Source organism: Hyperolius riggenbachi, chromosome 12, assembly GCF_040937935.1.
Source record: "Hyperolius riggenbachi isolate aHypRig1 chromosome 12, aHypRig1.pri, whole genome shotgun sequence".
Taxonomy (NCBI): Eukaryota; Metazoa; Chordata; class Amphibia; order Anura; family Hyperoliidae; genus Hyperolius; species Hyperolius riggenbachi.
In genome coordinates this window covers 137,077,254-137,217,155 of record NC_090657.1, presented here as the reverse complement: position 1 = coordinate 137,217,155, position 139,902 = coordinate 137,077,254, and the positions used below count along the sequence as shown (strand labels likewise).

At 44.5% G+C, this 139,902-nt stretch overlaps 2 protein-coding genes and 2 long non-coding RNA genes across 4 annotated transcripts in view; 1 reads left to right on the top strand and 3 right to left on the bottom strand.

The window, feature by feature from the left end:
* ZNF335 (zinc finger protein 335) overlaps nt 1-4,021 on the bottom strand; it is a 157,822-nt gene extending 153,801 nt beyond the window's left edge. The window contains exon 1 of the mRNA XM_068264296.1: nt 3,761-4,021. The gene's annotated coding sequence lies outside the window, so the exon portion shown is untranslated. The remainder of the gene's footprint in view (nt 1-3,760) is intronic.
* Nucleotides 4,022-29,163: 25,142 nt separating this feature from the next.
* On the bottom strand, nt 29,164-30,400 carry LOC137541720 (uncharacterized). The gene is made up of 3 exons (XR_011025258.1): nt 30,313-30,400; nt 30,086-30,217; nt 29,164-29,251 (listed from the first exon to the last, which is right to left on the bottom strand). It is a non-coding gene; the product is annotated as an uncharacterized lncRNA (long non-coding RNA).
* A 26,699-nt stretch (nt 30,401-57,099) lies between these two features.
* On the bottom strand, nt 57,100-75,801 carry LOC137540779 (uncharacterized). Its single transcript, XR_011025049.1, has 3 exons — nt 75,630-75,801; nt 63,386-63,502; nt 57,100-57,214 (listed from the first exon to the last, which is right to left on the bottom strand). It is a non-coding gene; the product is annotated as an uncharacterized lncRNA (long non-coding RNA).
* On the top strand, nt 70,020-100,698 carry MMP9 (matrix metallopeptidase 9). Its single transcript, XM_068261930.1, has 13 exons — nt 70,020-70,247; nt 74,340-74,572; nt 75,701-75,849; nt 77,249-77,377; nt 78,239-78,412; nt 80,813-80,986; nt 83,149-83,322; nt 86,175-86,330; nt 88,297-88,525; nt 88,617-88,750; nt 90,347-90,497; nt 98,695-98,798; nt 100,222-100,698. The coding sequence occupies exons 1-13, from the start codon at nt 70,107-70,109 to the stop codon at nt 100,332-100,334; spliced, it is 2,061 nt and encodes a 686-aa protein (XP_068118031.1). The 5' UTR covers nt 70,020-70,106; the 3' UTR covers nt 100,335-100,698.
* Nucleotides 100,699-139,902: the final 39,204 nt, after the last annotated feature.

Below are 139,902 nucleotides of genomic sequence, written 5' to 3'. Positions count from 1 at the left end.
GAGCTATATGCCAAAATCATCAATATTAAAACAATAAAAGGTTTGAACTACTTCAGTTGTGTGTAATGAATCTACAATATATGAAAGTCTAATGTTTATCAGTACATTACAGAAAATAATGAACTTTATCACAATATGCTATTTTTTTTAGAAGGACCTGTACATATAGAATAGCAGTGCTGGCACCACCCATCCACGTGGAAGCCAGAAAGCAGTAATTCGCTGGTTTCCAATCAAATTCCACATTAGGTAATACTGCTGTCCAATTAGACTGCAGGTTGTCACCTGGGTATGCTTCACTGTCTGGCCCGCAAAGACTTCTACATCATTTTATGTATACTCCGTTCCCCCAGCACACTGAACTATGTTGACTAGGCCCTCGACTCAAAACGTTTGTGGACCCCTGCCATAGAGGGTAGCTGTACTGCAGCTTGAGAAGCACATCAGACTGATTATATAAACCTATCAACTTAAAGCAGACCTGAAAATACCTAAGAAAGAAAAAAAGTTTCACTGACCTGGGGCTTCTGCCAGCCCCCTAAAGCCGACCTGTGCCCCCACCGTCCTAGAACAAACCTCCGGTCTCCCGCCACGGCTCACTTTCTCTTTCGGCACTAACAAGTCAAGGTTCACTGCGCCAGCGCGTACTCGTTCGTGCTCCCATCACCGGGAGTGTCCTGCGCAAGCACAGTAAAAGAATGAGAAAGTGAGCTGTGAGGATTGTTCCAGTTATGTGCGGGCAAAGGATGGCTGCAGGGGACTGGCAGAAGCCCCAGGTAAGTTAAACTTTTTTTTTTTAGGCATCTTCAGGTCCGCACTCTCACAGCGATAGGCAGTTTTACAGAACTACTTATGCAGACCATATACTGCAAAAAGGTAACAGAGTAAGAGCAATCCATCGCACTGGATCACTAAAAAGAAGACCAGCCGCATTGGTGAAAAAAAAAAAAAAAACTTTACACACAATTTGGAACGCTGGCCTACGTGATCTGAAAGGATTACAGGACTCTGTAAGCGGCAGCGCAGCACTGTTCGATCAGGAAATGCAGGCATGATGGTAACAATCAGTAAGCGGGCATCTTCATCAGTAAGTTAGGCAGTAAGATAAGGAAGGGTAGCGTTAGGTGAGGGGGTAGGAAGATTAGTGCACAAAATCGCCCATGGAAAACAGCTGCCCTTTTACGTGAAGCAAGTGAACCTAAGAATAAGCACGGCCCCTGGCTGTACACCATGATCATTCACAAAAAATGGACAGAGATTGGGTTAGGGAACACATGTTTCCTTGCACCAATCAGAGTACTTTTAGAGCCACTGGAAGCATGCATGCATGCACACTGATGTGATACTCATACCGTGGCATTTTTTTCAGAAGAGAGATCATGCGACCAATTTGGTCAAATACTGTTCTAATCCCCCGCCGAAGGGAGGCTTCGGTAGCCTGAGTGCTCCCAAAGACAGGCCGCTCCATACTGCGCACTCACGCGTGCGCAATATGGAGCGGCCTGTCTTCGGGATGACTTGGCTAGGTAGGCCTTTTTATTAAGAAAAAAAAAAAAAAACACAATTCCCATTAACTTTAAAGGAAACCTGAGACAACCACACCATTTATACTTATCTGGTGCTTCCTCCAACCCCATACATCTCAACATTTTGAGATAAGAAAGAGGACCACTTAAGCTACGCCCCTGACACACCCCTAGTCACACATACCATAAAGTTTTTATAAGAAAAATGTGGTTTTATAATTCAGACCACACTGGTTCTTTCTATTCTGGTTTATTTTCCTTCATATTAACACACGTAAATATTATTAACAAAAGGATGAGAACGTTTAGAGTCAATTTAACACATTTTTCAGTAGAAAAATACATATATTTACATAGGTCTGTACATCAGTCCTGAAAGAGGGACAAATAAGGAAGAAAGACGGAGAGTGGTACATGGGTCCAAAAGAGGGACAGTTGGGGGCTATGCAACCCCATGGCCGTGGACTCTCTCCCTATTCTCCAGGGCTTCTCCGTTGTACTGCAGTAAGCTCCGGTAAATTGACCAGTCGCACTCTGTCACACATGCCTTGAGCAGTCTGCATTAGTGCAATAGGTGCATGTGGGACCAATTTACCACAGCTTACTGCAGGCGAAACAAAACAGCCCAGGATGACAGCAAGGGAGACCACGGCGTGTATGGGGCTAGAGGAAGATTCAGGTACGTTTAAATGCTGCGGTTCCAAACGTCTAAGGTTGACTCTACACACATCGCCGTCCAGATTTCGGCAACGTGTGCAGGAGGCAGATATGCACAACATTAAGTGCATAGACTGCACTTTCTGATGTTCACACTAGAGGCCTGAAGCGGGTCGGGTACCCGCGGGTAACCCGAAATGCGGGTCTGGTTCAGGTACCCGAATTGATTTAAGTTGCGGGTGCAGGTCGGGTGCAGGTAGCGAGTTGCGGGTAGGGTTGCGGGTAGCGGTCTGCGGGTAGTGAAAGCAAGCATGTAAACCTTCTTTAGCTTTGGTTTGTATATAAAAATAGGTTTTATTAACTTTACAGCTCAATGTTACTTTAGTGCACTTTAGAAGAAAATGAAAAAAAGCGGGTCAGGTAGCGGGCCTGCGGGTTGGGTGCGGGTAGCGGTTCTGCGGGTATGCAAAAGTGGACCCGCGCAGGCCTCTAGTTCACACTGCATGCATTGCGGACCAGTGTGGTCTGCGAACGCATGCTGCATGCATTTTTTGCCCAAATGCATGGCTGTCCAATCAGCCACACCACGCATGCAAACACAGTGCGTTCTTACACTTTGCGTTCCGATCGCATTGCCATCTGCGCTTGGTAAAGTGAACCCATTTCCACTACACGCAGATTATGATTGCAGAAAAACCGATTGCAATAAATGTCTGTGGGCCTTTTTTCACTAAACGCGATTTTTCTGATGCAGATATCCCATAGGCATTAATTGGAGTCAGTTTTCTGCATCCAGAATCTGCGTGTGGAAATAGGCCTAAGCTTTGTACACATGTATGAGAATAATAGCTCAGTAGTGTTCAGGACTTGATCCCTCAGGTGACATTTTGGTGCTGCATTCTGTTGCTGCGCACGAGGCCAGCCATGCGGCACACATGCCAACACACTTGCAACTTCCCAACTGAATTGCAGAAGCATTTAACCGGCTTAAAACTAAACATTGATAGCTGCCAATGTGAAAGCATCCCATAATAGCTAGAAAGGACTAGCTTTTCTACCTTCCATGTGAATGAGCCCAAAGTGCTTATAGGAATAATCAGCACAGAAGTAATGGGAAGGGTCTAATAACATTTATCAAAACACTCCACAGTGCAGTCACAACTGACTTTGCTGAATGGGAATCACGTCGGAACACCTGCATCAATAAAACATAGGACTATATGCAATGGATCTCTGCTAAGGTTACCCATTTCACAAACAAAACCGTAAACATGATTCAAAATGTAAAACTACACAAATGGTAACTACAAGCCAAGCTATATCAATCGAGTCAAAGAGACGCCTATAATCTGATTTCAAATCTTTGTATGCCGCAAACACTGCTTATAAAGCCTTCTTCTATCCCGCTTGCTCACTATCCCCTCACTCCCCCCCGGGGTCCTCTCCTTCGGGCTGCCCTTGTACTGCCTGCCCTCACCGCCATTTTGTTCACGACAGCCAGAAAATAATAGAACCGAAGTGAAACCGCTTCCCAGAAACTTACAACTGCCTCAGTTCACCCACTTGGTTTCTCTCACCTTTTCCTCGCTGATAACCCCAGCGCCAGTAAGCCTGGCTTTCAGCTCAGCTCTCGCTGCGTTGTTCAGGCGGGCACCATCGTAGACAGCAACAGATCACTGCGCGCTCAAGGCCTGATATATTGTAATTCGTCTGCAGCTTTTACCTTGCCCCCATTATGCACATAAGTGTGAATGGCAATGTATTTCCAAAATATTTCACGCTCACAATGAAATATGTGGTCTTCTTGGAAAGGTGTGCGGTGCTTTTTTTTAGGCTCATGGCGGAAGGACACGCTAGGGCCTACAGAATGTGAACGGTATCTTGTTCCTGACGTCATGCATACGTTGAAAAACGGAGCGGCCATGTTTGTTATGGGCAGAGTGATTTGTGTTTGCTGGTTTATTTTGCCTATAATTTTTTTTTTTGTTCCAACGCATGTGAAATACAACTTTAGTTTTCCATCAACTAAAAAGTATGTGGTTCAACATGTATATGTGTATATGTATGTATGTATGTATGTATGTATATATATATATATATATATATATATATATATATATATATATATATATATATATATATATATATATATATATATATATATATTTTTTTTTTTTAACAGCTTAGCAGCCCTTTTGGCTGAGGCAGGTAATTTGGGCGCTGCTCGGCTATAGCGGTGTCCAGTGTATACTTACCCACATTTACCCTCTTGTTTTAAACTCATTTTTTCTTTCAGTGGTTTTTATTGAAAATCTCAAGAGTAACATAATAAAACATATACATAAGTGACAAGAGTACAGATTGTCGCTGATTACTCTTGAGGAGAGCAACATTTTGAGCAGAGTGGTCTGGTCAGTCTCTTGAGCTTAAGAAAAACATTCGGTAGCTTCCAGGGGTGTAGCAATAGCCATAGCAGCTGCAATGGGCCCCTGGAGCAGAGGGGGCCCATGTGGTACTTAATGTATTAACCATTAACTTTCTTGTGTTCCTCCACTCTCTGACTTTGTCTCAGTGTCCATGAACTATGTGCAGTGTTGATTGCATGAGAATCTAAATTGCCCAACTAACTCATATCCATAGGGTAGGGGCAGGTGACGTTGCTTAGGAGTGCCTACATCTGAGGGTAGAGTGACCATATTTTTGTGGGTCCAACCTGGGACGGGGGGGGGGGGGGGCGGCGCGCGTAGCGCGCCGCGGCGAAAAGTGGGAAGGAGTGAGGAGCACGCAGCGGCGAGACTGGGGGAGGGGGGCTGCGGCGTGGCCATGACATTGTATGGGCGGAGCTAACGTAATGATGTAACAGCGAGGCATAAGAAAGCAGTGTTTACGCCATGATGTGGACAAACGAGACTTTGTATCATGGGTGTGCAGAAACTGTGTGATGCTAATAGTATACCGTAACCACAAAGCAGCAAACATAGCCATCTATGACCATTAAATAATAAATGCAGTAACAGTTACCCCGGACACCAGAAAATAAACGCAATAGGCAACATGTCAGTATAAAATAAATGCAATGCGGGCAAACATGTCAGTACAAAATAAACGCAATGCGGGCAACATGTCAGTACAAAATAAACGCACTGCGGGCAAACATTTCACCAGAAAAGAAACGCACTGCGGCCAAACATTTCACCAGAAAAGAAACGCACTGCGGCCAAACATTTCACCAGAAAAGAAACGCACTGCGGGCAAACATTTCACCAGAAAAGAAACGCACTGCGGCCAAACATTTCACTAGAAAAGAAACGCAATGCGGGCAAACATTTCGCCAGAAAAGAAACGCACTGCGGGCAAACATTTCGCCAGAAAAGAAACAATGCGGGCAAACATTTCACCTGGAAAAGAAACAATGCGGGCAAACATTTCACCTGGAAAAGAAACAATGCGGGCAAACATTTCACCAGAAAAGAAACAATGCGGGCAAACATTTCACCTGGAAAAGAAACAATGCGGGCAAACATTTCACCTGGAAAAGAAACAATGCGGGCAAACATTTCACCTGGAAAAGAAACAATGCGGGCAAACATTTCACCTGGAAAAGAAACAATGCGGGCAAACATTTCACCTGGAAAAGAAAGCATTTACTCACCTGGCAGAAGTGTCCGGCCTCTGGCGCGCTGCTCCGTCTCGGGACCGTCTTCCTCCTCCTGCTCTTCTCTCCCGCGCTGACAGGGCTACGGCAAGATGGCGCCCGAAGCCCTGTACTAGTGACACAAATAGGTCTCCAGTACAGGGCTTCGGCAGCCATCTTGCCGTAGCCCTGCTCGCCTGCCGGGGTCGGAAACAGACACCGGAAGAGGAGGCTGGAGCGGGGCTGCGGGCAATGAACTGGCACGGCGTCTATAGACGCCGCTGCCAGTTCATTGAGGAGAGAGTGGCCAGAGTCCCGAGGCCGGGACGTCCCGCTGCTGAAAGCGGGACGTTTCCCGGGACCTCATTAAGCCTGGGACAGCGGACCCCGAATCCGGGACGTGTCCCGGGCAATCCGGGACGTCTGGTCACTCTACTGAGGGCCCCATGAAAGTTTTGCTATGTGGCCCCATGACCTCTGCGCTTCTTGTACCAAAGATGTTCCATGGCTCTTAAAGCAACTCAGAAGAAAGAAGACTAGGAAACAACATGCTAAATATCTAAATTGTCCTAAAGGAATAAGACAGTACTGTCTCAATCCAGTGTAATGTAGGTAATAACTGGGGGACGTCGGTAATACCTCAGAAACCTAAGTATACTACTTTTTTAGGTGTTTCAGCCCAGCCACGGGATGGCTCATAATGAAGGGGGGGGGGGAGTAAGGGTGCGGTGCCTGCATGCATCCCACAGGTCTGTGGATTTGGGACCCCTAGCCAACGGATCTTATGTATTGGCTACTTATATGCTCGTGAGGGAGGGGGAGGAAGACAATGATAATATTGGGTATATAGAGGTTGTCCACATCTTTTCAAAACCGTCCATTTTATCTTCCATGATGGCTTTTAACTTATCGTAGAACATAGCATAGCCGAGATTAATCCTCACTAAGTTGAAGCTGATTTGAGAGGATTTCCATGCCTCTGCTATTGCTGTTTTAAGGCTACTTGCACACCAAGACGTTGCGTTAGGTGCTACGTTAAGGTCGCATAACGTGCACCTATCGCAAGGCCTGGTGCTCTTCGATGTGGACGTCAGAGTGAGCCGCGTTGTGCAGCTCACTCTGGCGTCCGTGATGCCGTGATGCGTACTCTTGGACGCATGCGGCATCACGTGGTCCCACCGGCCACTCGCCACACAGAGCGGCCGCACCAGGAAGTAAACACTGCACGTCACAACGTGCAGTGAATATTAATTAGCCATGTGCCTGGCCGCTCTCCGCTCCTCCCCAACATGACTGAGCATGTGCAAACAGTCTAACGCGGCTTAAGCCGCTGTAGCGCCGTAGCATGCTGCACTTTCGGGAGAACGTGCAGCGTTACATGTAACGCAACGTGGGCAGTGTGAACAGCCCACTTGTGTTACATTGCTGTGCGTTGGGGGAGCGTTACAGGCTGCACTAATGTGCGCCTGTAACGTCTTAGTGTGTAAGCAGCCTAAAACAGGAGGAATAGCCATACTATGCCAGGGAAAAAAACACATAAGTAGATAAATACTTGATCTACTTACATAACACATATATTGTACTGTCCATGTTTTGATTTCAGTGAATTTTATATAGTAAATGAAGAGAATTCTGTTCCTGGTGGGAACCTTATCTTTTGCCCACAGTTTGAGGCTAAATACTGATGTAATTTCTTCCCTTAACTTTTTTTCTTTTCTCCTCCAATCGCTGAGTCACCTCAGCCTTGCTGAGCAGAGGATCATGTTTCAGCTAGGCAGGGAAATAAAGGGAAGAGGAGGAATATGTTATAGATAAAAAGAACACCCAGCATGCAGCTGAATGGCAATGACTATTAAAGGGCCAGTGCTCCTAAGGTATGTGATAACTCCAAACCATAACAGCAGTACATTTTTTTTGAATGCAGGATTAGCATCTTTATCACTTAATACACTCAGACCAGTTGCTGTTGAAATGTGATTTTTATGGTGACAATCCCGCTTTAACTGCAGGGAAGACGTGAATTTTTAGCCTATATTGGACATTCGAGAGCTGACCAGGTTTAAAGCCGAGAAGGGCTATTTCAGTTTTAAACTGTTATTATTTTAACACATTAAGAGCTCCTCTACATTTTTCCTGCTGGTGTTCCCCTATAAAATTATAAAAAGTTATAAGAATAGATTATAAATAATAACAATAAACAATTGTTGTACCTCAGTGGTCCTGGATTGGCCAAGCAAGTTTATTGATGGGAAGATTTACAAAACCATTTGCCCCTCCTGCATAGAATCCAGGGCCCATATGCAATTACAATTTCCTCCTATCTCCTAGGAGATAATTTTTGTGTTCTCTTTCAAATAACTTTTCAGCATTTTACAATTAAACAAAGTACCGTATTTTTCGGAATATAAGACACACTTTTTCTTCCCCAAAACTGGGGGGGGAAAAGTGGGTGCGTCTTATATTCCAAAGGTACGGTATTTTCGCCCCATAAAATACTTACCGGATCCTGCCGCCGCGATCCTAGCCTCCTTCGTCTGTCCGCCGTCATCCAATGTCGCAGCAGCCGTCATCAGAGGGTCCAGCAATCCCATCCAGTATCCCCGCTCTTTAAGTGTCCAAGTCGCCGGCTCCTCTTCACCGCAGTCATGCTTGTATGCAGGCTTGCGGTGATCACGCGCTGCCGGGGCCGCCTTCCTCCATAGTTACGGCGTCCTCTTCTTAGATACAGTGCCCTCTTCTGTGTGACGAGCGGCACGGTCACGCATGACCTCAGGCGCACGTACGCCGCTCGTCACACAGAAGGGGGCACTGTAACTAAGAAGAGGACGCCGTAACTATGGAGGAAGTCCCCCGGCAGCGCGTAATCACCGCATGATCACCACAAGGCTGCATACAAGCATTACTGCAGCGAAGAGGAGCCGGCAACCTGGACACTTAAAGAGCGGGGATACTGGATGGGATTGCTGGACCTTCTGATGACACCTAATGGGACCCTCAGATGATGGCTGCTGCGACTCTCGGGTGATAGCAGGCAGATGGAGGAGGGGAGGATCGCAGCGACAGGATCAGGTGAGATGCAGCAGGGGTGTAGTGTAGTGTAGTTTGGGTTGGCTGGAGGGGTTACTTAGTGAAGTGTAGTGTAGTTTGGGTTGGCTGGAGGTGTTAGTGAGGGAAGTGTAGTATACTGTAGTGTAGTGTAGTGTAGTGTAGTGTAGTTGTAGTAGGGGTTAGTGAAGTAATGTGTAGTTGGTGGGGGCAGCAGGGGTGTAGTGTAGTGTAGTTTGGGTTGGCTGGAGGGGTTACTTAGTGAAGTGTAGTGTAGTTTGGGTTGGCTGCAGGTGTTAGTGAGGGAAGTGTAGTATACTGTAGTGTAGTGTAGTTGTAGTAGGGGTTAGTGAAGTAATGTGTAGTTGGTGGGGGCAGCAGGGGTAAGGGAAGTGTAGTGTAGCAGGTGTTAGTATAGATGGGCAGTGTAGCTTAGATAAAGACAGTTTTAGGGGAGTTAGAGGTCCATAAGAAGCCCCTGCACCATAGACGCACCTAGGTTTAGTTTATTTTTTTTTCCTGATTTTTGCCCTCTAAATCTAGGTGCGTCTTATATGCCGGAGCGTTTTATATTCCGAAAAATATGGTACCCAAAGGTTGGTGAAAAGGTGCCATCAAAATTAATTTGAGTATTTTCTTGCTTGCTGGTGGTTTAAGAGGCATTTTTTAACAAGTTGGCCCCCCCTGACCACTTTACAGATTCTGGAGGGAAGAGCCAGGAAGGGGGGCCCCAAGGTGAGGGAAGGGGGGGGAACTTCCCCCCTTCTCCGCTGCTATGCAAATCGCCCTCCTTCACTGGCTGTCTCCCCTCCTGGAGACACCTACAAGCCTGGCTCCATATACTGGGGGCACTTATAGACCTAGCTACATATACTGAGGGCACCTATAGACCTGGCTATACTGGGGAGACCTGTGCACCTGGCTGCATATACTGGGGAGACCTATACACCTGGCTGCATATACTGGGGGCACTTATACACCTGACTAAAAATACTGGGGGCACTTATAGACCTAGCTACATATACTGGGGGCACCTATAGACCTGGCTATACTGGGGACACCTATACACCTGGCTGCATATACTGGGGAGACCTATACAACTGGCTGCATATACTGGGGGCGCTTATACACCTGACTACATATACTGGGGGCACTTATAGACCTAGCTACATATACTGGGGGCACCTATAGACCTGGCTGTATATACTGGGGGCACCTATAGACCTGGCTATACTGGGGACACCTATACACCTGGCTGCATATACTGGGGAGACCTATACACCTGGCTGAATATACTGGGGGCACTTATACACCTGACTACATATACTGGGGGCACTTATAGACCTAGCTACATATATTGGGGGCACCTATAGACCTGGCTGTATATATTGGGGGCACCTATAGACCTGGCTATACTGGGGACACCTATACACCTGGCTACATATACTGGGGACACCTAAAGACCTGGCTATCTATACAGGAGACACCTATAGACCTGGCTATCTATACAGGAGACACCTATAGACCTGGCTATCTATACAGGAGACACCTATAGACCTGGCTATCTGTACTGGGGACACCTATAGGCCTGGCTACCTATTCTGGAGACACCTGGAGACCTGGCTACCTATACTGGAGACACCTATAGACCTGGCTATCTTAACTGGGGACATCTATAGACCTGGCTATCTTAAATGGGGACATCTATAGACCTGGTTATCTATTCTGGGGACACCTGTAGACTAGGCTACTTATACTGGGGACACCTATAGACCTGGATACCTGCACTGGGAAAATCTATAGACCTGGTTACTTCCACTGGGGATACCTTTTGACCTGGTTACCTATACTGGGGGCGCCTATTTTTGGGGAACTGCTGCTGCCAGATTAGGTGTATTTTTAGAAACAGCTGCCAGATTATGTGTATTTTTGGGGAACCGCTGCCAGATTGTGTATAATGGGGGAACTGCTGCTTCCAGATTCTGTGTATTTTGGGGGAACCACTGCTGCTACATGTATTTTCGGTGATCCGCTGCCAGATTATGCATATTGTGGGGAGCCGCTGCCAAATTATGTGTATTTGGGGGAACCGCTGCTGCCAGATAACGTCTATTTTGGGGGAACGACTGCCATATTATATGTATTTTGGAGGAACCTCTGCCAAATTGCATGGATTTTTGGTGAAATACTGTCAGATTACATGTATTTTGGGGGGAAACACTATGGCTGAGTTCAAACTTCCCCGGCAAACCTTTTACACCACTGCTAAGGTCATGTATATTTTGCCCCACCCATATTCTGTTGCGTGACCACACCCATTTTTTGGCACGCCGCGCTATGCTTGGCGCAGGGGTTTTTATCAGTATAAAATATCACAATATAACATATTTACTGTTGTCAGTAAATTATTATATCTTTAGTCTGTAAAAATATAATGTGAAAGGTGGGAAACACTGGTATGGAGGCCCCATAATCTCCTATTGCCTGGGGGCCCCATGAGTTGTCAGTCTGCCCCTGCCTACACCTGACTTCCTATACTGGGGGCACCTATGCCTGGCTACCTGTATTGGGGGCATCTACACATGAGATCCTATACTGAGGGAACCTACATATATCTGGCTATCTTCAAAAAGGTTGGGAACCACTGTCCTAGGAGATATCTCGGGAGAAAAGGTGAATTGCATATGGGCGTGTGTCTGTGTATGCGCATGCGCACGCAAAGAGGATGGGGGGGGGCACCAAAATCAGGTTTCGCTCAGGGCGTGTGAAACCTGATCTGAAGCATAATAAAAATAAAAAAACAGATACTTTCCTAAGGAGAGAGAAGGCTCTTGGTCCTTTAGAACCTTCCCGTTCCTCTCCTCATTCCTCCGCAGGCTCCTCTGTTTAAATCTCCCGCTGTGGGAAGTTTCGGAAGTCTTCGGGAGCCCAAGTGCTCCCAAAAACTGGTGGCTCTGTACTGCGTGAGTGCGCGAGAGAGGGCGATCGCGCATGTGGAGTGGCCCGTCTTCAGGAGCCCAAGTGCTCCCGAAGACTTCCAAAGCCCACCTGCAGCGGAAGAGAGTTTTTCCACGCATTCTCCATACTTTTTTCTTGCCATCATTCTGGTAGAGGTTGACCTTGGTTTCATCTGTCCAAAGAATGTTTTCCCAGAACTGTGCTGGCTTCTGTACTTTAGCAAAGTCCAATCTAGCCTTTCTATTCTTGAGACTAATGCTAGGCATACATGGTTAGATTTTCTCTTATCAATCGAGCCGCTGATGGCTCGATTGATAATTTCCGACAGGTTCGATCACAGCGCAGATCGATTCCCCGCTCGATACCCGCGGGCAGACAATAGCGGAAATCGAGCGGAAGATAAGGAAGCGCCCGCGGGGACGAGCGAGAATCGATCTGGCGGCTAATCGAGCCGCCAGATCTAACCGTCTATGCCCAGCATTATGAGTGGCTTGCACCTTGCAGTGAACCCTCTGTATTTACTTTTATGCAGTCTTCTCTTTATGATAGACTTGTATACAGGGGTCTAGTCCTGGGAAAAGAAGTGAGTAGACTCACCTCGAAAAATTCTGCGCCGCGCGTAGCGCCAAAAAAATGGGCGTGGTCAAGCATAATGTGGGCGTGGTCACGGGTGGGGCCAAATATACATGACCTTAGCAGTGATGTAAAAGGTCTGCCGGGGAAGTTTGAGCTCTGCCGTAGTGTATCCCCCCAAAATAGATGCAATCTGACAGCATTTTACCAAAAAGACACATAATCTGGTAGAAGTTCCTCCAAAATACAGATAATATGGCAGTGGTTCCCCCAAAATAGACAATGTGGCAGCAGCAGTTCCCCCAACATACACATCATTTGGAAGCAGTTCCCCAAAATATGCGAAACCTGGCAGCGGATAACCCAAAATACACGTAACACCCAACATACATATAATCTGGCAGCAGTGGTCCCCCAAACATACACAATCTGGCAGCAGTTCCCCAACATACGTGTAATCTGGCAGCAGACGTTCCCCTAACATACACATAATCTGGCAGCTGTTCCCCAAAATACATAACAGCGGTTCTACAAAAATGCAGATAATCTGACAGCAGTTCCCCCAAAATAGGTACCCCCAGCATAGGCAGCCAGGTCTATAGGTGCCCCCAGTATAAGTAGCCATGAGTATAGTAGTCCCAGTATATGTAGCCAGAGGTATATATGCCTAGTATATGTAGCCAGAGGTATATGTCCCCAGTATATGTAGCCAGGGGTATACGTGCCCAGTATATGTAGCCAGGGGTATATGTGCCAGTATATGTAGCCAGGGGTATATGTGCCCAGTATATGTAGCCAGGGGTATATGTGCCCAGTATATGTAGCCAGGGGTATGTGTCCCCAGTATATGTAGCCAGGGGTATATGTGCCCCAGTATATGTAGCCAGGGGTATATGTGCCCCAGTATATGTAGGCAGGTGTATATGTGCCCAGTATATGTAGTCAGGGGGTATATGTGCCCAGTATATGTAGTCAGGGGTATATGTGCCCAGTATATGTAGTCAGGGGTATATGTGCCCAGTATATGTAGGCAGGGCAGGTGTATATGTCCCCAGTATATGTAGGCAGGGGTATATGTGCCCAGTATATGTAGTCAGGGGTATATGTGCCCAGTATATGTAGCCAGGGGTATATGTGCCCAGTATATGTAGCCAGGGGGTATATGTGCCTAGTATATGTAGCCAGGGGGTATATGTGCCCAGTATATGTAGTCAGAGGGTATATGTGCCCAGTATATGTAGTCAGGGGGTATATGTGCCCAGTATATGTAGCCATAGGTATATGTGCCCAGTATATGTAGCCAGGGGGTATATGTGCCCAGTATATGTAGTCAGGGGTATATGTAGCCCGAGGTATATGTGCCCAGTATATGTAGCCAGGGGGTATATGTGCCCAGTATATGTAGGCAGGGGTATATGTGCCCAGTATATGTAGTCAGGGGGTATATGTGCCCAGTATATCTATCTAGCCAGGGGGTATATGTGCCCAGTATATGTGCCCAGTATATGTAGTCAGGAGGTTTATGTGCCCAGTATATGTATTCAGGGGTATATGTCCCCAGAATATGTAGTCATGTGTCCCCCCAGCATGAGGGGAGCAGCGGAGTGGAAGGAGAGCTGTGAGCAGCGGTGGGGAAGGGCGGACATCTCCCCCTCCCCCCTCACCTTGGGGCTCTCCTTCCCTCGCTTTCCCCTCCAGAAGTAATGTGCGGGCAGCCGGCAGCGGGCGGGACTTACCTCTCCTCGTCGTCGGAACACCGGATATGCGTACCGCAAGTCTGGTCTGGTCCAGACCAGAGCAGCGGCACGCAGATCCGGCGCCGGAACGAGGAGAGGTAAGTCCCGCCCGCTGCCGGCTGCCCGCACATTACTTCCCCACCGCTGCTCACAGCTCTCCTTCCACTCCGCTGCTCCCCTCCACAAATGTCAGGGGGGACGGCGTCCACCCTCGGGAAATAGTAAGTGGACGCCGTCCCCCCGCGTCCACGCCCCACTCGACCCCTGCTTGTATATCAATATGCCTACCCCCTGGAGAGTGTTGTTCACTTGGTTGGCTTTTGTGAAGGGGATTATTTATCTTTACCATGGAAATTATTCTGCAATCACCCACCACCATTGTTGCCTTCCGTAAACATCCAGGCCTTTTTGCATTGCTGAGTTCACTAGTGCTTGTTTTCTTTCTCAAGATGTACCAAACTGTAGATTTTGCCACTTTTAAAATTGTAGCAATTTCCTCTATAAAGAAATGGGCTAGTCCAAAACCTGTCACTTCTGTCAGATTTCTACTACCTACTGTAAGTGACAGCAACATAGAAGAAAAGTAGTTTATGGCTCATTTTACTCTAGAAAAAACATACTTCTTATTTGTCTATGCTTGCACATATTTAAAATGTTATATAGTGCCCCTTTAAAACTAAAGCAAGGGAGAGAAAGAGAGCTGCAGACATAACAGGAGAGTCTAGAGACCACTCACAACTGAGCCAATAAAGAGCAGTGATACTGGAGAGCTAAGCCAGAAGAGAAATATTTGGCCTCAATTCTGGTAGGGTTATCAAACAAATTACCTCATGTGAGGTAATTTACCTCATGAGGTAATGACATTTAGCAATTCTGGTAGGTTATAGTCATGTTTTACCTCATGAGGTAAATTATGAGGTAATTCATCAGGTAATTTACCAAAAATAGCTATTCTCATGGAAATTAAGGAGCATTTTAGCACATAATTTACCAATCATTTTAAGACCTGCCTGTACCTGGAGGTAAAGTCAATTTGTATGCATTTTGCAGTTTTTAGTGGAGTTCCTATTCCTGTTTTACTGTCGCACCTATTCAGACTGTGTAATGGAAAAGAATTGTAGAAATAAAACTCCAAAAATGTACTGGATTTTTTTTTACAAGGGATGCCTATAAATATACTTTTCATAGGTTGCTACATAATCAAATATACCTTTCTCCCTCAACAAAAAAATCTTCCAAAGACTATCCTAACTTATGGAAGACAATTAAAGACTACTATTTATTTACTGCATGCTTACCGCTGAAATCTTTTACCTCACTTTATGCATTTACCTCAAGTTTTACCTCATGTTTTACCTCATGTTCGGAAATGGAGAAAAAACTTTCAGAACTGCTAAAAAAAAAAGAGGAAAATACTTTATGAGGTATTTTACCTACAAAAAATATTTACCTCACACAGCTACCAGAATTGAGGCCTAGTGTGGAATACACAGAAAAAGACCAGGAAAGTAAAAATTACCTGTAACTAAGAGAGGTAACAGAAAACAGCAGAGACATGACAGTGACACAGAGACAGCGGAACAGCAATGCATACATGAGTGAGACAGAGAAACAAGTGACAGGATTAAAGAAAAGGAGTGAAGTCTACATTGCAGTGTCTGGAGAGATTGTGTGACAACAGCTGGCAGACAAAATACAGAGGAGACTGTAAAGAAGAAACCTTAAAGAGACCCTGTAACAAAAAAAAACATCCCCTGGGGGATACTCACCTCGGTAGGGGGGAAGCCTCAGGGTCCGGATGAGGCTTCCTTCTCCGCTGTAGCTGCAGGCAGTCCAGTGCTGGCTCCCCCGAAGTGTCCCGGAATCCTCCCTCGACAAGGCTGACAAAAGCTGATAAGCTCTGTTTCTTTTACCTTTCCTGGCTGCAGCTGTTGCGGCTCTCCGCATGGAGATAGGCAAAAATAGCCTGCGCAGTAGAGCGGCCGACAGCGATCGGCTATTTCCCCCTATCTCCGAGGCGGAGAGCCGATACTGCGCCTGCACTGGAGCCCGGGAGGTAAATATTTACATCCCTTGTATAAATGTTATTGGTGCGCTTGTTAAATCAGATTTTAAGAAAATGGCGGCACTGAGTATGTGGGGTTAAACCACCCCCCCACCGTATACAACAAAAAATCTAGTTATTAACTTATGCGCCTTTGCAATAAAAATAAATTGCTCACATTTATTTATAAAATACAAGAATAAAATACACAATAAGTATCAATAGCTTGCGTACACAACAATAGATATTACTCTCAAATCCACTTCTCAAAAAATGCCTTGCATAGAATCTAGACAGATCCCATCAATACCTCTTATGATCAGTCTGTTGAGCAGGCCTTTGCATCTATAGTATGAGCACACAGATACTTTAAAATACGTTCAAAAGTCCTAGATCGTCTGCCCTAAAAGCATTGCATCAATATGCATTTGTAGAAGTCAAATAAATCAGGCATGCACCAATAAAATGAGCCTATATATGCGCTACCATTCACTGCCTTTCTACAGCAAATTTGTTTTAAAATACTGCATCAATCTGCAATTGTTCAAATCCAACAGGCACCAATGCACTGGACAATCTCTTAGGCATTTAGCATTCCCCGCCGTGAAGCAGTAAGATCCACTTCTGCCGCTTCTGCGGCTGTTTAGGAAGTCACTGTACACTCACGTTTCCAGGAGGGGAGGTAGGAGACATTGGCCTCAGAGTACAGAGTCCTCAAAACTTGCGACGTGAGTCCCGGCCGGTGACTCGTTTGATGGAAATACTGCCGCTCTCCTTAGAGTATTGGACCGGTGTTCACGAACTTCCCTTGGATCACAGCCGGAAGTTCAAGGTTACGTCCCCGCCGTTCCGGGAGGATTTTTGCCGCCGCCGTGGGACCGAGGAGGATGGGGAAGCCTCAGTAGGATCCGGAGGCTTCCCCCACCTGAGGTGAGTACCTCCCAGGGGAGGTTTTTAGCATTACAGGTTTTCTTTAAAAAGACAGCAGTGAAGAGGTGGCAGAAAGCAGAGTGCTGTGTGAGGAAAATTCTTGCAAGTTAATGCTAATAAACTGTATCCCATATATGTTTCTTTAACTAGGCCTGATCCTAGCAGGCTAAAGATATAAATGAGGCCTACCTATACTCATTCTGCTGAAAGAGAAGTTTATGAATGTGTTTTGTCACTGAACTTTTTATCCTTATGATTTAATACAAATATTCTTAACCACTTGCCGACCGCACGCTTATACCGTGCGTCGGCAAAGTGGCAGCTGCAGGACCAGCGACGCAGTACTGCGTCGCCAGCTGCAGGCTGATTAATTAGAAAGCAGCCGCTCGCGCGAGCGGCTGCTTCCTGTCAAATCACGGCGGGGGGCTCCGTGAATAGCCTGCGGGCCGCCGATGTAAACGGCTAAATGTAAACACAAGCGGAAATAATCCGCTTTGTTTACATTGTACGGCGCTGCTGCGCAGCAGCGCCGTAAGGCAGATCGGCGATCCCCGGCCAATCAGCGGCCGGGGATCGCCGCCATGTGACAGAGGACGTCCTGTCACTGGCTGCACAGGACGGATAGCGTCCTGTGCAGCCCGGATCACTGGGGGGGACAGGTAGGAGAGGGAGGGGGAGGGAATGTCGCCGCGGAGGGGGGCTTTGAGGTGCCCCCCCCCCGCAACATGCCACCAGCAGGAGCGATCAGACCCCCCCTGCACATCATCCCCATAGGGGGGAAAAAAGGGGGGCGATCTGATCGCTCTGCGTGCCCTCTGATCTGTGCTGGGGGCTGCAGAGCCCACCCAGCACAGATCCCATCAAACAGCGCTGGTCCTTAAGGGGGGTAAAGGGTGGGTCCTCAAGTGGTTAAAGAGAATCTGTACTCTAAAATTCTGGACTGATGTCTGGAGTATTTCTTTACAGTTTAAGTGTTCTGGGCAGGCCTGGATTTAGCTCATGGGAGCCTATAGGCACAGATGTCCTGGTACCTTACATTTCGTCCTCCATGAACTTACAAACACCCACCAAACCACACTCCAAGTGTGCTGGCTGGCCCCACTGTCACTTCTCCCTTATTTCCCTTGCCCGTCGTGGGTAGCTACAGGAGTCCCTTAGCATTCGGTAGCCAGAAGTACCCTCAATATTAAGTAGCTAGAGGTGCCCTTAAGTATTAAGTAGCTAGAGCTGCCCTGACTAAAGGGAGATCTCATCAGTCGAATGCTGAAAGCAGGGTGAGTAACTTCTCTTTTACACTCTCATCAGTACTCTGCATAGGGAAGGGAGGGAGGCACTCGGGGAGGGGAGTGAGCTGCCTCTACATCATCAGGCACCTGTAGGCACGTGCCTACAGTGCCTCATGGTAAATCCGGCCCTGGTTCTGGAGATGTAACAACAACAATCTCTGCATCAAAATTCTACATATAATGAAATTCATTTCTACAGTTAATGGGCTACTGCATTTCAGTATGGCCACACAGACAGCAATGTTCTAATCTTGTGACCAGAGATATTCTTTAACCACTTGAGGACCGCAGTGTTAAACCCCCCTAAAGACCAGGCCATTTTTCTGTAAATAGGCCACTGCAGCTTTAAGGCTTCTCTGCAGGGCCGCACAACTCAGCACCCCCCCCCCCTTTTCTCAGCAGAGCAGGGCCCTGTTGGTGGGGTCTGATCCCCCCTGCGTTGTTTATTTATTTATTTATTTTGTAAATATTTATTTTATTAATACATTTGACTAGTTCTTTAACTATTTATTAGATCGTAGCGCTGTACAGCCTAATTAGACAGTGGTTTCGCCATCTAACAGTCTCCAAGCGGCGATCGCCTTCCAAGCGGAGATCCTGCTAGCCCCATTGAAAGTCGTTCACGCCAATCGGCATGGAGCGGTCCTGGGGCCGCCGCCGCATTCACGCCAATCGGCGTGGAGCGGTTGCAAGTATTTAAAATAAATATGTGAGGAGAAAAAAAGCAAGGATTAGATACTTACCTCAGTAGAAGGAAGCTTCTGGATGATCCAGAGGCTTCTCTGACCCTCCTGCATCCTACGGATACTCTCCCGTACCTTCTTTTCCTTCACAGCCACGCTCCCATCCGTTTACAGGTGTGACCGCACTGCGCAGACACACAAGCCTATTCAACAAGCTTTTGTTGAATAGGCTCAGAGGGTTCCTTTGCTGGATCGGTGGGGGCGAGGAGGAGGGGGATGTATCTGGATCATCCAGAAGCATCCTTCTACTGAGGTAAATATCTAAGTTTGGCCATCTTTCTCCTGCAGGTATACTTTAAATTAGCAAACAGCTCAGAAATTATGGTGTGTTGAGACAGCTACTGTACATAATCCTGATAGAGGCCGTAATTATATTTAATGATAGTTGATAGCAATGGGTATAAAACTATTGAATGTAAACTAACTAGCAGCAATAGAGAACGCTCATACTGTACATTTTTGTTTCTTTCAAAAATAATTCCATTTAATTTTTACAGGGTGCCTAAATTAACTAAAAGCTGTCCCTTAGCACACAGCTGTCACCATAAGATGTTGGCTGTGACAGATCCTTACCCTCCTCACTCCTGCTGGCTCCTCGGGAGTCTCTGTCATTTCATATGCCAATCCTGGAACCTCTTGGCCTAAAAATGTCTAGGGCCTGTGCCAAACAAAGCCGCGTCTGCTGTAATAATACAGGAAAAGGCAGAAATTCAATCACACAAATGCAACAGACCCATCTTGCAAGAAAAAAACGGTTTCTTAAAATGTATCTCCATTCCCAGAATTAGTACAGTATTGCTTCCATGTGGCCAGGCTGAAATCCAATAGTCTGCAGTTAATAATATTAGAAACATTTTGATCACATCCTATTCAGGGGTTTGCTAAGATTCCACACATACTTGAATATTAACTTAGTTGAGTTGAGTATAAATTGCAGCTAAGGAGCTTTTTATTCACCTTCTGCTGCCAGTGGTACAGGGTTGCCACCTCATCCATTTAAAGTGTACCAGAGCTAATCAAAGATAAAAGTTTTATACATACCTGGGGCTTCCTCCAGCCCCATAAGCACGGATCGCTCCCACGCCGCCGTCCTCAGCCTTCTGCAGCTCTGGTACCGGGTCCCGTAACTTCAGCCAGTAGCGGCAAGTCTGAAAGAAGAGAAGTACGATCTTTATGTATCTCTCCAGCAGCCGCCAGAGAGATATGTAGAGGGCGTCGCGCACTTCTCTTGCGCAGACTGGCCACAACTGGCTGAAGTTATGGGACCCGGTACCAGAGCTGCAGGAGGCTGAGGACGGCAGCGTGGAATCGATCCGTGCTTATGGGGCTGGAGGAAGCCCCAGGATTGTATAAAACTTCTATCTTTGATCAGCTCTGGTTTCCTTTAAATACCGGCACATCTCAGTTATACAGGTTCTGGGGCTACTCACACATCATCAGTGGCTTAACTGCATTAAACTAGCCACAAGGCATGTATAATTCATATGTGTCTCTATTTAAACGGATAAGGTGGCAACCCTGCAGTGGTGTGCCCTGTAATATCACACAGTGCAGAGTTCACAAAAGGGACCTTCCCTGGGGGTCTTGCAGCCAGTGGTGTAACTTAATGTCAAACAGAGCTGAGTGCACAGTGTAGGACCTACCCGGCAGCCAGTGGTGTACAGTGTAATGTAACACAGAGCAGAGTGCATATTAGAGGACCTTTCCTGCAGGTCCAGCAGCCAGTGGTTACATAGTTACATAGTTTGGTTGAAAAAAAGACATCCCTCCATCCAGAAACAAAAAATAAATAAATAAAATAATAATAATAAATACATTTAAAAAAAAAAAACACCAGCCTGAACCTGCACATATCCCAGTTGATCCAGGGGAAGGTGAAAAACCTTACAAGGCCTGGGTCAATTAGCCTTAGGTCGGTATTGTCACAGGAGCCCTAGTGGTCAGACCGCTAATTGCCTTCCAATCGGTTTCAGCACACAGACCATGCAAGCTGCGGTCGCGATCTTTGCGCAGAAACTGACAGAAATTTGGGCAGCAGCCCGACCAGAAGGGAGCCTGTGAGGTACGGTAATTACAACTTACACACTATTTCAGGGTATCTGCCACCACCACTGGTATGGGCCAGTGGACCCGACTGACTGACTGACTGGTCCTGCAAATAAAAGCGGTTAAACACACTCTATTCTGTCTAGCTAGCAACAATACAATAGTAGCGTCTCTTCAGAAGTCTGGACTCAGTTTGTGCGGCTGAATAGCAGGGTAGCTGAATAAACAAAGGACGTTTGAACGTCGTTTATTGAAAAGCGATATAAATAATTAATATATACAGACAATCATTAAAATCAACAATTATTGAGACATTAATAGCGCAGTATGAAAAGAAAAGGAAAAAAAATACTTAGTTCATGGAAGATGTCCTTTTGTGGGAAAATCATCAAGTCCTTGGTTTCAAGTTCCGCAAAGTTCTTTGTTTTAGAGCAAAATTTAAAGTTCAGCAAGATGGCCGCCAACCATGTGTCCTCTGGCTGGCAGCAGACCGCTCTAATACAGATGGAATTTGGAGGACTGAGGGAAGAGCCCCTCGCAGATGCTTTTGATGAAGCTGGTTTGGGGGTGTGGCAATGCCGCCCCCCTCTGAATTACCCACCAATGACGGTTCATTCCTTCTGAGAGATTTTAGGTTTAAACTTATAAAATGCCATAATTTACAAACGATACAAGTCATATTTAGGTGGATAACAGATTACAGATTAATATGACATCAGACATGGCTAGTGCAGCAGACCCAGTTCTTGAGAAGGGTCATACCTCAATAACCGGACGGGCTATCGCGATGAATTCCATATCAGCACGATGGCCAGATGTTACCGAATAAGACTATATGCATTTTATAGCTGTGCGATGTACAGTCGCCATATAATCGACAAGAAACCATACATCACATGCCTTCAGGTCTGCCCTGGTCGGTGCCGGAGATTCTGGCTTCCTCAGAGCCCCCATGGGGAGCCAGCTTCCTAGCCCTTTTCATGGAGACATCTGGCTGTAGGGGGAATGAGCTGGTCCCTGCAGGAAATGTGGCCAGTGTGACATTCCTGAGGGGGGAGGCATTCCTGAGGGGTGAGGGGAATGCTTTGCTCACAGGGGAACAGATCTCTGGTTTTAAAAACACAAAGAAGTAGTTTTCTGATCGCTTGCACGACTGCACAGATCCGACAGGGAGCGATCAGGAAATTCGACTGTGAATTCTCCAAATTCACCTGCGTTTTTCACGGCTGTTCCGTGACAGGTATCACACTGTGAATTGGGGGCATCGTTGCGGTGTGGTGCGCCCGCTGCATAAAACAGGCCTTCAGGGAATACCACGTTACTATGCGGTATTCCCTGTTGGTATCAGGCCAAGCAGGAAGTGACACACGATGACGTGCGTGGTAGCGGATTGCAAAAAATACGCTTCCGTGCATGCGTGAAGCATAAAACCTGCGGTGGGTATTCACACTGACACGCGTCACTATAGACTTACATAACTTCCGGTCGAAGCAGATCAACACAGGTACTCGCGGTAACATAGTTTTGGAAGCGAGTCAGATTGAGGCATGAAAATAATGTGCCCATTTTAAAGTGCAGAGTGTACATTGCATTATGTTCATGTAGTAGCACAGGCATTATGCAACGCGCATAGTGTGAAATTAGACTCAGCCATACACTGTTGCCATGGTTTCCAGCAAGTTTCCCAGAAAGTTATAGCAGACAAAATGTAAATTTAAAAGTGTTCTGTAATGACAAAAAGTAGATTTGTAGGTTTGTTCATGCCATGCATACGGTGATATAGTGCCTAGCACTCTCACTGTGTTGCACTGGGCTCCCTATTTCAAATCTGGGCCAGGACACAATCTGCACAGAGTTTGTATGTTCTCTGCATGTTTGTGTGGGTTTCCTCCCATACAAAACATACTGGCCATACACTGGTTGATGAAGGCAAAAGATAGATCTCTCTCAGATTACTATCTCATTAGAGAGGGATCTATCTGATTGAATCCCTCCACACACTTCCCACAGATTTTCAATGGATTTCAGCATGAAATAAGGGCCACGCACCTCCTCTTCCGTCAGCATGGCCGCACAGCAGCCGCTTGAGCCCGTCCGTGCATGTGCAGTAAGCCGGAGCCGTGGACTTTGTGCTACTGTGCTTGTGCGGCTGTGATTGTGTGGCTACTGCACGGCGGCACTCGTAACAGAGGAGGTACATCGGACCACCGATGGAAGTCTCAATAGGATCCTGAGGCTTCGCTCTCTTCAGGTTAATATCGTATTTTGAACCCAAGCTTCGGCTTGGGATCACTTAGAGGTCGGCTTTAGACTGTGCCTAGGGGCCGACTGCCACAAACAGGCCTTCAGGAATTACTGCGTTAGTAGACAGTAATCCCCATCTGGCATCTGGCCAAGCAGGAAGTGATGCTCACTTTCTGTTAGCCAATCAGTGACATGTGCGGAAGCGTATTGCTAAAATACGCTTCTGCACATGCGCAACGTGAAAAATACATGCACGTTGCCATAGACTTACATGACTTCTGGTCTGATTGCTGCAGGAGCTGCACGGCAAGGTAGGTATGGGCGCGCATTAGATATGGCATTTCCGGCGCAGTGTACTGCAATGTGGGTAGTATGAACCACCCCTTAGACTTACATTAGGCTGTGGTGGTGTGCGGTAAGTTTACTGCACCGTACCGCCCCAGTGTGAAAGGGCCCTAAAGGATACACACACACACACGGCATCAATTACAGAATTCAGTCATGCGCAGTTCAGTCCTGATGACGTCAGCGCTACTACATGACCCGCGCAATGGAGCGCACAAGAAGCCGACCCAGAAGCCGACCTGGCGAGGTCAGCACCTGCAGAGGAGGAGACCGGGAGCCACCGGAGCTACGGCGAGGGCACAGGACGGCTGCCAAGGGCTGGAGGAAGTCCCAAGTGAGAGGATTTTTTTTTTAATGTCTGGACGTATCTTTTAAGACCCGAAAAAAAAATCAGAGACAGACTGAGACTACTAATCAGCAACAATGCAGCCTGCATCACCTCAGACAGCATGATTGCTTATTGTCATCATCAGTGACAGTGCTGCAGTTGCACCTCTCAGACTAACAGTGTGTATCACATGATGTCACTCACGTCCTCACCTGTTATGCTTGACATGCTGGATTGAGTGCTGCTGTGCTGTGTCTGCCTCACTGTCGCACACTGACTACTGGTGGTCCTTATGTTGCGGGTGGCTGCCTGGCTGGACTAGTCTGTCTGGGGATTGGGGGAGACGTAGCCACATGTTTGGGTGGGGAAAGTCAGGGGGTGTAGCCACATAGGGCTACTAGCGGCAGGTGCCTGAATGCCTGTCGTGTCAAGTGTGCATGACTAGGGAGGCAGAGTTAGAGGCGGCACTGAACGAGGTAAACAATGTACCCATGCGGCTGCTGCTATAGAGAGGGGGCCAGGCTGTTAGCTAGAGACTAGAGGAGAAGGTGGAGCGAAGGAGTGGGAACTTGGAAGAGCAGTGTGTTGAGCACTGCTATTGGGCGGGCAACCGAGGGCGTGTATACAGGCGGTGACGGAGGCGTTGGAGACAACGTGGTGCACCATCTGTGCAGAATGAAAATAATAAACAAACGTTTTGTCTGTAGTAGCGGCGGGTGGCCACAGTCCCCTGTGGATGCACTTTTCCCACCACATGGCACTCCAGGCGATCGCCTGTAGTGCCTGGTGCAAGAAATGCCTGTGTATACAGTATTTAACACTTACGTTACACTTGTGTAAAAGTTACACAAATTACGTATGCACAAGCAAAATTTTCCAGGGTTGAGTGAATATACCCCAGTGTGGTCTGCAAGGACATCAAACATTGCGCAGTACTGTGTTAAGCTGTTGTTTGATATTTTATAGCACTTCAGTATACAGTTCTGTACAGGGCACTGCCCTCAATGCAGTTTCTAGGTTAAATTGCACCCAGGACGAGGGTGCAAAATATGTGCCCCCTTCCCCCACCCCCTTGGACTCGCAAATCCTTACTCTTTAGGGACAGTCCAGGAGCAACAGGTCACAAGTACAGGGTGGGCCATTTATATGGATACACCCTAATAAAATGTGAATGGTTGGTTATATTAACTTCCTGTTTGTTGCACATTAGTATATGTGAGGGGAGAAACTTTTCAAGATGGGTGGTGACCATTTTGAAGTTGGCCATTTTGAATCTAACTTTTGTTTTTTCAATAGGAAGAGGGTCATGTGACACATCAAACTTATTGGGAAGTTCACAAGTAAGACAATGGTTTGCTTGGTTTTAACGTAACTTTATTCTTTTATGAGTTATTTGCATGTTTCTGACCACTTATAAAATGTGTTCAATGTGCTGCCCATTGTGTTGGATTGTCAATGCAACCCTCTTCTTCCACTCTTCACACACTGAACCGCAGGAGAAATGGTAGCACAGGCTTCCAGTATCCGTAGTTTCAGGTGCTGCACATCTTGTATCTTCACAACATAGACAATTGCCTTCAGATGACCCCAAAGATAAAAGTCTAAGGGGGTCAGATCAGGAGACCTTGGGGAACATTCAACTGGCCCACGATGACCAATCCACTTTCCAGGAAACTGTTCATCTAGGAATGCTCAGACCTGACACCCATAATGTGGTGGTGCACTATCTTGCTGGAAAAACTCAGGGAACGTGCCAGCTTCAGTGCATAACAAGGAAAACACATCATCATGTAGCAATTTCGCATATCCAGTAGCCTTGAGGTTTCCATTGATGAAGAATGGCCCCACTATATTTGTACCCCATATACCACACCGTCATCTGAAGGCAATTGTCTATGCTGTGAAGATATGAAATGTCCGAGCATTCCAAGATGAACAGTTTCCTGGAAAGTGAATTGGTCATCGTGGGCCAGTTGAATGGCTCCCAAGGTCTCCCGATCTGACCCCCTTAGAATTTTATCTGTGGGGTCATCTGAAGGCAATTGTCTATGCTGTGAAGATGCGAGATGTGCAGCACCTGAAACTACGGATACTGGAAGTTTCCAGCCTCACATACCACATGCCACAAACAGGAAATTAATATCCCTTTGCAACGACCCGCTAAGATATTGCATCATCTGTAGGTAGGAGGACCTCATAGTATGCCACTGAGCCACCCTGTCTCACAGAGGTGAGGTGCAGACAGGGCAGTTCTCTCATGAAGCAAGGTGAAATATTTCCATCAGGCGCAGAGATTACAGGGGCAGCGTGTTTGTACTGTGTGTTTACACACTTCTGTGTGAGAAGACTGACAGTGAGTGAGGAGGGGGGAGGAAGGAGAGCAGCAGTGTTTCATTTGACTTGCACAGCAGAAGGGAGGAGGTAGCACTGCTGTCCTGACTGAGGAGGAATTGAGTGGTTGAGGGTGAGCAGTTTGTTTGCTACAGACTCCCAGCCAGTGTGCTATTATGTTGAACTGCAGCATGTCATGTGAGAACATTAAATAAAGCAGAGTAAATAGTCGAGTGCTGTGTGATCATTCCACAGCCGGGAGGAGGGGGCGGGGAACAACATCCTCACAAGTTTGGCTCAGGCAGCAAAAAGTCTAGAACCGGCCCTGGGTGCAGAGAGAATTACTGCATTGTCAGCCACAGTATGCTGCATTCCAGAGCTTCCACAACGCTTCTTAGGAAGTCAGCAGTTGCTGCACCGGGCGAAAAAAAAAGTGCAACAGTCAAGTATGGGCCCTTTTACACTTAAAGAGAATCTGTACTCTAAAATTCTTACAATAAAAAGCATACCATTCTCTTCATTGTGTTCTCCTGGGGCCCTCTGTGCTGTTTCTGCCACTCCCTGCTGCAATCCTGGCTTGTAATTAACAGTTTTAGGCAGTGTTTACAAACAAAAGACTTGGCTTCTAACCAGAGTATCATAGGCTGAGAACTAGCTTACTGTGTGACTCATGCAGAGCTTGGAGAGGGTGTGTAAAGCTTTTGCCAATGACAAGCAGTGCTGCACATTCCACACATTCCAGCCTCAGCCGACAGAGCCGACAGAGGAAAGAAGATAAGATTTATTTACAGAGACAGTGCAACTAGAAAAGGTTGCAGTAAGACAGACCACATTAGAACAGGTATAGGAACTTATAGGATAGAAGAAATAAGGCTCAAAATTTTGTTACAGAGTCTCTTTAAACAGTTGCTCTCAGTTATAACTGAAAGAAAACTGATTTTCAAAGTAATTCCCATGTTTTCCTATGGTAAAGTTTACACTTAATAAAGCATCATTTTTAGCTGCATTTTTAGCTAAGTTTCACCCATCAAAGAAAACTGCCGGACGGTTTTTCCCTGATGCTGTGCAAAGCATGATGGGATTTCCTATGTTGTTATTTACATTGCCTAGCAACTGCGAAGGTTGATCAGCACACAGGATAGTTGGGAACTGTGTCTCATGCGCCCTGTCACCTCCTTTCAACCAAAAAGATGGCTGCCATCATGAAATCAAACCTTTGCCTGTTCTTTTAAAACCGGGTGGGTAAGAGATTATATTACCTATCTATTTTAATTAACATAACTAATGTAACTTAAAGCGGAATATAACCCTGCATTTCAACTTTGCTCTAAAATATTATTTACAGCATATTATATGCAAAAAGCATTTTTTTTTTACTAGACCAGCATTGGAAGGGTTAAACACAGAGGTTTAAAGGTCCTGGAGAGATATGCAGAAGTTCAGATAGATACATTCTATTTAGTTACATGTATCTATTGATAAACAGTTAACAATCAGGAGTAAATGTCCGCAGACACTAGCAAAATATGTGAGTGTGCTTGGGCCCAAACAAGAGGAACTAGGCATGTAGAAAAAGAAAGCCCATATATACAGCACCACTCAATTTATATATAAATACAAGTTTTATTAGCAAAAATAACATCTGATAATTGACACATAGGAAGTTTCAATATATAAAAACAATTAAAAAAGACCTAGAATTCCAGCTGCAATAATCGAAAATCCACAATGCAAATAAATACATGCAAATATAAAGGAATAAATGCCCATATAATGTGTGCCAACTTAGTGGGCTACAATGTAGAGCCCACCAGTGGTAGAACCCGGGTTCAGTATCCTAAAGTGCATATAACATAGTATCAACAATTATACATATCTCAAAGTGCTTGTGTGCAAAAATGAACAGTATTGTGCAAAAACTGAACTGCAAAACACAGTAATTACTAATAATAATAGGAGCAGCCCAAGGATAAAGTGCATAGAGAGTGAGAAGTGACATAAAGTCAAGATACTTAGCCCAGGTATTTAGAGTATAGGCAGCTGGAGCAAGACTGGGGACCCCTCAGAACATTCCACCAGGTTCGCGAGCGTCACCTCGCTTTGAGAGGAGGAGAGGACACCGTGCTTTGGGAACGCCAGTCCGGCGTTTAAATAAGAGGAAAAGGGTGTGTGCCAATGAAGCGTGCGCCACCCGGAAGTGACGTCACCACCAGAGCGCGCGTAACCCGGAGGCGACGCCGCTCTAATACACAGTAAACGGGATGGAGGGGAGAGAGGAAGTCGGAAAAAACCACGCTGGAGCGCTGTAGGAGGAGCCAGGACGTGAGTAAATAGGTAGTTACCAGGGAAACCAATGCGCCAATGGGGACATGCATTGTCTTTCAATAATAACAACATCATCATAATCCACCCCTTACCTATATTACAACCCAGCCAGCAACACAACATTATTAATGAAAAAAACATAGCTTCTTGAATAAATCATGTATATCCACACATCTATATATGCCACTAAGGGCGGATTCAGCACAAAAGGGATCCAAACAAGGAATCCGGAATAAATGTCCGCAAAGTTCCAAAAATCCGGAATAAACGTCAATAGTCACCATGGAGTCCGGAATAAATGTCCGCAAAGTTCCGAAGATCCGGAATAAACGTCCATAGTCACCATAGGAGGCATGTGTTTGACCAAATAACTGGGGTCCCATATGCACATGGAGTCCCAACAGTTCATTAATATTGGGGAAGGCAAAAAGGTCCATACCCAGGTCCATGATCAAGGATCAACAAGGCATGAGTGTTTACATATAAGAATGCCTGAATATCTGCAACATGTAAAAAAGAGAACACATACATATATATGAGTACATGAGGAATTAGGCAAAACCATAAGGCAGACAACAGTATATACATGTACACATTATTATCAAACATGGTATAAACATGAAACAGGTGGACAGACCACGTCACTGAGGATGACCTCAACCCAGATAGCCAGACCAATCAATCTCTTCATTAATACCTGATGGTGACATACTACCCAACTGGTAGATCCACCTAGCCTCCCGTTTGAGTAGGGCCCTAACAATATCACCACCTCTTCTCCCCAATTTAATCTGATCTATCCCACATACTCTAAGGCCCATGGTTGAGCCTCCATGAGTGAATAGAAAATGAGATGCGACTGACGTTAAAGTCTCACCCTTATTCAGATCTCGTTGGGCCAATCTTATTTTAGATAGGTGATGTTGAATCCTGGTTTTTAACATATTCTTAGTTTGCCCCACATATAATTTCCCACAAGGACAAGTCATTGCATAAACGACCCCCTTGCTTCTGCAGTTGATGTAATGGTTAATTTTATACTGTTTCGTACTTTTAGTATCATTAATCATATTCTGAGGTCGCATATACATACAGATGTTGCAGTCACCACATGGGTAACTGCCTCTCAGGGGACCTTTACATCTCTTTCTTCCTTCAATGAAGTAACTCGGGCATAGTTTATCCTTTAGGCTGGGACACCTTTTGGCTGAAATAGATGCATTTGATGTAACAAATTGTGCAATGGTCGCATCAGATAGTAAAGTGGGCCAAGACCTATTCAGTATTCGATATAGATCTCTCCATTGATTGTTATACACAGTACTGAATCTTACCAGTTGACTAGTAGTTCTAGATGTTTGATGTAATAACTGAGATCTGTCCGTGGCCTTAGCCCTTTGATATGCTTGTGAGACCACTCGCTTAGGGTACCCCCTGTCTTTGAATCGATCTGTTAATTCTCGTGCCTGTAAAGAGAAATCATTGATATTAGAACAAATCCGACGTGCTCGAAGGAACTGTCCAGTAGGAATATTGTTACGTAATGATTTGGTATGCGCACTTTGATAGTGCAGTAAGGAATTAACCGATGTGGGTTTACGAAACAAATCCGTGCTGAGATGTCCTTCTGAATCGATTTTGATTTTGATATCCAAAAAGTCAATATCTGTAAGAGAAGCATGTCTGGTTAAATGAATATTCATGTTGTTGCTATTCAAGGCATTCAAAAACCTATCACAGTCCTCCATGGAGCCCCCCCAGAGCATGAACACGTCGTCAATAAATCTATGCCAACCTATAATGTAAGGTTGGAATTCCTCTAATGTTGGCCCAAACACGACCTCCCGTTCCCAATAGCCCAAGAATAGATTAGCTATTGAGGGGGCACATTTCGCGCCCATTGCTACTCCGCACACCTGTTTGAAAAATCCACCATTAAATAAAAAGTAATTATGGCTCAATACAAAATCCGCCAATTTCAAAAGTAGTTGTCTAAGGTCCCCTTGATGATTGCTCTCCATGTTAAGAAAATATGAGATTGTTTTTAGGGCCCATTCATGTGAAATATTAGTATATAAGGATTCGACATCAAATGACACCAAAATAGTACCTGGTACAACTGTAAGACCTTCCAGGGTTTTCAACAGATCAGAGCTATCCCTCAGATAGGATTCCAGACTGGTCACATGTTTCTGCAGAAAAAAATCTATAAATTCACAAGAGGGGGCGGTAAGGCTTCCAATTCCAGCTACAATAGGTCTACCAGGTGGACGAATTGCATTTTTATGTACCTTAGGCAACAGATAGAAAGTGGGTATTACTGGATGTTTCACTGAAAGGAATTCAAACTCTTTCTTGGAGATAGTACCTGCATTCCTAGCCATCACCAGGATATCATCTAATAATGCTTTATAATATTCGGTTGGATCTCCAGGTATTGGTACATAGTTGTTAATGTTCCTGAGCTGCTTATATGCTTCTTGTAGATACATCTCTTTGGGCCACAATACAATGTTTCCTCCTTTGTCTGATTCCTTAATTAAAAAAGAATCGTTATCAGATAAACTTTTTATGGCTTTCTGTTCCTCTCTGTTTAAATTCTGTCCCTGATTGTATATAATTGGTAAACGTTCAATCTCTTTCCACACCGTCTCAAAAAAGATCTTCACCACTGGACAAGAGCCAAAGGGTATAGTATATTTGGACCGTGGTCTAAACAGGCGTGACCGATTACTCACCATGTCGTTTTGTTGATTTTCTTGTAGTAATGCCATCAGATCTTCAAAAACCTGTCTATCCAGGGTCTCCATGTGGGGGAATACCTCCGTACCTCCCTCAAAGTATTTCTTGAATACAAGTTTCCTACAAAAAAGATATAAGTCCTTTAAAACTTCAAATTTGTCCAGGCTTTTGGTGGGTGAGAATGTAAGTCCCCTTGTTAACACATTTTGTTCAGCCATTGTCAGTTCGTAATCTGTAAGGTTTATTACTTTTAATCCATGTGCTGTTGTTCCCTCAGGCGTTTCACTCTTGGGGTTTGGGGGTCCCTGAATGGCCCTGTTTTTATGCCTCCTGCCGCCCCTCCGTGTTCGTTTTCTGCATCGCTGTCCGATAAAAAATCATTAGTTGATGCTGTATCACTGGGTACTGAGACCCTAGGATTATGTCCATTAGTAGGTGACTGCTGGGGGTCCCCCTGGGGTTTGGGCTTATTGGGTTTAGGGTATATCTTACGTCTTCTCCCATTGCCCCTATGTCTCCACCTATAGGCTGCTCCATTATCATAATCCTGACAATCTCTCATCAGTTTCTTACGTTTACCCTCCATAATGAATTTTTCAAAACTGTCCATATCAGTTTTTAATTGACTAAGAAAAGGCTGGACAATGGTGTTTCTGTTTAAAGCCATTAATTTGGTTTCAAGTGTTTCAAGCTCCCCCTTCCTTATGGCCATTAATTTCTCATCATGCTCTATTAACATGTCAATGACAATGATCGAGCATTTAGCTAAACCCTCCTCCCAGGTGGCCCTGTAGGAATCAGTAACCTCCCAGGCAGGGAAAATTTGAACTCTGATGCCCCTAGGATAAATCCCTTCCTCTTTGTACTGTTTTAAACTGTGTACATTCCACCATAGTTTGAGATAGGCTTTGTTTAAATCCTTAAACGATCTACATAGTTGTTTGGCTTCATCAGGAACACCATTGCCATTTTGAGGACCAGCTCCAGAAAAGGCTGCCTCAAATCTCCTATTCCAACCCGTTTCCAAAGTATCTATAAACCCTTCCATATTGAAAAAACCAAGTGTCAAATGGGGGTTAAATACACCTGTGAGACAAAGGTATATATATATTCAAATAAATATTGCAAGGTGCTGGACTGAAAGGGCGGCATATATAGAGCCAACCCTAGTACTATAACAATCAGGAGTAAATGTCCGCAGACACTAGCAAAATTTATATTGATAAACAGTTACACACTCTTTGGCTGTCCTCCAAGCTCCTTCTCAGTGAGAGAGATGAGTCACAATAAACACTTAGATACATTATGTAAACAAAATGTATCTATTGCAGCTTCGGATGCGTCTGCAGAAATCTAAAGGAACTTTAAAGCCCTGTGTAACCCTTCCAATGCTGGTCTAGTAAAAAAAAAATGCTGGTTGCATATAATATACTGTAAATAATGTTTTAGAGCAAAGTTGAAATGCAGGGTTATATTCCGCTTTAATGACAGTATGTTTGTTTAGGCTGGAGTTCCTCTTTAACGCATTTAACTGAAATCTTCTTCCCAGTGCACTGCTATGGAAAAAAATGCATACCAACACGCACTAACATGTACTAATGCATACTAACGCACACCAACTGATTAAGTGTAAATGGGCCCTAACAGTCATTCTGGCTCTTTTCACTATGCAATTTACAGTGGCGGTCCACTTTAAGTTTTGAGCTGCCTATTTTTTTCTGCATTACAAATACTCTTTTTTCCCCATCTCCATATTTTCAAATTATAAGTCCTTTATATTTCTGTCATTTCCCTTTATACATGTATTTTAAGCTATCAACAGTATTAAAAGGGAAGAGAAAAAAAAATAAACCTAAAATACTACAAAAATATCACAACATTCTTGCATTGCCTGGTTACAGCGAAAGATCTGCTCTTTGAGGTTTTCTCAAACCCAATGCCCTAGATAAAGGTTTTCTTGTCATTTCCTGTGAGTATGGTCACTTCATCTAGGAAAAATCCCCATGAATCACAAGAAGTTAGGAAGTACCCAGAGACCTGAGGCTGTGCTGGAATCCAGGCAACTGACACTGCAGGTCTCAGCATGCTGCTTTCCTGCGTTTAGCATACACACCTGCTCATATGTATTAATGTTACCCTTTCGCCAGCCCTTAGCACACAATCTGTCCTCAGCATTGCACTTTCCTGCCTCTTTCGGGAAGGTATTTCTCAAGAACATTAGCTTGTTTACTTGCAGGTTCCAAGAATATTAGGAAACCTTCTCAAACCACACACATGGGGAGGGCTGTGCAGAGGAGTGAAGAAGGTATTGGAGGGGGAAAAGATGTACAGTATACTCTTGTACATATAAATACCATTATATTATCTTTTTTAATTTAACGGTTGTACCCAGTTAACAAACGAGATAGGGACTGTAGGTTCATTCTTAACCTGAATCAATTCTTAAGTCAAAACATGGTACCTTCTCTGTCCCCAGTACCTCCTCTTCGCCTCCAGTGTCCCCCTCTGTCACCTCTGTCCCCCTGTTCCCTCAGTGTCCCTCTCTGTGCCACCTTTGCCTTCACTGTGTCCCTCTGTACCACCTTTGCTGGTAATCAACATGTGTCGTAAAGCATTGTTCATTAATTTTGCACACGTACCCACGATCATGGGAGCGATTGTTTGTCGTGCAAAAAGTCGCAGTGTGGGTACAAGCCTTAAGAACTAATGATCGTTGTCCCATATTGTCTGTGATATGCAACCCAAGGCTGCCACATCTTGGTGAACACCTCAAAGGTGTCACTGACTTTTGATAGTAGTCGTTCAAAGATGAGAATATCATTCACTATACCTTTAGTTGCTTCAGTCTATAAGGTAGGCTGCTACTACTGCCTTGCGATGTGCAACCTGGCTGCCTTTGCTATATGCTGTGCTAACCTGTGTAGGGGAAACTTCCATCCTCAGGGCTTGTCACCTACTAATAACAGCAGGGGTTGTGGGGAAATTGTTCTCTTAAGAGCTAAGCTAATTGAGGTCACTGCAGCCCAGAAGTCCTTCATGACTGGGCAGAACTACCAAATATGTGCCATTGAGCCTTCTATGTTAAAATGTCTAAAACACATATTTGATTTAGCAGGGTAGACTTTATGCAAATAGACCGGTGTAGAATATGTGCAGTCAGGGCCATGCTGAGGCAGAAGCAAGAGAGGCTCCAGCCTCAGGGCACAGTGTAGGAGGGGACGCACAACATTACTCAGCTATCATTTCCCTATTGTGTTTTGAAAGAATCATTTTTATTAAAGTTTGCATAATACAAGAACAACAGCAGTGCCAATCAGAACCCTTGGCACTACAACAATGAATCTCTATTGTGTTTGACGCAGAGAGAAATAAGAAAAGAGGATACATGGCAGTGACTGCAAGCCAGATAACTAGAGATTAAGGTGTTGGCAGGTTTGGGGGCCCTAGGGCACCTCTTAGTCTTATAGCAATCAGTGTGTGACGGCTGGGGTGGGAGGGATGTCCCTGCTCACCGCCTTTTTTAAACAGAAGATGAAAAATGATTTCCTAGGAGAAAAAGTGAATTTAATAAATTATCCAATCTTACTACTTCTATAAAATATGAGGGGCTACCTAAAGTATATTCACTCAGTTTACCCTTCATAGATTTGGTAAGATTGGACAATCAACATTGTATCGTATGGTGGCTCCCTTAAGCTGGGAATACACAATACTTTTTTTGGCAGATTTACTGGCAGATTGTTTTTCCGATCGATTTTCTGATAGTTTTTCTCCTATCAATTTCCATTCAATTCTATGAGAAAATCGTTCAGAAAAGCGATCGACATCAAATCGGACCTATTGGAAATTATCTATCGAGCCATCTATCTGCCACAAAATCTCATGGTGTATTCCCAGCATTACTGTCAAGGCCAATTACCATTTCAATTCATAAAGTACCATCACTCGATCACCAGCAGATTTGTTTAAAGCATTTAGCCCTTGATTTGCCACCTATAGGGCTAATCACATATGAGCACTAACCAACCCAACACTTTATACAATGACTGAATCTAAATGTCCATGCAAGTGTAAATACCCAAAAGCTGCTCTTATCTTAGGGTAGCCATACATGGTACAATTGTTCTTTTTTTTTCGATTATTATAATTTAGTTCGATTATTCTGTTAGATCGAATAAAAAGATTTTTCCAGCATGTCCGATCTGATTTTTCTCGAAAAAAACGGGATAATCGTTCAAATTTCTTGATCGAAAAAAACAATATTTTCAACTTTCATTCGATTTGATCATTTAGATCGAATAAACTGAATAATCGAACGTTTTTATTGTACAGTGCATGGCCACCATTACATTAATTTTTCTTACAGGAATCAATAGGCCTTGTGTAAGGTGTGCGTAATGTTGCAGCTATGCTGCTGAGTTCTCAATTGACTAACATTCATTTGAAATACAGAGGGGATTGAGAGGGAATTGCTAGTCATTTGTTGCTTATGACACAACAGACTGTCCTGACATCACCGCAGTATAATTTAAATCTAATGCTAATTACAACAGAGAGAAAATGTGTGCATCAACCAAGTGAACCTGACAAATCTGGCTTTGCAAATTTGGCCTATTGGCTAATCACGAGACATTGCTCATGCAAATATGCATTTGCTTTCGCATGCCTAAATATGCAGGGTCAAAAACTAAAAACTGCAAAACAATCGCCCTGCGGGAATTAGTTCATGCTACATAGCACTATCCAGGGGCGCCACGAGAAGGCTTCCCATTGCCCCCATACAACCGGGGGGCCGCGGGGGTCCCAGGCTCTCTCACCGCCTGGAACCCACACAGCGGCACCCCGGAGGTGGAGGCTGAAGGGTGCAGGCGATCTCCCCAGCGTGGCCAGCGCCGGGAAGAGCCGCCCGCACACACCTCCCAAGATTAAAAACAGGCACTTACCTTAACGTCCATTGCGTTCTGCTATATGCGCATGACCTGGGCGCGACACATAAGGGGAGGACAGGCGCAAATAGCCTGCTCCAGGGCTCTCACCTCCTAAAACAAGCCACTCACCACTTGCCTCCATAGAAAAGAAAATGCAATGCTAATTACAACAGAGAGAAAATGTGTGCATCAACCAAGTGAACCTGACAAATCTGGCTTTGCAAATTTGGCCTATTGGCTAATCACGAGACATTGCTCATGCAAATATGCATTTGCTTTCGCATGCCTAAATATGCAGGGTCAAAAACCAAAAACCGCAAAACAATCGCCCTGCGGGAATTAGTTCATGCTATATAGCACTATCCAGGGGCGCCACGAGGAGGCTTCCCATTGCCCCCATACAACCGGGGGGCCGCGGGGGTCCCAGGCTCTCTCACCGCCTGGAACCCACACAGCGGCACCCCGGAGAACGCAATGGACGTTAAGGTAAGTGCCTGTTTTTAATCTTGGGAGGTGTGTGCGGGCGGTTCTTCCCGGCGCTGGCCACGCTGGGGAGATCGCCTGCACCCCCTAGCCTCCACCTCCGGGGTGCCGCTGTGTGGGTTCCGGGCGGTGAGAGTGCCTGGGACCCCCGCGGCCCCCCGGTTGTATGGGGGCAATGGGAAGCCTCCTCGTGGCGCCCCTGGATAGTGCTATATAGCATGAACTAATTCCCGCAGGGCGATTGTTTTGCGGTTTTTGGTTTTTGACCCTGCATATTTAGGCATGCGAAAGCAAATGCTTATTTGCATGAGCAATGTCTCGTGATTAGCTAATAGGCCAAATTAGCAAAGCCAGATTTGTCAGGTTCACTTGGTTGATGCACACATTTTCTTTCTCTGTTGTAATTATAATTTAAATCTATACTGAGTTCTAAAGTATTTGGAGAAATAAGAAAGAACCTTTTGACTTTAAGCTAGAGGAAGAGAGTTGAAGATGTGCTACATGCATTGCAATCAATCTAGGAGAATATCAGCAGCCTCCGCTGTGATAGAATCACTTGATTTTTTTGAGTCAGCTGCAGGCTTTGTGTGTTGAGAGACAGTTGTGAAAATGACTATGAATTAAAAATGATAGAACTGCACAAAAAAGGCAGCGCAGTCGTTTATCTATGTCAGGGCTGTCTAACCTGCTCATATAGAGAGATTCTTTGAGGAGATTGATTAGTTTGATTTCCGTGAACCTATTTCAAAAATTGTTCGCTGGCTGCAAATTGAAATGGAAAGATTTTTTTTTCTACAAACATTTTATTGATTTCTTTTTTTATTGATTTTTTTAATTATTATTATTAACAGTTCTGGATCCCCCACTTTATTTTTCTTTCTCCCTTGGTGCACCTCGATCCCCTACCAATATAAGGCGGATAACATTCACTGTTTCACCAACAGCCAGTGGTCCAGCAATAGAGGATGCAAAGGCTATGGCTGCATCTAGGCCCCCAGTTAGGCCTCCCTTCCATAGAGATGGCTCGAACCTCAACAGACTTCAATGGGGAGGCGAACTTTGAAAACTAGAAACATTTATGCTGGCCACAAATGTGACGGAAAAGATGTTTCAAGGGTTCTAACATCTGAGTTTTTGCATGGCGGAGTGGGATAAAAGTCCCGGGGAAAAATCTGGATTTTACGCACAGCAGCGTTTTAAGGGCAGAACTCACATTGCATGCTAAACTGGAGGCCTAAAGTGCTTTAAAACATCTTGCATGTGTATACATCAATCAGGTAGTGTAATTAGTGTACTGCTTTACACTGACAGACCAAACTCACTGTGTAACGCACGGCACACAGCTGTTTGTGTAGTGACGGCCGTGCTGGACTGGTGCGCACCATGACGAGAGTGCAGGTGGTGGCGGCTTTCCAGCCCATATGGTCGCCGGGCTGAGGTAGCTCAATGACAGAACAGTGACTGTCCAGCTGATTGAATTTGGTCTGTCCACAATGAAGCAACAACCTTATTATTTTGGGTGTGCCCCCCCTCCCCCCCCCCCCCCGAGACACTCATATACCCGTCGGTCATTGCTTCATTGTGATATGCAAGCCCCTTCACCGCGGCAAGGTAACGATCACAAAGGGGAATTGACACGTACATGCCTTTTGTTTTGTTGTTGCAGCTGCAGTGCAGCCAGAAAAATTAGGCAGGCATGTACACGCACCAGAAAAATTAAATTCAGGAATCCGCCTGGAGTCCTGGACTCTGTTGGTGGTGGCGGAGAAGGCAGTCAAGCGGCCTTCAGGCAGAGATGCTGTGTGGGGAGCGACTTGCGACTTAGCCATGAGGCAGGCCGTCACACGGCGTGCAGGCAGAGATGCTGTGTGTGGGGACTGACTTAGTCTTCAGGCGGGCAGTAGCCCTCCAGGATCCATGCCTCATTAATTTTGATAAAGGTGAGGTACTGAACACTTTTGTGACCTAGGCAACTTCTCTTCTCAGTGACAATACCTTCAGCTGTGCTGAAGGTCCTTTCTGACAGGACGCTTGAGGCAGGGCAAGACAGAAGTTGGATGGCAAATTGTGACAGCTCTGGCCACAGGTCATAAAGACCATGCCTCCTGCAAAATAAAGCAGGGGTTACTCGAGATTGAAAAATTGTTTGCAGGGGAATATTTAGATCCAAAAGGTATTTGCAGGGTTCTTCCAGGGTAAAAAGGATGAGAAAGGCTGTATTAAAAGGTAAGCCAACACTTCCCTTCCCTTTTAACTTTACATATTATGGTATCCTGTGGCAGGGGAGCCCAGGGCAGGATGTCCTGGGGCAGATAGCGCAGACAGTGTAATATGCATAGCCCCCCCCCCCCCCCAAGTGTTTTCCCCCCGATCGGTGCATGCAAGCCGCACTGCTGTGCCATAGACTCCCACCATGCAAATGTCCCCTGCACGGTACTACTCATATCGTGCGGCAATACACTGCAGAGTCTACGTCGCCTCCGCATTGTCTTTTTTATTCCTCATGTTCACTCCATAACCAGCTCCTGCGATCTCCAACTCAAAAACATATCTCGCATCTGTCCTTTTCTCACTCAAGACACAACTAAAATGTTAATACATGCTCTCATAATTTCTCGTCTGGACTACTGCAACATACTACTCTGTGGACTAGCTTCTAACAGACAGGCCGCGCTCCAGTCGGTACTGAACTCAGCTGCTCGTCTCATTCATCTTTCTACTCGATCTTCCTCTGCCGACCCTCTTTGTCAAGCTCTTCACTGGCTGCAAATTAACCAGCGGATTCAGTTCAAACTCCTAACCCTAACCTACAAAGCTCTCCACAATCTCTCTCCCCGGTACATATCCTCACTAATCTCCAGATACAAACCCAATCGCAATCTCAGATCGGCACATGATCTTCTGTTGTCCTCCTCTAGAATCACCTCCTCACATTCACGCTTACAAGATTTTGCACGCGCTTCACCCCTCCTCTGGAATGCCCTCCCACAACACATCCGTCACTCGCCAACCTTTGTTGCCTTTAAACGCTCTCTAAAAACACACTTGTTCCGACAAGCATATGCGCTACCTTAGGCCACTTCCCTTTGTCCTAAGACCAAATTGCACTCCTACTAGGTATCCTAAAACACACAGCCTCTATATATTTGCTGCATACTACCCCTCCTCTTGTTTCCTCCCATTCCCTTTAGATTGTAAGCCCGCAAGGGCAGGGTTCTCTCCCCCTTTTGTGTCTTGGTAACCATCATACATGTTATTCATCATGTTCATTTTATCACTGTCATTACCAATTCTATAATTTGCTTTTGTATCATTCTTTGTATTTTGTCACTAATTATGCATCTTGTATTTTGGTGTATAGCATTGTCTGTATTATTATGTACCCCATGTTTGTTTCTTACTTTGTACAGCGCCACGGAATATGTTGGCGCTTTGTAAATCAATAATAATAATAATAATTGTCATGACCACTTCCATCACATTGCGTTGCACCACGAGTAGTGTGGCATGTCTCATTGAGAGTAATGGCAACTGCAAAAGGGGATCATCATACCGTGACACAATGCGACGTGTGATGTGTGAAAGTAGCCTAAACAGATTTTAATTATTTTTTTTCCGACATCTACGTTTGTTTTTCTACTGACAAACATGCATAAGATTGCAGGGAAGTTGTAATGAACATTGCAGTATTTCTCCTGAACATTTTCAGTAGTATGGAGGTTCCGCCTTGCAGGTAGTGATATAACTAGACAGAAAATCCCAGTATTTCAAGAGACACGGATTTCTGCCATGCTTAGAATGTGTAATTCTGTATGTTCACATGCTAAATGCACCATATCTATGGCAATTCCCAATTGTATCTAGGGTTAGATTTGTTGTGGGTCCCCATGACTTGTAATAACACCACTAGTTCTAACTCTTTCCCTTTCTCTCTGAAGCCTTGGCTGGACCTTTTTCTTTCTTTTACTGGCTTGTGTCCATAACTGTACAGTACGTGCTGCAAATAAAGCATGAGAGGAGATAAATAGGTCAATATTTAATGTAACACGTAAGACAGAACAAAAAACAAGTGGTTGTTGCTATATACAACGCAAAGGTAACAAAATGCAGTTTGATCATTGGCTCAGCATTCATAGAATAGTTCCAGTCAGTGGATAAAGACTGTGTGTATTCAGCAGACTCTTGGCACTGATCTGCACTGACTATGGCAAGTTAATGGGGACTTTGTAAATTGAGCTATACACAGGTCTGTAACAGCCTGATTTGGCAATCGCTGTCCGTTTGAAAATTGAATGGATTGTCGTGATCAGTATTATCACAGGATATGTTGGGTCAATAGGTTAGTGGGGGATTTGATCAAGGTGAAATGTGCAGCATACACTCATACAAATACTGTATGTTCTGCCCCTGACTGTCTGTACAGGTCTTTAAAAAGATATGACCATGGAGTTGGCCTTCGATTTACATCAACACATTTTCCCTTTTTTTTAGACTTCTTTAGAAAAAGAATTACAAAAAATATTCTATAATATGCTATATTTTACCCCTGCATTTCAGCTACAGAATCTTTATTTCAAATCTCATACCTCTGCTTTGTACTTTGTATAGGCAGTGTTACATTGTCAGTGGAGCCAGTGCCGCTTCTAGACTTTCTTGTGCCTGAAGCAAACTTTGGACAGACCATCGAAAGCAGTTAGCAAAAAAAACACCGGGCGGCTGTGATTGGATAATCTGATGCCAGCACCCTTGCCTGATTGGTTGCATGTCAAAGCTTTCCTTCTGACTGGCCATGGTGATCTCTTGCCAGTGATGGGGTCTTACCAACAACTCACTTGCTTATGTCATAGGGAAGGGCAGCAGGCAGGCCCAGATTTACCTCACAGGAGCCTATAGGCACAAATGTCCTGGCATCCTAGACTAAAGGTGGCCACTAATGATCCAATCTCTTCCATCCAATTTTACCAAATCTTTGTAGTACAAGGGTAAATTGAGTGAATGTATTGAATGAATAATATAGGGAGTTCCCTTATATTACATAGAAATGGTAAGACTGGGTGAAAAAGGTTGGGTCATTAGTGGCCACCATAAGCCCTCCACGAACCTACAAACCCCCATTGAACTGCACCACAAGTGTGCTGGCTAGCCCAGCTGTCACTTCTCCCTTACTTCCCTTGCCCATCATACCTACAGGTGTCCCTTTGCATTAGGTAGTCAGCGGTACCCCCAGAATTTAATAGTTAGTGATGCCCCCAACTGAATGGAGATCGGGTCAGTGGAATGCCAAGAGCTGGGTGAGTAACCTCTCATTTACACTCTACTTGGGACTCTGCATAAAGAATGAGGCACTAGGGGAGGGGAGGAGGGTAATGAGCCGCCTTTCCATCATCAGGTGCTTGTAGGCACCTGCATACAATGCCTTATGGTAAATCCAGCCCAGGCGGCAGGTGCCAACAATCGAATGAGGACAGGGATGCGTGGATGAGGAGGGTAGTGTGTGTGCCAGGAAGGCGGGCAGGAGAGCAGAGAGGAGGCAGGTGCCAGGTGCCCAAACTGATTGTCCAAACCCTGCTCCTTATATTTTTTTAATGCCATTTAGGTGGCTTAATGGTAGGTCCACCCCTGAGTGGAGCCTAAATTGTGCATTTCCGGGCTGGTAGAGGATGAGAGTGACGGCCAACATTACTACAACACTTTTATTCGAGAAACCTTATTTTTAGCCAGGAAATCTGTAGTGATGAAATGGTTCTCGCCTGGCCCGCCGTTACACTGCATGTGGCTCATTTTGGTTAATGAAGTTGTTCGAGAAGCTTTCGTACATCCACCGTAAGTGCCCCCCAAGTTTATAAAGATAAAGCAAGACTGGTTTGAGTCTATGGATACCACTGTGCCCATGTACAGTACAGACCAAAAGTTTGGAGACATCTTCTCATTCAAAGGGTTTTCTTTATTTTCATGACTATGAACATTGTCGATTCACACTGAAGGCATCCAAACTATGAATTAACACATGTAAAAGTATAGTATATAACCAAAAAGTGTGAAACAACTGAAAATATGTCATATTCTAGGTTGTTTAAAGTAGCCACCTTTTGCTTTGATTACAGCTTTGCACACTCTTGGCATTCTCTTGATGAGCTTCAAGAGGTAGTCACCTGAAATGGTCTTCCAACAGAAGGAGTTCCCAGAGATGCTTAGCACCTGTTGGCCCTTTTGTCTTCACTCTGCGTTCCAGCTCACCCAAAACCATCTCGATTGGGTTCAGATCTGGTGACTGGGGAGGCCAGGTCATCTGGCGCAGCACCCCATCACTCTCCTTCCTGGTCAAATAGCCCTTACACAGCCTTGAGGTGTGTTTGGGGTCAGTGTTCTGTTAAAAAATAAATGATGGTCCAACTAAACGCAAACCGGATGGAATAGCATGCCGCTGCAAGATGCTGTGGTAGCCATGCTGGTTCAGTATGCCTTCAATTTTGAATAAATCCCCAAACAGTGTCACCAGCAAAGCACCCCCACACCATCACACCTCCTCCTCCATGCTTCACGGTGGGCACCAGGCATGTAGAGACCATCCGTTCACCTTTTCTGCGTCGCACAAAGTCACGGTGGTTGAAACCAAAAATCTCAAATTTGGACTCATCAGACCAAATCACAGATTTCCACTGGTCTAATGTCCATTCCTTGTGTTCTTTAGCCCAGACACGTCTCTTCTGCTTGTTGCCTGTCCTTAGCAGTGGTTTCCTAGCAGATATTCTACCGTGAAGGCCTGATTTACACAGTCTCCTCTTAACAGTTGTTCTAGAGATGTGTCTGCTGCTAGAACTCCGTGTGGCATTGACCTGGTCTCTATTCTGAGCTGCTGTTAACCTGCGATTTCTGAGGCTGGTGACTCGGGTGAACTTATCCTCCACAGCAGAGGTGACTCTTGGTCTTCCTTTCCTGGGGCGGTCCGCATGTGAGCCAGTTTCTTTGTAGCATTTGATGGTTTTTGAGACTGCACTTGGGGACACTTTCAAAGTTTTCCCAATTTTTCGGACTGACTGACCATCATTTCTTAAAGTAATGATGGCCACTTGTTTTTCTTTACTTAGCTGCTTTTTTTCTTGCCATAATACAAATTCTAACAATCTATTCAGTAGGACTATCAGCTGTGTATCCACCTGACTTCTCCACAACGCAACTGATGGTCCCAACCCCATTTATAAGGCAAGAAATCCCACTTATTAAACCTGACAGGGCACACCTGAGAAGTGAAAACCATTTCAGGTGACTACCTCTTGAAGCTCATCAAGAGAATGCCAAGAGTGTGCAAAGCAGTAATCAAAGCAAAAGGTGGCTACTTTGAACAACCTAGAATATGACATATTTTCAGTTCGTTCACACTTTTTGGTTATGTACTATACTTCCACATGTGTTAATTCATAGTTTGGATGCCTTCAGTGTGAATCTACATAGTCATGAAAATAAAGAAAACTCTTTGAATGAGAAGGTGTGTCCAAACTTTTGGTCGGTACTGTATATGCATAATAAATAATTTTCCATGTGGGTGGTAGGATCGCCGACTCGTCCAGTACGGTTCATTGGTTTAGTAGTATGATTATATTGATAGTTTATTTTTCTTTCTCTTTGATTCATTTTAACAGGCGCTGTAGCACTAAAGACTATTTTTGGGGGGTTTCTGTTGTAAATCCTTTTCATTAGTGTTTGCCTGTATATGATAGTGCTTGTACTGCTTGTAATTGACTGTCTTTTGATGTGCTCTAAAATTTATTTTGTGCAATACAAGTCCAGTATGTAGCCTCTTCGGCCTGGGCTGAATTTTCATGTATAATTATGTAATACATCTGATATGGCCAACTTGCATTGTGGGATTTTTGTTTCAAGGAAGTTGTGCCTACAGTGCCAGGCTGAGGCAGAGGTGAAAAAGACAGCAGCTTTAGGTGCAACCGTAAGGAAAAATTAGAGGGGTACATTAGAACCAATGCAGTCCTAATTGGGAAAAATTGCACAACAGAGACATGCTTCGTCCCACACAGTACAACTGCATGCTCATTCTGACCAGAATGAGTCACTGTGGCTTACAAATGGTATCAGTGCTGGTGATACAAGGAGTAGGTAGCACTCAGGAGTAGGTAGCAAGGAGTAGAAAAAGAATCTAAGGGACCGTCTACTTACAGTATCAAAAGTTTATTAAAAAAAGACCAAAAATAGATAGCACATTGCATTCCCTTATCCCCCCCTAAAATGTGCTATCTATTTTTGGTCTTTTTTCAATAAACTTTTGATACTGTAAGTAGACGGTCCCTTAGATTCTTTTTCTACAGTACGCATTGTAAGGGAAACGGCTCCCCAATTTTTGGGTTACAGTCCGGTTATTACTTCTAGCGCTCCCCAATTCTTTTTTTCGTAGGTAGCAAGGAGTCAGGATATACAGGCAGGGGCGTAGTAATAGCCATAGCCAGGGGAGCCTTGAGGCATAGGCAGTACAGGCCATTGCCTGGAGTGCCATTGGTCCTGGGGGCGCCATGTTGCTGGATTAAGCCCCTCCCCCTGAATGAAGCCCCACCCTCTGACTAATCCCCACCTCCATGGGTGTTCTGTTACTTACTTCTGCTGCATCTACTTAGCATAAGTTGCAGGCAGCTGCCTCTGTGTCTCTCTGTACCTTGTGCATCCTCCCCCCCCCTCCTGTCCCTTTTGTGCCTCCTTCAGTCCCTTGTGCCATGTCTGACCCCCTGTTTGTCCTTCTGTCTCCCTTTAGCTTCCTTACTCCTTTTGTGACTCCTTCAGTCCCCCTGTGCCACCTCTGCCTCTTTCTGTGCCCCTTTGTGCCTCCTTCTGTCCCGCTGTGCTTCCTTATATCCCCTTGTGCTTTTTTTTGTCCCGTTGTGCTACCTCTGCCCCCTTGATCCTCCTTCCATCCCACTCTGTCTCCTTCTGTCCTCATGTGCCTCCCTCTGTCTCCCTTTGTACCTCATTCTGTCTCCATTTGCCTCTTCAGTCCCCATGTGCCATCTCTGTCCCCTGCACCTTCCTCTGTCCCCCTGTGCCTCCTTCCAGCGGCGGCTCCAGCTTCAGATTTTTGGGGGGGCTCAAAAGGGGCACAGTGGCTGGCAGGCGGGGCTCATGGGAGAAATTACGCGCCGTGGTGAAAATGGGCATGGTCATGATGTCATGTGGGCGGGGCTAACTAATGTAGTTATACCAGCTAATGTAGTTACATGAAAAAATGAAGTAAATGCACATAATGACAGACAGCGTTTCCCCATTAAATGCACATGATGAGAGACCGCGTTTCACCAGTAAATGCACGTAATGAGAGTCAGCGTTTCACCAGTAAATGCACATAAGAGACAGTGTTCCACCAGTAAATGCAAGTAATGACAGACCGCCTTTCACCAGTAAAGTCACGTAATGAGAGACAGCGTTTCACCAGTAAATGCATGCAATGACAGACAGCCTTTCACCAGTAAATGCACATAATGACAGTGTTTCACCAGTAAATGCACATAATAACAGACAGCGTTTCATCAGTAAATGCGCGTAATGACAGACAGCCTTTCACCAGTAAATGCACGTAATGACAGACAGCCTTTCACCAGTAAATGCACGTAATGACAGACAGCGTTTCACCAGTAAATGCATGCAATGAGAGACAGCCTTTCACCAGTAAATGCACATAATGACAGACAACGTTTACCCAGTAAATGCATGTAATGACAGACAGCGTTTCACCAGTAAATGCATACAATGAGAGACAGCCTTTCACCAGTAAATGCACATAATGACAGACAGCGTTTCACCAGTAAATGCATGCAATGAGAGACAGCCTTTCACCAGTAAATGCACATAATGACAGACAGCGTTTACCCAGTAAATGCATGCAATGAGAGACAGCCTTTCACCAGTAAATGCACATAATGACAGGCAGAATTTCACCAGTAAATGCATGCAATGAGAGACAGCCTTTCACCAGTAAATACACATAATGACAGACAGCGTTTCACCAGTAAATGCATGCAATGAGAGACAGCCTTTCACCAGTAAATGCACATAATGACAGACAGCGTTTCACCAGTAAATGCATGCAATGAGAGACAGCCTTTCACCAGTAAATGCACATAATGACAGACAGCGTTTCACCAGTAAATGCATGTAATGAGATACAGCCTTTCACCAGTAAATGCACATAATGACAGACAGCGTTTCACCAGTAAATGCATGCAATGAGAGACAGCCTTTCACCAGTAAATGCACATAATGACAGACAGCATTTACCCAGTAAATGCATGTAATGAGATACAGCCTTTCCCCAGTAAATGCATGTAAGGAGAGACAGTGGTGTAAGTGGGCCTGCCGGGGAAGTTTGAGCACCACCGTAGTTTCCCCCCAAAACACACGTAATCTGGCAGCACTCCAAAGGTAGCCATACATCAGGTGATGATGGGCAGATTCAATCAAGAGACAAATCTCTCTCTAATTCAATCTAATTAGAAAGAGATCAGTTAGCTGCACATGCACTGCAGGCCAATTCCCGATCGATTTTATGCTGATATCGATTGGGAATCAACCTTGTGACACCACAACCACCGCCTTGACGCTGACACCCCCCTCCTCTTCCTGTTGCACTATACTTTACCTGTCTGTGTCTGCTGCGGGCTTCGTCCGAAATCTGCATACACGTGCCCCAGGTGGTTGCCGCAGTAACATAGTCAAATGTATGCAGATTGTGGATGGAGCCAGCTGCGGACACATTAAGAATAGTACACATTTGACTTTAGAGGGGACAGTGCTGGGGGTTTTGTCACTCGTCCTGATATTGCTCGCGGTTACAGCTGCACACCTGATCAACCACGACGGTCCGACATCTTTCATCATGTCCGATCAATACATGCCACCAATTTCGGCCCGAAATCGGTTGCATCATCGTTCACGCATTCTCTTAGCAGCACTGATTTTCATCCGATTTGATAATTAAGTCGGATGGTTGATCGGCCACAAAGTCGATAAATGTATGGCCACCTTAAAGTGGACCTTAAGATTGAATAAAAACAAAGAGATTCACTTACCTGGGGCCTCTGTTAGCCCCCTGCAGCCATCCTGGGCCCACACATACCTGAACTGATCCTCTGGTCCCCCGCCAGGCGCAGTTTGTACTAGTTCGCAGACGCAGTACAGGTTTTCTGATACTGCACCTATGCAACACACTGCCGGCCACAGGAGCACAAACAAGGATGCGTACGGCCAGAGCTGCACAGGCACAGTGGCCGTTGACTTGTAAGTCGGCGGTGAATAAACCGGGCTGCGGTGGGGGACCGGAAGGATCTTTGACAGGACGTCTGCAGGAGGCTGGGAGAAGCTTCAGGTAACGTGAATCTTTATATTTCCCAGTCTTCAGTTGTGTTTTAAAGGGATACTGTAGGGGGGTCAGGGGAAAATGAGCTGAACTTACCCGGGGCTTCTAATGGTCCCCCGCAGACATCCTGTGCCCGCGCAGCCGCTCACCGATGCTCCGGCCCCGCCTCCGGTTCACTTCTGGAATTTCTGACTTTAAAGTCAGAAAACCACTGCGCCTGCGTTGCCGTGTCCTCGATCCCGCTGATGTCATCAAGAGCGAACAGCGCAGGCCCAGTATGGTCTGTGTCTGCGCAGTACACTCCTGGTGACATCAGCGGGAGCGAGGACACGGCAACGCAGGCACAGTGGTTTTCTGACTTTAAAGTCAGAAATTCCAGAAGTGAACCGGAGGCGGGGCCGGAGCATTGAGGAGTGGCTGTGCCAACACAGGATGTCTGCGGGGGACCATTAGAAGCCCCGGGTAAGTTCAGCTCATTTTCCCCCGACCCCCCCTACAGTATCCCTTTAAGTGTGGAGAGGAGGTAAAACGAATGAGTTAAACTGACCCCATTCATGGCTGGTCAGCAGGAGGATATCAGTGCACATCATAAGGCTCCCTTCCCCCATTATTACATTCTGTGTGCTCATAAGAGTCTCCAGGCAGACCTAATTGATAAGTGAATGCTGGCAAGGTGGGGGGATTGTGGGGGATGATGAGGAAGGAGAGGAGAGACACTCTCAGAGAGGGAAAGACAGTTCCCCCTGCTCGCAGCACCTGGGTCAGAGCTGCAGTTGGGGGCTGGGAGAAGGTACACAGGCAGCAACTACAGACAATGAATGTGAGACTGTCAGCCCAAACCTTTCTGTGGTGATTCATTGCTGGGCTTGACTGGCTGCTTTGGCTGCTGTCACTTGTATGGCACGGCTAGCTACATTTTCCTGCAGGCTACCTCGTTCTCCAGTAGTACTAGTCTCAGTCTGTGTCTCGTGTGCTGGAGAAAGGGGGTGGAGCTGGAGCCCGGCTGACAGGAAGATAGAGGCTGAGAGGAGGAAAAGCTGGGCTGCAGTTGGATGCCTGAGCTGAGGGGCGGGACTGGAGTCTCTCCCTCTGTCAGCTAGCTCTGTCTCCATTAGCTGTGTGGCAATGATGCCCCGGCTGGCGGCCCCGCCCCCCGCTGTAACATTTTTACGAATGCTGACCATACTGTTATGGATTGTACGGGCAGGGGGGCTTTTGTGGGGGCTGGCAGCTTGTGAGCTGGGGCTTAAGCCTGGGTAAGCCCCAGTGTAGCGCCGCCACTGCCTCCTTCTGTCCCTCTTTGTGCATCCTTCTGTTCCGCAGAGGCGCTCAGTGTTGATGATACTGGCAGATGCTGTTTGCTCCTATCTGTTATTGCCTGATGGAGCAGGTTTGTATCCCGTGAAACGCGTTGCACTTTATTTGGAGTATCCAATAAAATTGTTTTGACTGAAAATCCACAGTCGTGTGTTCTGCTTGGAGGGGGTGAGTCCACCACTGCCTCCTCTATTACCAAGATGGGTTTTTAAGTTCTTTTAGTGTTTTTTATCCTATTGGCGCCTCTGTTATCCTATTATCTACATCAAGTCCACCCTTGGTGGAGGGTTGTACCCTTCCTTCTTCAACTACAGAGAGCGACTTTTTAATCCTGAGTGGGGTCAGGACAATCTCCCCACCTGCTTTGACAGTGGTTGCCTACTTGGTAACCCTGGTTTGTGAGTATTAAATTAATATTATTACTCTATCAATTATACCTTACCAGTACATACTACACTATATTGGGCTCTTGGTGTTCTCTCTTTTTCTGTTCCGCTTTGTGCCTCCTACTGTCTTACTTTGCCTCCTTCTGCCCCACATTGTGCTTTTTTCTGTCCCCCATTGTGCATTCGTTTGCCCCCTTTGTGCCACCTTCTTTCCCTGTATGCCTCCTTTAGTCCCCCTGTGCCTCCTTTTGTCCCCCTTTGTGCCTCAATCTGTCCCCCTGTACCTCCTGCTGCCCCTCTGTGTACCTACTTCTGTCCCCCTGTGTGCCTCCTTCTGTCCTCTTGTGCCTCCTTCTGTCCTCTTTTGTGACTTATTCTGACCCTTGTGCCTCCTTCTATCCCCCTGTGCATCCCTTTGTCCCCCTGTGTGTCTTCTTCTGTCCCACTTTGTGCCTCTTTCTGTCCCCCTTTGTGCCTGATGAAAGTGGGGCCCTGCCTATTTGTATTTTTATGGTGAAACGCTGCCGCATTTACGTGTATTTGTCTGGTGAAATGCTGCCACAATAAGTGTAATTTCTTGTGAAACATTGCCGCATTACGATTATTTTCAGATGAAACACTGCTGCATCACCATTATTTTCTGGTATAACGCTGACCCATTTGGATTGTTTTCGGGTGAAAAGCTTCCGCATTATAATTATTTTCATGGTGGGGGCGTGCTGGGGGGGGGCGCCACAAGTTATCTCGCCTGGAGTGACAAAATGGCTAGAGGCGCCCCTGGCCATAGCAGCTGCTATGGGGCCCTGGATCAGGGGTTTGACTTGATGTATTCACTATTAACTTTCTTGTCATTCTCCTTCCTCTCACTTTGTCTCAGTGCCCATGGACTATATGCATTGACGATAACATGAGAATGTAAATTGCCCAATTAACTCATATCCATATGGTAGGGGCAGGTGGCATTGCTCAAGTGCCTTCGTCTGAAGGGACCCCATAATCTCTAGCTATGACACTGTATACAGGACAGTACCTTGATGAACTGCCAGAAGATTTTGCGCCTCTGAGATGCACAGCAGCTTTGAGAACTCATTAATGCTAATGAGGCCAGTTTAGAGAGTTCAAATCCAAGGAGCAACCTAACACTGGCTGAGCTGAAGTGCTGTGGTACCCTGTAGTACTAAGTGCCTGCTTCTCCACCAATCTGATGCTCTTTCTTATTTGTGAGTAGGCTGCGGGTAGAATTGGTGACAGCCTCAGAGCGTGAGGTCATTGCATGCATGGCTACACTAACACACAGCAATGCACAGGGAGGAGAAAGAGGCTGTGAAAGCCCTCTGAAGACATGGGACTAATCTGCTCAAATGCTGCCTCCACAGTCTACTCTGGGGTGGTGAAGGTTGGGGTGTTGGGTACTCTTTAAAAGGGAACCCGAGGTGAGAGGGATATGGAGGCTGACATGTTTATTACCTTTCAAATAATGCACATTGCCTGGCTGTCCTGCTGATCCTCTGCCTTTAATGCTAGGTACACACGATGCATTTTTTTCAGTCGATTTTCCGTTCAAACAATTTGTTTTTCCGCTCGATTTCCCGCTCGATTCTCTTATCTTTTCTTATCAATTTCCATTCACTTCTATGAGAAATCCAGAGGTAAAACGATCGAAAGTAATATCGGACATGTCAGAAATTATCTATCGAATGCAAAAACGTATCATGTGTTACCTAGCATAATACTTTAAGTTATAGACCCCAAAGAAGCATGTAGACAGGTGAGGACTGGGACCTTTTGGCCTGGGGGACAACACAAACTAGAGGCCCGTTTCACGGCATCCCCAGCCCTAAGCCATATCTTTCTTGTGTGCAAATCTTCAAATTGTAATGACTAACAGCCCCAGCCACACACACACACACACACACACACTATGTACCTGATGCCTAACCCCATTTCTCCGCACAATCTACCTGTCTGTGTCTGATGCCTAACCTTAAAGGAGTTATCAGGCTTTTTTTTTTTTTTATGAAAATAAGTGCTACTTACCCAGGGCTCGTCCAGCCCCAAGCTCCCAGCATGTCCCTTGCCGCAGCTCTGCAGTCAGCTGTTTGCTGCCTCCCAGCCACCGGCGATTACGTCAGGCCGACTGCGCCTGTACGAGCGGCGCTGTCAATCACCGCCACATGGACCAGAGCGTACTGTGCAGACGCAGAACTACTGCGCCTGCGCAGTACACTCCGGTCCACGTGGCCGTGATTGACTGTGCTGCTCGCACAGGCGCAGTACAGGCCGACATCCAGGTCGGACTGGTGCCATCGCCGAGGACTGGGAGGCAGCGGCAGCGAATGGCTGACTGTGGAGCTGCGGTGAGGGACATGCTGGGAGCGTGGGGCTGGAGGAAGCCCTGGGTAAGTAGCACTTATTTCATTAAAAATGCCTGATAACTCCTTTAAACAACCCCCCCCCCCCACACACACACACACACAAACCTACCTACCTGGTGATGCCTAATACCACTCCTGCCCACCCACCATACAAACTACGTGTCTGACACCTACCCCCCCACCCCCTCCAACTACCTGTTTGACAGTGCCTAACTGCCTGCCTCCCCCCTCCCCTGCCGCCAATCACACCACAAGAAGAAAAAACGTTCCCCCTCAGGCCAGGGTCAGAATGGGGATGATTATCACACACAAAAAACTCAGAGGGCACTGGCCTGGGCAGAGAATTGAATTTGACAGCAGTAGCAGGCAGGCAGCAAAGTGTGAGTAACTCAGTGACAAGAAGGGAGAAGAAGTACAGAAACAAAATTTATAAAAACCACCTTCTCCTCTGGCAACCTGGACCCGACCTCCTCTATCCTCCTGTCTCCTCAGTCCTACACCTCCTCCTCCTCCACAGCAGCAAGCAGCTATAGGTGGCATCTCCGACTCCCAGCCCCCAGAGTGTCCGACTCCTCCAGCCAGGACAACCAGCCAGCCACTCGTAGCCGCAGCTCCAGGCCCCCAGCCCCCCCAGCACAGAAAGCTGAAGAGTGAGACAGCTCACTCCGATGACACTGCAGGCACAGCAGCACGTTGCGGGCGGCAATGACTCCAGGCGGGGGGCGGAGTCAAGCCGGGTCAACCCACCGGGCCGGAGAGGACCTAAGCTATTTGTGTCCTTGTGTCGCTCACATCCACCGCAGGCACAGCCACGCACAAGAGCACACCACGGCCGGCCGCCTCAGCCCCTTCTCTGAAGGGATACTTCAACTTGCCGGGAAATATCGCGCGAGGTTGCGATCCCCACTGCGAACCTGTCACCTGTGGTATGTCTGCGGCCGCTGCGTATAGCAGCGGCCGGCCCTAATTACTTAAGATTCGGGCGACCCGGGGGGCAATTGCCCCCCGTCCCCCTGGGCCAGTCCTCCCCTGCATGTAGATCAGATGTCTATTGCAAATCTGACAAGATAGCTGCAGGTGTGTGAAATTTAGACCCTACTAACCAGAAAGATCAGCAGGACTGCCAGGCCACTGCCATTGTTTAAAAGGAAATCAATATGGCAGCTTCCATAGGTCTCACACCTTGGGTTCCTTTTAAGCACATTTACAATCCTAATCTACCCAGTTTTAGTGATCATCATCCCTTTCTATGCTGCACAGTATGACAGTTTCACAAAAAAGATTGAGGACAAGACAAGAATAGTGCATCTTCTTCCTTATTACAAGTAATGACACACGCACGCACGCACGCACGCACGCACGCACGCACGCACGCACGCACGCACGCACACACACACACACACACACACACACACACACACACACACACACACACACACACACACACACACACACATACACACACACACGAACACAAAAAATCTCCTAACTTGCAAATTTCCATTTGCCCGGGAAGGGAAAGAAATGTATCCTATCACAGCCATGGGGGTAATAGTCACCCCTGCGATCCCTGCCCTCTGCCAAACTGCAAGTGCAGCCAATTATCAAAAATACCTCCCCATTCACTCCCAAAAAACATCCCCACCACCTTCTCCCGCCATGCAGAGTAGCAAGTTCCAGGAGTGTGTGTCATTTTTTTCTGCTTCCAGACGCTGCTTCACAGCAAAACACTCTCTGCTGCCATTCGCTAGCTCCCAATCATGTGACCTGCATGGAGTTCGGGGACCAAGGGGGCCCCATGCTATCATTTTTGCAGGGGGCCCTATTAAGTCTAGTTACGTCCCTGATCACAGCCCTTGGCTGCTGATCATATAGCTGGCAGCTGATTGTTTAATGAGAAACACCGACCAAAAATTTAACTTTATCCCAATCAGTAGCTGATACCACCTTTTACATGACAAATCTATTCCTTTTCACAAACAGACCATCAGGGGGCGCCTTTTGACTGATATTGTGGTGAAACCCCTCCCACAAGTAACCCCTCCCACAAGAAAAGTTCAAACTTTTGTAGGAAATAGCTGTTTACAGCTGTTTCCAACTGCCAAAAACTATGCAGCAGCTACATCACCTGCCTACAGTAAAATGTTCACTGGAGTTCCTCTTTAACCAGCAGTTAGAGGCTTTGATAGGCTACATGTAATCCTCTGCCTATATCAGTGGAGATTGGTAAGTAAAGAGATTTTTTTTTTTACAAATGATGCGTAACGTTACTTTAGAGCAACAGGGTACTTTATAGCAACAGGGTGTGCTTAGAAATCATAAAGCAGCACTGTCAACTATCATTTGGACTGTCTGGATTCGGACAGGCAGTCACATGTACAATGATTTAAGCTTAGCCTTTTCCCTGTATTAATATGGACTGACATGTACTGCTTCAGACTGGCACATATTTGGATCCGCATTGACAGGCACAACATGAAACAGTCTCAGACATACGCTGACAATTACATTCGTACAGATGGCAATATGATGCACTCTGTCCCCAACAAACAGCCTGGTTTTCTCATATTCATTTGTGTGTTGTTGCTGCTGAGTCTGAGTGCGGTCATGTACTGCTGAGGCAAGGTGTGTGGTTGTTTACTGCTGAATAAGAGAGTCCTGGCTGCCTGCTGCTGAGTAAGGGGTGTGTGGTCGTGTGTTGCTGATTTCAGATTTGTAGCATTCTTCGTGATCTCACAATATGGTGTCGGCTCTGTTTATGAAGGTGTGACACGAACTGTTCCAAAACATAGTTTACCTTAATAGAAAAAGGTCATATACCACAGATAAATACATAAAGGCAAAAAGGGAGACAGAGACAGGGAGAGAGACAAAGAAGAAAATAAAAATATTTTCCAAATAACTAAAGAACAAATTCCAGGAATGTGTCTTAGGTTTGGATGGGGGTGGGGTGAGGGGGGCAGGTATGGCTGACTAGGTCTCCACTGGAGAGATTTCAGCTTACTTCCTGTATTCAGAAACTCTAAAGAGGTGTGTGGCTTTAATATTAACAGTAAATCTGGGACAACTACAGCAGGAGAATTAATACCTCCAGCCCCTTTTAGTTTGTTGGCTCCCTCAGAGTCTGTCCAATCCCCTCCATTCTCCCACTGTCAACCCTGGTAGTCGCTAACTACTGTGCATGCCCTGTCCTGACAATGTGCCTCCTCAATTGCACTTTCATTGCTGAAAGAATTCTGCACCTGCGCCACTGGAGCGTGATAGAGCAGGCGCGCACACACACACAATAGTCCTCAACTGGCTCAGTCGGGTACTTTACTGGAGCAGCCAATGGCGGAATGGATGGGACCAGACAAACACAGAGGGAGCCCACAGACTACAGGGGGCTGGATGAAGCCACAGGTAAGTATAAATCCTTGAGCTGTATTTATCTTAGGTACACTTTAAGGCTAGGTTCACACTGGGGTGTTGTGTTCCCTGAAAACAGGATCACAAAGCAACAGAGGAGAAAAGATGCATTGTATGTTATTGTGGAGTACAATGCATACTGTAAAGCATACAGTATAAACAAAGTATGCTTCACTGCAACTGTTCATGTGCGCATTATGCGGTTCCCCATTGCATGCATCACGTTATGCTAACCGATTCCACCGCACTGCTAACACATTGATATGAATGTACCATTACAGTATATTTCTGACTCAATGCACCACAACATCCAAGTGTGAACGTAGCCGAAAACTGATGATTCCAGTGACACAAAATATGATACAACAATAAAGCTAGGGATTTTTACCTTTTAACACTCAACAATAATGTTTTACTTATAGCTGCCTCTACCACTCTTGATTTTTTTTTTTGCATTTGAATAATGTTTATTACATTATAACATAACACAGCATTAAATTGTTCACATACATCTTGATAGTATATGCATATGCATTCAAGAAATTCTTTATGTTAACAATCATAATTGGAATATGTAAAATAAGCCATGTAGCTCATTGAAGGACACCTGAGGTGAAAATAAACTAGTGAAATAAACAATTGTATCTATCCTCCTCCTCCTAAAAATGACTTTTTAAGATATTCTACAGTTTTATTTTATATTTAAATATACTTTTTAAGTTCTTACTGTTTTATTGAAGTATACCAGAGCTAAAATCTATGAACCATTGATCCTTTTTATGTCTTTCCTGCTCTCAGAAGCTATTTTCTGCTAGGAAAGAGTTTTATAGTTGTAATTTCTTATTAGTAAGGGTCACACTGTAGTCTGACCCAGTCCTGACTCAGACAGGAACTGCCACTTACATACCTGATGTTTAACTCTTTCAGGCAGAGAAAGAAAAAAAGTAGTTATTTGTGTGCTAGGCATTGTACATACACATGAGTATCTCATCATGTTACATGTCACCTCGGGTATCCTTTAAATGGATTGGTATCTTTTGAACAACAATACTGGTTAATGGGATCAGTTTTCAGGTTTTTTATGCCACAGAACCATAAAAGGAACACAATTTTTCATTGAATTGGTGTACGTGGCTGTACATGGGTATAATGGAGCCTACCAGCACACAGTGAATGCCTCTCACTGGGATGGGGACTCGCTCTATTGTGTGACAATTCAGGGCTGAGTGCTGTACAGATCTGTCGCGAGTCTATAGCCTCACAATGTGTCCTGTTGCTATGGAGGAGAGATGACAGTGCAGTGCACAACAGAGCAGCTTCCAGCAGGAGGGGTAAGGTGGAGAATAATACCTTCAGCTGAAACGATTCGGCACTTCAGATCTGTCGACAATACACCAGGGAAGCTGTACACATGCTAGATTCTCAGCAGAAATGTTCCCGAATTGACCTTAGCTGACAACTCCATAAATACCTGGATAAAAACAATTGTGTATAAATTCCTCATTATGTAATCACTTTTGTCTGTTCAATTTAATCAGAGATGACTGGGCAGTTAAGGATGGTTGTTTCCTTAAAATGTAAGGATACACTACTAAAGGAGATCCTTTAAGAAAATATAATACGGTATATATACTGTATATTGTAATATAAACTTTGAGAAATTATCCCCTAAATTTGCTTTAGTTATAGCTTGGAGAGTTTGTTGAATGTTTCATTTTTGATGTTTACTAAAATTTGCCTTAATTTATTAAAATTAAAATCAATGAGGGTAAACTGGACACACCGGTGGGCCAACACTTCTGTGAACCAGGACACAGCATGCAAGATCTAAAAGTACTTGTTCTTAAAGGTAACTTCAAAAATGATCAATCATGAAAAATTTCTGAGTACAAATTTATGAAAATGTTCAAGACATTAACAGAAGGTTTAAATTGTGGAACAGGATTCATGACTCCTTATGTAACATGATTGATTTGGCTTCATGATCTTCAGAAACCTGCTGGATTTCATGTATGGTTGCACAAATTCACTGGCTCCAGCCTGCTGATCACCTGACACCTAACGGATAAACAGTAACCAGCACAACTATCATCTTCGTGTTTACTATTTACCTGCATCAGTGTTTTACTTCAGCTAACATCTGGAAATATGCCTGAAGAAGGGGACTAGATCCCAGAAAGCTTGCATCATTTAACTCTATTAGTTAGCCATTAAAAGGTATTATTTTTTACAAAACTTTGTTTTTTTTCTACCTTAATTTATTATTAATATTACCATATTTTATTTGTGTACCCATTGCACAACAAGGTTTGCAGGAACATGTAACTCATATCTAAGGAGGTTAAGTTCATCAAATATGATAAATTCATTTGATAAAATATTGTGCAACGAAAATTTGAGCATACATTACTGGAATACCAACACACGAGTCTTGGCGTGTCTGTTTTGATGAAAGTTTTTTTTTACTTAATCTGAATACAGGGCATATTAAAAGGTGTAACTATAGCTCCCACAGTTGCTAGGGGGCTTAAGTGCTAAGGGGGCTTGCCTCTCTCTCTCTCCCTGAACAGGGCCAGCGTTACCATAGAGGCAAAGGGGGCAATTTTCCCAGGGCCCCTGAGTACTACAGGGCTTCTCCCTGACATGGGCCCCTGCACTGATTTGTCAGAATAGCAAATCACCTATCCCTGTCTTTATCCCTGTTGGCTGCTGCTTCTTCATGACCAATCATTACGTGTTAACAAGCACAGAGTCGCAGAGAAGAGGTAGCCAGCAGCGATTAAGTCAGGGAGCATGGATCGAACAGCGTGCGGGGATTGGTGAATTACTATTCTGACAAAAGCAGTTCAGGGACCCTGGGGGACACAAAGTTCAAGGAGGACATGGGGGGGGGGGGGGGGGGCATGGAAGCTGGCTTAGGTGCCCTGGGGGTGAATATGCTGAGGGAGGGTGCAGGGGGGCCACAGGTTATTTTTGGCGTAGGGCCCCATTGTAGCTTCATCCGGCCCTGTCCCTGGATGAATAGCAGAGTCGCCACAGCAGAGCTCATATACTTACTCTGATGATGCCGGGTCCTCTCATCCTCTTCACTCAGCCAGTTAGTCACGTGACATACATCAGGAGCCTGCAGAGGGAAGCTGCTGGACGTTGACCAGCTGGAGTGAAGAGAACTAGAGGATCTAGTGCCGGCATAAGTACAGTATATCTGCTCTGATGCAGCTGCTCTGCTATTCATGTAGGGGAAGAGATGGGCTCCCTTAGTCCCTTTAATCTGGACAAACTTCTTACTAGGGTGTGGAGTTGGAGTTTAGTTGAGGGGGGCCCTGCGGTAATGTTACAGGATTGTAGTTATTCCCCAGGGCATGTTTATAAACTCTATTGTTATTTTGCCATTTTACAGTAACATTGAAGCCTCCATTTTACACAGAAATGTCAATAAAGTAAAACTCTACTCACAATTTGGACTGCTGTTTTTGATTTATAAAGCAACAATGTAACAGACAGCACCATACAATAAATTATAAGCAATAATACCACCAAAGGGGATTTGATTGATCCATTTTAAAGCTGCATGCAAAGTTTGCATAATCTTGCATCAATCTCGCATCTCATTGAAAATCCTTATTAAGACTAAATAAACTAACTTAGCAAAATCACTCTCTGGTTCTTATTGTTGCCTGGATCCTAGTTGGATACATTACCCTGCCATTACATATTCTGCCTTTTGGACCACTGTTACAGAAAACTATAAATGGGTGAAACTTTCCAACAGTAGGGTTATGCTCGGAACACACCATAAGATTTTTTTAGCAGATAGATGGCTCGATAGATAATCTCTGACAGGTCTGATCTGTTAGTTGTTTTGATCAATGTTCTCATAGAAGTAAATGGAAATCGATCAGAAAAGTGATCAACTAATCGATCAGGGACTTAATCGGACAGTAAATCTGCCAAAAAAACTCATAGTGTATTCCCAACATAAGAAATGATGGCATGGCACCTCGAAAAAACACAACAGGAGTCTAAATGGTGCAGTATGTAATTGGGTGTTGGCGCCAGGAGAAACTGAGAGAATGGCACTTACAAAATTAGGCTGCCAGAAGTTCAATTAACTAATTAGGCAGGTGGAAATTATAAACCTGTCTCCACTCAGGTGTTCATGGACAGGGCAGGGGTCAGGTACAGGTCATTAAACTATTTTTCTTAAGCTGGCCATACACTTATAGATTTCCACCCAATGTTCTTAAACCATTGATTCCTTTCCAAAAAGAATTGATTCACAAGGAATCAATCCCTTCCATACACGGCACATCAATTCCCAATAGGTTCCAGCAGGGAACTGCAGAGTTGTACTGTTCGATGCAGTGCAAAGCTATAGGCCATCAATCTGCCAATGCTTTTGTCCCACCCCCGATTGTGTTAAATTTTCAATCCTGTCCGATCGATTCTTTCAATCAATATTTGTTTAAAATGGATCAAAGATCGATCTGACATTTTGGGAATCAATTCCCAGAAGATTAATTGAATCTAGGAATCAAATAAGAAAATCAATGAGTGTATGGCCACCTTTAGATTACCTAGTGTCGTCTTTGGCGGTAAGCCACTTTTCTCTTTTGCCACTTTTCTCTTTTTTTCATTTTATATTGTCTTAACTCCATTTTATCCATCTTGGGCGACTGTTTCCCCATATCGCTTTCCAACAGTAACACAAAATAGAAATAAAACCTAATAAAGGTTATTATAAGGACTTTGTCACCACTAATTAAAAACCATTAAAGCACTGTCAGTAAACATGACAGATTCACTGACTTCACTGACTTCACCTCATGTCGTTAGTAACAGGTAATAATGGGAATCTGTCTAATGAGGTTGCAGACAGCTAAACAAACCTGACACACATTCTCATCCATTCCCAAAGTTGAAAAAATGGTCAGAGTGCTTTAATTCAAACGTCACATCTCTGTGACTTTGAATCATTAAAAGTGCTTTATTATAATGCCATACTATTTCTCCTGCACCTTTAAAGAGTTAAATGGAGCAGTAATAGCAATGCTAGTAAATTCCCATGGTTAGCTCCAGCATCGATTTACAGCCTTCAGCACTATAGATGTAGCAAGGGACTAGCATGAGACCTGATGGTTGGTGTAAGTTCGCACATGAACTCACACCAACCAACCACTCACAAAAACACATCTTAAGAGGTTTGAATCACAATGACGACTGTTCTCTAATGTCAGCAGCTAAATTCTCATGCCGGTACTACAAGGCTGAATCTGTGCTTGGCTTCCCTGGAGACATCCTGGGTAGAGCGCTGTTGTGTAAATAGTGTTAATCATATAAAGCCAAGAATAAGGCAGGAAGTGGTGAGTTTCACAGCACTAATACTCGTCAGGGCTGAATGATGAAAGAGGGCCTGAATGATGTCAGCAAAGTTTCTAATATTATCCCAAGTACAAATAAGGTTTTATTTAATAACAAAGAAAAAAAAGAGCAAGGATGTGTTCTACAGCATCAACAGCCAATCAACTGACAGCTTGCATTACTATTACAATACTTAGGAGAAAACGGCAAAATATATCTTTCAGCCATTGAGTTCATTCACTCGTGATTTCCTAGGAGCACACAGCAACTTAAAGTAGCTGGTCAATAGCCCTATTCATTTCCTGCATCACAGACTTCCAGAGCTGCAGGTTTCATCTTCTCATAAAATGATGTCTGGGCCCTGCAATCTCAAAAGTGATGATAAACAAAAATATCCTCATATGATAATTGATTGTGTGCTAAAAAAATCCAAATCAGTTTTCTGCATCCATGGGTTAGCAAAGTGAGATGGAATGCTAATGACAATACGCATTACTCGTCTGTTCCGCTTTTGGATCCAGGGTATTGTGTGTATTCGGCCTGATGCCAAAATGTCCAAACCAAGACCAGGATACATGCTATTATTACCTCCTGGTTTTTGTCAGCAAACATACCTTACCCAAGGCTTTTGGGTCTTTTTACATTGTTTCCATAGCATTCCGCCACAATGGACAATATCATCACATCACAACCCAATGCAATGATATTTCTATGGCTCTCACATAGAATGTTGTGCAGTGGGTTCCAACAGAGTAACCTACAGCATGCTGTGCGTTTACTTGGCAACGTGTGCATTTAGTGACTGTGAAGCACTTTCATTGTACTGTATTCACTATGTACCTGTTGTGCAGCGCTGCGTAATATGTTGGCGTTTTATAAATAGAAGTAATAATAATATGCTTCACTGTCTGGTCGCACCGCACATCTAACGTGCAATGCGACCTTTTTTGCACCGTTGTGATCTTACCCCAACACAACATGCACAGTGTGAAAGTACCCTAAGGCTGCTTTCAGAGTGGGACGTTACAGGCGCACGTTAGAGCAGCCTGTAACGCAGCCCACCTCACAGTAATGAAAAATCAATGGGCTGTTCACAGTGCCCCCGTTGCGTTACATTGTAACGCTGCACGTTCTGGGAAAGTGCAGCATGCTGTGCGTTATACTGGGCTTTAGCTGCGTTAGACTGCTTGCACATGCTCAGTGACTAGCCACATGGCTAATTAATATTCACTGCACTGTGGTGACGTAACCTGGACTCATAGTGTTGTCCGGATCATGAATGAATCGTTCATTTGATCTGGATCTTTTTTTGTGAGTCGAATCATCCGGATCATCACAATGGACGATTCGGTTCACAGTGGATGTCTGTCTAGAAGAAACAGGAACATACAGAATGTACAGTGCAGGGAAAGTCCTGTCCTGCTAGTCATTTCACCCCCAGTCTGCTTCCGTAGTAAAATGATTCAAATGATTCGGTTGAAAGATCCGGATCTTTTCAATGATCCGATTCAAATCATCCGAATCCTTGAAAAGATCCGGACTTCCCATCACTATCCTGGAGCGGCTGTTCTATCAGTATAGATAGAATGAAAGCAAGAGCCGCATAACTCGGCTAAATCTGACGTCCAACTTCAACACCACCATGCATTGCGTTAGGGGCAAGTTATGCTACCTAACGTCCCCTAAAGCGCAACGTCTTGGTGTGAAAGAGGCCTTAGTCTACACTACCCCCAAATCTTAACACTAGATTCTTAATTGGTGCCTTACACTAAAATATTCTACAAGAGGCCAGACACTTATCTGACTTTCACTGGAGATCTAATAGTAACCCAAAGCACTTCTGATACTTAGCACCAGAGGTGTAACTAAGGGGAACATACCCTGCAAACCACAGGGAACTGGGGCTATTGGAAGGCCTCATTTATTACCCAGCCTTTTTGAAATACAGGAGCCACCCTTCCACATGTTATGGTTGGGGAGAGTCATGGTGGCCAAGCTTGTTATAGGATTCCTGCCAGATGGCCCTGCTTATCATTTGGGTAACCATAAGGATGGGGTGTGAATGTTTGGAGACCTCCATCAAAGTTTTGCTAGTGGGTGATTTGTAGTTTAAACTCTGCTTACCAATTACCTAACCCCAGGAGTGATGCTACCAAAGGGGCGTTCTGGGCAATTGACTCAAGGCCCCAAGCCTGCTGCTGGTTCATTCCCCCAGGTCTCCCCCAACTTAACTGTTTCTCCCCGGGACCCCTGCAGAATGTTCGGAAGAGTAGCGTCTCACCTGTCCTGGCGGGTGCACAGCTCCTCTGTCAGCCTGTGGTGGCGTGCACTCCTGTCTTCATCCTTGCAGGGTGATCTCTCTTCTGTTACCCAGCGGATGTTATTACATAATAACATTCTGCGGATCACAGGGAAGATGCAGTCAGTGGTCTATGAACATGATTAGCCATACATGATTAGTGGTCTTATTTGAACATGATTAGCCATACGTAGAGTATAAAAAAAGGGAAAAATAACAAAACACATTATTGGCACATGTGTTTCACATGCCGTCATTGTTACTCACAAACTTAGGCTAAGTGGCTGGAGCAAATATATGTCCACAGGCAAATCTGTGCAGCAAAAGAGGTTTTCAGATGTGTGGTCATGCTTAAATGTTCATGTGCATGTGTGCCATTGAGGAGGACATTGAGTCGAGAGATGTGACATCTTGTGTGACACCATTCATGCGCTCCGTGGGTCATTTTTGATTATCCATTTGCAAAACTGAAAACTTCCTCTGGATTGCTGTTGTTATGTTGTCTTCCCTCACCAGATTGTTGTTTTTACATAAACCAAGCAAATGAGGAATGTTTACAAACACAAAACATTTTGTAGTCTGTTATGGGACTGATGATTATAAACCCCCCCCCCCCCTTTTTTTTATGATACAAAAATGACGCATTGCTGATATAAGTAGAACTTGTATTGCAGGAATCCCAATGGCTCATTAAACACAGATATTCAGGAAAGAGTCAACTTCACTTTGTACCATAGAGTTACTTGCTAAAGCTGAAATGCACTGGAGAACATAATTGACCCAGCAAACCTGGACTAGCTTTTTAAAGAGCGTATGCTATTGGCTGGGAAAAATCTCCATAACAGCCAATAACTTACAGACTGCCAAACACTGTTTTGCATACTCTGAAAACCCGAACTTCTGCATCACCACCCTTTTCCATATGGCAGTGTAGATATGTTAGGGCCTGAAAGTCCAATTGTGGAACCCTCCCATAAGGCACTGCAGTAGGTTAAAGGGTACCTATATTGCATTCAGGGCAGTGAGGTTACATAGAGCAGGCTTACAGTGATCTTACTGCCTGCTATTCTCCCATGTACAGGAGTTGTTTAAAGCCTTTCTGACTCCCAGCATGCCCACTGCTGTGTGCTGGTGCATTTGCACAATATTACCACCGAATGAAGCATGCAGATAGACTGAAAGACTGTGGGTTCTTCTGCCCCACTACATTAAATTAGAGGGTGGGCACAATTGCATCACATGCTGCAAGAGGTGGAAGAGGATGTATGCTATCATGTGGTGGGAGGAGGTGTGGCTAGTGCAGAACAAGTAAGTCACTTCCAACACTCAACGGGGACAGGAAGAAGCCACTGACAAATAATCTCTTTTTATAAAGTAAGTATTCAATTTATTACTAGGATTCATATTTTTTTTAATATAAATTCCCCACATACATGCCAAAACTGGCAAATATGTATGGTGAGTACTAACACCTGCATCGTCAATTGAGACACCATGCCAACCCTTTAATGGAGCTACTCATGAGCAACAGTAGCAGCAGTGGCGTAGCTAAGAAGCTGTGGGCCCCGATGCAAGTTTTACAGTGGGCCCCCCCCCCCCCCCCAAGCACTCTATACATAACAATTTATACGGCGCACCAAAACCTGCCAATGGCAACTACAGTGTCAAAGGTGCAAGAGGGGGATGGGGAGCAGTTTGTTAAGGATTACCACTATTCAAAGTATCTATAGAAGTGACTATTATGAGCACAGGACCAATAGAGAGCTAATACTGTAGTTGAGGGAGGGCCCTTCGGGGCCCCTATGGCTCAAGGGCCCCGATGCGGTCGCAACCTCTGCAACCCCTATTGCTACGCCCCTGAGTAGCAGTACTCATGGAGAGGCATGTGATCAATTTGATCAGGTGACAGATTTTCAAGACTGATTTTCTGGTCATGATTAAGTTTCTTGTTAAAGCTAAAGCAGGAAATGAAGTTAGAGCCTTACAAAGTTCTGCTACATGTCGCCAACTTTAGCCTCCAGGGCACTAGGGGCCAATAAGGAACAGCCTTTAAAAAAAATTGCAAATATTGGTGGCTTATTTCTTTAAAAAGTAATGCGTGAAAGGATGTTTTAGAGATGTGAAATATATGGAATATATCCTTTGTTTTTATTTCTGAAGAGTGATTTTATAATAAAAATAACAAATACACTGTAAATTCCATTAGGCTTTAGTACTGTAGTCAAGCTTAAACTACAGGACAGCTGAGCAAGCAATCAAGATGCAATAGTTGAGAGGGGACGACTTTACAATCTCACGCTTGGGCATTGTAGGACTTTGTCTCGGTCCTGGCATCAATAATTACTGTTATGTGTAACTTGCATAGTGGTAATCATTAACAAAATGGATGCCTACTGACCCACTAAACTCCTCCTCCGATGAGCAATCACTTTGCCTCACATCGGCCCATATGCAATTCACTTTTTCACCCGAGTTTTCTCCCAGGTGACATTTTCACAACTTGTAAATAAAATGCCCTTTAAACCTTCTGGCGGTATAAAAAAATCCGCCAGGAGGGAGCGCAGCAGTTTTTTTTAAATATTTATTTTTCTATATCATGTAGCGAGCCCAGGGCTCGCTACATGATAGCCGCTGATAGCCGCTGCTCAGTGGCATCCCCCCCGCCCTCTTCGATCGCCTTCGGCGATCTCCGATCAGGAAATCCCGTTCAAAGAACAGGATTTCCTGGAGGGCTTCCCCCGTCGCCATTGTGACGGGCGGGATGACGTCACTGACGTCGGGACGTCATTGGGAGTCCCGGGCCACCCCTCGGCGCTGCCTGGCACTGATTGGCCAGGCAGCGCACGGGGTCTGGGTGGGGGGGGGGCGCGCGCAGCACCGGATAGCGGCGATTGGGCGCGCGGCAGCGGCGATCGGGGTGCTGGTGCAGCTAGCAAAGTGCTAGCTGCGTCCAGCAAAAAAAAAATTAAACAAATCAGCCCAGCAGGGCCTGAGCGGCACCCTCCGGCGGCTTACCCCGAACTACGTTCGAGTTTACCGCCAAGGAGGTTAAACCACCAGCAAGCAAATACTCAAAATGATTTTAGTAGTACTTTTTCACCTAATTTTTGGTACTTTTTCCATTGCTGCATGCTAAAAAGTTATTTAAAATCAAAGATGAAAAATTAATTCCTAAGAGAAAACTCAGGTGAAAAAGTGAATTGCACATGGCCCATGGTCATGTAAACAGTAATGGTAGGCAGAGCATCATGCTTGTACTCATGGTAAGAGACATACTGTATAAGCGTGAAGCAGGTTTTGGCAGCGGAAATTGGTGCTCATAGTGTTGTAGAGTGGGGGTGGGGGCTGAGTAGGATAGGGTTTAGGCATCGGTAGGAGAAAGGTTAGTGTGAGAAGAGGGTTACTAATATTTTACCATGGGAATTTGCCACTGCGAATAGTAGAATATTGGTGTAACGATTGGTGTAGCAACACAGACGTCTGATTATGTGTGATCTGCAGAATCACCGATAATACAGACGCTATACCTGATTATGTGGTGATCTGCATAATCACCAATAATGCAAGTATAGCTAGCAGAATAGCAAGGTGAATAGTGCTTGGTGCAACAGTTACTGAATAGTTTAACTAGACCTCACCAGAGGAGCTGGTGGGCACTATTGGTACAGTAACTGAAAAGATTTGCTAAACCTCACCAGAGAAGCTGGTGGGTACTATATTACACATTAATAGATTAATGGACTAGATCTCACCAGAGGAGCTGATGAGTACTAGCAAAGAGCACTTCACCAGTGACAGGGTTCACTGGTGAGTAGAATGGACAGACAGGCTAGGATCAGTAACAGGCGGGCAGGTACAGTACAAAATCGACAGGCAAGAGATTAGTGAGATATCAGGCAGAGTTCAGCAACAGAGTCAGATGGGCAGAAGTACAGAATCGATAAGCAAGAGCAGGGTCAGAGGATAGGCAGAGTCATACACAGAATATCAAATATACAATAATACAATAATCCTAGTCTTGTGTGAAATCCCTGGTTTCCTCCCAGATCAAAGCACACCGGATACTATCTAAGGTCTGAGCGCTAGCACATAAGTATTCGCAACAGCAGACAGGTTGCGAGTGAAGACTGAAGGCTTTTGAAGCAGAGGAGACCCCACGGCCATGCCCACCATCAATCAGCCAATCCTGAGCGCCATGAGTCTCCTCTGACGTCAGCCGACCAGCCGGTACAGCAATCCTATGAGCAATGGACAACCTCGTCCTGGGCGTACTAGACGCCTGCGGAACGGGCGAAGTCCCAGAGCAGGGAAGTGAGGCGGCTGCGGAGACACCCTGCGCGCCCGCAGCCGCTGCTTCCGTGGATGTTACAGTTGGTAATTCTAATGATATTCCACTGGCGAATAGTAGAAAATCTGTAGAAAATAGGGATGATATGAGCACTGATAGAGAAAAAATCTTATCAGCCAAGGATTTCCAATCCACAATAGACAGTAATCAGGCAATATATATTCCTTGGCGCTGTCTGTCTAAATCCTAGCCTCAGTGCAGTCTGCAGACACCCAGAGCTCAAAAATGGGAACAGGTGACCAGCACCATGAATATGTAAACTGGAGTGAGGCTCGATTCATAACACAGGGGGGTAACATTTTATTAAAACAGCTTTTAAATAACAAAATTAAAACTCAAACTAACATCACGGGTCCAAGTACACTGGACCCTTTTGCACAAATTCGCATCACTGCCTCACCCAATCACTCCTTCCTTTCCTTCCCACTACACTCTAGATTGTAAGGGCAGGGACCTCTTTCTTGTGTTTCGCATACTGTTGTAATTTAACATATGCACATGTACCAACTTTAGAGATATATCAAACTGCAGATGTATGTATTTGTATTTCTACTATTGAGTGTCATGACTGTACAGTGTCTTGAATTTCTTATGTATATTTGTTTCCCATTAGTTGTTTTGTACTATGTAAAGCGCAACGTAAGATGTTGGCGCTATATAAATAAATAATAATAATAATAACAACAACAACAGTATTGCACGCTCTCCCAGTAAAGTGCAAGTCAAACAATATCAAATCAAATCAAAGATAGCTTTATTGGCATGACCAAGATTCATACAGGTATTGCCAAAGCAAGGGGAAAAAGGTGGACATGAAAGGGGGTGGGGTAAGGGGACAATGGCTAAGCAGTCTGTGGACATTTTTAGGTTTACAGTTCCGATATGCTCCTCTCAGTCTGTGGCATGCTGTGACATAGTGTGGATTCCTCTTCTTCCAGTAGGATATATGTTTTTCTCTCATCTTCTAATGTAAGAAAGTCTGGCAATAGTTCCAACAGTTTCTTAAAGTAAGTGTCCCTGGTTGTAGTATATTTGGGGCAGAGCAGCAGGAAGTGCCTTTCATCCTCAAGGGTTTTCTGCTCACAGTGTTGGCATAACCTTTCCTCCCTGGGTTTGTATGTCTGTCTGTGTCTCCCAGACTCTATTTCGAGGCTGTGAGCACTCAATCTGTAGACGCTCAGGATTTTCCTCTCTTGGGAGTTTTGGAGCTTTTCCAGGTATGGGGCCATTTTATATTCTCTTAGATATCACTGATAACAGTTGCCAGTGGGTATAGAGATTGCTCATTCTCCTTCCCCACCTGGGTTTTGGCCTTCTACAGTCATCAGGGGAAAATCTGTAATTTTACCAATATTCTCCCAGTGGCTTTCTGCAGAGCCCAAATGATTGTGGTGCTCTTTTTAAATGTAAGCAGGGCTTTGTACAGCAGGTGAAAATTTAGTTATGAGGCACACATACTAGTAGTCAATACCAGTATTGTACAGCAAACTAAGGAGTTAATAATATACTATGGTGGAGTGGCAATACTAAGGGGGAAATGTAGAGAGGCATGGCTAGTAAGGATCGCACCACTTGGTAAAGGCGGGTGAAAGGGGGGGTGGTACTGAAACATTTATACTTTGACCAGAGGTCAGCTAGGTTTCTAAATTTGCCACTGTCACCTTGCATTTAAGTATTGTATATTTGGAAAATCATAATAAAGAAATTCTAAAAAACACATTACAATTTTAGACCTATAATGTAAGCGGGTAGAACTCTCTGGCTTCCACTAGCAGGAAGATTATTAATCATACATTTTTTTACCATCAAATAATACTAATAATAACATATTTTTATTGTATGTAATCAAAAAAGTTCTACTGTGACACTGTACAGCTGGGAAATGTACAGAGCAGAGAAAACCCTCTAGTGGAGAAGTGTTAAACAAGCTATTGCAAAATACTTGTCATAAACATTGCCTCCAGCTATATTCTTTCAGGAATGTTAACCTGCCATCCCCGATAGGATGTAAACAGCTTGTTTCTCTGTGGATCATATATAAACTGCACATTGGCTGATTAAGCAACACTTTAATGTGTATGTAGTCTACATGTATGTAGTGCTATACTGCAGGATGTTGACACAATAATGATTAAACGTCTGAAGTTTTTATTATTATTATGTGTGACACATGCATGCTGCTCCGCCTCCCCCGTACTTTTGCATGACACACTGTCCCCCCCTCCCTCCTCTCACCATGTGTTACAATCCTGTGGTCTGAGGTTAGGTGATTCAGCCACTAAGGTATATATATAGTGGAGATAGGCAGGGGACAGGCAGACAAGCGATCAGGAGGGAAAAGAGCTGGAAGCTACAATGGGAAGACTAGCAATCTTAGTCCTGCTGAGTACTTTGAGTGTTGGGAGTTACTCTGCCCCAACCTCTCAGAATACACCAAAGACCATCATATTCCCAGGAGAAATCCGCAGCGGCTTAAGTGATCTGGAGGCAGCTGAGGTGAGACTTTAACAATTCTCTATATCTCTCTAATGTTATCTTTCTAGTTGAAAATAAATCAGACTTCTAAACTGACATCAAATATTTGCATATTTAACTAAAGGAAATATAACAGGTTGGATTGTTAAAGGCCAACTCTTGCCAAAATCTTTTATGTTCATTTTAGATGGAATGAGCAAGAGTCAGAACTTCTCTCTGGTTGCTAATGCTGTCTGTGTCCCCCACTGGGGAGAATTCTTATTTCATGCTCTAGTGTCTACCTCAGTTTTAATCTGAACACTAGTGGTCACTGGGACAGGAAATAATAAAGTGATAAAAAGCCTAAAAGAGTTTCTAACGCTTCCTTATTTAGCACGTAAAAAAGTTTGTTTTATCTTTTTTTTTTTTTACTGCTGTCTGTTCTTGTAGTGATTTATTTCAATTTAAGAAGACACAGCTATAAAAATGCCAGTAAGGTTCTGTAGGTTTTCAGTACTATGCAAACTAAAGCCTGGTACACACCTTCAACTTTGATTGGCCAATCACTGACCAATTTTACCACCTCCATATAGTATGAGAGTCCCCAGATATTGAATACCATGAGCAGATTGTGTAGTTAAACCCCCATACTACATGGAAGTGGTAAATGGTTCAGTGATTGGCCAATCATAATAAAACGTGTGTAGACTAACGCCTGGTACACACTTCCAATTATGATTGGCAAATAACTGACCGATTTTATCAATTCCATGTAGTATGAGGGTCAACAGATAGGCCTGGTGCACACCAAAAACCTCTAGCAGATCCGCAAAATGCTAGCAGATTTTGAAACGCTTTTTCTTCTTTTTCTGCAGCGTTTCAGCTAGCGTTTTGCGGTTTTGTGTAGCAGATTTCATGTATTGTTACAGTAAAGCTGTTACTGAACAGCTACTGTAACAAAAAACGCCTGGCAAACCGCTCTGAAGTGCCGTTTTTCAGAGCGGTTTGCGGTTTTCCTATACTTTACACTGGAGGCAGAAACGCCTCCGCAATCCAAAATCTGCAGCAGCCCGGGAGTATGCGTTTCTGCAAAACGCCTTCCGCTCTGGTGTGCACCAGCCCATTGAAATACATTACCCAAGTGGATCCGCTCCCGCAAGCGGATCGCAAACCGCAGCCGAAACGCTCTGGTGTGCACTAGGCCGTATTGAATACTATTATCAGATTGTGTAGGTAAACCCTCATACTACTTGAGGGTGGTAAATTTGGTCAGTGATTGGTCAGTGATTGGCCAGTTATAATTGAAAGTGGATTTAAGTTGCATACACACATCTAATTTGATTGGTCAATGATTGGCCAGTTTTACCACTTCTATGTAGTATGAGAGCTTACCTACACAATCTGTTAATAGCATTCAAAATCTGTTGGACCTCATACTACATATAGGTGGTAAAATTGGGCAGTAATTGTCCAATCAAAATTGGATTTGTGTATGCACCCTAAAGCCTGGTACACCTTTTCAATTATGATTGGCCAATCACTGACCAATTTTACCACCTCCATGTAGTATGAGAGTTTACCTGCACAATCTGCTCATAATGTTCAATATCTGTTGACCCTCATACTACATGGAGGTGGTAAAATTGGTATGTGATTGGCCAGTCATGATTGAAAGTGTGTACCAGGCTTAAGCATTGTCCTTTAGAGATAAGTTCTCATGGGATAATTTCTCCAGCAGAATAATGCATGGAGAAGCACATGCTTAGTTTGATCAGATGATCAACTTTGATTACTCTGACTGAGGTCACGTGATCTTGTCTTACTACATGAAAGTTGATTGCATGTTCCTGATCAGCTAGTTGGAGACTTACGGTACTTGTTGATCAAATCAATCATATCTTGGTTTCTCCATTTTTTACATTATGTTGCAAGCAGCAGCCTGAGGACTGTCCACATGGATGGGATTGGTCCAAATAAGTGGATCTAGTACATATGCATAAAGATGCTTATAGAATTTGACAAGATTATTCCCATCCCAGAATTCTCTGTGTTGGGAATATCAACTGCACTAATCACTCTTTACACGAAAGGGAAGCAAACAGCATGCACACTTATATTTGTAGAAAAGCTCAAAAAAACATTTTTTTTCTGTGAAAGAAGCTGTGATAAAAGTAATAATAGCTTTTGTGTGTAGACATGCTTTATCCTCCGAATGTGACCTTTCTAAACAAGGAATGAAAACTCAGCTCATATGCAATGTAAGCTTCCAGTACGTTTCTGTAAATAACCGTGCCATTAGTTAAAGTGACTTAGTGGACAAAGCAAAGATGGAAAGTAGTATAGTTTCTTGTCAGCACAATGGTGAAAATGGGCACTCAATAAAATAAAAGAATAAAAAGATATTAGCAACTACAGTACGTAAGGACAAGGTTGAGTACATGGCTGCATCTAACAACCCAAAAGTTCAAAAATTCTGCACAGTTCAAACATGGTGGTATTTAGTTTGTTCAAAGTTATGTCAATGTTTTGGAGCTGCTCATGTCCCCTTGTCAAGATATAATAATGGTCATTTGTCTTATTAGTTTGCCTTGTTAGTCCTGCCAAGGACAAAGGGCTCCTTGGCAGGTTTGAAAGTTACTTTAAAGTGTAACTGTTGCGCAAAAAATAAAAAAATCAATTCTTTATTTTTATCTGGTAAACAAGTAATAAGGATGCTAATCAGGCAATCCAAAAGTTAAAATCTCTTTTACTTTTCTTGTTTATAAATGATAATTCCCCAGTTTACCTGACTCTTATTTGATATGTTGCCGCACAAAGGAAGTTGCAGGGCATGCTGGGTTGTTTTTTGCTTCTGTACATTAGTTTAGTCTGAGGGAAAAAAAAATTGATTTGACAGTTACACTTTAAATCAAGGGTCTCAAACTCGCGGCCCGTGGGCCATTTGCGGCCCTCGATACAATATTTTGTGGCCCTCACCGGCAAAAGCTTCCTTATAGTTCGCTTCAGTGCTCCCAAGTAATCCGCCGCATCCCCGCCGCTAAACGAGGGCTGCAGAGCTCCCAAATCGTTCGGGGGGCAATCCGCTGGCATTTCCTGGAAGGGGCAGAGCTTTCAGCTTCAGCTCCGCCCCTCCTGATGTCAATCTCCGCACGGATCGCCTCCTCTCCCCGCCCCTCTCTGTGAAGGAAAAGTGAGATGGGCGGGCAGAGGCGGCGATGCGCCGCGATTGTGAAATTCCTTATGTGGCCCAGCCTCATCCAGACTTTGCCTCCTGCGGCCCCCAGGTAAATTGAGTTTGAGACCCCTGCTTTAAATGGATTAAAAATTACCACTTTTTCAATGTTGATCCCTTATTGTTGCCTTTTTAAAAATTTTAAACGGGATTAGGATGCCTTTTTGTCTACAGATCAACCAAACCTACACAGGACTGAGGAGGGACACCCTAGCACCCTGTACCCCCCCCCCCTCCCCCAAATCCTTTTAGGAATTGCTTAATAACATCTGATTAGATTATGAAAACAGTAAGACCACTTTACAGAAAATAATAATGCAGTTTGGTAAGTCTGATATGCGACTTATTTATTCATGTGAGGAGTGTTCCACATTCATTCCCGTGCCTTTATACACACAAACTGGCTAGTTTACAGTGCTGGGGTGCTCTTTCAGACTGTTGAACCAGCAAAATCAATCATAACCTTTGCTGACTGCCCTTAGGTACGCAATGCCTGTTATCAGGGCCGGTTCTAGACTTTTTGCTGCCTGAGGCAAAATTGTGAGGATGCGCCCCCCCCCCCCCACACCCGATTTGGAATGATCACACAGAAGCGCTGCTTCATTTAATGTTCTCAAATGACAATGCTACAGCTCAGCACAATAACACACTTGCTGGCTGTGAGTCTTGTTCTCTTCCTACTCTGACTACATGCTGTTAGTGTAAACACAGTACAAAAATGCTGCCCCTGTAATCTCTGCGCCTGATGGAAATGTTTCACCTTGCCTCGTGAGAGAACCGGCCCTGCCTGTTATATTTAGTCTGTAAAATGTTGTTGTTGTTTGTTTTTGTTTTTTTGTGGCCCGTTTATGCATGAGTGCATTCAGCTTTGAATTATCTGAAATAATTTCCTTTGTCTACAGAAATATTTAACGCAATATGGGTACATGCCACTGGAACAAGGAAAGGACAAACAAACCTCTATACAGAAGTCCCTACTGAGAATGCAACGGAAGCTGGGACTTAAAGAAACGGGTGATCTAGACCCAGAAACCATGAAAGCAATAAAGTCCCCCCGCTGTGGGGTACCAGATGTCGGCAAATTCCAGACTTTTGAAGGAGACTTAAAGTGGGATCATAATGATGTCACATACAAGTAAGTGTCCTATACCTCATGTATGGTGAAGCCTGCTGCAGGTCGGATCATTGCGTTGTGGCAACTGCAACGGATGTAACGGATCTGTTGAGGACTGACAAGTGCAGGGTATTCTATTAATAACATAGGATCCTTCGATTGTCAATCCGTTTGCATTGCAATGCGAACTGGGCCTCACCTGACTGTGCAATTCTGAAGGCAAAGGAGTTGCCTCAGAGTCATAGATAATTATTTATTTTATCTGAAGAAACAAGGTTTTACATCACACTGATATGGCTTTTGTGCACATTTCACACTCATAATGTAAATAATCCTTTGCAATGAAAATAATATGAGACGCCAGGGCGTTTCTATATACCATTACTAACACAAGACTGGGTGCCAGGGCGCTGAAGATCGCAAGTGACCCCTCGCACCCAGGCCACGGGTTCTTCTCCCCACTACCATTGGGCAGGAGACTTCGGGCCATCCCCACTAAGACCACCAGACACAAGAACTCCTCCTTCCCTGCAGCCGTCAGCCTCCTGAACTCCCGTAACATTCTCCCACCCTCTATCTGTGCCTTACCACCTGCACAGTAGTGGTCTGTAATAAATACGCTTTTCGAAGCAACCTGCCATCACCCCTAACTGATTGGACTATGTCCCTGCACCCTGGTTAGAATCCAGCAGTGTCCTGGAATAATGCTTACGTCTGCTGAATGTATATTTGTGTACATACATTTCCTCGTTCTTGAGTGCAATATTCCTGAGTACGATGTTTTTTACTGTCTGTCCTTTTGTATTGCACTGTATTTGTGATGCTCTCCTTTGCCTATGTACCTTTCAGAGCTATGTATTGTGCCAAACCCAATTCCGGGCATGACCCAGTCATGCTTGGCGAAATAAAACTATTCTGATTCTGATTCTGATTCTACTAGACACACAACTATTTAGTTGTTCGTATTTATCTCTCGAGTTTATTTTCAGATAGGTAGGTTCAATGATTACTGTAAATCATTTGAGTGTGCTTTGCTATTTTTTTGTTTTTCATAGTGATTTATACTGTTTTACCTTACCTTTTGTGTTGTCACCAAACACACTCCTTTCTGATCAGTGCACTGCTAAGATTGCCTCTTGTCACACACAGAATCCTGAACTACTCCCCTGATCTTGACCCAGTGGTGACAGATGATGCCTTTGCTCGAGCCTTCCAGGTTTGGAGTGATGTAACGCCACTCACCTTCACAAGGATCTATGATGGGGAACCTGACATTAACATCCTCTTTGGAGCTGATAGTGAGTAGCCTAAAGCTACCTTATAAAGTAGTAGTGGGAAGCACGGTGGCATAGTGGTTAGCGCTCTCACCTTGCAGCACTGGGTCTCCGGTTCGAATCCCAGCCAGGGCACTATCTTCACGGAGTTTGTATGTTCTCCCCATGTCTGTGAGGGTTTCCTCTGGGCGATCCGGTTTCCTCCCACATCCCAAAAACATACAGATAAGTTAATTGGCTTCCACATAAATTGGCCCTAGATTATGATACATGCACTACATGATACATACATAGACCTATGACTATGGTAGTGCCTAGATTGTGAGCCCCTCTGAGGGACAGTTAGTGACAACACAATATATACTCTGTACAGCGCTGCGTAATATGTCAGCGCTATAAAAATACTTAAAATAAATTAAAAAAAAAAAGGTTCCCTTAAAATTTGGACCATTTAGTGAACAAGTCCATAGCACTGCTTTTCCCCATCCCTTACCTATCTCTACTTTCCTCCTGAGGCTCACAAGTCATGCTGTCTAACACAATAATCACCCAACAACAAAGCAGTAAGGTTTGTGGCTAAGCACTACTGACTTGCCTTGCGCATCCTTATTACAGGCAAGGTGCGTGGAGGATGTGTACTGGCACATTTAACAGCTTAAATCTCTCTTGTACTAAAGAGTTAACCAGCTTACAAAAGTGAAACACATTTTTGAAGTAAATATTGAAATGTGGGGTCCACTGAGTATTCAAGTCTGTTCTGCGTAGAAGAAAACATCTTCATGCCTTCTCATCTCAAGAGAAAACAGACATCAGTTTTCAGGATTTTCTCACCCAGCAGTGTCTCCACATATGCATAGACATGAATTATCACCTGACCCTGACAAACAAACCTGACTCTAATCTCATGTCTCTGAGGACCCTGAAGTGAATTTGCTGTGACAGACCTAGAAAACATTGGTAATGCTTGCATCAGATATTTCTGTCATAATTGCGCCACAACCTGCCCAGTATTATACATACTTTAAGCTAACATTTATTTTAAGACGAGCCTGAATTGTTTTTCTTTATTAGGCTACAAATACCACTGAGGTTATCCTTGGGTCCAGGAAGGACTCAAAAATCAACTCTCAGCATCAGTGTTACTCTTCACATCTTTCCTTCTTAGTCACATCTCATTCCCCATTGTATCATACCTGATGCAAAATGTTACACTACTCCTTTACATTTGAAAGGTACTTTCCTAACAAAGAAAAAACAGCCTATTTATTGACCAAATTGTAGTTCACATTATCCCAAGCATAATTGGATTAGCGTAACAGAGACAAGACACAAAGACCCATAACGGTTCCCTGAATTAAGTTTTTGGATGGATTAGCTTTAAAGAGCATGGATGCATACTTACAGAAGATATTTTTTTTTGTAGATCATGGTGATCCTTACCCCTTTGATGGGAAGGATGGACTTCTAGCTCATGCATACCCACCAGGTGCTGGAGTACAGGGAGATGCCCACTTTGATGAAGATGAGTTCTGGACTCTTGGAACTGGAGTGGGTAAGTGCTGGAAACTCAAAGCATAGAAGCATAATGAAAATAAATTAATCCAAAAATGTGCGTACAACAAGGTAATCTAAAGAGCACAACTAATTAGATAAGTGTATTAACACAAGCAACAACTATATCCTCGGTTACTTCACGTACATTGTTTGTCAAATATGTCTTACAGTTGTTTTGGCTTATTAATCATAATAAGAACACTGAAGATTTACTTCTCCAGAGACTATGGGCCAAAAAAAATAAAACCCTGCTGCTTTCAACTACATCCCTCGGATGCCACATCCCCTCAAGTGGATTCCCTGATTATGCTGACTGGGAAAGAGGAAAACATATGTTGCAATAGACCAGTGATGGCTAACCTTGGCACTCCAGCTGTGGTGGAACTACAAGTCCCATGAGGCATTGCAATACTCTGACAGCTCTAAGCATAACTCAGGGATGCAGAGGCATGATGGAATTTGTAGTTTTGTCACATCTGGAGTGCCAAAGTTAGCCATCACTGCAATAGAATATAAGGAATACGTGTAAAAGCTGCTAACGCTATCACTAGCTCAGCCATTACTCTTGTCTCATATAACAATAGTATTAGTAATTGTGACCATGTACCCCATAGCACATGCATAATAAAATGCTGCCTCCTGCAGGGAGTGCTTTTCAGCTAACATGATTACCTGATCAGGCTGCTAGGGTTTTTTATCTTTTACCCACAAACCTCTCTTCCAGCCATGCATCCACAGCTAAGTCCTCCCTGCTCACATAACCAGCATCAGGTCCTAATAAAGTCACAGTCAAGTACTCCACCTTATAGATCTTAATTCGTGAGTATTTTCATAATGTCTCATTCCTCTCTTTCGTCAGTGGTGAAGACTCGCTTTGGTAATGCAGAAGGTGCACAGTGTCATTTTCCATTCATCTTTGATGGTAAAGAATATTCCTCTTGCACAAGTGCTGGACGATCAGATGGACACCTCTGGTGCGGCACAACAGCCAACTTCGATCAGGACAAAAAATATGGCTTCTGCCCCAGTGAATGTAAGTGTCAAGGGATACGAATTTCAGACAACAAGCAGAAGACTCATCTGGAGTGTATAGATTTCTTCTTAGGAGTACTCATCGACAACAAGTTAAATAGTCGTACTCAATGCCAAGCCACTGCAGCTAAAGTGAACAAAATTTTGGGATGCATTAAAAGGGAAATAAAAACTCGAGATGCTAGCATAATATTGCCCCTGTTTATCTCTCTAGTAAGGCCACATCTAGAATATGGAATTCAGTTCAGGCAACCACATTACAAAAAAGATATTGCAGTTTTAGAGCAGGTGCAGAGACGAGCTACAAAATTGATACGTGGGATGGAAGGTCTCGCTTACCAAGAAAGGTTAGATAAACTGGGTTTATTTAGTCTAGAGAAAAGATGCCTTAGAGGAGATCTAATTAACATGTATAAATACATAAGAGGGAAATATAATAGCTTGGCGGATGAGCTTTTTATCCCTAGGCCTTCTCAAAGGACTAGAGGACATGATTTGCGCATGGAGAAAAAACGTTTTAGCCATTTATTTAGGAAAGGGTTCTTTACAGTAAGAGTGATTAAGATGTGGAATGCATTGCCACAGGAAGTCGTTATGGCAAACTCTATACCTGCATTTAAAGGGGGCTTAGATGCTTTCCTTGCGTTGAAAGACATCCATGGCTACAATTACTAGGTTATGCCTAATGATGTTGATCCAGGGATTTTATCTGATTGCCATCTGGAGTCGGGAAGGAATTTTTCCCTTTTGGGGCTAATTGGACCATGCCTTGTGGGGGTTTTTTCGCCTTCCTCTGGATCAACAGGGATATGTGAGGGAGCAGGCTGGAGTTGTACTTTGTACTGGTTGAACTCGATGGACGTATGTCTTTTTTCAACCAAAATAACTATGTAACTATGTAACTATATAATTAGCTTGGCAATTGGCCAAGGAATTGCAGTCATCACTCTGTTACATAGTTTAGTTGAAAAAAGGCATTCCTCCATCAAATCCAACCAGAAAATAAATAAATAACTGAACTTTAGGTACCTTTCTCTCCTGTACCCTCACATATCCCAGTTGATCCAGGAAAATGCAAAAAAAAAACCTTACAAGGCTTGGACCAATTAACCTTTAATGGGGGAAAAAATCCTTCCTGACTCCAAGTGGCAGTCAGACAAAAAAATCCCTAGATCAACTCTGCTAGGAATTAACTAGTAATTATAGCCACATATGTCCTTTACAAGGAAAGTGTCCAAAACTATTTTAAATGCAGACATAGAATTTGCCACAACTACTTCCCGTGGTAAAATATTCCACATTCTACATGTACTTTGTCCAGCCAGAAGATAGGTAACATGTGGAGTGGTAGAATCCAAACATGAAACTGTGGTGTTGCTTGCCTGGCTATGCAAGGTAGCATATCTAAGTTGTATTGGGTTGCATATTTCTGGGATTGTTACATAAAGACTCTAAGGGAGCGTTCACACTGCACGCGTTTCCAGCCGCGTTTTGGAAACGCGTGCAGGTGGCCGATACGCACGACATCAGACATTGCATAGAGTGCAATGTCTGATGTTCACACTGCATGCGTTCCGGACCTGTGCGGTCCGGGAACGCATGCTGCACGCAGATTTTGCTAAAACGCGTGGCTGTCCCATTCACTTTTCAGTGATGGGATCAGCCACGCAACGCACACAAACGCGGATGGCCATGCGTTCGTACGCGTTGCGGTCCGCACGCGTTCCGCACGCATGGCCATCCGCATTTGTGATCTGAACGGGCCCTAAGGATCTGTTGATAAACAACATGTCCTTGTTCCATTGTTCAGATATTGGGTACCTGAAAAGTTTAATAAAAAAAAAGTGGTCCACCCATGATTCCTAGAGGTAATTTCCTTTTCCCTTGTGTACATCCCATAAACATAGGCTGCTGAATACATTTTTGCTGACTAGTAAGGGAAAATACAATGTTGGCGTACTTATACATATTGCTTGCATTACTGATTTTAGTCCTATTTTCTAATACTGGCTTGTAAGTATGGACAGCATAAGCTGTTACTGTGTTCTTATGTTTAATGATGAGCTAGTGAACTGACTCGGTTAAGAAATGTGCTTCTATTTGAAAACTAGACAACATGTGCTTCTAAAAGGTGCACACAGTTTTTGAAGTATTTCCTCCTCCTCCTTCACTGTAAATTGTTCCTCTGCATACCTTATATCCCCTGTGCAGATCATATCAGCTGTTCTACACAGTAGGCAGTAGGAATAATGAGGAGTTAGTTCCTACTGTAATATAACATGCAATATCGTAAGCACAGTTGCCATCTGTCACGATAACAGCTGAGTAATATTCTGATTATTTCTTAAGAATTATTGGTAGGTATCCTTACTTGACTTGACTTTACTTGTTATTTCTGCAGTGCTCTACACATTTGATGGGAATAGTGATGGTGAGCCCTGTGTCTTCCCATTCATTTTTGGTGGAGAATCCTACTCTAGCTGCACCACTGAAGGGCGTACAGATGGATATCGGTGGTGCAGTACCACAGCCAATTATGACAAAGACCGCAAATATGGCTTCTGCCCCAACAGAGGTAAGAGCTTGTGACAGCATCACCTGAATGCAAGATGTGCCAGACCATGTGTCTGATTGCCAACACACCTCCAGAGAGCTCCAAGCATCTTTAGTATAGATTAGTGATGGTCATGTCTAGAAGAGCTTATGGAGAAGCATGTGATTTGTTTGATCAGCTGATAGATTTGCAAAGCTCTGATTTACTGTGATCATATCCTGCATTAGCACACAATGACTAGAAAAGCAGACTTACATATCTATCACTAGACCAAACTGATCACCTGCTTCTCCATGAATTCTCCTAGACATGACCATTACTAGTGAAAATATAAGTGATTCAGCAAACATGGACTGGAGTTCTTCAATATCTATTATGTGGTAAAAGATTGCTGCATATGTTTGGGTGATATTTAAAGATAGTGGAGGCTGCTGAAGGCTAGTAACATAGAAGTTGCGTTATTGTAGGCTCATGCAAGTGTCTCCAGTGAAAAGAACTTTAAAATAAATAAACTCGAGTTGACCTGGAATTATTTAAGGCTCAGTTCCAGGAATAAAATCTACTTTAATTTTGGATAGTGTAATTTGCCATGCACTGATGAGGACCAGAAAGTCCGAAACATGCTGTCTGGATGTAAGGTTGATGTGGCTCTGTAAAATGTATAAGCTATAGGCTTGCTATACAGCAGCAGCTTTTGATGTGAGCCTAGCTTAAAGTGCATAAAGAGATCATTTGCATATACAAGGGTGAAGCATCATGGAAAACCACCGTTGCTCACTTAAAGCCACATGTTGTCACAAATACCTTCCATTTTAGGAAGGCAAATTACACAGAACATTGCTTTTTAGTAGGAGGGCTTTTCAGTCTCTTTTAAGCTCTTGTAAAACAAGTAAGAAAAAACGAGAGCCCCAATAGTGCAGTATGTACTTACAGGGATAGAAATGTAGCTGACTATGAGATTATACTCACAAACAAGGGTCGCCTCCGAGGCAACCACTGTAAAGGCAGGTGAGGATGATAACCCTGTCCTCACTCAGGTAAAATTGTCACTCTTGGTAGAAGGAAGATAGGTGAGGACACACCCGTTCAACAAGGGTGGACAACGATAATGATTGGGTTTGATGGTAAAGAGGTTCCAAATAGTGTAAAACACTTTAAAATATAAAAAAAAGGCAGTGGTGCACTTACCCCTAAGCAGTCGGACACAGGTTGGCAATTTTAAAAAAGCAGTGCTTAAATAACACAAAAAACAGCAAAAGCTCTGCTTCGGCGCCAAGCCAAACAGGATTAGCAGATACTCCACTTTATTTTTGCCTGAGGAAGTGGGTGAGTCCGTGAACCGCGTCTCAAGTGGAGTGGTTGCTGTTTTTTGTGTTAATAAAGTTGAAAATTGGCAACCTGTGTCTGACTGTTTAGGGGTAAGTCCACCACTTCCTCTTTTTAATATTTTAAGTGTTTAACTCTATTTTGTGCCTCTATACCATCAAACCCAATCTTTTAAACCCTTATACATTCCTAGTGGATCTATGTCACCATAAGCTGTCTGGGTATTCTGTATTTCTATCCAGTGTCCCCATTGGTAAGATTCTCCATTATTTCTTGTCCAGACAGGAAGAGGGGAAATCATTCCAAGACTGACAGATTAAGCAACAAATAAAAGAGTTTTTTTTTTTTTGCGGAACTGTTTTGTTTTTTACTACAGTCTTTATTTACTGTCCCTGGAAATACCAGTATTCCTGTTAAAGCCATAAAGCCCCATGGTGTTGCCAGAGACAGGAGGTTTGGGGGCACAAACTGCAATAAAAGCCCTCCACATATTTCAAACCCCTTTGTGCTATTCAAAACTAACACACTTCCCCTGCTCTCTGGAATTAGGCTTAAAAAGAAAACTGTTGCTGTGGCTACTGCATGCAACTGCAATCACACAACCACTAATTTTTAAACATCTAAGAAACCAGGACTATCATTTGTTATGTCTCATATATGGCCCTTGCAGATACTAACCACTAAATAGCAGAGACTTTTTCATTAATCTAGTTCAGGCTTTCTGGATTACTTAGGAACTACTGCCTGGAGATGCTCCAATATATCATAAGGTGCCTTAGTAAATTAGGCCCATTTATTGATGGAAAATGCTACTACTAAAACTTCAGATGTGACTAACCCCTTCATTCCTCTTTCAGATACTGCCGTGACTGGAGGAAACTCTGCAGGAGACCCCTGTGCTTTCCCCTTCACATTCCTAGGAAAGACATACGATCAGTGCACAAGTGATGGCCGAGGGGATGGGAAGTTGTGGTGCGCTACTACCTCAAGCTATGACCGTGACAGGAAATGGGGCTTCTGCTCAGATAGAGGTACATAAATGTATCTGTTTTCTCTTCAAATACCCAATAAGATGAAGGCTAGATTCACAGTGGTCAGTTGCATGATGCACACATTGGCCTCAATTCACTAAACTTTATCAAACACTTTATCAAACGTTTGTTAATTTACCTCATGGGTAAAATCTAATTTTGAATTCACTAAGGTCTTATAGATTTATCAAATGTTTTATCGATAAAACATTCAATACATCTATAACACCTTAGTGAATTCAAAATTAGATTTTACCCATGAGGTAAATTATCAATAGTTTGATAAAGTGTTTGATAAAGCTTAGTGAATTGAGGCCATTGTAATGAGTGTGAACAGCAATGAAGACTAGACATAGACTTAAATACAAGGCCTGTAGGCAGTGAGTTAGAATAACGTGATTAGTTACAACACAGTACTGTGAACAGGCCCATAGAAATCCATGATCAGTGAGTTGACATGAATTATTCTCCAATGCAACTGAGCACCGAGAACTAGCCCTCAAGAAAACAAAAACAAAATGTTTATGAACCAATCTGATGGTGCATTTGAAATAAAAATAGGCAGTATGAAAATGTATCTTTAAAGCTTCAGGGCATATATATCTTTTTTTGCAACATCACTCATGAAGATATCACACAAATTAAAGGCATGTATGATGATATTAGAGTTAACCCATATATCTGTGCTTGTCCCACAAACTACAGATTGTAGTTCACTACACTAGCAGTTACTTCCTTCTGTTGTTGCATGACCAGCGCCACTGTGAATAGTATATTTATATCTGGTGTTAACTAGGGATTGTTAAAAAATGCAAATAGTTCTGAGTTGATGCAGGAATATGCAAACTTCTAATGCAAATGTGTGCAGTTTTGAAAATGGGCCAATTAAACTCAACCTTAGCAGAAATTACTTTTGCATTGCAAATGTGCATAATCTTGCATCAACTCAGAATGATGTGCATCTCTTTGACTATCTTTAGTCCTAATTGTTAATATTTCTTTAATGCTGAACTCCTCCTTTGAACCAAGTTATGTGGACGAAAGATATAATGTCTCTCCACTTTTATACAAAAAAAAGAAAACTGGCGATACTATACTGTGACAATACAAATATTTTTGAAACTTCATTGTATTAAAATTGGGTTTCCTGTTAAGTCTGTAGCTGGATTAAAGGGAACCAAAAGTGAGAGGTATACGGAGACTGCCATTGTCATTCCCTTATACACAATGCTAGTTGCCTGACTTAATCCACAACAGTTTCCTATTTATAACCAGTTGAGTCTGAATATTAATTTATCATGTGAATGCATGTAGTTTTCAATGTGACACTTTGGTAAGTGCAGAAGAGAAGTTTTTCCCTGATGTTCCGGAGGGTCCTGGCGAAGAGGACATGGGAATCCTCTATAGGCGAAGCAGGGTCTGAACTATGCTCCCTCCCCCCATAGCAGTAATGTTATACTGCTCGGGACGCATAAGGGCAATTCTGGGTTTTGGAGATCACTGGACATTAGAATTACATCGCACTCTGAGTTGAGATGTTTCGTAGGAGAGATAGTATTTTACGTTGTCGGGGATTTGAGCGGTAGCAGGGTGGGCCATCATTTGGCTCACCCTGCGCCCAGCTTACCAGCAGTGTACATATACGTACGTGCTATACGATCTAGAGGCTTTCCTCTTTTTAGGCAAGTTTTTTTCTTTCCCCCCAACGTTTGCCTCGTGTCCCCTTTAAAAACAAACACTTTCATATCTGACAGCAGACAATGTCAATGAATCCTCCTTCACTTGATGTCTTCCACCTGACTTCACAAGACTTCTGACTGCCATTACCTCACTGCAGGAACTGTGAGATCAGCAGGAGGGATGGAATTTCCCCTGGCCTGGGTTCAGGAACTTCCCATAATGCCTAACATGACTTCTGACCTGGAGTCAGCTGACAGGTGGGGTTTGTGAACCGGTGTTCCTATCAGGATTTGCTGGTTCACAAATATGGTAATTGCGGGAAACTCCATTCCTATTGGCCAGTTGACTTCAGGTCAAAGGTCATTCTGGGATTTTAGTTATCTTCTGGTGAACCCATGTTCCTGTGAATGTCATCCCTAGTTAGCAGCTGTGTACTACTACAGTGATGCATTGGTAATTGGAAGTCTTGACAAGTGGATCTGACCAAGTGCAGAGGGAGATCTTTGATAAGGAGCAGTCAGCTATTGAAAAGTGGCATAAATACTGCCAGTTGGTTGCATTACACAACAACCAGATGGCACTTGTTTACAGAGAAATTAGTAGCTATACTGCAGTTCAGCCATCTACGTGAAATCATGAGCTGCCCTTACTAATTAGCATATACAGTAAAGCTATGAGGGCAGAACTTAACTTTCTGGATGAAGATATCACCTTCACCCTCATAAGTAAAGAAAACCAAAGCCCTCTTCAAAGTGTAAAGTTAGCTAAAAAAAAAAAAAATTAGACGCCTACAGAGAGGGAAGGCTCTGGATCTCATACAGCCTACCCTGTTCTCTCTCCAAGTCCTTGGTCCATTGTTGTCTCTCCAGGCCCCCACCCCTGAAATTCCGTGCCTTCATGAGTCTTTGGAAGCTCTAAGGTACACGAGTGCTTCTGGAGCTCTTCAAAGGTGTATACAACCAGTTTGTTGCATAATGTTAACAGGAGGACAGTGGTGGACTGAGGGTAGGTAGAGAGGACCATAAATCTCTATGGGATCCAGAGCCTTCCTTCTCCATAGGTATCTCACTATTTATTTTTTTATGTGACTTCAGTATTACTTTAAATGGAATATGCAAGTATGGAATTCTCTGTGAATAGAATTTCCCTCATATATGGTTCCTTACACACAGGTTACAGTCTCTTCCTGGTGGCAGCACATGAATTTGGTCACGCCCTTGGCCTGGAGCACAGTGACGTCCAAGATGCTCTTATGTACCCTATGTACAAGTATGTGAGCGAATTTGAGCTTCACCCTGATGACATCAATGGAATACAGTACCTGTACGGTATGTATCTAAGTTGTTTTGCCCAATGTGCCCAATCCCTACAGAACACCAAGTGCTTTTATTTTTTCATATTTAACCCAGTTTAGATGATCGGATGTAATTGGGAATTAATTGTCTCTTAAATCATTCAAATTCCCTTTCTTCTGTCACTTCTAAAACATTTTTGATGATAACTATGCTGTTGCTGGGCAACCAGTGAATATGGACTGATTGTGAGAGAAAGAGAAAAGCTTATAGCCGAACTATAGCCATTTAAATGTTATTTAGATATGTGAGTGAAAGACATCAGCTTAATGTAAATAATATTTTCAATATGTATTAATGTTTAAAAACTTTGTCTCTATTTTTAGTTTTTAATGATATAGGTTTATGAATTCAGTTAATATTTCAACTTACATATGAGTTTAGCAACACTGCTGAGTCGTAACAACTTTATTATCAAATCATGTCCTCGTATGATAGAAGGTCTACTTTCTTGAAAACAATAGGCATTGCTATTTGCAACTATCTCTGTTTATGTTTGACACTAAAGTTAAGGATACACACACTTCAATTTTAGGTAATTTGGGCACATAGGAAAAAACTTTCCGTGAGCAAGTGAGAGAGGAGTGGCAATGGCTTGTGATGTGATTAGATTAGATGTGTATAGATTTACTGAGATGGAGTATGCAGCGTGGTTTAGGAATCGATCATTATCCGATTGACTCCTGATTAGAGAGGGATAGAATGGCTTGATATATCAGGCCGCTGTCAACCTGCTCACTGCAGTACAACACTATGAAACCTTACTTTTGTGTTACTTCTGCTTGTTATTCCCCCATGCTATAACCACACTCCATCTCACACAAAATTGCCATTCCTGATCAATTTAACATTAATTGAGGGGGTGGCTTCTTTCCTAAAGAAATTTGACAAAAACATAAAAACTAAAAAACATCTAACAGCTAATCTATGAAAAATGTTTTTTAGTGCAAGGCCACCTAAACATGGGAGGTTTTCAAAGCAAATTTCTACAAAACAAAATGAAGATGATGGGTGATGCTGCTGCAGATATCCATGAAGGTTCCATGGAGTTTATAATACTTCCTGATATAGAAGTTCAGTCATGCCTCCTTGGCCACATCATAACTTATCTCTGCACCAGTCAAGGGTTACATCATGGTTAGGTGATGCTAGCGCTGTGGCGTCAGCAAAGAGTGACCACACTTCTCTATTGGGAAATCCTGTAAACTTTGAGGACCCAACAAGGCTTCCTTCAAACTAATTAAAGTAGGGGTGATGGTACTTTGCAGCTTAAGGGTATGTTCACACTATAACGCAGGCATAACCCAATTCACACTTAAATGCATGCACTATTTCATAGCTTGGTCAATTGCTTTGGAAGGTGTGCATTTTCGCACAGTTATTAAGAAATGCACTGTATGCACACAATCCATTACAATTGCAGCAATGTGAATATGCCCATATAATTGTATAGACAGTGAGATCACATGTGGTAACTAATTGCCTTATGGCACAACACAATACAAATTGAGTCTGATCCAATTCACTTTTTCCTAAGTTTTTTCCTAGGAGATATTTTTTTCATTTTGTGTTTAAATTTCCTTTTAGCCTTTTACAACTGTAAATGTAGCAAAAAGTAAGTGAAAAAGTACTGTTAAAATTACTTTGAGAATTGTCTTGCTTGCTGGTGGCTTAAAAGTGAATTGGATCGGGCCCATAGTGTGAAAGCATCATTCCTCACAGTTTTCCTTTTTAATTTGGTACTGATTTGCTCTAAGAAACACATTAATTAAAATATGCAGTAGACAAAACAGCTCTGGTGTTCTCTGCTGTCAGCTTTTGTATGTATATGATATATTGCGACACAGCAGAGCAAGTCATTGTGATTAAGTAGAAAACATGCTGCAGACAGCAACGGACAAAGAGGTGGAACATTATGATTAACGCTTTGATATATTTTCAGGTCCTAGAACTGGTCCAAAACCCACTCCACCAAAGCCTACCAAAAAACCTAAAACTACTGTAGCTCCCACAACCCCACCTACAACCACCAGGACCATCGCCACCACCACCACCGCCTCCAGTGTGGATCCAACTGACTCTCCAGTAGACCCAACACAAGATATCTGTAAAATAAAGGAATTTGATGCCATTGCAGAATTACAGGGGTTACTTCACTTCTTCAAGGACGGGTAAGAAGATCACCAAATCAAGTGACTATAAAACATAGATACATTTTTTCTTCCTGAACATGATTTAGTCCAATGTATTTATTTTGTTTAGATTATATTGGACATTGCCTGCAAATGGCCCTCCTAAGTCTCCCAAGAAGATCTCCAGCACCTGGCCAGAGCTTCCTGCCAACATTGACACTGCATTCCAGGATTCCAAGACCAAGAAGATCTTCTTTTTCTCAGGTAACAGTGGTTTCCTATGACATACTTCCAATATACAATAACTTGGCTAGTGTAAGGATCCCAGGGTGGACACTAGTCTCCCTTCAAGGCCTGTACCCCAATTTGAACCCCAGAACAAATGAACTTCTAGAGTCAAGACAGAAAGCAGAGTACTGTAACATATCCAGAAGATCAGAAGATCAGAAAGTGGACAGTTCAGGGGATAAAGGAGACTCTTTACCAAATTCAGAACAGGGATTCATACACTCAGGTCACTCAGCGGGTGATCAAAGAGATCAGACAAGTCAGATTTAAGCTAATAATCATTCAGGAGTGATCGGTCAGCAGATATCCAAAGGATATAGCAAGATAGAGAGCACATCCTAGGAGATCAGGCAACTGAATGCTATGAGAGGGCACTGAAGTGTTGTCCTAGCAAGGCTTTATAAGAAGATAATCAGGTTCACCTGGAATAATTAAGGATTCACAGTGGGGACAATTGGACAGTGGTGCTCATGCTGCAGCATTTAAGCCACTGCTACAAGGTGACATCACGCCTGCCCCTACTATTCTCCTCCATAGAACTTCAGTGAAGAGTAATATGGGGCAGAAGGCAACAAGAGGGCATTCACCGACTGAAAGGAAAGGCTGCCGATGAGGTGCATAAACCATCTGAACAGTGGAACTGATTCCAATACATGTTGCTATATGCCTACATAAGAGCAGGCTTTGCCAACCTGTATGTCTACAGATCTTGTCATTTTTCACAAGCCTGACATGGGAGGACAGTATTACATGAAAATACTGTGCTTAAAACATCAAAATACAACAATTGTTATGGATTAAACAATACATACCATGTATTTTTGTATGCATTTAATAGAACATTATTGTAAATGATTTATTAATTAAAAAAAAGTTTTGCAAACTAAAAAAAGAAAAATGGCTGCTGCCTTCATTTATAGACCCTCATCAGCTCCTTAAAAGGATGATCTTTGTATAGGTGTACAGAGGCGCCAAAAGAGTAAAATATGCTAAAATCGTTTAAAATGTTCAGGAGGCGGTGGTGGACCAGCCACTCCACAAAACAGACACGATGCTGTCGATTGTGGTAGTAACAATTTATTCACATACTCCTAGAAACTGCTGATCATTCTGGTCAAGCATGCAGCGTATCTTGATTTTTGTCAGAAACCTCGGATCTGCATGCTTGTTCAAGGATCTATGGCTAAAAGTATTAGAGGCAGGGGGTTAGCAGGACAGTCAGGCAACTTGCATTATTTAAAAGGACATAAATAATGGCAGCCTCCATATATCTCTCACCTTGGATTTCCTTTAAGAACCCTTAGATGCCTGCTCACTCCCCTGACAAAGCAGTAAATTCCAGTACATATGGTTTTAGCTCAATAGAGTCTTTTAGTTAAGTTGGTAGGTTAGTATCCATAAATGTAATAAACCTCTTGCAGCCTATTAGTAGTTATATTTCCATTCAACAGATAAAATGTTAAATCTGATTTGCTGCTGATTTGTTACAGGATAATGAGGTCATATCCTCATTAGCCTATAAATCTGGTATTATACAGTATAAGTGATGGAACTGAGTTGTTTTTTCCACAGGAAGGAAATTCTGGCAGTACACAGGAAGCAGTGTTTTGGGACCAAGGAGTCTTGATAAGTTGGGATTTGAGAAGGATGTGGACAGAATCTTGGGAGCTATCACACGGGACAATGGAAAAGTCTTGCTTTTCAATGGCGACAGATACTGGAGGTGAGGCAACAAGAAAAGACCCAATCTAACAATCTTTTCATATAAGTCTTGATGGCCTTTATAAAGGGAATTCATATTTGTTATTTACTTTAGAACATACTTTAAGGCTTTGCACTTTATAACTTTAATTTCTAAGTGATGTTTGTGGCTAAAGGATGCTTGTCCTGCATTTGCCTTCCTCAGTTTATATGAAAGTTGCTAATGGTTCTCCTGAAACTTTGGTTGTGCTTCCAACTGATGATTTATAGTCCTGACTTACAGATGAAACAATACATATCACTGGTTGCAAAAAGCACAAATACGTTCCATACAAGAGGCCTTGGGTTGCAGTTTTTTTTTCTCTGAAGCAGAGCAATGCTAAGCTAAATTCAGGCTGGTGCTAATGAATCAAGAGACCAATGGGTAGAGCTTAGTGAGACAGGTGGGGGTGGGCAGAATTTACATCTCAGGCCTAAGTCTCAATACACACATAAAAAGGGAATTTATAGCAGAGAAAACTTACATTAAATCCTGACATGGAGCAGTCAAAAGGAATGGGGGGGGGGGGGGTGGGGGGTTGGGGTGGATTCTGCATAGCTAATCGGCCTAGGCTAAACATCACTGGGAGGGCAGGGCTAAATTCAATATACAGCAATATATAGCTATAGGAAGTGTTTCTGATGCTTAAGGCAGGAAAATTACCAAAGTGGTATTCTTAATAATCTACTGCATTCTAATAAACGTCACTATGGTGCCTCTTTAATCTCACTACTGCAGCCAAAGAGATCAGCAGGACAGCCATGCAACTGGCATTGCCAGCCTCCATAAGTAAACTCTAAAGGAGGGTCTGATTAGCAGCACTGACTCTGAGATCAGTGACCCAGGTGACCATTTAACTCTCTACAGCTTGTCTAGCAGTAGTAGAGAAGCTTTGGTTCAGTGTCACAGCGGACAGATGCCTGTGACCACAGCTTCTGCATGATGAATGATCGATTTTGGAAAGGTTCAATATTTCCCTGATCAATTATCGACTGGGAATGTATCTACTGCCTTTCACAAGCTTGATATTGATAACACCCCAGCTACTGCTAATATTGTATTGTTTGATGCAGTTTAAAGCCTTGAATCAAACATCTAATCCAGGGGTCCCCAAACGTTTTGGGTTGAGGGCCGGGTCAACATACTTCAGACTGCTGGGGGGCCGGAATATACATAAAATGATGTAGAAGTCTTTGCGGGCCAGACAGTGAAGCATATCCAGGTGACAACCTTCAGTCCAATTGGACAGCAGTATCACCTGATGTGAAATGTTATTGGAAACCAGCGAATTACTGCTTTCTGGCTTCCATGTGGATGGGTGGTGCCAGCACTGCTATTCTATATGCCTATGTGCAGACCACCAATATTTAAAGATGTAGCTGACCACATCTATAGGTTATACATTTTGTGTGTGTGTGTGTGGGGGGGGGGGGCGGTAAAAAAAAGCCTCAGAGGGCCACATTCAGCCCGTGGGCCTTAGTTTGAGGACCACTGATCTAATTTGTTAAAATAATCTAATAGTGAATGCCTACCTTATATCAGAAAGACAGAAGCTATGTTCAGCCATATTGTGAGGAAGCGTGGAAGAGCCGCCGCCATGAGCCAGCGGTCGGCGGCTCTTCCCGCGTGCAGTGCCCGCTCACACGGGGAGGCAGCCGCCTCCTCCCAGCGTGAGGCGGCTGTCCCCGTGGAGAGGCGGACGGAACGCGAAGAAGCCGCCGCGTTAGACGCGGCGGCTGGTGCACATCTCTCCGCTGCACCACAGAGCAGGGCTGGGACTCGTAGTCCCTCAGTGTTTAGAGTGACGCGCGCGCGCGCACTCAAGGAAGATTTATGATAGTCTGAGGGGAGTCAGCTGACCAGGCTGGTCAGCTGACCCTGATTCCGCTCCCCATTGGTCCAGCAATCAGGGAGGTGCTGGGGGTCACGATTGAGTATATATACTGCCGGCAGTTCACTTCTCTGGTGTCTGGCGTTGCGTTCACATACGTGGGAGCACCCAGATCCGTTAGTCAGATCCGTTAGTGTGCCGGGACCAGCTGGAGCTGTAATCCTACACTAAAGCTAGATTTGTTGATAGCTTAAAGTACTAGTTTGATTGTGATTATTTGTTATGACTTCTTGCCTGCCTTGACTACTCTTCTGAACTTTGATCTTGTACCTCGTTATTTCTGATACACCGTTGCCGAACCCCGGCTCGCTCCTAGACTCTGTTTCTGCCTCCTGATTCTGTACCCCGATATATCTGATACCCCGTTGCCGAACCCTGCCTGTACTTTGACTCCGTCTCTGCCTCTCGATCTTGTACTTTATCTGTCTGTGTGTGTACGACCTGGCTTGTCCGACCTCGAGAACCGACCTCATCATTGGAGGAGGTTCTTCGTTCTGTTGGTAACCCTTCCGCCTGAGGGTGACTTTCAGAAGATACTTCCTGCTTGCAGTCTGACTCCTCCCGTCTTGGAGAGCTCAGGGTTGCGGAAGTAATCTGTACAGTACGTCTTACTGTACTGAGGCCTAGTCCTCTAAGTGTTACTGTTACACCTAAACACTACACTCTACTCCGGTGAACAGAGGTTAGCTGGTATATTGGATTATCGGTGATACTGCAGATCACATATAATCTGGTATACGTCTGTATTCCCCGTGACGCTGCAGGTCACCGGTAATCAGATCTCTCTGTGCTTCACCGAGCGTTACAGAACGCCAGACCAAAAATACTGATGGAACGCACTGATCCTCTGACTGCGCTTGCCACTTCGGTGGATAGCATTCATCAAGCATTAGGCCAGCACAAAGCCTTAATTGATGCTTTATCAGGCTCTGTGAGAACCCTCCAGACATCAGTTGATTCAGTGCGATCCCCTCCTAGTGACGACATCCGCATGCCTGTCCCTGATAAATTTTCCGGCCACAAGTCTGACTTCCGGAATTTCAGGAGTAGAGTGTTGTCATATTTTGAATTAAGGCCCCGATCCTCGGGGACTGAGACCCAACGGGTCATTTTCATTAAAACTTTGTTGACTGGAGACTCCCAGTCGTGGGCTTACAACCTGCCCACTACCGATATTGCTTTGACCTCAGTGGAGGAATTTTTTAAGGCCATGGCCATAATCTACGACGACCCTGACCTTGCCGCATCCTCAGAGCGGAAGCTCAAACTCTTACGGCAAGGCAGAGGGTCAGTCGAGGATTATGCGGCAGAGTTCCGTAGGTGGTCAGTCACCTCAAGATTTGATAATTTTGCCCTCATGGACTACTTCCTGTCTGGGTTGTCGGAAGAGGTTTCCGATCTAATGTTGACGGTACCCGAGCCCAAGACAGTTGATGAGGCCATATCATCGGCCATTCGAGTGGACCGCAGGTTGCGCCATCAGAGGCAGGCTAGAGGCAGTCACCGTGTCAGGGTGACATCGTACGCGGCACCGTCCGCTACACCTCTAGTAACACCTTCTCCGCCTGTCTCACCCTCCCCGGCTTTACCGCCGCCCGAACCAATGCAGATTGGTCGGTCGAGACTGACCCAGGTGGAGCGAAGGCGGAGAATGACAGAACAGCTGTGCCTGTACTGTGCAGCAGCAGGGCATAGGGTACGAAACTGCCCTAACAGGTCGGGAAACGAGTTTGCCTAGGAGTAGTGGGGGGTGACACCCTAGGTACACAAATTGCACCCCTTAAGGAAAAGAAATTTTTGCTCCCTTGTACGGTTACATGGGAAAATAAGTCTATGGCCACTGAGGCATTTATTGACTCAGGCTCAGCGGCCAATTTTATGAATTTTGAGTTCGCACAAGAGTTGGGTATTCCCCTCACTCCTGTGAGTCCCCCCATTCAGGTCACGGCAGTAGACGATTCCCCGCTACAACGGAATCATGCACTGTCTCAGACTCCGGAGGTGAAGGTCACCATCGGGGTACTACATGGGGAACAATTATCATTTTTTGTATTGCACATGTCAACCTCCACTATCATCCTAGGCATGCCATGGTTGCAACTCCACTCACCTCAAATAGACTGGGCCACAGGTCAGCTAACCACTTGGTCACCTCGTTGTTTTCAACAGTGTTTGGGAAAATTGACCCTGGGACAAACCAAAGTTCAGGTAGAAGGGGTACCCGACCAGTACTCCGAGTATTCCGACGTGTTCTGTCCCAAAGCAGCAGACAAGTTGCCCCCACATCGCCCTTTCGATTGTCCCATTGACCTCCGTTCGGGATGTGTACCTCCCCGGGGTCATTTGTACAATCTGTCGGGACCCGAAAAGGTAGCCATGCAGGATTATATCCGTGAAAACTTGGCCAAAGGTTTCATTCGGCCGTCCCGGTCACCTGCTGGAGCTGGTTTCTTTTTTGTTAAGAAAAAAGACGGAGGCCTGCGACCCTGCATCGATTATCGCGGCCTTAACAAGATTACAGTCAAAAATCGCTATCCCTTGCCACTGATAGACGATTTATTCACACAAATTACAGACGCTAAAATCTTTTCTAAATTAGATTTGCGGGGCGCGTATAACCTGATACGCATAAGAAAGGGCGATGAGTGGAAGACGGCCTTTAATACACCAGACGGGCATTATGAGTACCTGGTGATGCCCTTCGGGCTGTGTAATGCCCCGGCCGTCTTTCAGGAACTCATTAACGAGGTATTCAGAGAGGTGTTGGGGAAGTTTGTTTTGGTCTATCTTGATGATATTCTCATCTTCTCCAACAACCTCTCTGAACATAGAGACCATGTGAGGTTTGTTTTGAATCTGTTAAGGCAGAACTCTTTATATGCAAAACTTGAAAAATGCATCTTTGAAGTAACATCTGTCGCCTTCTTGGGGTATATAATTTCCACCACAGGCCTGTCGATGGATCCTGCCAAGGTCTCGGCTGTGCTGGAGTGGCCACAGCCGGTGGGGTTGAAATCTCTTCAGCGCTTTCTTGGCTTTGCCAATTATTATAGACGATTTATAAAGGGGTACTCCACGGTCATTTCTCCCCTTACGAGTCTCACCAAGAAAGGGGCAGATACAACTCACTGGTCTCCTGAGGCTTTACATGCTTTTTCCACTCTGAAGGGCCTATTCTGTTCAGCACCCATCCTCAGACATGTGGATACATCCTTCCCGTTCATTGTGGAGGTGGATGCTTCGGAGGTAGGGGTGGGGGCTGTGCTGTCTCAGCGGTCAGGCTTGCAGGGTAGAATGCACCCATGCGCTTACTTCTCTCGCAGGTTTTCCCCTGCAGAGAGGAATTATGATATTGGTAATAGGGAGCTCCTAGCCATCAAATTAGCTTTCGAGGAATGGCGACACTGGTTAGAAGGAGCTGAGCATACCATCACGGTTTACACCGATCATAAGAACTTAGAATACATCGAGGGGGCTAAGAGATTGAGCCCTCGTCAGGCTCGATGGTCGCTATTCTTCTCCAGGTTCACGTTTATCATTACATACACCCCGGGAAGCAAGAATGTTAAGGCAGATGCCTTGTCCAGATGCTTTGAGTCAGAGACAGCACAGCCCTCCGTTCCAGAGACCATTATTCCTCAGAGGTTGATACTGGCAGCCACTGGAACCTGGGAGGATTGGGCGGAGACGCTGATTCCCTTTCAACAGGACATCCCGGAAGGGAAGCCCGCAGGGGTTCTGTTCGTTCCTCTGCCGTTTCGCCTTCAGGTTCTAGAGATGTTCCATACACATAAGAATGCGGGACATCCTGGGGCATCCAGAACACAGGATTTAGTAGCCAGATGCGCCTGGTGGCCTTCCTTGGCAGCAGATTGCAAGGAATATGTGAAGGAGTGTGTGACATGTGCCAGGAGTAAACCCTCCCGACTGGCACCTGTCGGTACCTTGCAGTCATTGCCCACCCCGACTGAACCGTGGACCCACCTGTCCATGGATTTTGTGGGCGAGCTTCCCAGATCTGAGGGGATGACGGTCATTTGGGTCGTGGTCGACCGATTTAGCAAGATGGCCCATTTTGTACCTTTGAAAGGACTCCCCTCCGCTCGAGAACTGGCCGAGTTGTTTATCACGCATGTTTTTCGTTTGCACGGTATTCCCGAAGACATAGTCTCAGACAGGGGAGTCCAATTCGTCTCACGTTTTTGGAAAGCTTTTTGCCAGCTCATGGACATAAAATTGTCTTTCTCGTCTGGCTATCACCCACAGACCAACGGCCAGACTGAGAGAATAAATCAATCGTTAGAACAGTTCTTAAGGTGTTATGTAGCTGAAGCACAGGACGATTGGGTCAGATTTCTGCCGTTTGCAGAATTTGCCCAAAATAATTTAAAAAACTCGTCCTCCGGTTTTTCTCCTTTTCAAGTAGTGACGGGAAGATCACCCAAATTTTCCCCATTGCCTATAGCTTCCACTCCATTCCCAGCCCTGGAGGTCTGGCAAAGGTCATTCAAGGACCTGTGGGGGACAGTAAGAAATAACCTGGAGAAGGCTTTTTTGAGTCAGAAGGGTCAAGCCGACAAGAGACGGTCGGTGGAGTGGAGATTCCGACCAGGAGACCCGGTCTGGGTGTCCACACGTCACTTGGCCCTAAAACAACCTTCTAGTAAGCTTGGTCCCAGGTTTGTGGGTCCATTCCCAATAACCAAAAAGATCAACAATGTCACTTATACTGTCGAACTTCCCACTAGCATGCGGGGGGTAAGGTCTTTCCATGTTTCCCTTCTTAAACCAGCGGTCCAGGTGGGTCCCACTCCTCCCCCTCCTGTGTTGGTAGATGCCCAACCTGAATACGAGGTGGAGAAGATAATTGATTCACGTACTGTACAGAACTCGGTACAGTATCTCGTACACTGGAAAGGGTATGGCATTGAGGAGAGGCAATGGGTACCTGGGAACCGCATGCATGCGGACGAGTTAAGGAGGGAGTTTCATGCCTTACATCCCGAGAAACCTGGTGGGAGCTGTCCGGAGTCCACTCCTTGGGGGGGGGGTACTGTGAGGAAGCGTGGAAGAGCCGCCGCCATGAGCCAGCGGTCGGCGGCTCTTCCCGCGTGCAGTGCCCGCTCACACGGGGAGGCAGCCGCCTCCTCCCAGCGTGAGGCGGCTGTCCCCGTGGAGAGGCGGACGGAACGCGAAGAAGCCGCCGCGTTAGACGCGGCGGCTGGTGCACATCTCTCCGCTGCACCACAGAGCAGGGCTGGGACTCGTAGTCCCTCAGTGTTTAGAGTGACGCGCGCGCGCGCACTCAAGGAAGATTTATGATAGTCTGAGGGGAGTCAGCTGACCAGGCTGGTCAGCTGACCCTGATTCCGCTCCCCATTGGTCCAGCAATCAGGGAGGTGCTGGGGGTCACGATTGAGTATATATACTGCCGGCAGTTCACTTCTCTGGTGTCTGGCGTTGCGTTCACATACGTGGGAGCACCCAGATCCGTTAGTCAGATCCGTTAGTGTGCCGGGACCAGCTGGAGCTGTAATCCTACACTAAAGCTAGATTTGTTGATAGCTTAAAGTACTAGTTTGATTGTGATTATTTGTTATGACTTCTTGCCTGCCTTGACTACTCTTCTGAACTTTGATCTTGTACCTCGTTATTTCTGATACACCGTTGCCGAACCCCGGCTCGCTCCTAGACTCTGTTTCTGCCTCCTGATTCTGTACCCCGATATATCTGATACCCCGTTGCCGAACCCTGCCTGTACTTTGACTCCGTCTCTGCCTCTCGATCTTGTACTTTATCTGTCTGTGTGTGTACGACCTGGCTTGTCCGACCTCGAGAACCGACCTCATCATTGGAGGAGGTTCTTCGTTCTGTTGGTAACCCTTCCGCCTGAGGGTGACTTTCAGAAGATACTTCCTGCTTGCAGTCTGACTCCTCCCGTCTTGGAGAGCTCAGGGTTGCGGAAGTAATCTGTACAGTACGTCTTACTGTACTGAGGCCTAGTCCTCTAAGTGTTACTGTTACACCTAAACACTACACTCTACTCCGGTGAACAGAGGTTAGCTGGTATATTGGATTATCGGTGATACTGCAGATCACATATAATCTGGTATACGTCTGTATTCCCCGTGACGCTGCAGGTCACCGGTAATCAGATCTCTCTGTGCTTCACCGAGCGTTACACATATCAATTGAAAAGCCTAGCATAGTGCAAATAATGATAAACATTTAAACCAGTGTGCATCTATGATTATCTGTAAACTAAAGATTGTATATATTTTCTTATAGGCTTGATGTGAAGGCACAAATTCTGGATAAAGGCTACCCACGCAATACAGATGATGATTTTGCTGGTGTTCCCAGTGATTCTCATGACATCTTTGTGTACAAAGGTAAAAAGGAATCTTGCAATTTATTAATAAAAATATATATATTTATGCATTCATATATGTAAAGCTTATTACATGGTGTTTGCACAGGATTTACATGTATCCAGGGATGGATTTATACATTTGCTCACCCTTTCACTACGGTATTAGCATCTCAATCACCATATCTACAAATCAGTTTAACATTTCTAGCGTCAAAGGATGACCAGGCCTAAAAGTTATTTGCTCAGTACTTAGATGACTACTGCATCAGAGGATTGAATATAAAGGTGGCCATACACTGGCCCGATTCCCGGCCGTTTCGACAGCAGATTCGATCCTGGGATCGAATCTGCTGCCAATCGTTCGCGGTAAATTACCCTCGATCGCCCGCGGGTAAAGTGCGCGTCGCTAGCGGCGGCCGATCCGATGAAAAATACATTACCTGATGCGGGCTCCCGGGCGTCTTCTCCGCATCTTCTCAGCGCTGCACCCGCTCCATCCCGGCGCTTCCTGGGTCACTGCAGTGACCCAGGAAGTTCAAATAGAGGGCGCTCTATTTGAACTTCCTGGTCACGGAGTGACACAGGAAGCGCCGGGATGGAGCGGGTGCAGCGCTGAGAAGATGCGGAGAAGACGCCCGGGAGCCCGCATCAGGTAATGTATGCGCGCGGGGGGGGGGGGGGGGGGGACAGGCGGCAGGAGCAGCTGAACAGATTGTGATCGGTTTCAGGCTGAAATCGATTCACAATCTGTTTGCAGTAAAGGCAGCCATACGATCCCTATCTGATCAGATTCGATCAGATATTGATCTGTCAGCTGGTCGATCTGATGGCACATCGACCAGTGTATGGCTGCCTTTATGTTAAAACATTAGCCGTATACTCTATTGGAGTTCAACCTAAAGGGAAATGACAACCTTTTGTTAATGAAAATGCAGAGCACTCAGTTCTGTTCTGTATATTGCAAACATTAACAGCAACCATTATTCAGCTTGCTTACTTTGTTTTATGTGCACATATGACACAACCATTCCACAGTGTTTTTAACAGAAATGGACATATAGAAGTGTCAAAATTTGTCAAGCAATTGTTTTGCGCAGGTTTTAAAATGAGCAACATTGGTTCATGCTCCGTGCACATAATTAGCAGTATGGTGTGCATTTGTGGACAGTCTGTACGACTGTACGCCAAACTAAGTGCTGTTGCCATGGTTGTAAAGATGTGCAATATAAGCAAATTGCCAGTTATTGCAAATGCATAGATAGCTGCAAATTTGAATGTATTTTGAACAGGACTACAAAAAGTCTCTAATGGGATTGTACATGCATATGCTATGGCCATTTTAGAAATAAATCTCTGCTTCCTTGTGCCTCTTGCCCTGAACTCAGAGAGTGCACTATTCATTTGCAAGAGATGTTTTACTAACTAGTTTTCTCGTTTTGCAGGTAAATACTACTTCTTGCAGGACCAGTTTTTTTGGCGCATGACATGGCGCAAACAAGTGGAGAAAGTTGGATACGTGAAGTACGATGTCGTGCGTTGTCCAGAAAATAACTGAACCCCAATGGAAAAATTGGGGTGTCTGGAAAGCAGAGGGTTTACCAGCCAGTATTAGCTAGGACAGGAAGACCATAGATGTGAATCTTAAATCCCGCCTGTCCGTCGTTTCAGCCAAGCCCTTTTTCCCTGTGGCTGCAGGAAGAACTGTTACTGTTCAGGCACTGTAGACATGGCCTCCATGTTGTATCCCACTTCGGGAAGTGTATGTGTGTGTGCGTCCCAGGCCTGCCTGGTGCAGGCTTACAGAGAGTAATAGTGTGACAGATGATGACTTGTGGCACTAGTGAAATGTGACAAGGTGACCTTTCAGAGATTTCTTTAATATATTATTTGCTTTTCTAATAAATACTGTTCCTCCTTGACCTGTGTGGTTTCTGTTTTATGTTATCCATAGCCAGAGATGATTTTTATTGGGAGAAGACGGTTGCAGAGATGTGGTCATGCATTAATGAGAAATGAGCACATATGTCAAACTGACATGATAGGGAAGATGGTAGCACTTTAAGCTTACCTGTAGTGTACTATGACCGTTCATACCAAGTGTATCACTGCACAACATCCAGTCTGATGTGCTTCTCTGCAATGCATATTTATACCACAATGGCCCAGTGTTAGGCAGTGGAAAACTAGAGGGTTGCCTATGGCTCCATCCCTTGAAGCAGGTAATTTGGACACCTGCAGCATTTTGGTGAAATGGGTGCTGCATAGACTGAAATGCAAGGACCGCTAAATATCGTATTTACGTGGTGCACATCTCAAAGGAGGGTTTTTTAAGCAGCAAAAGTAGCACAGATGACTGCAGAGATTATGGGGGTGGGACTTAATTAGAGTTAGGCACCGATAGAGGGAGGCTTCAAATGAGAATAGGGTTAGGTTTAGTGATAGTAGAAGATCTGTAATCTTTACCGATATTTAACTATCGTATTACCGACTGCTCAATAGAAGTATATCGGTAATGGTACCGGTGGAGGTCTGATTTCACTTCACTGCTGGGAACTGTGAGCACTGATTATAATACATTGCTGTTGTTTGTAAATTGTGTTTTGCTGTTGTGAGATCTGGTGGATTGTGTATTGCGGTTCATCTGATATCTAGAGCAGCAAGTGTCAGTTTTTAAACGTATATTTTTTTTATTTTCCCTCCAGTTTGCTTAGCAGACAGGCAATTAGCTAGGGGGAGGGATTAGCTGTAACAGGAGGTATTTGGTCAGCTTCAGGACTCAGTACCTGAGCTTGCTCAGTCTGTGGCTTGCTTACTAAGTGGCTTCGACACAAGTGGCATAGGCGTTAAAAACAGGCGTTAGAACACAGGCACACAAGGGGAGCAAATACTTTAAGCAGCAGGAAAGGACTAAAGGAAAAATTTCCTTCAACCACTATTGCGTTTTTTTTTTTTTGCATTGGTTAGAATGTGCTAAGCACGTTGTGGTGTAGTCTAAGTTTTGAGGACTCCACCCCAGCTTCACTCCCTCTCCTCCACCCCAGCTTCACTCACTCCCCAGCTTCACTCCCTCTCCCTCTCTTACATCCCCGCTTCACTCACTCTCCCGTTTCATCTTTTACCATCACAGTTTACTTTAAGTAATTTTTCCCCATACAATAGTCATCATGCATGCCTTGATCAGCAGATTGAGGGTGTTTACTATTGCCCTGGGTGTGTGCGTGTTGCTCAATTAGAGGCTAAAGTCACAGAGCTAAATGAGCATCTTGCAACATTCACGCATCACGCATACACAACATGGTGAAGAGCTTGGATTTCACGATCCAGACACTGGAGGGAACCGGTGAAGATGAGGTGGGTGGAGTACAGCTGGAGCAAGAAGCAGAGGTAGCCGCAAGTTGGGTCACAGTTAGAAGGGTTAGGGGAAAAAGTGGCAGGGAGGCTAGTCCCGAGTTGTCCCTCCCTAATAAGTATGCTTGTTTGCGTAATATCGGGGAGGATGATTCTGGAGTAGCAATGCTGCTGCAGGATGTGTCCCTTAGCAACCAAGGGGCAGACTGCTGCAACGAGAAAGGGAATAAGAGTGCAGCTAAGGCTAGACAGATACTGGTGGTAGGGGATTCAATTCTTAGGCGCATAGATAGGATAATCTGTCAAAGAAACCGTGAATGCTGTACAGTCTGTTGTCTCCCGGGTACTTGGGTTCGGCATGTAGCGGAAAGAATTGACAGATTATTGCGTGTGGCTGGGGAAGCCACAGCTGTCATGGTACACATTGGCACCAATGGCAAGGTTAGTGGGAGATGGAAGGTCCTCAAAAAATGATTTTCAGGTACTTGGAGATAAACTTAAATCAAGGACCTCCAAGGTGGTGTTTTCTGAAATACTGCCAGTGCCACGTGCTACATCTGAGAGACAGAGGGAGCTTAGGGAGTTAAATAAGTGGCTGAGAAATTGGTGTAGGAAGGGGGGGTTTGGGTTCCTGTAGAACTGGGCAGAATTTGCAGTCGGCTACAGGTTCTACAGCAGGGATGGGCTGCACCTTAATGGGGAGGGTGCAGCTGCATTGGGGGAGAAGATGGCTAAATGGTTGGAGAAGATTTTAAACTAGGATCTGGGGGGAGGCAGGAGGGTAAAGTCTCAATATGTAGACAAGATAAGGTAAACAGACAGTGGGAGCCTAACATTATGGGGGGTGGGGACAGTGTAGGACAGTAAGGAGGTTGGTAAAACTTCAAGTATCCCATTTCATGTAACCAAAATTGGAAAATGTGGTGGTAAAAACATAAAGTGCATGGTAACCAATGCTAGGAGCCTTGCAAATAAAATGGACGAACTAGAGTTCATTCTGATTGACAAAGGCTATGACATTGTGGGAATAACCGAGACATGGATGGATGAAAACCATGACTGGATAGCGAATTTAGAGGGATTCAATGTGTTTAGGAAGAATAGAACAGGGAAAAAAGGTGGAGGGGTTTGTCTCTTTGTTAAAGTGACCCTCCAGACTAAAAATCTACTCAGCAGCAATAAAAAGGCTTGGTGTTTCTTTAACAGCTTCCCAGCATCAGAACTTTGTTTTTCTTACCCAAGCCTCATTTTTAGCTGCACAGAAGAAAACTGCCCGGACATTTTTCCCCTGATGCTATGCAAAGCATGATGGGATTTCTGATATTGTTGTTCTCATTCTGCTGTTTTGGTGCAATTTTTATTTATTTTTTTAAATTTGAAGCCTAGCGTGTGCAGCTGGGAGGGGTAATCAGGACACAGGATAGTTGGAACTGTGTCTCATGCTCCCTGTCACCTCGTTTCAACAAAAAAGATGGCTGCCCCCATGAACAAGATGGCTGCTCCCATGAAATCACAAACATTTGCCTGTTCTTTTAAAACCGGGTAGGTAAGAGATTATATTACCTATCTATTTTAATTAGCTTATGTAACTTAATAACAGTATGTTTGTTTAGGCTGAAGTTCCCCTTTAAGAATTCTTTTACAGCTGTCCTGAACGATGAGCTGGAGGAAGATTGTGAAGATGTGGAGTCCATTTGGGTAAATATTCATGGTGGAAATAAAGGTTGCCAATTGCTTATTGTGGTATGCTACAGGCCACCACATATTCATGAAGCTGCAGAACTGCAATTACTACAGCAGGTTGAAAAAGCTGCAAGTAAAAATGAGGTAATAGCTATGGTAGTTATCATCCTGATTTATAACTTCTTGCTAGTTATGGTATGGGTGACTTCAACTTTCCAGACATTGACTGGACTATTGAGGCTACCAATTCTGGTAAAAGCAGCAGATTTCTGGCATCACTACAGGTCCAGGACAATTACTTGACTCAAATGGTAACAGAACCAACTAGGGGGAATGCGTTACTGGATTTGATCATTTCTAATAGACCAGATAATGTATAGAATGTGCAGGTTCAAGAACATTTGGGAAATAGTGATCACAACATGATGATGTTTTATCTGGTGACTGATAGGCCACGGGGCAGCGGGACCACTAAAACTTTGAATTTTAGAAAAGCAAAGTTCAATCAACTCAGGCAGGCACTAAGTTTGGTGAACTGGGATAATGTACTACAAGGGGATGACACTGAAGGGAAATGGCAAGCTTTTAAACTTATTCTCAATCAATATTGTAGTGTGTATATCCCATATGGAAACAAAATGTCTAGGAATAAAAAAAGGCCTCTATGGATGAATAGAAAGGTTAGAGATAAAATAAAGGGGAAAAAGAATGCCTATAAGGTCCTAAAACAAACAGGAGGGGGCAGAGGCTGCATTAAGCAATTATAAAGAGTGCGATAAAAGTTGTAAAAAAGAAATTAGGCTGGCTAAGATTGAAGCTGAAAATTAAATCGCTAGGGATATCAAATGTAACCCAAAGAAGTTTTACAAGTACATCAACTCTAAAAAAAGAAAGGTTGACTGTATTGGACTTCTAAAGGATGAGGGTGGGAACTCAATGGTGGATGACCAAGGTAAGGCAGAATTATTAAATGCTTTCTTTGCTTCTGTCTTCACAAGTGAAACATCACTGTTGCAAATTACAGATGCAGAAGAGTCTCAATCTTCCAACTGTAATATTAAATACTAAATGCAGGAAGAAGTGAAGGCAAGACTAAATAAATTAAAAATAGACAAGGCACCTGGCCCGGATGGCATGCATCCTCGTGTCCTAAGGGAATTAAGTTCAGTTATAGATAAACCCCTTTATCTTATCTTTTGTGACTCTCTTTCAACTAGCAGAGTCCCAGTGGATTGGCATACAGGATCCATCTGAAAATGGCGCCTGCGAATAATGGCGCACGGTGTTGCCACTAATCTGTTTGTCGCTTATCGCTATTTAACGTTAAAGCCTTATAGTTATTTAGTGTTAAAGCCTTATCATTATTAAGCGTTAACACACAGAACCCTCTCTGTACCTATCCCTAACCCCTAAACCCCCCCTGGTGGTGCCTAACCCTAACCAACCCCCTGGTAGTACCTAACCCTAAGACCCCTCTAGTGGTGCCTAACCCTAAGACCCCCCTGGTGGTGCCTAACCCTAACACCCTCCCCTGGTGGTGCCTAACCCTAAGACCCCCCCTGGTGGTGCCCAACCCTAAGACCCCCCTGGTGGTGCCTAACCCTAACCACCCCTTGGTGGTGCCTAACCCTAAGACCTCCCTGGTGGTGCCTAACCCTAAATCTCCCCTAGTGGTGCCTAACCCTAACCTTGACAGTGTTACATTAAATCCATTCACCATTTTGCAGTTAAATAACTTCTGCAGTTTGGCTTATGTAGGTAAGCTATTGATAAATAACGTTACTGTGTGCAATAGCGTCTGCTGTTTGGCATATGAACGCCGCTATTGATAAATAACGGTACTGTGTGCCGTTTTTCTTCTTTTTTCCCTGTGCGCCATTATCATGCAGTACTGATGATAAATAGCGATAAGCGTATCTTTTTAATGCGGCACCATTTTTATGCATAGGCGCTGTGCGCCATTATTCACTGATCTGTGGCGTACAGCCTGCGTTTTCCCATTATTTAAAGAGAATCTGTATTGTTAAAATCGCACAAAAGTAAACATACCAGTGCGTTAGGGGACATCTCCTATTACCCTCTGTCACAATTTCGCCGCTCCTCGCCGCATTAAACGTGGTTAAAAACAGTTTTTAAAAGTTTGTTTATAAACAAACAAAATGGCCACCAAAACAGGAAGTAGGTTGATGTACAGTATGTCCACACATAGAAAATACATCCATACACAAGCAGGCTGTATACACCCTTCCTTTAGAATCTCAAGAGATCATTTGTGTGTTTCTTTCCCCCCTGCAGTTCTCATGCACTGAAGTTTCCGGCTGCTCGTTTCTTCCTGCAAACAGTTTTGCCTTTGTCTGTAATTCCTCAGTATGTGAAAGCCCAGCCAGCTCAGAGGACAATTTATCCAGCTTGTAAAAGATAAGAGAGAAGAGAGAATCTGCCATAATCTAAATAACACACAGGCAGTGTGCATAGAGGGGCCTGGAAGGGGGAGTTCATAGCAGAACCACAACACTGAAGAACTTGGCAGCCTTCCAGACACAGCTGACAAGTCTGACAGGAGAAAGATACATTGATTTATTACAGAGACTGTGATATTAGAAAGAGCTGCAGTAAGCCAGAACACATTAGAATAGCTTTTGGAACTTGTAGGATGATAAAAAACAGGATGCAATTTTTGTTACGGAGTCTCTTTAAGAAGGGCAAAAAATCAGATCCAGGAAATTATAGACCTGTAAGCTTAACATCAGTTGTATGCAAACTATTTGAGGGGTTACTAAGAGATACTATACATGACTTCATAGTAGAAAATAATCTTATTTCTCAGCATCAACATGGGTTTACTAAAGACAGGTCCTGTTTGACTAACATGCTCAGCTTTTATGAGGTAGTGAGCGCTAATGTGGATATTGGAAATGCTGTAGATGTGATATACTTGGACTTTGCTAAGGCCTTCAACACTGTTCCACACAAAAGTCTTGTGCAAAAGTTGAGTATGCAAGGACTGGGGAAGAGTCTGCGTGCATGGATAGGGAACTGTGTAAACACATATCAATGATACAAAATTTAAAAACATCTAAAAACAGCAAAATATTGTATTTCCAGCCATACTCAACATAATGGGCCTCCTAGATATAATAATCTATTATGTTCAGTCTCAGTGGATGTATAACCTGTAACCACTGACGGCTATCTACCTCACCTTTCAAAGCGGAGTGACGACCGCGGAGCATGTGGGCTATGTCCTGAGGGGATACTTCCGTCTTTCCAAGCCAGTCTGCCTGCCTTTCTTTTCATACCCGGCTAAGTATCTTTTTCTTATTCACTTCTTTGCAGATCCTAATAGGCTGCTTCCACTTGGTCATTAGTGACTCTGACAGTATTTAAACTGCACTTTTAGTCTGATAGGTTGCACAGTTATTGCATATGTTGAATGATTGTTTGTTTGTGTAGCACTATATGCACTTTCATGGTTCCAATTTTTTGCACTTTATAATTCTTACTGAACCCGGGTTCATCCATGAGGGGGCTCATTCTCTGAGCCCCCAGTGGTTACAGGTTATACATCCACTGAGACTGAACATAATAGATTATTATATCTAGCAGGCCCATTATGTTGAATATGGCTGGAAATACAATATTATGCTGTTTTTAGATGTTTTTAAATTTTTGTGTATCATTGATATGTGTTTGCAAAGCTTGTAATAAAAATATATTTTTTGATTGATACATATGGTCTGCAGTGGTGCTGTGTATAGGGGTATCTTTTCTCTTTAGTACTATGTATACATGCTCTACCCCAGCACATGCAGTCATTATTACTTGGGGTGCTGACAAACTCTTTTGTGTTCATGGATAGGGAACTGGCTAATGGACAGAAAACAAAGAGTTGTGGTCAATGGATCATACTCAAAATGGGTGACTTTTAGCAGTGGGGTCCCACAGGGGTCTGTACTGGGTCCAGTGCTCTTTAATTTATTTATTAATGACCTAGTAGATGCAGTAGTGAGCAATGTTGCTATTTTTGCAGATGATACAAAATTGTGCAGAATCATCAACTCTCAGGAAGATAGTGACATATTGCAACAGGATCTGGATAGGAAGGTTATATGGCCACATAAATGGCAGATGAAATTCAGTGTTGAAAAATGTAAAGTCATGCATTTTGGTTGTACCAATGGTCTAGCACCATACAAAATAAATGGAATACAGATGAGGACATCAAACTTGGAGAAGGACTTAGGAGTACTCATCGACAACAAGTTAAATAATCGTACTCAATGCCAAGCCGCTGCAGCTAAAGCTAACAAAATTTTAGGATGCATTAAAAGGGAAATAAAAACTTGAGATGCTAGCATAATATTGCCCCTGTTTAACTCTCTAGTAAGGCCACATCTGGAATGTGGAATTCAGTTCTGGGCACCACTGTAACGATCGATGTCAGCAAGAACAGATTTTCTGATTATTGGTGATCTGCAGTATCACCAATAATACAGATGTTATACCTAATTATGTGGTGATCTGCAGAATCACCAATAATGCAGGTATAGCAAGACACAGGACACCCAGGTGTAAGATAGTGTTTGGTGCAACAGTAAATATAGATCGAGATACCTACTATCCCAGAGGAGCTGGTAGAGGGAGATATCTCTATAGAACTCTGGAAACAGTACTCCAGCAGGCTGGAGACATGGATGAGTTTAGTGATCGGTTCACCCGAGGAGCGGATGAAACACAGGAGGACAATGAATACTGATCACCCGTGGAGCGAGTGATTCAGACTGTACTGCAGCAGATGATCACCTGAGGGGCAGGAGATCAACTGTACTGCAGCCTCTGATCACCTGAGGAGCAGGTGATGAGAACTGTACTGTAAAGGTTAGTCACCTGAGGAGCAGGTGATTAAGACTGTACTGCAGCTATCAACCTGAGGAGCAGGTAATTCATACTGTACTGCAGCTATCTACCTGAGGAGCAGGTGATTCAGACTGTACTGCAACTATCAACCTGAGGAGCAGGTGATTCAGACTATACTGCAGCTATCAACCTGAGGAGCAGGTGATTCAGACTATACTGCAGCTATCAACGTGAGGAGCAGGTGATTACTAAACTAAGAATCCCTCACCAGAACTAAGCTCACTGGTGAGGGCAGAAGAGTCAGACAAGCAGGTTTGGCAACACACGGACAGATACGGTGCAAAGACAGAAGACTGAATCAGAGTGAGGTATAAGCTGGGTCGGCAACTAGATCAGATAGGCATAGGCACAGAATCAGAAGACAGAAGAGTAGTCAAGGCTAGCAGAAGGTCATAACAAATAATACAATTCAATTAGTACTTTAAGCTATCAACAGAATCTGGCTAAGTGTGGATCCCCAGCTCCTGCTGGTTCTAGCACACTTTCGGATCTGACTAAGGGTCTGAGTGCTAACACGTAGCATATGCAACAGCAGACAAAGAGCAACTGACAGGCAGGTCCTATATATACTCAGAGTGCTCCACAGCGCCGCTCCAGTCACTCAGCCAATCCGGAGCACTACTGGAGTCAGCTGATCGGCTGACTCCCCTTCTATCTGCATAAAGGTCCTGTCGCCTGGCGTGCGCACGCGTAGCCCTCAGTCTATGTGCGACTGAGGGACTAGGCAAAACTCCAACATGTAACCGTGCGGCGGAGGCCGCTGGCTGAGACGCGGATATGGCCGCCATGCCGCTCACCGCCGCGGCGACATCTCCGCCATTCACTACAACCACATTACAGGAAAAATATTGCAGTTTTAGAGAAGTTGCAGAGACGAGAAACAAAATTGATACGTGGGATGGAAGGTCTCACTTACCAAGAAAGGTTAGATAAACTGTTTTTTTTTAGTCTAGAGAAAAGACGTCTTAGAGGGGATCTAATTAACATGTATAAATACATCAGAGGGCAATATAAAAGCTTGGCGGATAAGCTATTTGTCCCTAGGCCTTCTCAAAGGACTAGAGGACATGATCTGCGCATGGAGGAAAAATGTTTTAGCCATTTATTTAGGAAAGAGTTCTTTACAGTAAGAGTGATTAAGATGTGGAATGCATTGCCACAGGAAGTAGTTATGGCAAATTCTATACCTGCATTTAAAGGGGGCTTAGATGATTTCCTTGCATTGAAAGACATCCATGGCTACAATTACAAGGTAATGCCCAATGATGTTGATCCAGGGAATTTATCTGATTGCCATCTGGAGTCGGGAAGGAATTTTTTCCCTTTTGGGGCTAATTGGACCATGCCTTGTAAGGGTTTTTTGCCTTCCTCTGGTTCAACAGGGATATGTGAGGGAGCAGGCTAGTGTTTAACTTTTTCTCTGGTTGAACTCGATGAACGTATGCCTTTTTTCAACCCAAATAACTATGTTACTGACATTCTACTAGCAGCTATCCCTTGTGCTCAAATTGCTGAAGTTCCAGTTTACATGTATGCTTGATAAACAAACATGTTAAGCATATGCACAGGCCCTGAATCCTTAGCTCCAGTGATGCCACTGGTTTCAGTTCCACCTTCCTGATAACATTTACTTCAATCACTGGAACTGCTCATCATTTTTCATTGTAGTTATGTAGTTTGCCATCATATGTTTGGTTTATATTGCATAGGTTTATTTCAGGGTCACTTTAAAGCCTTCCACATACTAAGAGAAAATGGCAAAAATGATAAACCAAGCAATTGTGCTTTGTACGCACCTGTGTATTGTCAGTCAGTCCCATCCACATGATAGGCGACTAAAGGCCTCCTTTTTAGCGCAAACATTAATATGAATCAATTAATTTTTGCTTCTTATCTTAAAAAATGCACATCAGACGCCATATGTTCTGTGTCAAAAATGGGCTCAATGCACAGGAGAGCTTATTGAAGCTTTAACTTCACTGTGTGCTGCAATTTAACTAAATGAGCAGTGCCTGCAGGGCCTACACACTTTGAAGTTTATGCACTTGTTTACTTCAATGGCTTCACCATACGAGTTCCCTCTAGAGATACTAGTTTTCATAATATACCAGTTATGGGCTAAGAACAGAGTTTTCAGGATCTTCATATGTGCTATCTATAGCAGCAAGACTATGTCACACTTAAAGGAAACCTGTACTCAATTAGAAATCAGAAAACACTTTATTCACAAAGTGCGCGAGTGGCGTACCTGAAATTGTCTTTGGTACACATGGCATGGCAATTGTACATATACAGACATATAATAGACTACATGAGAATGATCATCATACAGGCCTCCAGTGCACACCAAAACCGCTAGCAGATCGTCAAAACGCTAGCGGTTTTGGGAGCAGAGAGCCGATATTTGCCAGGTGCACACCGAGCGGATTTTGTATGCGATCCGCCGGCCGCATCCGCATCAGCATCCGCGTGGCTAATGTATCTCTATGGGCTGATGCACGCCGTCAGTTTGAGGTTTTAAGCACACCGCAAACGTGCAGCAAGAGGCACGTTTGCGGCTTGCTAAAAACCTCAAACCGCCGGTGTGCACCAGCCCATAGAGATACATTAGCCACGCGGATTTTCAAGCGGATGCGGCCGGCGGATCCGCCCAGTGTGCACTGAGCCAGAGAGTGTGCACTCAGAACAAGGGGTACAGACGTACTACAGTATCTGGGGTGAGGGGCCAGTTCCATGCCGTAAGAAAAATCGGAGAGGGCGACTTGAGTGAATAATACTGTCCAGGGGCTAGCTAGACCTGTCACAGGTGGCTTGAGTTCAGTAGGAGTACAACCTGAGGGAAGAAGGTACATCAGGTACTCTAGTTCAGACTTCATTTTCCAGAACCCCTACATTATAGTAGAAAATATACAGTATATATACATGAGGAGGAAGTAAGGTAGTAGGTAATATGCATTTTTTTTTTTAAACTAATCTGCATGCTTGCGTTGAGAATGTGCCTTGTTTACATTTTGGATTTAGTTTAGTTTTAAGCTAAGTTTCTCTTGTATATTTTTCAGTTGTACTCAGTCCTTGATGCTGTAGTATCTGTATCCATTATGTAAATTTTGATAAGAGCAGCCATACTTGAAATCCCTTGTATGTTTCTCCTTTCGTCTGATCACCGTGCAGTGATGTTTTTCTCTGTTCAAGTCGCTCTTCAAATTTTGTTAAAATGTTGTGACACACATTTTTGAACACTTAGTCATAGTTGTGAAGATCCTTAATGAAGGTGGAGTCTAACTATGTACCCTTCCCACCCCAAAGAAACCATCCACTTAAATTAGAGAGACAAAGCAATATGGATATAATTAATTACATAATACAAATAGAGGCTAAAAAAACAAACACATAAAAACAAAGGTAGTCTCAAAAAAAAAAAACACACACACTGATGTCTGTGAAGGCAAATATGACCCAAATGCTGACTATGGAAGAACAAGGAAAAAGGACGGGAGTGGGAGGGAGACGAGGAAAAGAGACGGAAATAAAGAAAAAGGTGAAACTGGGAAAGGAAGGAAGAAGGTAAGGGGGAGATGGAAAAGGAAAAAGAGGTAAAACGGTGGATCAAAAATCATAAGTGAGGGAGGCTCAGATCCCAACACGCATTGAGCCCCCCCAGAGCACAGGTGCCCTTCTGGTGAATCCAGAAGGCCTCACAGCACAGTAGGAGTCTCTGGAGATCACCTCCCCTAACAGAACACCATACCATCTTGACCCCCTAGAAACTAAAGGAGGACATGTTACCCTGGTGGCAGAATTTGTTCCAGTTAGCAGCACCATAGTGTTCAGCATTCTATGTTTGAAAATTACACTCAGTACAACCTACATTTTATAGTCGGCAGCCAGTACATGAGATTACATATATGGCATTAGATTTATTAAAGAACGCTGACACTCAGGGCTTTGGCTTGCTAGATTGTACGGCAGTTATTTGGCATGAGGAAGAGGGCAGAGACCCATGTAACACGTCACCAGTGTTCCTTGGTAAATTTTATTGCCACAGTTTTTGAGTCATTATTAGAGGATAGCCACCCCTTCCCTGTTTTCTTTTTTTTGGGGGGTTGTTTTATTGTATTTCATGCCAATTGGGCCTTTTTGCTTTACCCTCATTTAGAGGGAACCTGGTCCCCATCTTGCCTTGTTTGCATATATCTGGTTCTAGACTGTAACGATCGGTGTCAGCACGCAGAGAGAATCTTACATAGTTACATAGTTACTTTGGTTGAAAAAAGACATACGTCCATCGAGTTCAACCAGTACAAAGTACAACTCCAGCCTGCTCCCTCACATATCCCTGTTGATCCAGAGGAAGGCGAAAAAACCCTTACGAGGTAAAAATTCCTTCCCGACTCCAGATGGCAATCAGATAAAATCCCTGGATTAACATCATTGGCATTACCTAGTAATTGTAGCCATGGATGTCATTCAACGCAAGGAAAGCATCTAAGCCCCCTTTAAATGCAGGTATAGAGTTTGCCATAACGACTTCCTGTGGCAATGCATTCCACATCTTAATCACTCTTACTGTAAAGAACCCTTTCCTAAATAAATGGCTAAAACGTTTTTCCTCCATGCGCAGATCATGTCCTCTAGTCCTTTGAGAAGGCCTAGGGACAAAAAGCTCATCCGCCAAGCTATTATATTGCCCTCTGATGTATTTATACATGTTAATTAGATCTCCTCTAAGGCGTCTTTTCTCTAGACTAAATAAACCCAGTTTATCTAACCTTTCTTGGTAAGTGAGACCTTCCATCCCACGTATCAATTTTGTTGCTCGTCTCTGCACCTGCTCTAAAACTGCAATATCTTTTTTGTAATGTGGTGCCCAGAACTGAATTCCATATTCCAGATGTGGCCTTACTAGAGAGTTAAACAGGGGCAATATTATGCTAGCATCTCGAGTTTTTATTTCCCTTTTAATGCATCCCAAAATTTTGTTAGCTTTAGCTGCAGCGGCTTGGCATTGAGTACGATTATTTAACTTGTTGTCGATGAGTACTCCTAAGTCCTTCTCCAAGTTTGATGTCCCCAACTGTATCCCATTTATTTTGTATGGTGTTAGACCATTGGTACGACCAAAATGCATGACTTTACATTTGTCAACATTGAATTTCATCTGCCATGTATGTGCCCATATAGCCATCCTATCCAGATCCTGTTGCAATATAACACTATCTTCCTTAGAGTTGATGATTCTGCACAATTTTGTATCATCTGCAAAAATAGCAACATTGCTCACTACTGTATCCACTAGGTCATTAATAAATAAATTGAAGAGCACTGGACCCAGTACAGACCCCTGTGGGACCCCACTGCTAACAGTCTCCCATTTTGAGTATGATCCATTGACCACAACTCTTTGTTTTCTGTCCATTAGCCAGTTCCCTATCCAAGCACACAGACTCTTCCCCAGTCCTTGCATCCTCATCTTTTGCACCAGACTTTTGTGGGGAACAGTGTCGAATGCCTTAGCAAAGTCTAAGTATATCACATCTACAGCATTCCCAATATCCATATTAGCATTCACTACCTCATAAAAGCTGAGCATGTTAGTCAAACAGGACCTGTCTTTAGTAAACCCATGTTGATGCTGAGAAATAAGATTATTTTCTACTATGAAGTCATGTATAGTATCTCTTAGTAACCCCTCAAATAGTTTGCATACAACTGATGTTAAGCTTACAGGTCTATAATTTCCTGGATCTGATTTTTTGCCCTTCTTAAATAATGGGAAAACGTGGGCTGTACGCCAATCCACTGGGACTCTGCCAGTTGCAAGAGAGTCACAAAAGATAAGATAAAGGGGTTTATCTATAACTGAACTTAATTCCCTTAGGACCCGAGGATGCATGCCATCCGGGCCAGGTGCCTTGTCTATTTTTAATTTATTTAGTCTTGCCTTTACTTCTTCCTGCGTTAAGTATTTAATATTACAGTTAGAAGATTGAGACTCTTCCGCCTCTGTAATTTGCAACAGTGCTGTTTCCTTTGTAAAGACAGAAGCAAAGAAAGCATTTAATAACTCTGCCTTACCTTGGTCATCCACCATTGAGTTCCCACCCTCATCCTTTAGGAGTCCTATACAGTCAACCTTTCTTTTTTTAGAGTTGATGTACTTGTAAAACTTTTTTGGGTTAGATTTGATATCCCTAGCGATTTGATTTTCAGCTTCGATCTTTGCCAGCCTAATTTCTTTTTTACAATTTTTATTGCACTCCTTATAATTGCTTAGTGCAGTCTCGGTCCCCTCCTGTTTTAGGACCTTATAGGCATTCTTTTTCCTCTTCATTTTATCTTTAACCTTTCTATTCATCCATAGAGGCCTTTTTTTATTCCTAGACATTTTGTTTCCATATGGGATATACATACTACAATATTGATTGAGAATACGTTTAAAAGCTTGCCATTTCCCTTCAGTGTCCTCCCCTTGTAGTACATTATCCCAGTTCACCAAACTTAGTGCCTGCCTGATTTGATTGAACTTTGCTTTTCTAAAATTCATAGTTTTAGTGGTCCCGCTGCCCCGTGGCCTATCAGTCACCAGATCAAACGTTATCATGTTGTGATCACTATTTCCCAAATGTTCTTGAACCTGCACATTTGATACATTATCTGGTCTATTTGAAATGATCAGATCCAGTAACGCATTCCCCCTAATCTGATTATTGGTGATCTGCAGTATCACCAAGAATGCAGATGTATACCCGATTATTGATGATCTGCAGTATCACCGACAATCAGATATATTGCTAACCTCTGGACACCTATAGGTATATGAGTGTTTGGTGTAACAGTAATACTTTGAGTAATGCACCTGCCGAGCAGGTGATCAGAAGCAGCCTGGTATACTGCTTTTGAGGACACAGGAACCTTTCAACAGCCTGAGATTCTCCAAGGGGTGGAGTCAGGCTGAAGTGTGGAGGAACCTGAGCGGGAGTGACACCTAAAGGGTGGATGTCACTAGCAGGTCAGGAGACTATCTCTTAAGGGGGAGAGATAGTCCCTAAGGTAGTAACAGATATCAAACAATGCCTAGTCTAGGTGTGAGGTCCGTGTTCTCTACACCCTGGAACTAGCCTGAAGTATAACACAAATGATAATACAGTTCCCTAGTCTTGGGTGTGAGGTCCTTGGTCTCTACACCCTGGAACTAGTCTGGAGCATAACTCAATGATAATACAGTTCCCTAGTCTTGGGTGTGAGGTCCTTGGTCTCTACACCCTGGAACTAGTCTGGAGCATAACACAAATGATAATACAGTTCCCTAGTCTTGGGTGTGAGGTCCTTGGTCTCTACACCCTGGAACTGGTCTAAAGCATAACATAGAACTGACACAGTATCCTAGTCTTGGGTGTGAGGTCCGTAGTCACAACACCCTGGAACTGGTCTACAGCATAACATAGAACTGACACAGTATCCTAGTCTTGGGTGTGAGGTCCGTAGTCACAACACCCTGGAACTGGTCTAAAGCATAACATAGAATAAGCAAGAGAAAGTATTCTAGCTCAGTGTGGATTCCCAGGTCCTTCCTGGTTCAACCACACTGTAGGATCTGACTATGGTCTGAATGCTTCCACGTAAGTGTTTGCAATGGCAGACAACCAGCAACTGACAAGCAAGCAGAATATATAGTAGCTAAACTCTGCTGCCCCGCCTGAGCCACTTAGCCAATCATGAGTCCAGCAGGAATCAGCTGATCGACCTGATCAGCTGACACTTCCCCTGCTGGTATAAAGGTCCTGACTTCTGGCCCGCGCACGTGTAGCTCTTCATCCATCTATGTGGACTAACAGACCCAGCCACTCCAAAGGCACGCTGCTGCGTACAAACCGCCACCTTGGACGCGGAAACAACCGCTTTGCTGTTAGAACATGCGGCCGTTTTTCCGCGTTCTGCCACACTACCAGACGCGTGCCTACGCGTGCAAACGTTGGACGCGGAATCAGCCGCCTTGCTTTCAGCACACGCAGCGGCTTTTCTGCGTTTTCTCACAGTACCCCCCCCCTTGAGGAGTGGACTCAGGGAATTCTCTAACCTACATCCTGGAAAGTCAGGAAGGAGATGTCCGTTTTATCTCATCCTCAGGCCGGTCATCAATCAACACAGGGTGGGAGGGAGTGGAATCCACCTGCACTGCTGGCTTGAGCAGGGGAACCTGAAATGATTTTTTGTCAGCTTGTTTTTTCGGTGATAGAAAGATTTTGGGCCCAAAACCCCTGTCTAAAGCGTCTGCTTTGGCGCTTTTGCTATCTGATTCATGCATGAGAGGTAACCGTGAGGAACAGGGTCCATTAGAAATATCTGTACACTGTCCTGTCTTTCCTGCGACCTGTATCTTGGTATTATCCGCCTCACCCCTCTTTAAACAGTGCTCCTGACAATGGGCTGACCAGTTCAGTAGCTGTGCTGAAGCCCAGTCAATCAGTGGCGAGTGAAGCCGTAACCAGGGCATACCAAGAACAACAGCATAGCCCTTCATTGGCAGGACCAGGAACTGTAAACTCTCTTCATGCACTGCCCCTAAACAACATGACAGTAGAGGGGTTTGGGAAAGAAACTGGGCACTGCGCAATGGAGAGTCATCCACTGCGGTGACCGAAATCTGCCGGTCGGGTGCGGATAAAGGTATCCCCAAGCTTTTAGCAAAATCGTAATCTATGAGGTTCGCTGCTGAACCCGAGTCCACCATGGCTTCTGCGGACTTGGTCTGACCTCCCCACGTAACCGAACAAGGAAGGATCAGCCGACCATCGTTCAGAGATGAACCCTGCTCACCTATGGTATTGACTCCCCCCAGGTGGTAGCATTCGTCTGGTCTAGAGGACCCATATAAAGCGTTCTTCTTTGGGCTCCTGTGACTCCTCTTCCCCAGACTCAGCCTTGTGTACCCAATTTGCATAGGTTCGCCTGGGGGTGAGGGAGACCGAGAAGAGTCGCGTAAGATAGACCTTCTGTCCACTCTACCACGAACCTGTCTCTGGTGGCGCAAACGGCGATCTATCTGTATAGCCAAAGAAATTGCCTCATCCAATGATTCAGGCTCAGGATGACCTATCATTAACTCATGAATAGTATCTGACAATCCGGCCAAAAAACAGTCCAGGAGGGCGAATGCGTCCCATCTAGCCGAGACTGCCCACCTCCTGAACTCCGCAGCATAATTCTCTACTGGACCTTTACCTTGACGCAGAAGCTTGAGCTTCCGTTCAGAAGTCGAGGCAATGTCCGGGTCATCGTAAATCATAGCCATAGCCTCAAAAAATTCATCCACCGAGGTCAGGGCCTGATGCCCACTCGGAAGACCATATGCCCAGGTCTGGGAATCCCCTGACAACAGAGTCTTAATGAATGTAATTCTCTGTGCCACGGTTCCAGGCGAGTTAGGCCTTAACTCAAAGTATGATAACACTCTATTTCTAAAGTTCCGAAAGTCAGATATGTCGCCAGAAAACCTTTCAGGTACAGGCATACGTATGTCCGTGCTAAGAGGAGATTGCACTGATTGAAGTTCCTGAATAGCCCCAAATATCTGACATATCTGGGTCTGTTGGCTCAAAACTGCCGCGGAAAGTTGGTTTACCGCGGTGGTCAGGACTTCAACATGGCTGTACAGTGCGTCCATTTGGGTTCGGTCTGCCATTCTGTAATGATCGGTGTCAGCACGCAGAGAGAATCTGATTATTGGTGATCTGCAGTATTACCAAGAATGCAGATATATACCCGATTATTGATGATCTGCAGTATCACCGACAATCAGATATATTGCTAACCTCTGGACACCTATAGGTACAGTGGTGTGAAAAACTATTTGCCCCCTTCCTGATTTCTTATTCTTTTGCATGTTTGTCACACTGAAATGTTTCTGCTCATCAAAAACCGTTAACTATTAGTCAAAGATAACATCATTGAACACAAAATGCAGTTTTAAATGATGGTTTTTATTATTTAGTGAGAAAAAAAACCTCCAAATCTACATGGCCCTGTGTGAAAAAGTGATTGCCCCCCTTGTTAAAAAATAACTTAACTGTGGTTTATCACACCTGAGTTCAATTTCTGTAGTCACCCCCAGGCCTGATTACTGCCACACCTGTTTCAATCAAGAAATCACTTAAATAGGAGCTATCTGACACAGAGAAGTAGACCAAAAGCACCTCAAAAGCTAGACATCATGCCAAGATCCAAAGAAATTCAGGAACAAATGAGAACAAAGTACTGTAATTGAGATCTATCAGTCTGGTAAAGGTTATAAAGCCATTTCTAAAGCTTTGGGACTCCATCGAATCACAGTGAGAGCCATTATCCACAAATGGCAAAAACATGGAACAGTGATGAACCTTCCCAGGAGTGGCTGACCAACCAAAATTACCCCAAGAGCGCAGAGAAAACTCATCCGAGAGGCCACAAAAGACCCCAGGAAAAGATCTAAAGAACTGCAGGCCTCACTTGCCTCAATTAAGGTCATTGTTCATGACTCCACCATAAGAAAGAGACTGGGCAAAAATGGTCTGCATGGCAGATATCCAAGGTGCAAACCACTTTTAATCAAAAAGAACATTAAGGCTCGTCTCAATTTTGCTAAAAAAAACATCTCAATGATTGGCAAGACTTTTGTGAAAATACCTTGTGGACCGACGAGACAAAAGTTGAACTTTTTGGAAGGTGCGTGTCCCGTTACATCTGGCGTAGAAGTAACACAGCATTTCAGCAAAAGAACATCATACCAACAGTAAAATATGGTGGTGGTAGTGTGATGGTCTGGGGTTGTTTTGCTGCTTCAGGACCTGGAAGGCTTGCTGTGATAGATGGAACCATGAATTCTACTGTCTACCAAAAAATCCTGAAGGAGAATGTCCGGCCATCTGTTTGTCAACTCAAGCTGAAGCGATCTTGGGTGCTGCAGCAGGACAATGACCCAAAACACACCAGCAAATCCACCTCTGAATGGCTGAAGAAAAACAAAATGAAGACTTTGGAGTGGCCTAGTCAAAGTCCTGACCTGAATCCTATTGAGATGTTGTGGCATGACCTTAAAAAGGCGGTTCATGCTAGAAAACCCTCAAATAAAGCTGAATTACAACAATTCTGCAAAGATGAGTGGGCCAAAATTCCTCTAGAGCGCTGTAAAAGACTCGTTGCAAGTTATCGCAAACGCTTGATTGCAGTTATTGCTGCTAAGGGTGGCCCAACCAGTTATTAGGTTCAGGGGGCAATTTCTTTTTCACACAGGGCCATGTAGGTTTTGAGTTATTTTCTCACTAAATAATAAAAACCATCATTTAAAACTGCATTTTGTTTTCAATTATGTTTTCTTTGACTAATAGTTAACGTTTTTTGATGAGCAGAAACATTTAAGTATGACAAACATGCAAAAGAATAATAAATCAGGAAGGGGGCAAATAGTTTTTCACACACCTGTATATGAGTGTTTGGTGTAACAGTAATACTTTGAGTAATGCACCTGCCGAGCAGGTGATCAGAAGTTCAAGGTGCGTTTGTAGTTTCTGGGGGGGCTCAGCGCACCTCTGATTGGAGGCCATTTGGAGGCGGCCTGGTGTTGCGCTGATCCACCTTTTGCGCAATTTTCAATTTTATTTGATTAGCCGCACCCAGGCTATGCATATACATAGGTTAGGATTTAGTTAGTGTTAGGCCCCTCCCATAGAGGATCGACTTCTTTGCAGTGGGAGGGACGAGTACTTTATAGGCTGCATGCAAGCTGTTACAGGAAACTAACATCCTCCTCCAGTGGTAGACAGGTCATGTGTATGCTCGGTGTGTATTCGACTCCACAAGTGGGGCTTGCACTCTTTTGCAGGTAGGCACTTGCCTGTTTTTAAGTAGCGCTGTTCATTTCCTTGCTATGTACTAATTTATTTCATTTTTGGTCAGCTGCTCCCACTTAACAGCCATGCTTTTGGTGTATATGCAGAGCTTCTGTTTGGGTTCAAGGTGCGTTTGTAGTTTCTGGGGGGGCTCAGCGCACCTCTGATTGGAGGCCATTCGGAGGCAGCCTGGTGTTGCGCTGATCCACCTTTTGCGCAGGTGATCAGAAGCAGCCTGGTATACTGCTTTTGAGGACACAGGAACCTTCCAACAGCCTGAGATTCTCCAAGGGGTGGAGTCAGGCTGAAGGTAGGAGGAACCTGAGCAGGAGTGACACCTGAAGGGTGAATGTCACTAGCAGGTCAGGAGACTATCTCTTAAGGGGGAGAGATAGTCCCCAAGGTAGTAACAGATATCAAACAATGCCTAGTCTAGGTGTGAGGTCCGTGTTCTCTACACCCTGGAACTAACCTGAAGGATAACACAAATGATAATACAGTTCCCTAGTCTTGGGTGTGAGGTCCTTGGTCTCTACACCCTGGAACTGGTCTAAAGCATAACATAGAACTGACACAGTATCCTAGTCTTGGGTGTGAGGTCCATAGTCACAACACCCTGGAACTGGTCTACAGCATAACATAGAACTGACACAGTATCCTAGTCTTGGGTGTGAGGTCCAACACCCTGAAACTGGTCTAAAGCATAACATAGAATAAGCAAGAGAAAGTATTCTAGCTCAGTGTGGATTCCCAGGTCCTTCCTGGTTCAACCACACTGTAGGATCAGACTATGGTCTGAATGGTCGTAAGTGTTTGCAATGGCAGACAACCAGCAACTGACAAGCAAGCAGAATATATAGTAGCTGAACTCTGCTGCCCCGCCCGAGCCACTCAGCCAATCATGAGTCCAGCAGGAATCAGCTGATCGACCTGATCAGCTGACACTTCCCCTGCTGGTATAAATGTCCTGACTTCTGGCCCGAGCGCGTGTAGCTCTTCATCCATCTATGTGGACTAACAGACCCAGCCACTCCAAAGGTACGCTGCTGCGTACAAACCGCCACCTTGGACGCGGAAACAGCCGCTTTGCTATTAGAACATGCGGCGGCTTTTTCGCGTTCTGCCACACTACCAGACGTGTGCCTACGCGTGCAAACCGCCGCGTTGGACGCAGAATCAGCCGCCTTGCTTTCAGCACACGCGGCGGCTTTTCCGCGTTTTCTCACACAGACATTTTCAGGAAAGTGGCCGTACCTAGAGAGATGTTTAGGAATACCCGAGTGGAGATGGGTTTATATCCTATACCTGCTTATTTGAAGACAGGTCCTGGAGGTTTTTGGCCAAACCAAGAGGAGAAGCCGCCTTATTTAAGATAAAACAAGGCTGTTGCCCTCAACAACACTTTGCAAGACTCAGCCACCAGGAGCAGTCATGTGCGAATGAATTTTCTAGATGCCATACACCCACAGATTCCTGCTAAACGGAGATCTGTCCTTGTCTGTGGCAATTACAACAATTCCATGCACTGCTGTTGAGCTGCAAGCACACACACACTGCAAGCTCACACGGGTAGCAATGAAACAACCAAGCATACAACACAGCACTGATCTGTAACCCAATACTCTGCAGCAGGCACGTGCACAGGGGGGTGCTCCGAGTGCCCAGGCACCCCCTTTTTTAAAATCTTCAAAAAAGGCCCTTCTAGCCATGCAAAATAAGCTCTGCCCCTGACAGTGATAAGCTCTACCCACCCGAGGGAAACTCCGCCTCCACCCGGGACACATTCAAGTGAAGACAGGAATCGTAGTGTGGCATACTGACCTCTCCCTCCACCCCCCCCCCCTCCCGTACACACCTCTACCTCCCCCAGCATCCACAGTGACCTCTCCCTCCACCTAGCATCCACAGTGACTTTTCCCTCCACCTAGCAACCATAGTGACCTCTCTCTCTCCCAGCACCCACAGGCCCTTCTAGCCATGCAAAATAAGCTCCGCCCCTGACAGTGATAAGCTCTACCCACCCGAGGGAAACTCCGCCTCCACCCGGGAAACATTCAAGTGAAGACAGGAATCCTAGTGTGGCATACTGACCTCTCCCTCCACCCCCCCCTCCCATACACACCTCTACCTCCCTCAGCATCCACAGTGACCTCTACCTCCACCTAGCATCCACAGTGACTTTTCCCTCCACCTAGCAACCATAGAGACCTCTCTCTCTCCCAGCACCCACAGTGACCTCTCCATCCACCTAGCACCTGAAGTGACCTCTCCCTCCACCTAGGATCCATACTGACCTCTCCCTCTCCAGCACCCACAGTTATCTCTCCCTTCACCTAGCACCCACAGTGACCCCTCCCTCCACCTAGCACCTGAAGTGACCTCTCCCTCCACCTAGGACCCATACTGACCTCTCCCTTCCCCAGCACCCACTGTAACCTCTTCCTCCACCTAGCACCCACAGTGACCTCTCCCTCCACATAGCACCCACAATCACCTATACCTCCCCAGCTCTAGCAGTGATCCTGCCTACCCCAGCACCCACACTGACCTATCCATCCCCCAGCACCTGCAGTGATCGTTCCCTCCCCCAGTGGCTACCCTCCTGTCCCCTGCAGCACCCACAGGTACCTCCCATCCCAAAAACAACACCTACAGTGACCTATCCCATCGCCAGTGCACACAGTGAACTCTGCCAACACTCAGCATCCACAACTACTCCCTCCTCCAGCAACCACAATGACCTCTACCTCCCCTAGCAACAACTGTGCCATTCATAGCAGCTCCCACTGTGACCTCCCCTTCCTCCAGCACCCACAAAGACCTCTACCTCCCCCAAGACCCACAATGACCTCCCCTAAAGGACAAACAGTGACCACCCTTTCCTCCGGTACCCATACTGACCTCTACCTTCCACAGCACCCATAGTTACTTCTCCATCCCACAGCACCCACACTGACCTCTACCTCCCCTAGTAGCAACTATGCAATTTATAGCAGTACCCACAGTGACCTCCCACCCCCTGCACTCACAGCAATCCCACCAATATTAAGCACCCACATAATACTTAACCAGTAACCCCCACTATACCAAGCACCAAGTACTTGCACCAAGCACCCTGCACCCAATACTCACATCCGGCCTCCATATGGCACTTAGTACTTGCATCAAAGAGCCACATGACACCCAGTACCTGCAGCCCACACCCTATAGCTGGCACCCAGTACTCATACCCACATGGCACAGTACTTGCACCCAGCCCCGACATGGCACTCACTTCTCACACCTGCACACAGCCTCCACATGGCACTCACTATCTGCACTCACATAACCAGGGCTGTGGAGTCGGAGTCGTGGAGTCGGAGTGGTGGAGTCGGGCAATTTTGGGTGCCTGGAGTCGGAGTCGGGAAAAAATGCACCGACTCCGACTCCTAATGAATTTGTAACTGTAATTAAAATAGAAAATATGATAAAATGTTCTATTTCTCAGATAATAGTCATTAAAAATAATGTATATATACAGTGTATATATACAGTAATAGCTGTGCTTAGTCCACAAAAATGAAATAAACCAATCAAAATTAGTTACTTGTGCTGCTTCAATAAAGCAGTCCCCGTATTTTTAAGGTCAGATATACATATCTGATTGTGACTGTATATATGATGTGTACACAGGAATCTCTTATATATACTAAATAACATCTATGCTGTAAGAATAAAGCCTGATGTGTAGCTGTGTCACTAATAGAGATGGTCAACGAGATGGAAATAATTCTGCATTGATGCTGATTTATGCAAATGTATGCACTCCCTTTCCTGATGAAATTAAATAATTTGATATGTTGTTAAAATTTGGTTTGGTGACTACAAATTAAAGGGTAACTGAGACGGATGAAAAGTAAAGTTTTATACATACCTGGGGCTTCCTCCAGCCCCCTTCAGGCTAATCAGTCCCTCGCTGTCCTCCACCACCCGGATCTTCTGCTATGAGTCCTGGTAATTCAGTCAGTCAGCACTGTCCGGCCGCATGCCGCTCCCACAGCCAGGAACACTTTGCACCTGCGCAATAGTGCTGCACAGGTGTAGTATGCTCCTGGCGGTGGAGTGTGTGCATGCGCACTACGCCCGACTGGCTCAAGTACCTGGACTCATTGCAGAAGATCCAGGTGGTGGAGGAGGACAACGAGGGACTGATGATCCTGAAGGCGGCTGGAGGAAGCCCCAGGTATGTATAAAACTTTTAATTTCATCTGTCTAAGGTTTACTTTGTTACACAGTAGTACTATACTCTACATATGCACTCCCCACAGAGCTGCAGGGAATCCACTGAGAATGCTGTGCACATTGAACACAGAGGTGTTGTCTGTTTACAATCTCCTCCTTCCCCTGCAGAGTACCTGCACATCATTCTTACATGTACCCACAGTTACATTGCCTAGGGCCTGATAGATGTTCTTTGTTCCGGTTTGTACCTTTTACAAGTACTCTTACCAAGGACTAGTTTTAGTCTAAAGGGAATAAATATAGTAGTCTACATATCCTTCTCACTTCAGTTGTCTTGTAAAATTCCTAAGCGTTGGCAGTTAAGAGACGAATTTCATGTTACATACTTTTAATCAACAAAATTGTAATATGCAAATTAGAGGAGTCGGAGTCGTGGATTCGGAGTCGGAGTCGGTGGAATCCTAAACTGAGGAGTCGGAGTCGGAGTCGGTGGATTTTTGGACCGACTCCACAGCCCTGCACATAACTAGTACTAGCACCTGAAGTACCTGCACTCAGAACCCACAAGACACACAATGCCCACCCATAGCTAGCACCCAGTGCAGGCATGGCAAGTATTTGCACCTATGTGATACCCAGCACCTGCACCCGGCACACATATGTTTCATCTGCAGTAGTTCCAGTTGCACTAAGCCTCCACTTAGTGCCCAGCACAAACACCAAGCACGCACATATGACATCCAGTACTTGCACTCAGAACTCACAAGGGACTGAGTACCTACAATCAACACCCGCATGATGTGTTATACCCACCCATACAGCCAGAATCCACATGACACCATGTGCCAACACCCAGAACCCACATGGCACCTAGCATCTGCATTTAGCACCCACTTGACAACAAATACCACACTAGCTAGCACCCATCACCCATATGTCACCATGTACTCCCTCCCAGTACCCACTTGGCACCTTAGACCCTTATGACACCCTATACCCCCCATAATCAACACCCACATGGCACAGTACTCACACGGCACCAAGTTCCAAAGCCATTATATGCACCTAGTACCCGTCCATGGCCAGCACCCAAATAGCACCCAGTACCCACCCTTGGTCCGAACCCATATGAGACTCAGTACTCTCCCATGGCACACATCCAAACCACACATGGCACTCAGTACTGCACATGGCACCCTGTACCAATTAGCACTCACATGGCACCCACTATTGTTTATCACCGTCTGCTACTCATTCAGCACCCAATACTGCTTAGCACTCACTGCAAATAAACACCCAATACAAACTGGACCTTGGTACCCACAGCAGCTTGACACAGACTGTACTTTGGCATCTCGGCACCCACTGCAACTTAGCACAAACTGGACCTTTACATCTTACCACCCCCTGCATTTGGGCACCCACTGCACCTTGACACTTACTGCAGTTTTGCACCTACTAATGCTTAGCAAACACTGCATGTGGGCAACCACTTCTTATTTGATTGAAAAGAAGCTTGGGTGCTGATCAAGAGGGACAGAGGTCCCAGTAATGAAAGGTGAGTCAGTACCTCCACTGTGGGCTCCACTGTGCCCACTCTAATGGTGGGCACCTATGACTGCTGATTTGAGGGTGGTGGCACCAAAATACTTGATTGGGAGGAGACACAAATGCCGCCTGATACTGCTATAAAGGTGTGTGTGTGTGGGGGGGGGGGGGGGGGGGGGAGGGTGTTAAGACTACCTAATTCATTCTGGAGAGGGGGTATTGCATACACAATTGAGCACCACCCCCTTGAGAATCCTCTGCACGGCCCTGCTCTGCAGTCTCTCTATAAGAGATGTAAATTCTCTGCTTTGACTAACTTATTAAGTGAAGATTTAATATTCCAAAAGTGGAACAAATGCAGAAAGAATGTTTACAAAAATAATATTTACAAAAACAAAAAGTAAAAATAAAAACACTTGCTTATCAAAATAAAAGCAAATACAAGCAAAATCAAACTTTACCAGCGTAAGGTCTAATCCCTGATGTGGGAGAACGCAATCCTGACAATAGATCAGGGTATTCCTTGCGTAAGCAATTTCCAGAGAAAAGGAGACTAACCACAGACACAGAACCACACCCAGCTTATCCTCCCGTGGCTGACTCTTAGAAAGAAGAAAGGATTGTGCATTAGTGCATGATACACCTTGGCCCACTTTTCTGGTTCATTTGAGTCCTCCATCATGTTAAAGTGAGTTATACATTCTGCTTGGTGTTGGGATTTGGCAAGTGAGGAAGTAGAGAAAAATTGTTCTCAACTTACATTTCTTAAGTGGTTTACGGGTGTTGTGTAAAAGGTAATATGATGGATCGTCAACAGGTTCACCAACTGTTTAATGTGGTGTTGCACTTGTTTCCAAAATGGTTTGATATCAGGGCACTCCTAAAAAATATGAAGATGAAGAAGCGTTCCTTCAGCACGTCCACACCTTCAACACATGGGGTCAACCTCAGGATATATCTTGCGTAACTTACTAGGTGTATAGTACCACTTGGTCAATAATTTATAAACAAGTTCTTGTAGATAGAGGACTTCTGATTTAACAAAATCTTTGTCCACCACTCTTCAGAAATTATTTTTTTAAGTAAGAAACAAAAACGGGCGAGACACAGAAAGACGCTTTGTATCACTAGAAAACTTTGATGATTCTTCATACAAGTACACAAGTACAAAAAATTTGCATTTTTTACTGTAACAATAACTTCTTGAGACAAAATCGCACACCAAAGAATTGACAGTGCCCTTGTATAACTAGATAGGCCGTGTACCTACAAACGTAATCATACTGAGATTTTTTTTTATATAAATGGAATGGCATGTGTGGTGACTATACCATACAAACTGAGTATTCCATTTTTTTCAACATTCACACTAACTATGAGGGCTTCTGTACTTGCTCCTGTGTTGTTGTCCTGTGGAAGGTTTGCCATGTACCATCGTTATGTGAGGGGGTTTGAAGCGGTCTGCTTGTCTTTCTTGCATTGATACTAACTAGCAATACAGAAAATAGATAGCAGCCCTCCTTTTATACCTGGTATGACCTGTGTCATAACAAATGTATGGAAACGCAATAATTTTTTGCTTTTAACAGTGACACTTAGGGCTCTTTCACATTATTTAGCACAGATGGCCGCGCGATCAGAACACAATTCATACGATCTCACGCCATCTGCGCTGCGCTTACTGAAAAATGCATGCAGCAGTGCGATCTCACTGCTACACAGCACATGTGATGGGAACAGCAGAAGTGCTGTCTAGGCACTTCTGCCGCTCTTGAGTGTCGCACACCATATGCACTGCCAAAATGCGCATGACAGCGCATATGATGTGAACGAGGCCTTAGCTCACATCATGTTCGTTGCTTATCGCTGCATTGGTCTATGTGAACACACTACCTATACAACTGCAACTGTAGCCATAAGTCAGGTGTTGCCTGGTCCAAGCATTTGTCCTTTTTTCCCCATGCAATTGTATGGGAGTGTTCACATCCCTGCAATGTAACGCACCACATCATGCAATCACGTTTTCCTCAATGCATTTCTGCATGATGTGCATATTAAGAAGTACCTTACCATAGCAACATTCATGCTATGAAAAATAATGTGCAGAGTGCGTGTTGCATTATGCCCATGTTGTAGTGCAGGCTTTACTCGATGCACACTGAGTGAACTGGCTTAGCCTAACCTGCTCTAACTGAGAAAGAAAATAAATGAAAAACTCCATTTTAACTGGGATGGAGTGTTTACTAGGCAATGTTTGCAAACTAAGTTGCATAAATCATTTTTCCCCAATGATAACACTAGTTTAGAAAGTTTTACAGAAAATGAACGACAATCCCCCATTTAAGCTGGAATGGCTGTATAATAACAACAGTAAGCAAACTACTGTTAATGGAGTACTTAAAATATTTTCTTATGATGGTTCTGCTTCCATCTCCTGCATTGAATGGCAGGGCTGTCTGTAAAGAAGGTCAGGGCCGTTTTGGGGGGCCAGAGGGGTCGCAGTATGAGGAGAGAGCTTGGCCACACATCAGCTGGGAGGGGGAGCGGTCCCCCCTCCCTCACCTCGGGCTCTCCCCTCAGCGCTCCCTTCCAGCATCTATCAGGCAGCGGGCAGGAACACATGCCTTCATGCATTCCACCGCCGAAGGTTCCTCTCTTCTCTCCTCTACTCGCTACTTCTTGCTTAAACAAGAAGCAGCGTGAGGCACTTAGAGATCAGACCTCCGCGGTAGATGGAGGTATGTGTTCCCGCTCACTCTACTGGCGCTAATAGATGCTGGAGGGGAGCTCTGAGGGGAGAGCCTAAGTTGAGGAAGGGGGGGGGACTGTCCCCCCTCCCCACTGATGTGTGGCCAAGCTCTCTCCTCATGCTGCAACCCCTCCAGCCCGCCCAAAATGGCCCTGAGCAGTCCCAGAGGGGGCATCCAAATTTTTGCGGGGGGGCCCGGTGATTTCTAGTTACGCCCCTGGTTGCTACACCTGTTATACTGGTGAAAGTGATTATTTTACTAGGTTTGGTATGGTAAATCACAGCCAAGCCAATCTGCAATTGTCTACTCAGTTTGGAAAGAATGTCTCTATATATATAAAAAAAAATGCTGTTGCTAGGATGACAGATCTTCCCTAAACTCATCCTAAGGGATTGTATTAAAATGCCTGTATCTGTCCCCAAGACATTACAGATGCTGTCACAAGACATGCTGCAGTAGTGGGGGAGGGAAGGAATGCTGGTAATGTGGTTTATGGTCCTACTGAGCATTGCAGTTCTCATCACAATAAAGTGAAGTGTGGCATCTAATTAAATCCCGATGTCTCCAGCGGTTTAAGACAATGACAATAGTCTGCATTATAATATTACGTATTCTATAAGGACTTCATCACACAGGCACAAGAAAGGGGCACTGAGAACACATTTCCAGAGCTGTAAAGCCAGGATTTTGAGGATGAGAGAATATATTAAGACAGCAGCTCAGTGCACACCAAAATTCAGCACCTGCACCAGGCAATGCATGCTGATTAACTCTGCAGGTCAGCAATTAAAAAGCAGGCGTTGTGCTGTAAAATCCATGCAGAGACCAAATGCACGTTTGCATCCACTGCTTAGCCCAACTAGGTCTAACTACAAATGATGTTTAGGTTGCCACTTTTTCACTGAATTAATAAGATCAATTATACAATATGCTATACGAGTCCCCTGTCATGTGCCTGAATTTATGTGCAGTCTATGTCATATAGCCACATTTTCTGTTCAGCTTCTTCCTTCCACTCAGCAGCCATCTCCCTTTGGCCACTCCAACAGTCTTGCCATATTAGCGTTTGGTTGGTAATAGGGACAATTGCTATGGATCTTAGATCCTTTAGGTGACCTTCAGCACCTTCCTCCTTCCACCCAGCAGCCATCTCCCTCTTGCCATTCCCATAATCTTATAATGTAAAATAGCATGGGGGTAGCAAGTGATGCTTCTCATTCATCCATGTCCATTTCTTGTCCAGTGGCAATAGGAGGTGCAGAGGTTGTGACAACACTGGGGCCCCCATCCGCAGTATTAGCTATTTATTGGTCGGTACTGGTACTGGTAATAATCCCTCCTATATTTGCTTTGAATTGTAGAAATCATTAGCAAGCTGTTCCCCATCCCCTTCTTGCACCTCTGACACTGTGGATGTCATTGGCAGGTTTTAGTGCGCCATATCAATTGTTATGTATAGAGTGCTGGGGGGTGGGGGGCAATGTACAACTTGCACTGGGGTCCATAGCGCCTTGGCTACACCACTACACTTATCATTGTAAATAAAGTTTCTAGGAGAGCATCATCTGGTAGAAGAGGGACTGGAACCCACACAGTGAAAGGTAAATATAATAATCTTATCACATGTTCTTGTGGGGAAGAATAATGGGGAGAGTACTGTGGGTACATGTGGCATATTATACTTTGTGGGCTTTTAAAGGTATATACTGTAGCTATGCTGAAGGTCTTTTGGGGGACATGACAATACATTGGAGTGTATTGGGGCACATGACCAGGGGGCTGGGGGATGTCTATTAGGGTACATGGCTATGCTTGGGATGTCTGCTGGGGGCACATGGCTTTAGTGTGGATGAGATATAATGGAGGATATAGCTGTACTTGGTATAACTATAACTCATGGCTATTCCATAGGACTGTTACACGCACCTAGCTATAGTGAAGGATATTTAGGGGACAGGCTTACCTCACTTTGTTATTTGTGGAACATACCACCTAATAGTTATTTAGAGGGCATGCCTATATAATTTTGTTATTTTGGGGACATGCTCATGCTACTTGTTAGTGTTATCTAGGGACAGGACTGCCAAATATCACTATTTGGAGGTCATGTCATCTAATGATGTTATTTGAATGGGGTGGTGTGTGTGTGTGTGTGTGTGTGTGTTTGGGGGGGGGGGGGGATAATTTGTTGTTTGCCAAGGTCCTCATTTTATCTAAAACCAGCTTGGGAGGGAAGTGGAATACCGCCCCAGAAGGAATTATGCCAGGGTTAAAATCAGAATAGTTTTGGTTCACAGATAGGTTGTATTATGACAGTTTTTGGACAGAATGGCCTTCTGCATTGGGGACAAGGAGGTATACTAGGGTTTAAGGACGGGGAATAGTATTTTTACACCAGGAGTGTATGCTAGGTTTAGGGTTCAGTTGTTAACAGATGGAGAAATCAAAATGGGAATGGTTAGTAAAAGTCAACAATTCAGCTGCAGGAAAATTAATACACAGACACGTCTTGCCGAAAATGCATTAGAGGGGAGATGCTGTTCATGTGGGGTAGGAGCGAGGGAGAGATGCTACACCAGGGATGGGGAAGGTGTGGGGTGTGCAACACAAGAATATTGAATTGCATAGGCATAATGTGCAAAAGCAGCCCTGCATTGTAGACGCCTCTTGCTGAGTCTGGCAGGAAAGCATAAATATCTAATGTGTTCTCCTAAGCTGCTGATTTCTCATGTCCACTCTCTTTCTGAGTGCATTGGTCACGTGATTGAAATGACTAATGCTGGTGGCAAGAAAGTGAATGGGAAAAATGGAGAAGCCTCTTCAGGGCAGGTAATTATACTTTATCAGCATGCTTTTCTCAAGACCTCTGCAAGGAGGAAGACGTGGGGAAATTTACCAGGAATGGTGGGTCTTGTTTTCCATGCACTGTTCTTGACAGGGTTTCATAATTAAATGCAATATTCTTACACCTACCAACATGTTTTTGGTTTGTTGAGGGAAAAACACACTTCAGCTAACGGACTTCCCTCAGAATTACCCCTGCAGTGTATCTAGGACGTTCAATTTTCAGCAGGATGTAGGGGAACGGTTCTAAGCCCTGTAAAGCACTGCATCATATTTTGACACTATACGGTATAAATACAGGAATTCATACATTATTATATTATCCTGACACTTTTTACTTTCCTCTACAAACAGCAGATATAGCAAAAGTACATCTCTAAAAGGCAAAAAGAAAATAGCCCTTTTTTATTTATGCTAGGATTAGTACAGAAGAAATACTGCCTTTTTTAAAGTGCACTGATATGCCACCTACTGACAAAAAGTGCTATTGCAGCTGCATTTTGGATGAAACTGGATTTAAATATTGATGGTTGCTTCTATAAATATTTATAGAGGAAGGGTATTTTTTTTATAACTTATTCCTGTTTCTGATGAGGACTAAATATGGGTTTTGCTTAAGTGAGTAAGTTTTGCTCTCATTCAGTTTTCCACTATTTTAACTCCTATCCTGTTCTTTGTAATATATAGATTTGTAATATCTATAATGTCTATCCTGGTATTATATTGACTGTGTCCGTTATTAAGCAACTCCTAAGTCAAATTCCTTGTAAGTGCAAACTTATGTGGCTAAATTAAATTATTCAGAATGTGTTTGTGAATGTCAGCCAGAGTAATCTTTTTCATTGCTTGCATTTTTAAGTATCGTATTGCTCTGAAAGCCCAACTTTAAGGGCCTTTTTCCACTAGGTGCCGTGTCTGTCACTGAATCAGGTGTCGCAATCGTGCTGCTGCAAAGCAGTGTTGCCAACCGTTCACATTATTTTTTATTGACAAAGTGAAAAATAAAATTTGTCAGTAAATTTTAAACCTGACACATACACCCCCACGGCACACTGAAAGATGGGTGTGGCCATGCAACAACATGGGTGTGGTCATGGGTCAGGCCAAATATACATGACCTTAGCTGCGGTGTAAGTGGGCCTGCCAGGGAAGTTTGAGCGTCGACAAAGTGTTTCCTCCCAAAATACACATAATCTGACAGACTTTCACACAAAATACAGATAATCTGGCAACATTTTACCCAAAATACACATACTCTAACATCTTTTCATGCCAAAATACACATTCACGCTGGATGGCTGGCTCTGGCCTGGCACAGCATTTTCTCACACAAAATGGCAGCATTCCCCCACAACCATAATCGACGCATTTCTCCCAAACATAAAATGGCAGCATTTCCCTACCAACATAATCGCAGCATTTTCCTCAAAGTTGCAGCCTTTCCCACCCCAAATATGGCAGCATTTCCCCCAAAGCTGTAGCATTTCACCCAAACATAAAATGGCAGCATTTCCTTTAAGGTGGCAGCATTTCTCCCAAACAAAAAATGGCAGCATTTATTCCACCCACACACACACACTGCCCTAGAAAGCTGCCGCAGGCTAATTTCTTCCCCACATAAAAGGGCAGCAGCATTTCCCTCTTAGTAGTGCTGTGCACTACACACACATTCAATTTCTGGCCTGGCTCTCACAGTCTTACTTGAACCCCTCCCCCCATATAAATAAAATTGAAATGCAGTGCACAGCATTTTACCTAGTGTGTGACTGTGGAGTGTGGACTGATGGCCTGCTCTGGACTGGTGGTTACGGCCCTACTCCTGCCTGGTGACCGTCCTAGTTTCACGTGTTGTGCGGTGTGCAGGCGCTGCTGGCTGGGCCTGATGGGTGCTGCTACTGGCAACAGTGCTACTGGGCTGAATGGCAGTCTAGTGGAGGACAGACCAACCGGTCATAGTCATTTTGTCTTCCCAGTTTGCTGTGCTCCGCTGCGGCCTGGGCTATCCTGCCACCAGCCTGTCTGAACCCCCTCGGGAGTCTGGATCTTTCTCCTCTTGGCCTGGCCGCCTTGGTCGGTCCTGGGCTAGCAGCCAGTGTCTCGTGCTCGGTGGAGGTTGGCAAGAGACGCGCAGGTGAGCTGCAGACAGTCTCTCCTCATGCTCGTGTGGAGGGCTGGTGGCACTGTGACTGAGAGGAGAGTGGGCCAGTGTAGGAAAGAAAGAGGAGGAGACAGGAAGGAGATCGGCATTGGCTGGAAAAACAGTCCCAGGAGTGTGGCCGCCTGCAAGCTACTGGCTGGGGCCTGGAGGGGGGGGGGGGTCTGATGACGACACAAAAGGAGCAAGGCTTGTACCCGGTAACATGAACCATGCCCAAAAACATTTTAACCTCCTTAGCTGTAACCCCGAGTCAGGCTGGGGACGGAAAGCTGCAGCTCAGACCAGTAACCCCGAGCTGGATCCATGGGAGGTGTGTAATGTGCAGGGCTGCCGCAGATCTATCTAGTAGTATGATCATTAGGGTCTAAAAGCATGTGAAAAATTTGCCTCGCTTTTAGACAAAGTCTGGAAGGAATCATACCACTAGGTAGGTTAAATGTGTTTAGTGTACAACTGCGCATGCGTGCAAAATCAGTCAGTACTTTTTAATGGACACGGCCAATTACCTTATAGATTTCCCGGGCACTGAATTTTAACTATTTTTTTATGGACGGTTGGAAACACAGTTGCAAAGCCACATCCAAATCGCTATCACCGTGCCGTGCACAGCTATAGGGATTTGGAGGCACTAGTTTCGAAATCGCGTGTGGAAATTAAATGGCCAGGATTCGCAGCTAGTTAAAATAGACCCCTATATTTAGTCCTTCTTCTGATCTGATCTGTTGACCTGCATTGATTAAATAGCCTCCTCCCATTGTCTCCTCTAAACCTGATAAGGCCAGGTGTAGTGGAGGTAACACATCTATCATGCATACTGTTTTCTGAAATGTAGATGACAGTGAATGTATTCAATATTGTAGAACTGTTGGCAGAGCTGCACGAATAATTGTGTTATGCCCAAAATGTATATTCAGAGCCATTGGCATAACAATCGTGAATGCATATGTTGCACCTGGGCCCCTGAATCACTGAGGCCTACTAAGGGCCCTTTTTCATCAGTTATATTAGCCCTTCATTGGTACCATGCTGAAAATGATCACCTGTTGTTCTTTGAATAGTGGTAGTCATTAACAGACACTTACCCTCCTTTCTGACACTATGTTTGTCCTTGGCAAATTTTGGTCCATTTAAATTGTTATGTATAGAGTGTATAAAACTCGCTTTGGGCCACATAGCTCCTTAGTGACATCACTGATGATCAGAGCAGATGGGATATAGCAGGGGAATAACTAGAAATCACTGCCACCCTCTTCCTCCCCAGGTATTGGTGCCGTAGCAGGTGGTTTTGGTGCATGGAGCTCACCGCCAAATTCCCTGAGTACAGATAGCCAGGTATAGGTATAGATACAACCAGTATAGCCAGGTATAGGTGCCCGTAGTATAGCTAGGTATAGGTGCCCCCCCCCCAGTATAGCCAGGTATAGGTGCCCTTAGTATAGCTAGGTATAGGTGCCCCAGTATAGCCAGGTATAGGTACCCTCAGTATAGCTAGGTATAGCTGCCCCCCTCAGTATAGCCAGGTATAGGTGCCCTCAGAATATAGCTAGGTATAGGTGCCCCCAGTATAGCGAGGTATAGCTGTCCTCAATATATCCGCCCCCAGTATAGCCAGGTATAGGTGCCCATAGTATAGCTAGATTTTGGTGCCCCCAGTATTGCCAGGTATGGGTGCCCACAGTAAAGCCAGGCATGGGTGCCCACAGTATAGCCAGGCATGGGTGCCCCAGAGTCGCAGCGCATAAGGGGATGGCATTGGTCATCCACAGCGGCAGGGAGGGGGCCACTCCCCCCTCCCTCACCTCAGGCTCTCCCTTTAGCGCTTCCCCCTCCATCATTTATCAGCGGCAGCAGCGGGAAGGAACATGGAACGCAGACATACCTATTCCATGCGTTCCACGTGCCAGAGGTCTGGTCTGTGTAAGCGCCTCACACTACATCCTGATAAACTGGAAGTTTGCAAGGAAGAAATTCCATCTGGTGGAACATGGAAGTATATCCGCGTTCCGTATTCCTGCCCGCTGCTGCTGCCACTGATTAATGCTGGGGGAGGGGGAGCGCTGAGGGGAAAGCCCGAGGTGAGGGAGGATGGGAAGTGGCCCCCTCCTCCCCGCTGCTGTGGGTGGCCAATGCTCGACCTCTCATGTGCTGCCACCCCTACTGCCCCCCAAAACTGCCCTGGGCAGCCCCTCCCTCCCGCGGCTGCATCCCTTGCAGCCCCTATTGTTACACCACTGGAATATAGCATAGAAATAGCCTAAAATTATGGTGCCTTTAATTCCAAATTCCCTTATAATGCTCTTGGCATTTTGCCCACTGCCAGTGCCATGTATGGAAACCATAGCAGTAGTAGTAGTGTATTGTACCATGTTAGCCATCACTAAGAGCAAGAAATTTTAAATCAGGATGATACCATTTATTGGCTAACTTCGAAGAAAAAGAGTAAGCTTTTGGCTAATAAGCTTTCTTCAGACTCCATTCCTGTATACTAACATATTTTCAGTATACAGGAACAGAGTCTAAAGCAAGCTTACTAACCAAAAGCTTACGTTTTCAAGTTGGCCAATAAATGTTACCAATCTGATTCAAAACGTCTTGCTAGAAACCATAATGTGTGTAAAGCAGGACTCAAGTAGAAGCAGGGCAAAAAGAAAAAAAGTCCAAACTTAAGTGAAATTAACCTTATTGTTATGAGTGTTGTCAATCCTTAAGAGAAAATATAAAAACAGGAATCAGTGCTCCCTTACAAACAGCAGCTAGAAAACAAACATATTAAAAGACTTAACCTAAGTATATACTATGCCCCATGTTAGACATAGTACAGTGGCTTGCAAAAGTATTCGGCCCCCTTGAAGTTTTCCACAGTTTGTCACATTACTGCCACAAACATGAATCAATTTTATTGGAATTCCTCGTGAAAGACAAATACAAAGTGGTGTACACGTGAGAAGTGGAATGAAAATCATACATGATTCCAAACATTTTTTACAAATCAATAACTGCAAAGTGGGGTTTGCGTAATTATTCATCCCCCTGAGTCAATACTTTGTAGAACCACATTTTGCTGCAATTACAGCTGCCAGTCTTTTTGAGGTATGTCTCTACCAGCTTTGCACATCTAGGCCTCGATTCATAAAAGTGCTGTCGGTAAGGTAAAGTCGAGCGGGGAAACACCGCTGTCGGTATTTCCGCCTTTAGGGTGGTAATTCATAAAAATGTTGCTAGTTGTGACAGGCGTGCGGAGATATTCCGCTGTAGGCAGGCGTAAGGCTGTCGGGAGACATGCGGAAACAGGAGAAGCAGGCGGAGTCCCTCCGTGCGGTGTTCTCTCTGCAGCTGCTTGGGAGGTCTGTCCCATTCACTGCACTGTATTCCGCACGCTTCTCGCCACATCAGAGGTAGCGGTAATACCCGTCCGCATACCGCTACCTCTAATCTTTATGAATTGACTACTTGTAACTTTTGCTATGATAATCACCGCGCAAGGCGGTGATTTATCACTCTGCTCGCGAATGTCGGCTTTTCATGCGGAAAAAGCCTTTATGAATACAGATTTTGCTGTGTGGTCGGTAAAGTGAGCCGTTTTCAGCATTTCCGAATGCGGGAATGCTTTATGAATCGAGGCCCAAGAGACTGAAATCCTTGCCCTTTCTTCTTTTCAAAACAGCTCCAGCTCAGTCAGATTAGATGGACAGCGTTTGTGAACCGCAGTTTTCAGATCTTGCCACAGATTCTCGATTAGATTTAGATCTGGACTGTGACTGGGCAATTCTAACACATGGATGTGTTTTGTTGTAAACCATTCCATTGTTGCCCTGGCTTTATGTTTAGGGTCATTGTCCTGCTGGAAGGTGAACCTCCGCCTCGGTGTCAAGTCTTTTGCCGACTCCAAGAGGTTTTCTTCCAAGATTGCCCTGTATTTGGCTTGATCCATCTTCCCATCAACTCTGACCAGCTTCCCTGTCCCTGCTGAAGAGAAGCATCCCCAGAGCATGATGCTGCCACCACCATATTTGACAGTGGGGATGGTGTGTTCAGAGTGATGAGCAGTGTTAGTTTTCCACCACACATAGCGTTTTGCATTTTGGCCAAAAAGTTCAATTTTGGTCTCATCTGACCAGAGCACCTTCTTTCACATGTTTGCTGTGTCCCCCACATGGCTTGTGGCAAACTGCAAATGGGACTTCTTATGCTTTTCTGTTAACAATGGCTTTCTTCTTGCCACTCTTCCATAAAGGCTAACTTCGTGCATTGCACAACTAATAGTTGTCCTATGGACAGATTCCCCCACCTGAGCTGTAGATCTCTGCAGCTCGTCCAGAGTCACCATAGGCCTCTTGACTGCATTTCTGATCAGCGCTTTCCTTGTTTGGCCTGTGAGTTTAGGTGGACGGCCTTGTCTTGGTAGGTTTACAGATGTGCCATACTCCTTCCATTTCTGAATGATCGCTAGAACAGTTGTCCGTGGGATGTTCAAGGTTTTGGAAATCTTTTTGTAGCCTAATCCTGCTTTAAATTTCTCAATAACCTTATCCCTGACCTGTCTGGTGTGTTGTTTGGACTTCATGGTGTTGTTGCTCTCAATATTCTCTTAGACAAGCTCTGAGGCCGCCACAGAGCAGCTGTATTTGTACTGACATTAGATTACACACAGGTGCACTCTATTTAGTCATTAGCACTCATCAGGCAATGTCTATGGACAACTGACTGCACTCAGATCAAAGGAGGCTGAATAATTACGCACACCCCACTTCGCAGTTATTTATTTGTAAAAAATGTTTGGAATCATGTATGATTTTCGTTTCACTTCTCACGTGTACACCACTTTGTATTGGTCTTTCAAGTGGAATTCCAATAAAATTGATTCATGTTTGTGGCAGTAATGTGACAAAATGTGGAAAACTTCAAGGGGGCCGAATACTTTTGCAAGCCACTGTATATGGTAGCCGAGCTCTGTGCTAAGTGGGTGGGCTTTTAGAGGTTAACACATTCCTCACTGCCCATCCTCAAGACAACAAAGGAACAGTTTGGCAAGGAAACCTGGCTTACCAGCACCTGTGCTGCCAATACCTTTGTTATGAACACACTGAGAAATGTCATATCCTTCTACAATTACGTACAGATAGGGTCAACAATGTTTGCTTATACAATCCTACTGGTTTTAGTAGTCCCATAAAATGACATTACTAAGGGGTCCCTTGAGCAATACATACTATATTACAGTGACCAGATTTTTACGGGTCCAATCTGAAATGGGAGGGGGGGATAATGCGGCGCGTGAAGCAAACAAATGGGCATGGCCATGACATCACATGGGCGGAGCTAGCTGTAATATAACGGTGTAATAGTAAGGCAACGGGCCAGAATTTCTTCCCAAATCAGTTAGGCAAAGTGACCCTGACAATAATTAGACATCGTTTCCCAAACACATAAGAAAGCAGAGTTTCTGCCAAGATGTGCTGAAACAGGAGATTTGAATCATGGATGTGCAGATGATAAATCTGTAGAAACTTTTTGATGCTATTTATTAGCATACCATTTACTAATCATGACCCCCCAAATGCCAAATGCTGCAGCAAAAAAACCCAAAGTAGCAAATGCACCTAACTATGACCATCAAGTAATTGTAGAAACCATTACCTCCGACACATTAAATGCAACAATCATTACTTCCAGCACTTGAAATGCAACAACCGATAGCTCCCACACATGAAATGCAAGAACGATTACCTCCCACACATAAAGTGCAAGAACGATTACCTCCCACACATGAACTACAAGAACCATTACCTC

Coding starts and splice junctions, on each gene's coding strand:
- MMP9 (XM_068261930.1), top strand. CDS start 70,107: ATGGGAAGACTAGCAATCTTAGTCCTGCTGAGTACTTTGAGTGTTGGG. Junction 77,378..78,238: donor GACTCTTGGAACTGGAGTGG/GTAAGTGCTGGA, acceptor CTCTTTCGTCAG/TGGTGAAGACTCGCTTTGGT. Junction 78,413..80,812: donor TGGCTTCTGCCCCAGTGAAT/GTAAGTGTCAAG, acceptor TTATTTCTGCAG/TGCTCTACACATTTGATGGG.